General features: G+C 39.7%; 6 protein-coding genes across 9 annotated transcripts; all 6 read left to right on the forward strand.

Moving 5' to 3' along the window:
• The first annotated feature begins 2,208 nt into the window (after positions 1-2,208).
• On the forward strand, positions 2,209-37,359 carry LOC141791240 (guanine nucleotide-binding protein G(s) subunit alpha-like). The gene is made up of 12 exons (XM_074671523.1): positions 2,209-3,809; positions 6,011-6,083; positions 9,074-9,128; positions 9,259-9,378; positions 18,152-18,249; positions 30,051-30,105; positions 31,615-31,688; positions 31,844-31,902; positions 32,107-32,227; positions 33,532-33,662; positions 34,450-34,517; positions 34,776-37,359. The coding sequence occupies exons 1-12, from the start codon at positions 3,671-3,673 to the stop codon at positions 34,920-34,922; spliced, it is 1,140 nt and encodes a 379-aa protein (XP_074527624.1). The 5' UTR covers positions 2,209-3,670; the 3' UTR covers positions 34,923-37,359.
• A 1,202-nt stretch (positions 37,360-38,561) lies between these two features.
• On the forward strand, positions 38,562-53,177 carry ipo9 (importin 9). Its single transcript, XM_074678638.1, has 24 exons — positions 38,562-38,851; positions 41,953-42,014; positions 42,103-42,189; positions 42,307-42,508; positions 43,839-43,927; positions 44,140-44,226; positions 44,323-44,442; positions 44,539-44,639; positions 45,048-45,106; positions 45,238-45,389; positions 45,477-45,575; positions 45,841-45,947; positions 46,248-46,387; positions 46,643-46,805; positions 47,076-47,302; positions 47,410-47,558; positions 47,656-47,784; positions 47,875-48,150; positions 48,239-48,405; positions 49,615-49,748; positions 49,901-50,020; positions 50,263-50,376; positions 50,496-50,572; positions 52,351-53,177. The coding sequence occupies exons 1-24, from the start codon at positions 38,692-38,694 to the stop codon at positions 52,459-52,461; spliced, it is 3,132 nt and encodes a 1,043-aa protein (XP_074534739.1). The 5' UTR covers positions 38,562-38,691; the 3' UTR covers positions 52,462-53,177.
• A 1,218-nt stretch (positions 53,178-54,395) lies between these two features.
• Positions 54,396-62,708, forward strand: shisa4 (shisa family member 4). Its single transcript, XM_074679978.1, has 5 exons — positions 54,396-54,662; positions 56,372-56,549; positions 59,479-59,615; positions 59,705-59,896; positions 60,019-62,708. The coding sequence occupies exons 1-5, from the start codon at positions 54,575-54,577 to the stop codon at positions 60,057-60,059; spliced, it is 636 nt and encodes a 211-aa protein (XP_074536079.1). The 5' UTR covers positions 54,396-54,574; the 3' UTR covers positions 60,060-62,708.
• Positions 62,709-63,183: 475 nt separating this feature from the next.
• On the forward strand, positions 63,184-67,887 carry lmod1b (leiomodin 1b (smooth muscle)). The gene is made up of 4 exons (XM_074668739.1): positions 63,184-63,634; positions 63,714-64,006; positions 65,031-66,785; positions 66,864-67,887. The coding sequence occupies exons 2-4, from the start codon at positions 63,719-63,721 to the stop codon at positions 66,888-66,890; spliced, it is 2,070 nt and encodes a 689-aa protein (XP_074524840.1). The 5' UTR covers positions 63,184-63,634; positions 63,714-63,718; the 3' UTR covers positions 66,891-67,887.
• Positions 67,888-69,389: 1,502 nt separating this feature from the next.
• On the forward strand, positions 69,390-74,359 carry timm17a (translocase of inner mitochondrial membrane 17 homolog A (yeast)). Its single transcript, XM_074671679.1, has 6 exons — positions 69,390-69,466; positions 70,559-70,658; positions 71,433-71,496; positions 71,952-72,080; positions 73,052-73,162; positions 73,544-74,359. Exons 1-6 carry the CDS (start codon positions 69,441-69,443, stop codon positions 73,618-73,620), a joined length of 507 nt encoding a protein of 168 aa, XP_074527780.1. The 5' UTR covers positions 69,390-69,440; the 3' UTR covers positions 73,621-74,359.
• A 1,918-nt stretch (positions 74,360-76,277) lies between these two features.
• Positions 76,278-101,464, forward strand: LOC141788523 (ras-related protein Rap-1A-like). Of its 4 annotated transcripts, none has more exons than XM_074667354.1 (8): positions 76,278-76,415; positions 85,511-85,599; positions 86,234-86,302; positions 86,564-86,620; positions 88,683-88,823; positions 92,599-92,742; positions 93,030-93,155; positions 100,762-101,464. In XM_074667354.1, the coding sequence occupies exons 2-7, from the start codon at positions 85,543-85,545 to the stop codon at positions 93,117-93,119; spliced, it is 558 nt and encodes a 185-aa protein (XP_074523455.1). In that variant the 5' UTR covers positions 76,278-76,415; positions 85,511-85,542; the 3' UTR covers positions 93,120-93,155; positions 100,762-101,464. The 4 variants fall into 4 exon arrangements, with proteins under 4 accessions (XP_074523455.1, XP_074523463.1, XP_074523472.1 ...); XM_074667362.1 differs by having other exon boundaries at positions 76,308-76,415; positions 85,506-85,599; XM_074667371.1 differs by lacking the exon at positions 76,278-76,415 and adding an exon at positions 76,513-76,631 and having other exon boundaries at positions 85,506-85,599.
• Positions 101,465-144,179: the final 42,715 nt, after the last annotated feature.

A 144,179-nucleotide genomic window follows, 5' to 3' on the forward strand; every position in this document is an offset into this window, starting at 1 on the left:
AGCTGTTTAAAAATTCAGACAACCATTAGGTGAGTCAAGCTTGTGTAACATCAGGGTTGTATTGTAAACGTTTCTTAAACAGTATCCATTCACTTAAATAACACTGCAACTGCTGTACAATGAGGTTTTAAAAGAGTTTATGCTAAGTCTTCACTTAATCAAATCAAAAGGATGATAAATATAGTGCTATCATGCTAAAGGTGGGGAACCAAGGCGTCAAAGTTATCATCATCCAACCTGTCATATTGGTAGAGATCATGTCACAATTCATGTTAATTTAGCCCCACATCCCTCAGTCGAGACAATAATAATGAACTGATACATTAAACTTTTCTAAAACCCCACTGAAATGTGTAGTTACTTAAAGTGATGAAATGTATATGGGAGAATGTTGCAAAGAGTGCACAGAAAGATACTGGAGTTAAAACACAAAGTTTAGGTCTTGACTTGAACCTGTTCCAGTCCTGACCTGAGACTAAACAGTGACTTTGTCCTACCTGTGTCTTGCCCTCATGACCTGCATGGAACAACAACACTGCAGAGGTTCAGTGAACAAGGTATCCTTTACGTTTTAATGTCATTACTTAAGATTCTTCAAGTATCATTGCTTCTAAATTGATGTCCATCTTCGGGTTTTGCTTTTAGGGGGTGAGTGACTTCATATACGTTTTTATCTCTGTTATTGATTTATACATTTTTTGAGGATAGGGTGATAATCACTTTGCTTCAAAGAGGGCGCTTCTCCCCTTCTGTACCTCTGCTTCATGACGCTCCGGGCAATCATGTGATCTAAGCCTGCTTCAGCCCAGATCCGTCAAGCGACAGCAGGAGTTAAGACCGGAAGTAGTCTGGTCTTCACTTCAAAGTAAAATCACAACACAGATCCAGCATGCCAAGTGGGAAGGTGTGTGCTTTTTTTTGGTACTCACAGTATTTGTTTTCTTGGTGTATGAAAAACCCCACCATATATTAAAAGTCGATATTTTTGAGCATTATGTTTTGTTTTGTTTTCGTTTTTTTGGGGCTTTGTAACATGAATGTTACCTGGTGCATTAATTTGTACTAATTGCAATTGCATTTTTCTGCTAACTTCATTTTGTTAATTAAATGAAAATGTTCTTTCCATACCATGATTTTACAAAAGCAATACTGTAAAAAAGTAGAACAATACAATACAGGTCTTAAATGTGATTATTAATATGTTCAAATGTATTGGACAGAAATTTCTCTGATGCGTTTACTTGTACTCCCGGAAAAAGAACAGATTGGTCTCTTGTCAGATTTTTGATGGCCTTGGGTGGTTAGCAGGCAGCTTCCCCTGAGGACATGTCCAGTAAAGTCAGACAGCTACATCCACCTGTATTCACAGAAAATGAGCACAACAATTTAAAACACAGCTTAGGTGCCATGCATAACTGCAGTTCATTATGTTCCCCTATAACCTTGTAATTATTTTATGAGTACTCATATACATGAATAATAATAATAAAAAAATACCGTTGTAAAATGTTTACATGTTTACCGTACATCAGGGTTTAGGGCACCCTCCAAAAAATATCACAACCACAAATAAACCACAGATGATCTGATAGTCTTTCGGGCCAGAGTCAGTCATGGCCCCTTATAATTGTTGTAACGTTTCTCTATATATGCCTCCCCTATTACTTATTGATTCCATTTCATAAAACATAGACTATGTGCATGTAATGCACAGATAAGCACACAGGGCTGTTTTTGTGCATCTAAAAACTGAAATAGACAAAAAGGAAAAGAAACCAAATTAAATCAAGATGAATAGCCTACATTTACCACAGTAAATTGGTGACCACAAAAAATGATAAGCCATGCAAATACATTCATGAATACATAGCTATACACATTTATATAGATGAAAACCAATGTAGCCTTTGATAAAAAAAAAAAAAAATAATGATAATAGAGTTAAAAATAAAATAATAATGAAGTAAAAAAATAATCCATCAAGTCCAGGACTACATGTTTTAATAATAGAAGTCTCCCACGCAAACAAGTGTGTTAGTAGAAAAATCTGGAAAAATTATCTAGTTTATTCCGTATTGGAATACTTTTTAAACTGTACCTTGATACATATAACTGAAGGATGAAGCCCTCAGAATAAACGATAGCTTTGGGCTTTATTGTGAAAGCTAAAACCGGAAGTACAGAAATTCCGTCCTGTGGAGCTTGACCACGGTTCTTTCTCAGGGTTCCGTGAGAGCCGTTTGCCCCACCCCACCTCTTCAACGCTATCTATCTCAATGTACAATTCAGAGAGAAAAAAGGGGGCAAAAATAATTCAGAGTAACACCGCAAAGGAACGATTCTCATCCCCTCCACCGCTTCACCGGAGCAGACGCGGCCTGTTGGCGTTTAGAAACAAACGTCTCGCCGTTGGATCAGTGATTGAAAACACCGCGGTATGTTCATGTATCATGCACATGTAACCATAATCTACCATACGGATTGAAAGGGAATACAAAAAGCTGGGGGACTTGACAGCGGTCTGTAACGTTACCTGCACCAAACGAGGGCAAATAGCGGAGGAATTTCCACCCATATCACCTGGATATCGCGTTTTATTCAAGGACATCAGACTGCCAAACACCGCCTTCGCTCGCCCCGGAGAAGCTTCCCGATGTGAGGAGAAATACAAATTAACGTAACAGAGAGAAAAAGGACGGAGAAGGGGCCTTTGGGTCTGGTCAAACCCTCCGAAAAAAGCAAGCAGCAGCATCTGACGGGGAGAGGAAATAAAAATTGACATCGGCTAAAAGGAGGATATTACTGATAACGACAACCCCTCCTTCCTTAAAACGGTGTATAATGTGACGGATTTGTGATAGAGAAAGAAGCCCCGGTGTAGCCTGATGATTCACATGCCGTCATTTTAAGAGGAAATATTTATTTTTATTTTTTCCAAGCGCTTTGGTTCACTGTGGAGGATTTCTAACGACCCCTTCAAAATTAGCCCAAAATATCTGTTTAATAGTGGAGGGAAGAGACGGAAAATAGGGCTTTGGTTGTGAGTGGAAATGAATTGAAAGGCAGTGTGAGATATCTGCCGAAGATGGGCTCCGGAGGAGACACTTGCTAAGAAAATTAGGCATAAAAGCGTGGAAATAAATAGTATTAAGAAGAAAGTGTTTAGATTTAATCGCCTTTGAGGAAACAGGACCACCGACGTTGCATTCACGTACATTGCAAAGCTGGAAATCTCACATCCACTCCTCTCATATCAATGTTGATGACTTCATTGCGGATTTACAGTGAAAAACACAAGAATCAAGCATCTGAGAGGGCGGCATCGTTGCTCTGCTCCTTACTGAGGGATCCCTGGTTGATCAATTGCCAGTAAACAGCCACATCCATCTTACACATATACTGGTGGAGCCTGACATTTTTTGTGCGACAGTTTCATCTGCATCTGGTGATGTAGATGACGCCCATTTTGAGCCGGGTGTTCCAGTGCTGGGCCAGTCTAGGAATTTTGGATTGATTGATTTTTCTTCTGATCAACACCCTCCCTCCTTCCTCCCTCCCTCCTTACACCCAGCCACCAAACATCCACCCACCTACCTACTTAACTACCCTTGCCTGCTTGCCTGCCTGCCTGCCTCCCCCCTTGAACCTATCAGTGGGTTTTTGGGAAAAGATGGGCTGTCTTGGCAATAGTAAGACGGAAGACCAACGAAATGAGGAGAAGGCACAGAGGGAGGCCAACAAAAAGATAGAGAAGCAGCTCCAGAAAGACAAACAGATATACCGGGCCACTCACCGATTACTACTATTAGGTAGGTTTTCTTAAATCCATCCTTAACATGTGTGACTGTGACAAAAATTAAGACCCAACATACAATTCCTGTTGATTTACTGCACAGAATGCAACAAAACAGGTGTATTTTGAACTATTTCTGTTTATTAAGATTTGATTTTCACTGAAAAGCATGTTTTGCAGCATGAAACAAGCAAGGTGTGATGCCACCATGCTACCAGGTTTACTGTGAGCATGATCGCAGTATATGAGAGACACCGGACAGACAGAAGAACCCTGTTTGTGTGAAGGGAGCATGCTAAGACCAGGAGGCCACCAACTGGCATTTTGAGTTGTCTTCTTTGCATGTTTTTTTTTTTTACTCCACACTACACAGGGCCTCGTAAGACAAAACCTGGGATGTTTTTTTTGTATCTGTCAAGATCCTAGGTGTTAGCTACAGTTTTTTAAAATATGATAAAGTCCTTTCTGGCCTCATCACCCAGGCCTCCATGTCACGCGACAGTCTGATCGTCAAGGCCAGAGCTACTATCCTGCTAAGCCTCTTGGAGTACTGAGAGCAAATTAGGATTACTATTAGGATTACTAGCTAGCTTCCCTTGAATCACTGTCCCGTTCATTCTAATCTGAAATTGATCCCAGATTTGAACACTTACACTCAGGCGCTAATAGCAGGCCTATAGCCTAGCTCCTTGTTTCTAGGTGAGGAGATGCTATTGCCTGGTTTATTTCACCTCAAGCTAAAACAGATACAAGCACAGGTTTATTGCACCAGTTTTTGTGTATCAGAGTCCAATTTTCATAGGACTTAAATGTCTTCATCAAGAGCTTTTTATATGTGTCATTAATTCATTTTGCTGTGACAGGTTGAAGGCAATGTTCTGGGCTGATCACATCAGTTTGTTTTACCAATACTTCCTGTGCTCCTTCATAATGCTGGGAGCCTTCTGCACATCTGGCAGCAGCAGTAGATGTTTTACACAAGTTGGGGCACTTAAACCAGTTTAAAAAGACCATTATATATTTAAGCCCTCACTTAAATTAGAGATCAGAAATGGTGTTTTTTTTTTTAAATTACAAGCAACTTGGTCATGCTTTTTTGACGTTTTTTTTAAGTACTAAAAAAATTGATCTTTTCAGACATCAAATTGTTATTTTAATGAAATCCATTGTTGAAATGTCTTTCCTGTGGATCCTCTGAGGTTCAAAAAAGGTTGAAAATTATTTGAAAGATCAAAATGTGTTCAGTCCAGGTAGGTTGTAATAACCCCACATACATATGAAACTGTCCTCTGTCACTGCAAAGAATACAATTTTGAAGTAGAGTAAAATGGATCCAAAGTTAAAATAAGGATAGATAAATATTTAAAGAGGGGTTTGTTTGTTTTTATAATGATTATACTTTCCCATTTGTTCCCTTGAAGTAACTTAACATGACTGATAACTTGAAAAAAATCCTTGTTTTTCCTCGCACAATGCTTTGGAAAACCCTTATTTTATTTTATTTTAGGTACTGCCTCTTTAAGGCCCCCTGCACCACAAACCTCCGTCTCTCTTATTGGCCAGCCTTCTGGAAGCCTCTAGAGCTAGGTTCAGACCTTGATGTTTGAAGCCTGCCCCTCCAACATTTCATAAAGATTATTATTTGATGACCCCATCATTTCGGCAAGTCTTGTGAAGATCTTGTCCTTTAATAAGAATGGACCATTTAAGCAGTTAACAAACAGGTTTAGGGATTTCTACAACACATAAATATGTAGGGGTCTGAAAAGTTGCTAATATTAAGCATGGACATCCAGCATTATTACTTCAAATCCATGTTAAAATGAGAAAGCATGATACCCCCTCTTTAAAGTATTTGAGAGGATCACACTCCTGCTTTTTAACGCTGAGCACATCAAACCAGATGGTCACCTGGACCTTTTCATCAGCAGTTTTGTATCCTCACAATCTTGCTTGGTCCTGTGTTTTCATAAGTATGGCACCATTTTGGGATGACTAGGGTGTGGCAGAGAGACGAACATCAAAAGTTTGTTTGGAGTTATAAATTCTACTTCTACAAGCATCACCAAGCGCATGAACACCCTTACAATCCTGTTTGATGAGCTTTAACCCAATCAGTAACCAGTTTCAGGTGGATCCATCTGGATAGCTTGATGTTGTTGAGGCGGTTTTTCATCCTCATTGTCTGACTTCTGTTTGTTTTTCTCTCTGTTTCAGGGGCTGGTGAATCCGGGAAAAGCACGATAGTGAAACAGATGCGAATATTGCACGTAAATGGCTTCAACGCAGAGTAAGTGATTGTTTCTTCCATTTGCCATTTAATTATTGAACCACCTCATGTTTATGTCGGAAAAGTGGAGCAACATTTCAGATTTGGTGTTGCCGAAGGGGTTAGATGTGAAAATAATTGCTGACCAAACACCTTGATTATGTAATGATGATTTTGATGAGACTTCTGGTGCTGTCATGAGACACAAATGGGAGAAATGACCTGAGAAGCTCTAATGTCATGCCGGTAGAAGGTTGCTGGCCCATTTCACTTAGATACAACAGCAGATGAGGCAGTTTGGTTGCATCTTCAACATTTTGGAAGATACTAATGAATGAAAACATCATGACTTTTAAGGCAGTAACATAGGTTATAGAAAAATTAAATAAGCTTAATATTTTTGCATCAAGGTTAACTGTACTATCTGTAATATTTCCTACTTCTTTAGACCGTAAAAGTTAATGAAAGTTTATGTAACTTACTTTTCGTGTGAGTGTCATGTCACTTATACGTCTAACTTAAAGAGGGGGTGTTGTGCCTTTCTATATTTTCATATCCCTGAATTTGTCTGTAATAGCATAATATCTTTGTGAGATCTACATGAGACTTGCTGAATTAATGAGAGCTTCACATAAGGATGTCAAAACTGATTCATGATAGGTTGGAGGGGAGGACCTCAAACACCAAGGTCTGCCCGTTCTTCGGCCTTCAGCAGCCGACCAATCAGAGGGAAGGGGGGTTGTGGAGCAGGGAGCCTTAAAGAAACTGCTGCTAAAATAAAGTTTTTCAGTCAGGGGAAGAAATAAGGAAAATATTTTATATTCTTTTTTTCCTAGCTATAAATCTTTTAAAGCTACTTTGTGACATTATAAAGCTAAAAAAAGCACATTACCTCTTACCTCTACCTCTTCAAATGATCAATCATTTCTCAAGCAGAAATATTAAACTTTCTCTGGTTTTAGCTCCTCAAGTGTCAAGATTTTGTCTTTTAAGGTCGTGTTTTTTTGCATTGCATTTTATTGCAATGAATCGAAAGCTCTGATCCATCGATCCAGAAAAGAATTAACCAGGGTATTACATGTGGTTGTTAGCTTTAGCACTATAGCTGTAACACTATCATCAAATCAGTGACTGTTTTTCAGCCTTTCTTTACAAATGGAATCTAGTGTGAGTGTGTAATCACTCAGATTTAAGTTTTCTATGTAGTGAAATGTTCCATGCATGGTGTTCTAATAAATGTTTTGGAGTAAATACGTGTGACACCAGAAAAAAGCTTTTATCTGTCTCAGGTTGTTTGTGGAAATTTTGCCCTTAGTGTTTTTAAGCCACCCCGTCTTGTGAATGTCATAAAATTCAATCCCAAATTGATGCAATGGAAACTAAAGTCACATTTTTCTATTCTTAATCATGGCTTTCCTAGAAGAGGGATGTCGGGGTAGGAGTATCATCATGTGCTTATTTTTGGGTCAGGTCGAACAGATGCTCCTCACAGACACAGACGCTCTGCTGTCAGGACAAACAGACAGTCCACTGCAGAGTTGTGTTTGGATCTGAGAGCTCGTGTCTCTTTGGGGTTTGCCTCGTTGGGTCTGTCCATGGGGTGCAGGGCAGTGTCAGTCAGGGCAGGGTGCTGGGGGGGATTAAAAGTTGAAAACAGCTTTCTGTAGCTCTTCTTAAGTTAAGTGATCAGGTCGATGTGATTATTTCTGCCCCTGATCTTCAGAAAAATCTCACTTTTTTACATGGCAGCTAATGTTTGGGACGTTTTTGTAATTAAGTTATTTGTGCTGATTTGAGATATCAGAATATTTAAAAAATTAGGTATTTAAATTTATATAATTTTTTTATTTTGTTTGTATTTTTTATTTTGTCAGTAATTTTTTAAGTTTGTTAGTAATTTTTTGATTTTGCTATTTGTTTTTTATTCTGTTTTTTACCAGAACTTTCAGGGTGTTGCTAAAAATAAATCTGAAATGTTAGAGTTTTCGTCATTTTTATGTTATTGAAACATTGATGTTAGACACAATGTAACTTCTATTTGATATTTGTATTTAGAAATAGAAGTAACTCAAGTAGATTTAAGGTTTAGTAAAAGCTTCCTATTGGTGTGTGTGGGCAGACATAGTTCCTGAAACTTCTGCAGAAGTCAGTGCCTGAGCTGGGCCGCCGTAGCAGCGCTGCAAGGAGCTCCTCTGCTGCTGTAACGTTAACAGAATACAGTGCAAAGTGCACTCAAACACAAAGCTTGTGGCTTTTCTAACGTTTAGCATTGTTCCTATACACAAAGATATTTTTCCACTCTTCATTCAGAAGAAATCACACCACGCAGGTTTCTGATTGTGTAAGCAGCTCTCAGGTTGATTCATTTGGGGTATTTCAGTATCAAATCTGACATTTGTCAAACTTAGGAAAGAATTTCATTCCTGCTTTTACAGACCTGGTTTCTGAAAGACCTGCGTGACGTTAAGACTTCTACTACTGGTATCAGTGATGACTACAGACTGAACAAACTGAGGTTTTGGGGTCTAAAGGGACAAAAACTGAGCACTTCATCCTGTAGTTTCATGGAATTTGAATCTGCGTTTTTCTCATTTAAGGATTTGGTTGAAATCAAAGTTTGAAAATGTATAGCAGACACTGTTTTTTTGTTTTTAAATAAATGTATGTGTTACAATTCAGTCTTTAGGCTGTGCTGTTTTCACATAGTTAGTTTTCCCAGTACACAACACATTCAGACTGTCATACTGCTGTCTCAAAGCAAGAGCAAATCATTTCTTCAATTTACAATATTTTGAAATAATCAATCTTTTTTTTAGTTTATTCATCCAAAATCAAATCTGAGGTCAACATTTTGTCAATGTTCTAGGAATAAAGTTTTGCGTCATCATTGAAGAAACAGAATGGGATGTGTTTATTTTTAATCTGATTCAAAGCTAGTCATGCTCTGGTTTTGTGAATGTTTTCTCTTATGTGTGAAAAGACTAACATAGTCTGTCTTGTCTACCTCACAGGGAGAAAAAACAGAAAATACACGATATTAAAAACAACATTAAAGAAGCTATAGAGGTAAGAATTTCACCCCTTGTCCTGTATTTTGTTTTCCTTAAAAGGCTCACCGTGCAGTATCTCAAAGCAGCCCTTTTGTGATGATATTAAGAAAATAACTATCATTTCTTTCTCTGTTCTCTCTATCCAGACGATTGTCTCTGCCATGTCAACGCTCACACCGCCATGCCAGTTAGCCTGTCCTGCAAACCAGTGCCGAATTGACTATGTCATGAACCAAATGAACCAGAAGGACTTTGAGTTTCCTGCGGTAAGTTTTAACTCATCTCTTCTTTTGACATCAGAGTTGCGCTGTTTTTAAATCTGTGACCTGCGGTCTGACGCTAGCTGTGTACTGTTATTTTCATCAAAGAACCAATTGCATCCCTCAGCTTCATTCAGGTTTTTTAGAATGGAAGTATTTCTGCATGTTAGTATCATAAAGGATCAGATGTAACAGCTGAGTCCTGCAGATTCCCCGGTTAGGCGTGCTGGAGGTGAGTCAGATTCCTCATGCGGCAGCTCGCTGGGCTCGCTCGGTGATTGAGTAATTAGCAGGTGTGCTTCTGCTTGGGAGGCTGTGAATTGAATGAGCATCTCACCTGAGAGATCCACACCACCTATTAGCACTGATTGTCTGTAATAACCCTAAATGTGCCTGGAGGGACCTGTCCTCCACAAACACACAGACTCTGGGGGGTTCCTACCTGAGCTGCAGTCTGATCCCACTGGCCTGTCAGAGACTCAGTGCAGGGCCCACTACTCAAACAAATATTTATGTTTCCTCGGGTCTTTTTTTTTTTTTTTTTTTAAATTTAAAGCTACATATTAGTTCATCAGAACATGGCTACTTTTAATGTTAGACTGCTGCCCAGATTACATTCAGTATGCTCCTCATTCTTCCTGGATATTTAGTGGCTGTGATAAATTCTCTGTAGCATTTTAAACTTTATTTTCTGAGTCTTTAAGATTAAGGGAAAGTCACTTATTGTTTTTTATCTGCCCAGCTTATCCCCTTCACAGGTTAAAATTTATGAAGTTCGCTTTACAGCAATACAAATCAGGGTTTAAGTGTATATACGAGTAAATGTGGAGGGAACGTAGAGGCTTTACACATGAAAAACACTGCACTGGAGTTCCACTCAGATTGTATCTTGTGAAAAATGGTTAACGACAGAGTCATATCCAATTGAAGTAACAATATCATGTCATAGTTGTGATAAAACTTATTGTTGGGATAAAAACACTTTCAGTTGTTAAATGACAAAAACAACATTTTCCATGAGGCTAGCTCTAGAATGGCTGGCCAAGGTTTGAAGATTCAAGTTTCAAAGTGTTTATTGTCATGTGCATAGGAAAGAAGCATATTTCTTTATATAAAAAAATGCAATTGAAGGCAACGGAAAATGCAAATAGAATTTCAAACTCTGAAAAATAAGAATTTAATACAATGAACCAAACCTGCAGCATCTTTCATCCAGTCTTAACTATGTTTCTGTCCAGTCCACTCTTCTTTTGTCGCTGAATAAAGGCGTAAGAAATCAGAAAAAAGTATTTAAACAAAAAAGAAAATGTAACGTGTAACGTATGCTGGCAATTTTTCTTTCGACATTTTACCATTCTGGTTTTAATTTCTCTACCATCATCTTTTAGAATATATTTAGAATAACCGTGTTTTCTTATCCTTAATATGAGTGTAGAAAATCTAAAACTTTACTGGCCTATAGAGGTATAACATTATGACATAAAGAGTAACAATACGTAGATCGTACATGGTCTGAAATCAGCGGTATATCCCCATGTACTTTTCTATCACAAGAATTACTTTTACCACATGCTTTATTTCAGTCCCATAGCTCCATATAATCATACAAAAGTATTAAAAGAAGAGATTCATAAATATAGATATAGCACAGAGATAAAATAGCCCCACTCCAGAGTAATTAAAGCACACAAAAAAATATCCCAGTGTGTCTAATAAAATAAATTATCCTGTGTCATTTCATGTTGGTTAAGCCAGCTGCTTCCTGGTTTCATATAGAGAATTAATCAGTGGTCATATTACTAATTAAATATCCATAAAAAAATGACGCTCTAAAAGATAACATCATATATCAGATTGAAATATGTGTATAATAATAATAATAATAATAATAATAATAATAATAGTTGTAATCATAATAATAATAATGATAATAATAACAATAATAATCATAATAATAATAATAGTAGTAATTATTATTATTTTTTTTAAATTATTATTGTTATTATTATTATTATTATTATTATTATTATTATTATTATTAGTAGTAGTAGTACTATATTTCTATTCATTGGCAACAGCCTTTGAATAACTGATATCAATCAGCCAGTCATGAAGATAATATATTAATCAATTGAGTTATTTGGAACTTTTGCATAACTAATATGAGAAATATCCACAACATAGACTGTACCAAATGCGATCTAATGCAGCAGCTCTACCATTAGTTTTACTATATTTTCACTCCTGAAGTCATCCTGGGTTGTGGTGGAGAACTGAAGTGCACTTTATGAAGGCATTCCTTAAATTTTGTCCTCTCTTTTAACATATATGAGTTAAGGAAAATACAGAAACAGCTTTCAGTTTAGCACGCTCCAGTGCACCACCATGTGCTGTTCCTTCAGTAATGAACTCATGATGTAAAGCTAAACTACATGTAATACTGTCAACTTCTTGAATCTTGTATAAACACTACATACCTGCTTCATCAGCTTCTAAGATGTGAGCCTTTTTGATTTATTTCATATTCTAGTTTTTACTTTTTACTCAGTGACAGTCCAAAAGAAGTGCAGCTTTAAATGTTTTACTACCTTGAAAATGTATAAGTAGCCTAAATCTGTGAATGGAATAAACTTTATTTGTCGAGAAATTTGTCAAACTTAAAGATGATTGCAGAACTTTCAAGCTAAAAAGTCAAAAAAATACCTGTCAGATTAATCAACTCTGTAAGATGCCGTTTTAACTGCAGAGGTTTCATGTTGAGAAAGAAGAACATCGTGTCTTCCCTGTTTTTTCTGTCTCCCCCCCAGCAGGATAGCTCCAGTGTTTATACTGACTGTTTCCAGTGACGAGTGTGTGTATTTGTGTGTAAGCAAAAAGAAGTCTCCTGATAATGTCTGTGTTACTTCACAGCAAATGTATTATGCGGGCCGGTCTTGAGCTGACCCGTCCCCTGGGCTGTCGGTCAGTCTGTAGACTTCCACTGAAGACCTGTGGGGTCTTCACAGGGACAGAGCAGCTCGAACTAGTGTGACACTGTTTGGTCTTTTCTCTGTGGACTGTAGAGTCTAGATGTGGGTTCATTACCCTGAGAGTTTTTATTTTTAAAAATGATCAGAATTAAATGTGTGACTCTTATTTTGAACAAATTCTTAACATTGAATCGGGCTGCTTGTTTCTTTAGGAAATAGAGTGTAATAATTATCTGAAGCCTGGCCTCTCCTCCTCCTCCAGCTCCTCCTCCTCCTCAGCTCACCCTCCCTCTGCTGCCCTCGGGGCCTACTGGAAACCAGTCAGACTGGTTGTCTCTGCCTTTAGCTGAGGAAGAGAGAAAATAAGCACAAGAGGCGAATTAAACCTCCACAGCCTTCATTCATTCCTAATCAATAACCCATGTAGACATGGTTTGGATTCAAAATGCTCCTTTCAGATTTTATTCATGAAACTGAGCTTTTCTTTTCATGGTGTTTCACACCCTTTGAAGGCTTCTCCTTCCTCTGCCACCTGTCCTGAGTCTCTGTGCTCCTAGCATGCAACATTGCAGAGGAGTTATAGCAGTTAAGTTGGTTGAGGCAGTTTTATTGACTGTAAATATCTCAATCACAAATGTGCCCCACAGCACTTTAGTATTCTGACAACATCAAAAAGTCTTTGAAATGGTCCTTTAGAAAGCAGAAATTACTAAAAACACGCTAAAAAGGGCGAGGAAGAAATCTAAGAAATCCCAGTTTTATTTAGTTTGTTAAGTCTAAGTTTAGTTTGTTAACTTAGAATCTCTGAAACTACTTTTTGAAGTCTTCAGCAGTTAGTAAACTGTGGTGCATTTAAGGGACATGTTAATCATCCTCCTCCTTGTTCTGAAGTTTATAAATAGTGTTGGAGTGGTTATGAAACAAGAGAAAAATGGTCTCATATTTTTAATTTTAATATTTACAGCATGACACAAATTATATCATTTGTTTGACGCGTAGCTTGACAGGTTTCTTAGTTAATCTCCTCTTCCATCTGATTTCATCAGTGAAGTTCAGCTCAAAGTTAATCTCATAATTCTGCTGTATGTCTGTAGACCAATGTCTAACAGTAGTCTCAGTTGTTCCTATTCTTAAACTCTCAGTGAGCTGCACAACCACAGCAAGAGACATCATAAAGCAGCTTTCTCTTTTTCTCCTGTCAAACTCTCTGAATTATACAGCTGGCCACGAATAAACTTTATGATGGAAAACATTTCCTCTTTAATTGTAAAACTTTCAAAGAGGAACAGATGGTAAAGTTGAGCTTGTTGACTGTATGCTTCTCTGTTGGAAGGGGGAGTGGGACCATTTTATCTGTTGGTCCAATGATACGTTTCACGAGAGGAGGAAAAAAGATTAGAGGCTATTTTTAAGAAATGTAAAATTTAGACCCCTTCACTTATTGGCTAACAACATTATTACAATTTGTCCATGTAAAAGTTTCTCTATTTTTATATTTTGATTATATTCAACAGGAAATTATTTTTGAAGCTTCTCTCAAATCTCCAGCTCATTTCAACTCAGAAGGAGTCTTCTGCTTTGTTCTTAATAGTTAAAGCAAAGGAAAAGATTTAGAACTGAATCATAGTTGTTGTCATACTCTATTAGTCTTACTTAGGAAAATCTTTGAAGTCCATATTATTTGCTTGGAATTTGCTTGAAGAATCTGGTGCAACGACTCAAATTTGATTTATGATTAGTTTAATATCTACTGATCAAAAAGACCACTTCACTGATAATAGTGTTTTAAAAATGTCATTTATGTGACAAAAAATCTGTTCAGCTCTGAATTAAACGGGAAAAAGAATCAGCAATATTTTTTTCCACAGTAATTTATTGTTTGGCAGAAATTAAAATATTCATTGCACCCAGCTTCGGCTGCGTTGATTTTCTGTGTGAGAAGTGAAGGCATTCATTAGACTGTTGTCCAGCGAACAGAGCTTAAGGAAAGAAAACTGGCAGTTCTTTGATTAATTTCAGAAATTTGAGACTGTTAAAGGAATTTATTATTAAAGAATGAAATAATTATTTTGGAGTTTATTTTTGTGGCAAAGAAATGCTGTTTTGCATCTAACAAATGCCCATGGTGTGCAAAATTTAACCCCTAAGCCAAACTCTTGCCCCAGATATCATGCAATTAATATAAGTGCAAGTTTGGGTCATTTTTTTACAACATGCTTTTCCCAAGCAGCAATCTTTTGTCTTGTGAAATGATACAGATGCTGAAATGTGTCCACTTGAGGCTGCCTGTCAAAGCACTGGAAACAACATACACACCCATTCCAAGAAGCAAATTTTTTACAGCAAAAATAAATATGTTAACAGCTTGAGTAAAAAACCATTTTTGGTCCAAATGGCTAATTCCTATAAGTGCACACTGTAAGAGGGGAATTTTTTATATACTATTGTTTTTGAAAATTTTTCGGTTGCCAGTTTTGCTTAATTAGGGGCATGACTAACCTGACTGGCATGCGGTTACACTGTAGTTGTTAGCTGGGGAGCCAAATCGCTGCCTCACCTCTACCTCTGTGCCTGTTGTTATGTTGTCCGGCTAAGTCCAAATCTTGGTCATTTTATAGTTTGGGGTTTTTTTTAGAGGTGTCCCAGTCCGATATTGATATTGGATATTGGTCCGATATCAGCAAAAAAACAAGTATCGGTATCACATCGGAATGCATCTAAAATCTCCGATATAAGCAGTTTCTGTTACCCATTGGTTAATAATAAATGGGTCATTTTTTCTGCATTCCTACTGTTGCTGACTACTGTTCTTTGTTCGACTAATATCACTTAATCAAGCCTTTTCTAACATGACAGACATACTACAGAATAAGTAATAAAAGTACGTATGTTTAATGCCAATATCGTATGGGATTAATATTGGTATCGGCCAATACTCAATGCTGCAGTATCAGTATCGGAAGTGAAAATGTAAAATCGGGACATCCCTAGTTTTTTTAAGCTGCTGTTTGAAGTGGTTCAATTTTAAGCTAAAATGTGATGTAACTCATTCAACAGTGCAAAGAACAACAAAGAAAACACAAATGAAAATCTTGTTTCCAGACAGAAAAACTTGTCGATCAACCTGTATTTCTTTAACTTGTATATTCAGGTAGTTTTCCATCAGCAGCTTTAAAGACAATTAGAAGTCTTACTCTCCACTCCTTTGTATTTTATTCCCCATCACTCTTGAGGTTTCTCTGGTCTCCACAGACACTTATGAATAGTCTGTGTTGTCTACATTAATGAAATATGGCTCCAGTATGACAATTGTGTTCCATAGTCAGGACATCGAAAGTGCCACTGTGCTTACTGAATCCACAGCTTCTCAATGTCCGTTCCCACTTGTGAAAAACCTGCTCACCCTTAACTCTAGAAGTGAACTTATCTTTAATTTTTCAGTACCCTCTCCTGCTCATAATGGCTTATTTGTGTTTGAGCATTGTGTATGTGACCAACTGAAGATCGTACTGAGGAGATAGGCCCCTGTGTGGTGACAGCCAGGCCTTGTGTCAGTACAAAGCTGTCCATTTCTTCATGAACTCGGTGAACTGCTCTGTTTCCGGCCTTCCTCATCTGCTGCTCCTCTCTGAGCTGGCCTTAAACTACAAACTACAGGCTGGAGAGTCCTCCTGCCTCCCCACCACCTGTCCTTGAGCACTTTCACAATTAAAGGAGAAATCTGGTTTTGAACAGAGGAAACAGATTTATCCCTGTCTCTCATAGATCCATCCATTAATGTGTGAACATGATCCCTGGTTTAGTGCTTCACTCAGTGTAGATTGTGTGTAATCAGGAACAACTATAAATCCCTGTTCATCTTTTCTTATTTTCAGAGCTGAAACTTATACTCTTCTTACCGATATAATCAGCTGATTTTTTTGAAAAATCAGTTTTTTTCTTTAATTTTTTGCCTGAGTGACAATAAAGAGGGCAACTAGATGCAACAATTTTTGAAAGAGAAATTCTAACAAAATTACTTAATACTTCTGTGAAAATTAATCTGAAGTCTTAGTCTCTTAGAAATAAAATTATCCTGGGCTGAACAACATACAGTTCATATGACATCGCTTCAAATAACTAATGAATCATGACTTTCAAATATTTGAATAGTCATTCATTTACCAAAAATCATGTGACTTTTTTTCTCATCTTCAAAAAACTATAAGATATGAATATTTTATCTTTTCTATTATTATTGTTGTTGTTACAAGGACCTGTAATGTGGGAAAACTGAAAATTAAAAATAAAAAAAGAAGAACAAAGCACGGTCACTAGGCACCGGTAAAATAGGTGTGGTGTGTGAGATTTGGAACCAGAGAAAATTAAGGAGATTTTGTCTGTCATCAAAAACTTGAGACTATTTGATTGCAGGTTGAATAGTTTCCCAGTGACAGCTGAACAGTATTCTTGTTTGAAATATCCAGCCCTATTAAAAACATGGCATGGAGATTGAAAACTGAGAGCAAGGAATGGAATAAACTGCCAAATATAAGACAAAAAGTCCAAAAATTAGTCAGATATCAAGTTGTAATGTTAACACAGACAACGCAACAAATGAGAACTGCTCTCATGCTGCACACTGTAAGATTAGAAGAAAAAAGTCTCATTAAATGGTTTAATAATCATTAATGTAAAATGAACTTTAAAGTTTGTAGTGGTTTAACTTCACAAGCAAATAAAACTTACTGTTAATTCATTTTATGGAGATTAAGAGAAAAACAGTCTTTACAGATCACAAAACGGATTCCTTACATTTATAATGTGTCTGGGTTGTTGCATGTACAGAATATAACTCCATCCCCTTGTGTAGGGGCTTTGATCTACATGGAAGAGAAGGTTTTTTTAATTAATGAAGTGAAAGGTCGAGGAGTGTGGACTGGAACCACACAGTTTTGAACTTTTTGTCTCTATTTTGTAATTATTTTGGTTGTAACATTTTAAATAGAAGTCCTTCTGTACCTGTTTCGTTTAATTAAGTGGTGCTGTGGAGTCCTAATTTCAAATACAAGAAGGGAATGATAAGAGCGTCAAACTAAAGCTTCATTTCAGTGGCCCTATAAAAAAAAAAAAAAAAAAAAAAAGTTTTATTTTCATATTATCACTGAGTGAAATGGGAAGTGGAACTTGGGGAATGTACTTCTTGTATGAAAGGCTTTGTGTATGTTTGAAGGTCTGGATATGTGGTGTTTTTTTTGTTTTTTTGTTTTTGTTTCATTTTTCTTTTCTGATTTTGCCAGTTTGCCAACACCAGTTAAAATTGACTGCAACTTTAAGTGAGCAGACCTTGAACAAAAATGGAAAAAAACTCCTAGAAGGTGAACTAACAAATGAATAACTTATTGTTATTGTTGACATGTACAGCTCACAGACTACAACTTGTTATACTTTCTCACAGAACAGGAATTACTGTAGGATAAATTTCATCCCAGGTTTCACAAAGTCAGTATTTTTCAAACATGTCAAATTTCATAAAAGAATAAAGAATAAACCTAGGTTAACTCTGTTCGTACTCTATTTTTACATTTTTATCTTCTCTGAGAATCCCAGAAGGCTCTAAAAGATTTAAGTGACTTTGTTTTCAGGGTGTCGTTTTGGACTATGCCTGCTGCTTCTTGGAAAGATTCTTGTTTTACTCACACATCCACTTTTCCTCACACTCTGTTTGGGACATCATATCTTTATTTCAGAGAACCGTAAACAGGAGTCTGGCTTGCAGTTATTTCTAGTGGAGGTATGTTGTTAATCCAGATCTGTCTTTCTCTTTCCAGGAGTTTTACGACCATTCAAGGACCCTCTGGCAGGACGAAGGTGTGCGGGCCTGCTGGGAAAGGTCCAACGAATATCAACTCATCGACTGTGCACAGTAGTAAGAATGTCTTTTATCTGCTGTCCTTTTATTTATTTATTTTTTTGTTACATCTGAACATATATCTGCAATTAGATGGTCAAATCTGTAATGAAACATGATTTGACTTCCACACAGTGGGGTGTGAGTGTTTTTGGGGCTATCTACTGTGCTGTCAAGGTGATGGAGTTCATGAGTCTTAAGTGATTGTTGCACCATTGATAGATGGTGGATGGGATGTTGTTATGATTACAGTTGATCAGAATCTTCTTTACAATCATTAGTTTTTAGTATTTTTTTGTCAAAAGTGTGCCATTGCCCCCCCCCCAAAAAAAAACAAAAAAAAACAGCTTAACAGCTGCATAGATTGCAGATGCTTCTTCAAGATCCACTAAGGCTGAGAGTTATTGTAACTTAAGTATATTTCCATGTTTATATTTGGTACTTTTATCAAGTCTTTTGTAGGTACTATCACTTTGGTTTCCTGTGCTTTATGATTTTTAACTTAGACTTAGTTTTTAATATAAGAATACTCCTTACTGTGCTACATGAGTGAAATCAAAATACTTAACCATTGATTTTTACTTACAGAGCACAAAAATAACTTGCTGAGATATTTCAAACTACGACTGATATTCTGAGTGAAATCCAGGTCGTTCTTTATTGTTTAATGGTTAAATGAAAGATGAAAAAAAACGCAGCAGTTTTTGTCACATTTTGGATTTTCATTGAAGGCCCTGTGAGCACTTTATAAATGATTTTGAATTAGTCTTACTTTTATATATTTGTCCGTTCATATACAATTATTTTTTTTACGTGATGGAGTCTTGAACAAAAATATTCAAATAAAACCAAAAAATTTCACAGCCCCAACTATTCTTAAGTAGGGATGGATACTGAATTAGATACTTTTATAGATACTGACCGAATTCTATCAAAAGCACTGGGTATCGCTTCACGTAAAATTGAAAAGTACAATGTTTAGGTACCTAAATGCATCCTTGTGATTGTGAGGGACTGGACAGGTAGATGGTTTTCTATACTGGACATGAACACAGCATTGCAAGGTTATATATTGAAGAATAAATGTTAAATTGAAAAAAAAAACGATATTTTATTTAAAAAATGATATTTTTTACCCCATAAACACAAAAAGTACCGAAAATTGGTACTGTTGACTGCTGATACCGATTGCCAGTTACTGGGCATCAGTACTGTATCATTTCAAACGTGAAAGATACCCATCCCTCTTCTGAAGTGAACCTACCAATTCCTACAATGCCTCTTAAACTATGTATAGCTCCAAGGAATAAGTCCACAAATTTTATTGAAAGTATGTAGAATTTTATTGTTTTGTTACGTTTTTGAGTAATGTCCAATTTTCAGCTGATAGCTTTTGGCCTCAGACTGGGAAATGAAGGCTCAGGAACTGAAAAAGTAGAAGAGATCTTTTTAAGTAGTTGTAGTTGTAGTTGTTTTTAAGCACAGTGGTTAAAAAGTTATTCCTTTTTTGTTCACTCATGACTGCATGCACATGTGTTACTGTCTGGCCACAGGTGTTTTGTTACCTAGTGAGTCATTTTTTTATTTGTTCGTCTTCATTGTGGAAAGCAAAGTTCTTTTTCAGTGAAATCTGGGTAAGGTAGTTATAAAAGTCTTTCTTTGTCTGAGCTGTGAAAGTAGGAAGTTGCAAACTAGCAGAGAGACAGATTGTCAGAAAAACGAAAGGATTGAAGAGACAGACGGAAATAAAGAAAAAGAGGGCTTCCCTGCATTGCGGGACCTCTCCTCCCCGCTACTCCTCTCCTCCACCTCCTTTTTCTCTCCTCCTCCTCCTCCTCTTCCTCCTCCTCTCTCCCACACCCAGCAGCTCCAGTGTTATGGATCAGATGCTGGGCCGGGTGGCCAGACCGGAAGTGCTCCCCTCCCCCCTCTATGTGCTTATGTAAACGGAGAAGCAGAGAAAGAGAGAGGGGAGAGCTATTTTTAACCCAGGCGGGCTGCAGAAGGAGAAAGAATGAGCGAGTGTGTTAGCAGAGAGACAACTTCAGCATTATTGATGAAGGTTGTTAGCATTAAATGAAAATGTCAGGTCTGGTTCAGCGCGGGAAAAGTCAGGGCCACCCCACACATTCCCGCCTCTCTCTTTTCGTAAAACATCAATTATATCATCCTAATCGTGTCGTGATAAAAATAAAGAAAGAGAAGAACAAGTTGACGGGGCGGTGATGCTTTTCTGTCTCTGTCTGATGAAGAGGAAGTCATTGGAGCTTCCCTTGCTGTGTTTCTGCTCTGTCATGCTCCTCCGTGAAGTGTTTGTCATCGTTATTAGTTTATAAAACCTTCCTGGCTCCCTTTACAGTCACACACGTTTTGTTTTTTGGGCATGTTTAAGTCATTTATAACATGTCAGTAAATCCAGTTTAACAGACGTCATGATGTCAAAGTGGCTTTGTCAGTACAGTGTTACTGCGTCCTATCATGTCTGAGGTGGAGTGTTGGGTTTTGTCTCAGCAGTGTCTCTGCTCATGGATCCAAGCTGGAAATTATTCGTAAAACATTAAAGCTCCAGTGAGGAGTTTTTTTATTCTGGTTATGAAACAAACTGAAATGAATACTGATGCCTCTGTAAGACCTGTGGAAGCAAACAAAATCATCGCTGACACAATGTTAATGATGGCAGCTGTTTTAGATTTCATCTTTGTCTCTAGATGAGAATGTGTGTAAGCTCAAACCACTGTCAAAGAGAGGTATTTGGATTTCCTGTACTTTTGAAATGGATATGGATATGCAATGCTGGATGTCCATATGAAATGTGCAGATTTTCAGATTCACAAGTTGTAGAGTCTGTCCGTGAACTGCTCAAAATGGCCCATTTTTAAAGTAGCATGAGATCTAAATGAGATTTGCCGAAATAATGACATCAGAATCTTCTGACTGGTTCACGCCACATTGGAGGGGCGGCCTTCAAACCCAAAGATCTACCATAGCTCACGACAAGCCTCCCGAGAGCTGGACATTGAGTTTGAAGGGGGTTTTATGCAGCAGGGAGCTAAAACATTCTAGCGTAGTTTCAGTTGATGAAAAATCAATACATTTTCATTATCTCCACCAACCAAAAAAACTGTGTATAACATCTGCCAATTCAGAGATTGAAATGCTACATTCATGCACTGTAAATATCAATGCTAACCTGCTGCCATGAGAAGGCAAAAGAGAGACCCTTTTTAAGTAGGGATGCACGATATTGTCGGCACAATATCGGTATTGGCAGATAAAAGCTTAAAAACACGTTTATCGGTATCGGCAGATATGAACATTTCTGCCGATATGCACAGCCGATAAGGTGCTATTCAGTTAGGATTATTATTATTTTCCATCTGAAAAATAAGCTCCTTAAATAAAATGTAGCACTTCATTTATTTGCACAGCAGAGCTCTGTGTCTGTCACCAGGTTGTTACAGTAGCTCTAAAATAATCAAATGCAACTTGGTTATGTTTAAAAATGCATTGAACATTTAAAGTTCATGTGATCTAAAGAAATTATTTTTCTGTATTTCAATACTGAATGTCTTGAGTTTGAAAAAATAATACATTTCTTATTTATGGTAAAATCAAATGTTTTTTGTCTTGTTTTATGTGTGTTTCTTAAACAAATAAGATCATCACAATTAGAGTAACATATAAATTCCAGTACAGGATAGACTCAGCTTTCTTTACAGTGAAAAAAACAAACAAACTATATCGGCATATCGGATTTCGGCAAAAATCCAATATCATGCATCCCTATTTTTAAGTTATCATTTATTGCCAGAGCAGAATTTTTTTGATGCATTTGTTTGTTTCCCCTAATTTTTTTCAAACTTAAAGGGGCTGTGAGGAGTTTGAAAGTAATCTTGAAAAAGTCTCCCTTCTAGATATATGCCTGATTGCAATCCACACTTTAAAATGAGATTATCAGTACCAATATTGCTGGTTACAAGTTATTCTAAACTGCTACTTATGAACTTCTGGGTCGGGTCAACCAGGACCAGATTAATTTACAGCACTTCTAGGTCTCTATGACAACACCACACCAGCTGACAAAGTTTAGAACTGAAAAGAGATAAAACACAGAAATCTATGTTTTTTTCTTCTAAAAACAATTTCTGTGATTAATTTTGTAGTGATGGTGGACACAGGAGCCTAACTGTCAGACAGAAAAAGGACAGAAGAGCAGAAGAAAATGAAACAGCAGAGTGATACAGTACAAGCTAAAGGCTAATTAGCCTTTAGCTTGGGATGTATCACTATAACACAGTGGCTAAACTGTTTGTGATAATGTTCATTCCAGCCCACATTCAGCAGTTATTCTGCAGTGGTCTGTTCAAACTTGAGAGTCTATCAATAAAATGAAGAGTGAGGTTACGTTAGCTGTGCTTGGTAGATGACTGACAGGACATAGCTAACCAGGATTTACTAACGTTACACTTTACGGACATGTCTCAGAGCACCGGACTGTCAGCTGCGCTAAATATAGACTGTTACTAAACTCCTTACAAACTGATAGTGTTTACTTGTTGTCACGTTAGCCAACAGGGCTAACATATAGCCGGCTGTTACGTCTGCTTGATGTCACGTTTCAAACCCTAGCGCTACGTAACTGAACTGACAAATACCTTACCTCTGTACGTTGTATCCAGGAAAAAGTTGTCTTGAACAAAGAAAATTTGTTTTGATCCAATCTCCATTTAATTCCAAAACAAACACACATGACAGTGTGTGGAGACTCCGCCCACAAGGTGGCGAGGGAGTGCAATTAAATCAGATCCTTCTCATAGCATCTTTAATAGATGAAGGTTTTTTAGACATTTTGCTCACATAACCCACAACAACCAGTGATACTTTGTCCTTTTATTATCAGCTGGCAGTTAGCGAGCAGCTGCTATGTGGTCGTACAACAAGCTCCACTCAGGTTAAAAATAATGTAGAAATGCATTTATAAGATGAGAAAATGGTCACGTGTTGTAATCAAATCTTTGAAGACAAGTTAGCAACTTTTTGACTGTTTGAAAATCATGACTCATCCCCTAAAAGAGCATCTCTTTGGAAGTTGAGGTGAAGAAAGTTACAGAAAGTCTAAGTATGTCCAGTATTGTACATTTGTTTCATTAATTTTTTTTTTTTTTTTTTACAAATAAACCAAAATAAAAGTAAATGAGAAAGATATAAACACATTATAAATCATATGAAAACCACGCCCAAAAGACACAAAGGAACTGCCTAGAAGTAAATACAAAAGAACGATAATGTTTGATCTCAGTTATTATTTGCTGATAATGCGATAATGTGCCGTCATGTGCTGGAGTCCTGATTTACTTCTCCCTTAAGCCTCCGTCTCTCTCCGTCTGTGTGTGTCTCTCTCTGTCTCTCTCTGTCTTTTTCTGTAGTGGTGTTTCTGCAGGGACAGAAAATGGCTCAGATTGAGACTCTGACTCATCATAAAGAGAGAGGGAGAGGGTAAAAGACAAACTGATTTTTAGGAGGGAGGGTTGTTTCGTGTTAATACTTATTTTGAAGTGAGTCTGAATATGTTGAGATGCTGAATGTGCTCTCTCCATGCTGATAGCATGACTCAGGCTCATTTGAAAGTTGCAGACGGCTTACAGGCACTGCTGCTGTAATCTGACTGTATTGTGATTTTCTGAATGCTGTGTGTGTTCAGTGATTGTGTTGTTTTCAATGTTCAGCTGCTGTGCAGCAGGTCAGTGCTCCTATTAAGAGATTCAATTCTTTTTCCTTTCTTTGCTTTTCCTTGTTTCTTTGGTTTTGTGTCCTTCAAGCCCCATGTTTTTGTCTTGCTTTCTTTTGTTGTTATTTTCTCCTTCCTCTCAATTCATTCTTTTTTTTCTTTTAAAACATTATTCTAAATCAAATTTAAATCATTTTTTCTCTTCCTCTTCATGTTTGAATTGTTTCTTTTTTTTCCTTAAAAAAACCTTGATTTTCCACATAAATTTTTACCTTTTGTTTTTTTATTATTACATTTTTCTCTTCCATGTTGCAAAGTCTCTTGTTCTACTTTTTAAAACTTTTGTTTACACCTCAGTGGCTTTTTCTGTCCTCTTTTTCTTGATGCCTCTTTTTCATTCTTTAAGTTTAAAATTTGTTCTTCTATTTTTGTTTCTTAAATGTTTTTCTTTCTAGTTTGTCTCTTTTAGTCTTTTTCTCTTTATGCACAGATTTAATTTACAACTTCATTTTCTTTTGTCTTGAATTATTTATTTTTTTTCTTATGATTTTCTTATTCTTTTTTTTCTTTAACTTCTTTTTCCTGCTTGGTTTCTTTTTCACTTTTTCTCTGTTCTTCAATTCTCTCTTCTCAGTTTTCTCACTTTTTCTATCCTTCTTTCCCACTTCATTCCCTGCATTTCTCTCTATCTCTCTTTGTACCTCTTTGTTCTCTCTCCTGCTTTTTCTTTCTCTTCTGTCGTTCCTTGTTTTCTCTTTTGTCGCTCGATGAGCCTTCCTTTCTTTCTTTCTTTTTTTCTTTCTCTCCCGCCTTACCTCTCCCGCTCCTCCTTTCTCTTTTATTTTCTCTTCCCTCTCTCCCTGTCTGTCTGTCTCTCCCTCTTTCTGGCCTCACTCCAGTCGCACAAGATTTGGAGCCGATTGTCTATTTATAGCGCCTGTGGTTCTGTCACCATGACAACCAAGCTGGAGGCCAGGGCGCCGGGGAGCTATTTTTGGAGCGGCGCTGTAATGTCAGACACACACAGCCTCCTCTCTCTTTTCTTTCCTCCTCCTCCTCTCCCTTTCTCTCTATCTCTCTCTCATTGGACATTGTGTGTGTGTGTGTGTGTGTGTGTGTGTGTGTGTGTGTGTGTGTGTGTGTGTGTGTGTGTGTGTGTGTGTGTGTGAGAGAGACTGTGTGTGTTTTATGAAGGGTCGGTGGGTGCAGCATTAGATTTGATCTTCTTGCAGATTGAAACGTAAAAAGAAGCGTTGAAGCCTCTCCAGTCGTCCTGGACTCAATCTTTCCCCTTCAAAGCAGGAACCAGAGATTGTTTTCTGGCTCCATGTTTTCTTTGCTAGCATAGCTTCATTTTTCACTGATTTCAGGATAAAACTAAAAGAAATCTGTCTGCTTTTGTTTTCTGCATTTTTTCTTTATTTGCTCTTTTTTTTTTTGCAATTTAGTTCAGTATGCTCAGTATGGCAGATAAACACTTTCCGTAATCTTTATTCCCTTTATCTGCTGCAAAATACATCTGTAAACTTGAAAAAAAATCCAGTCAAATCATTTTATTACATCTGCTCTGATTTTGTCTCATTACTAAAAGCCTCAACAGTCATGAGAGCTTTATGAAATACCTGTGTTATGCCCCCAGGTTGTACCTCCATATTAAGAAGCAAAAAGTATTTTTAATTTAGCTGTGAGTCATTACAGATTTCTTTCGGAGAGCCTCTTTTAACCCTCCTACCTGTTGCCTGGTTTTATTTATGTAACACCAACAACTGCTCCGTTTCAATCTCAGCTTTCAGTCGATCTCTCTGCTCTCGCAAAATTAGTTTCCTCTGATAATAGAAAAAGATGTGGTGTTTTTTTCGGAAATTATTTTCACACTCTTTTGAAAGTTGATTAAGTAAACATGAAAATGAAAAGCTTGTTGATGATCTGAAGGACGTAAATGGACTTTGGGAGATGTGCAGAGAGGCGTTTTGGGGACGTAGCTCTCTGTGTGTTGGTGTGTCAGAATCAGGGCAAAAGTCCCAGATGTTGTTGTTGTTGGAGCATGTCCCATGTTAAAACTTCAACTCTGTGAAAACATTTTATTTTTTCAGTTGGGGTGAAAAATTAATTACTGGGTTAAAAAAACAAAGCAGAACAAAACAAAAGCTAGGATTTTCTTGAGTGTAGTGACACCAAGGTTTAAAAAAATCAGGTCATTTTAAAATGTGCTTTTAAGCACACATTTGTAGTTAATGCAAAAGAAGCTCATAATAATCTGTAATCCAACTGTATCTGCGCTGACCAGACCAGACTAGTCTGCAGCTCAGAGTGACCTAATCCCATGCAGGGTTGAAGATGTATGCAGTATTAGACCATAATCTGGGTAATCCTTTGTCTTTAATGCTGCCACTTTAACAGGATGAATGCATTATGGGAGTGTTACCAGATTGAACACTCCAGATGTTAACGCTGCTGCGTCTCATGTCGAAAACACAGAATGAAGGATGGTTGAATTTGGGGAGTTAAAAAAAAAGAAAATATTTAATTTTATTACATTAAAAAAATGCATTAGTTTATTGCATAAAATATTTTTGCACCACTTTATTCTTGGAAGAAGTGCTGGGTTTGACTGGTAAAGACAAAAATATGCATAAGTAGATCTAATAACCTTGTCTTTTTTTAGGGTTTGTAACATGAACATCCGAGGTGTTTTTTTTCCTTTTGTAGATGTATCTCGAAGTTTTTCAAATCTATTTTTTAAGCAAAAATATCCCTGAATTGTTGTATTTTCCACCCAGCCAAAAAGATAAAAAACAGACAAAAACCTGCCTAAGAAGTTAAAAATACTCTTTTCTTGTAAATACTCGGTTATTTTCACTCACCAGACAAGAGCTGTGTGTGTATTTCCAGAGTTGAAGTCAGCGTGTCTGCAGCCCCAGAATAATCCTGACAGGTTAAACATAACACCGCAGCCTTCTCTGTTACTGGGGCAGCCACTATTATTTAGTTCAACTTACTCTGCGAGGTTATTATTGGCACTTCTCCTATTAATAGGGAGAACTGCTAAAAATTGAGCTGTGTGTTTGTCCTGGGCGTGTCGTCGCCTCAGACCAGCGCTGAAGATAAACAAGAGTTTGGCCTCGGCAGATGTCGGCGGCAGCAGCCATGTTAACTCTGTCACTGTGGAGCTGCAGGTTTCGATTCTGTCACTTCAGGTTATTTGTGAGATCAGGGGCTCAGTGTGGGGATGATTGGAGGCTATCGCAGAGGGTTTGAGCTGTGGAAATCAGCTGCTTAATTACCTCAGTGTGTCATTTGTTAGATATGTGAGCGTCTCTTTGTTCCCCAAACTCTTCTATTCCTCTTTCGGTCTCTCTTGTCCTGAGCCTTTTCCCTGCTCATCTCCTGTCTGTGCTTCCAGTTGTGTAGCTCCCACAGTCCCAGCCCCCTGTTCCTCGTGTGTGTGTGTGTGTGTGTGTGTGTGTGTGAGTGTGAGTGTGTTACCTGCAGCCCTCCTGTCACATTTCACCCCTGCCTGCTACATTCCTGGTTATCTCACAGGGGGTCACATACCTTTGCCCTGAGAAGTAGCCACCAGCAGGCAGATTCTCTTTCTGCTTGTGAGTGTGGTAGGCAGATGATCTGTAATAACACACACACACACACACACACACACACACAGAAATCTAACAAAATGGGAAATCTGTACCTTGGATCCCAATAAACTAATGGTTAAAATGGTTTCATAACAGGGTGTCCGCAGGGCCTTAAAAAGTATTAAAAAGTCTTAATTGTGGTTTTATGAGGTATTAAGTTTCATAGGTATTCAAGCTTTGACCCAAAAAATATCCATAAATATTTATTTTCCTCCTTGCAACTGTCCCCTGATTGGGACGTTAAACATTCAGCCAATAAAGTTCTAACGTAGAATAGAATAGAAAAGAAGAGAGTTACTTTATTGATCCCAAACTGGAAAAATGTTGTGTTAAAAGCAGAAATCGATGGAGTCAGTAGAAAAATACAAAAACAAAAAAGAATAAAATAAAAAAGATACATAAAGACTCCAGTTACAATAAAATACAACAATAAGGATTGTGAGCAGTATAAACACCAGCTATAAATTAACGTCATTTCTAGTTTCATAAAGATAAATTAAATACAACATTAAAGAAAATCACACAATCTCCGGCATGTCCTAAATTTTAAAAATAATTAAACAGTTTCTCATTTTCTTCAGCAAGTTGGCCTTGAATAACTGCTGTTTCTTGTTGTGGGAGTGTGGATAAACCTGCCTTTAGTTTCATTTGTTCTTTCAAGCTTTATTCCTCCTTAGCTTACATCATTTCTGTAAAAATGTAAACTACAACTGTTAAAAAGTGGATGCCAACAACAACTTAAAGTTGCGATAAAGTCTTAAAACTTTTAAAGGTTTTTGAAAAAGTCTTAAAAAAGGTATTGAAATCAACCTCAGGATTTTAGCATATACCCTGTATAACCGAATTCTCAAAAGCTGTCCAGTGTTATCAAATTTATCAAATTTATTAGCTAATTCATTCACTCTTTTTTTTCTGTGCAAATTACTGCTTCTTAAACACGTCTTATTAACAAGCCAAAATCGTAATATTTTATAAATACATTTTATTGTCTGATATTTGCTTATCTAAAAAAAAAAATTTGCGCCTCCATGTTCCTGTCAACATTTTGCATTTTCTACTGCTTCTTATGAATGAGCTCAGTCCCAAAATGAGTAAATGTATTTAAAGATAAATAATACACCGTTGAATGTTGTTTTAACAGTTAAACCATTTAGTCTTTACAACTCTCCTCTTGTCGGCTGCTTATATCTGCCTGATGCTCCTGTAATGATAAGTTGATCTCTTTTTTTATTTTGATCATGCAGCTAATCTTCGAGGCTGTGGTTATCACGGTGTCAAAATGTGTTCTCTTTTTGTTATTCTGCCGTGTTGTTACCACAGAGCATGTAGGATTGATTTGTCTCGTAACAAGCTGTTTTTTATGGGTCTGATGAATCAATCAGAAAATAGTATGTACATAAATAAATGGGTATAAGAAGAGAAATCCACCCTGACCTTCACTTGACTGCCATGTGCTGTTGTTTCATTTCCTGTTTATCTGCAGACTGATTTAAGATTGAACTTTTGACCGCAGTGGAGTATAGAATACAGTCAGGCTGGTAGTTTACCCCTTAGTAACGTTATTATTTGACCTCTTTTTTGGTTTAATTTGTATTATACTAAACTTAAATCTGCTAACCTTGTCAGATTTTTTTCAGAAAGACTTTAACTTTCCTTTGTTGTCAGTGTTTAGTTGCTTTAGCCGAAGGCACAAACCTCTTTCCACAGTCAGAGCAAAGCAGCTCGTGTCTTTTTCTATGTCGAGTTTATCAGAGGTGTCTTAAACTCCTCTAACATCGGCCAGCTGTCTGAGTCTGTGCACTTCACACATAAAAATCAAGAGCAGCAGATTTTGACTTTAAATTTTCTTCATTCCAAATGTGTCTGAAGCCTTTGTAGCAGAGTGACGTGCGAGTCCTGATTTGTCCCCGTACACACCTCCAGCAGGTGACCCTCACACAGTCATCCTGCAAAAATCACAGCGGCTCACACACCTTAAAAAAGGAGCAACAATGTAGGCCACTTCTCTGGAACAATTAACATGCATTCAGGCCGGCGCCGTGTAAATCTGAACTCACTGTAGGCCTGCATACCCGCCCACGCACACACACACACACACACACACACACACTTCGTCTGTGCACAGTACTACTACAGCAGCTCCATTGACGAGGCTCCTCTGGTCTGACAGAGCAAACGGCTGCTGGTGACTCAGACCGGCTGCCTCTGATCTCTCTGTGAATTAAAACACACACCCCCTGGTGGTTGACCAAAGAGCTGCATCCTTCATCTTTACCCTGCTTCCACAGATGTACCAGGATGTACCTGGGGTGTTTGTGTATGTGGGTGTGTGCGCGTATAAAGAAGCTGGGACCCCAATTTTAATGTTTGATAAATATGTGGTTTTTTTTGTGGTGTTATTACATTTTAAATTATCTAAAGCTAACCTGCTGTGTTTTGTGTTATTTTTGCAGTTTCTTAGACCGGATCGATACCGTCCGACAGCACGACTACACACCTACTGATCAGGTGAGTGTGAAAAATGACTTTAACACAATGATCCATGTTGATCTTTATTACTTTTATGAATTATATACAGTGTTTTTATGGAACAACAAATATTTTATAGAATCTATTAATCCTTTATTTTATGAACCAAAGAAAATGCCAACAATGTGCCAGGAAAAACTGACCACAGTTTCAAATTATTCAACCGGAAGAATAAATGCAGCACAAGCTCTGTATTTTTTTCACAAACTTTTATCCATTTTGAAAATTTTGCCCTTTTTTGTTGCTTAATTTTATAGTTTTATAGTTAATTTTACAGCCCTATCGTACTGTGGGACAAGACTGGTAATGTTTTTGAGTACAAGACAAAAAAATTAGAACATAATGAAATATTGAAGCTGATAATAATTTTAACTATTCAGTGTTCAAATTTTTACCAGCAGTTTGGTAAAAAAAAAAAAAGCAATGCTTCAGAACTTACATAAATTACTACTAAATTGTAAACTTTTATACCCTGCAGACTAAATCACAATTTAGTGTCAAGTTTAGATCAATCCTTCCCCACCAATACCCGATCCAGCTTTGAAGGGCTGTATAAAATATATAATAGGATCAGGATTGGTGCATCCCTGGCAGAAACCAAATTCAGCATATCAAATGCTGATACTGAAATATGTTTCTGAAAAAATTAAGAGCTCACTTTGATTTTTTGGTTATTTCAGTTTTAATTTTAAATACTTGAAAAGTGGTTTTTATTTTAATTGTATACAGTGCCCCGGTTTTCAAAAAAACAGGTTGTACTATAAAAGATTAAAGACAATTAAGTGTTGTCTTTATATTGAAGCTTTATTTTTTTTTCTCAACATACAACCCCAAACTCATTTCCACTGATGAGATTGTTCTTGGTTGTTTGATTTTCTGTAAGGAAGCTGAATTCCCTTTGCTGCTTGAGTTTCAAGGTCGTGACAGAGGCATTCTGGATGGACTGGAGTTATTGTTTATGTTTTGAACAACTCTGCTTTGACCCATTTTAACACGACAAAGAAAAGTAGTTTATCTTTGTATCTAGAGGATGTGTTGCGCTGCAATGGAGTTGTAACGTTACAAGTAGCATTCATGCTGTTTTGAAGTTAGAAATATTAAAAGGCACGTTGAGGTCCATAATTTTCACACACACAGAATCTGACTCAAAGATAAACTAGCAGACTAAAATCAGGCTAACATGTATTTTGCATCCATAGTTGTCATGATTTAATTTAATCTCTTATTCACAAGAACCTTTTTTTATTTGTAAGTGCAGTAAATGTTCTTTGTATGTAATTTCTTTCTCTGTTATATCATTAACATATAAATTATTCCTCCCTGTTCTCTTAATGGTCTCGTCTATTGTCCCTTTTATCCTGTATACTTCCTGTGATCTTCCTTTTTTAAGTTTTCTGTCATCTTCTTTCATCTCCTCTCTTCCTTTAAGATGTCTGTAACTTTTGTTTTCTTGTTTCTTTTAACACTTTGGCTCATTGTCTTTTTCAGGATCTGTTGAGATGCAGAGTACTGACATCTGGGATTTTCGAGACAAGATTTCAAATAGACAAAGTCAATTTCCAGTAAGTAATCACTGAATATATTTTGATTTTGACAGTTTACTCGACACTCTGTTTTAAACATGACTCATTTATTTGTTTTTGTTCTTCATTTTAATGTATTCATGCCCTTGCTGACTGTTTTTTTGATTAAACTTGTGCCTATCTTTGTCTCATAGTATGTTTGATGTTGGTGGTCAGAGGGATGAACGTCGGAAATGGATCCAGTGTTTTAACGGTACGCAAGGAGCTGCTATATTTTACAAACTGGAGACTTTTTTTGCATTCAGGCATTTACTTTCTTGATTAGCTTGATGTATGAATGTAGTTTGTGTTTGTTTTTATGATAAAGGTGACTAAGAGTGTATGAGTATGAGGTAGCTTTTTCCATCGCTGGTGTGTAAATCCTCGCCTCTGATGTTTGTGTTTATGTTCGACACAGATGTGACAGCTATCATCTTTGTGGTGGCAAGTAGCAGCTACAACATGGTGATCAGAGAAGACAATCAAACCAACAGACTACAGGAAGCCCTCAACCTTTTCAAGAACATCTGGAACAACAGGTTAGCAATGTTTCTGGTTATCAAACAGGACACTAAGCAAGGAAATTAATGATAAACAGGGTGTCCGCCGGGTCTTAAAAAGTATTAAAAGTTGATAAATCACTTGTGGGAAAATTAAGGCCCTTAAAAAGTATTAAAAAGTCTTAATTGTAATGTTATGAGGTATTAAATTTTATTGGTATTCAAGCTTTGACTCCAAAAGTATCCAGGAATATTTATTTTCCTCCTTGCGACTGTAACAAACTAATCTGACACGCCAGACAGACAGTTCCATATATCCGTCACAGAAATAGTCCATCTGGTTTGAAAATGTATTCAGGGTCTGAACCTTCAAAAATAACCACACCTGGTGGTTGGACGATCATTTTGTTTGTCACACTCATCACAGACCAGCGTGAGGATCTGGAAAAAGCTCCAGCATCTCAAAATATTTCACTCTAGATCATAAGAGTTTCTTAACCCTTCTGAGAAAATTTCTCGAACTTTTGATGACCTGTGATTTTGGATTCTTATGATTTAGAGAAAGCTTCCCCCAGCTTCTCCTGATCTCAGTTGTTTTGGAAAAGATTTTCTTTGTTAAAATCACCTTTTTACTGGATACTACGCAATGAGATAAGCCTTATCTCATCGGGTAGTATCCAGTACCATGTAGAAAATACCTCATCTGATATGGTATTTATCAATACAGTTACGTAGCGCTGTTGTTTGAGACGTGACAACATGCAAAGTTGTAATTTTGTGAGGTGCGGGCTATATGTATCGCTTGCAGCCCAACATATCCGTAGGCTAATGTGACAACAAACTCAGTTCATACAGTAGTTTAGTAGCCATCCGTATGTATTTTATGCAGTTTGGCCTTAAACAACTGTTACTTGTTGTGGTAATGGGAATGTCAACTAACCTGCCTTTAGTTTTATATATTCTTTCAAGCTTTATTCCTTCTCAGCTTATCTAATTTATGTTAAAATGAAAACTACAGTCATCAAAGATCGCTTGCTAACAGCAGCTTTAAGTCACGATAAGGTCTTACGACTTTTTGAAGGGTTTTTAAAAAAGTCTTAAAAAGGTATTGAATTTAACCTCAGGATTTCAGCATATACCCTGATAAAGTATGAGCTCTTTCCAGATTTGATAATACTAAATAATAAGAAGAATTAATACAAATACTTATCTAGACAAACCTTTATGAAGTCGATGTAACTCAATTACTTTTTCCTGCTTGTAGTGAAAAGTTCAATGTGCAATGAACAGTTTATCCAAAGCTGTGAACCCAGAAATAATCTTGTTCTCCACTTTTCTCACAGGTGGCTACGAACCATTTCGGTAATCCTCTTCCTAAACAAACAGGACCTGCTCGCTGAGAAGGTTTTGGCAGGAAAATCAAAAATTGAGGACTACTTCCCGGAGTTTGCTCGCTACACTACACCAGATGATGGTAGAAACCTGACAATGATATCTGCTACTGTTAACAATTGAAATTCACTTTATTGCTTTATGACAAGGAAAACTGATTCTAACAAGATAAAGTTGTATAGTGATAGTTAAAGGCAAGGTCTGCAGAAATTTTACAAACTTATTAATAAACACAAATTAAAATGGCGCTTCTCCTCTTTGGCTCAGTGCCAGCAGCAGAGTACACCCACTGCCTCCGACCATAGCTACGTGAACATACTCACTTGCCCAGCAACCACCTGTAGCATCGCATTTTTATGAGGGAGAGACTCGAGAGCCGTGCACCAGACTTGGCGTGTTAGCATAAGCTAATCACAGGGTTATTTGACACATACCTGGTTAGCAGAAAGCCAACTAGCATCGCTCTTTGCCCTGAGCTATTTTCCAAATGCCTGAAAGCGAGTGAAAATCAAGCTCAAGCCATCAACATGCAAAGTCACTTGCACATTTGGCGTACTGTGATTGGCTGATCTAACAACGCTTACTATCTACCCAGAAATGTCCTGACACAACCAAAACATGAATATACAGGCTGAGGGGAGGGTGAGACAGGCACAGACACTAACACACATGTATGGAGGCCCAGAAGTGATGGTTGAGCAGGATAATTCCTGTAAAATTTGACATTTTATTTTTAGGCAAATCCTGCAGACTCTACCTTAAAGTATTGGTTGCTATCATTCTATTTTTATTGGACAAAAGTCAGGTCAGACTGACATGGTTATGTTGCGGATTGAGCAGTAATGACTCTTATATTTTTTCTCCAACAGCAATACCGGAGCCAGGCGAGGATCCCCGCGTCACAAGGGCAAAGTACTTTATCAGAGATGAGTTTCTGGTATGTTCACAACTCAGTTTTTACCTGTTTGAATGTCACCTGTATGTTAAAAAAAAAAACATTTTTTTTTGTTAACTTAGTCCAAGAAACAAAGACAGTATAATTTAGATTTTGATTTTTTCATCCTCATAGTTATCTACAAAAGAAAGCATAAATCCTAACCTTAACAAGGTAAATGTAATGATAGATTACTTGATAAGACTCGCACACTGATTGGGAACTTCTGAAGGTTAACTGGTCCACATCACCCTCTTTCAGAGGATCAGCACAGCCAGCGGGGACGGACGGCACTACTGTTACCCTCACTTCACCTGCGCAGTGGATACAGAAAACATCCGCCGCGTCTTCAATGACTGTCGGGACATCATACAGAGGATGCACCTACGGCAGTACGAGCTCTTGTGATGGGCTGCGTCGTCCAGCCTGCATATCTACTTACCATCCTACCTATCTACAACCCACCAACCAGTTAGCCAAACTACCCCTCCACTTCAACCCAACAAACAACTGAGCGAGAGACTGACAGTGCCTGCTGGCCCTTCTTACCCGATGAAACTCCTACATCTCCCAGTATCACGATGTGAAAGAGACAGAGCAGTGGGGGAACTTTCTTTTTTTTAAAGGAGACACTTAAGAATACGACATCATCATCTTTAGCCTGGACTAACTGCTGCACTCGGTTTAACTTTGACCCGGGAAAGACAGTCAGGAATAACATCCCTCAGTGCAGGATTTCCCACCTTTAAGCGATCTTTCTCTCTCAGATTTATGAACATACACATTCCCAGGTACACGCACACTACAAAATAAGACATTTAGAACCATTTCGAAGGTTTTATGTCTCATATCAAAGCTACACACACATGCACATGCACACACACACACACACACACACACACACACACACACACACACACACACACACACACACACACGCACACTTTTAAAACCCAAGTCCGGCTTTAAAGAGACGGCAGAGGGTGAATGAAACAATGCATTCTGAGAGAGAGGAGTTTATTCACCGCGTGCTGAAGGCGAAGCCGAAGAAGGAAAAGGAGGAGGAGGAGGAGGCAACGATGGACGCGTAGGGCAGCGAACTGAAACAAAGGAGGGCTGTGAGCCTTTTTGTGCCCAAACAGACAAACTGATTGACTAACAGCTGCTGGCGTGACTCAAACATTAGACCACGCGGCTCACATGACCTGCTCATTGAGAAGCAGGAACGGCAGACACCAACTTAAAAAAAAAGAAAAGGAAAAAAAAAAGGAGAAAAATATCATACAATGCATAAATTCATGCATACCAGTGAACTTCATGCAGTGCAAAAAATCCAAGCTATATATATATATATAGATATTTATATATGTGTGTATATAAATATGTATATATATAAATATAAATATTATATATTCCTGTAATAACACGATTCAACTTTTAAGTTTTTGTTGGTTTTTACCCCATGTTGTGTGTTGGTGTACACTGTGCGTGTGATCTGCCTTTGTGCACCATTTAAACCCTCCTATCTACTACACACAAAAACACACATATATATATAGATATACACACACACTCACATACACGCATACATTCTTGCCCCCCTGCCCCTGCTGCTATTTGAAAACTATTCAACATATGAAATTAACGGAGAGGTTTTATTTAATAAGGAAAAAAATATACAAAAGGAAAGCATGATGTCAAAGAAGTGACGTAGTCAAGACTGGACGCAAGTTTTTTTACCTGGGAATACACACACACACATACACACACAATCGCACATACTCAAGCCCTAATCTGTCCCCAACATCTTTCCCATCCATATCTTTCGTCTTACTCTCACCTCTCCCGGTCCCACGTTCCTCCCCTCCTCCCGGCTTTAAGTACGTCTGTCTTTATTTTACTGCTGGACTATTATTCTTGTACAGACTGTAAAATGTATTATTTTGTACAACTTTATTGAAGAAAAAAATAACTTGTAGAAGATCCCTGTGCCTTGATCACGACTGTACGTGTAAAAATGAGCTAATATGTAAGTTATGTTTCACTGCGCTGTACAGCTGGACGGGTCTGTCCCACCTTGTCCGTGCTAGCTCGCTCCCCCACAGCTGGAGGCCGAGGGGGAGGGCATCGGATCGGGGCGGAGGCCTTTTGTCTGTTGCTTAGTTTCCTTTTCCCCCACATTTGTTTGTTCATTGATTCATTTGTTTTGCTTTGACTCTCCTCTCGTTTATATAACAGGATTTTAAAAAATGAAGAAAAAAAAGATAATCAGACACACCACCTTAATGCTGTGTAGTAAAAGATACTGAACCCTAACACAATTTAATATATATAAAATATATTTCAGATTTTATATTTTATATATATGTACTGTACACTTATATCTATGTCCCTTTGTGAGCTGTCTCCCAGGTTTCCTTTGCTTTCTGTCAGAAACATCTGCGTACATTTCAGAAAGGTGGCGACTCTGGGAGTGATGGGATGGGTATTCTTTTCTTTATTTTTTATTTTTAGCTTTAACTCTTTTGAAGCAGAGGGGAATATCCAGTTGCAAAACATTGCTTGTTTCTACATAAACCAAATTCTTTTTGCTTAAAGAAGAAGAAGAAACAGTTGTGCAAGTGTTTGGTTCATTCTTAGGGTCCTCTCTCGTCCAAGGTTTGCACGACACACTCAGTTCATGAGGTACACCGATCATACAGTAGCTGCAGTCTTCTACTGTAGTGCTACATTAGATGTGCATCAAATGTAACATCAATAACACTGAAATAAAGAAACCCTTCATATTTACAAGGACAGCATAGAAAACAGTATTTAGGTCAAGTAAAAGAAACAAAGGAACATGAAGAAAAAAAAAGTGCAGCAAGATGAACCCACGCATTCATTTGATGGCGTTGTGAGGCTTTTAATTCACTTTCAGTTAAGATTTAAAAAGGATACTTTAAAGTAGAATTTATCAAGATTGTAAACCATATAACCTCATAGGATAATGAACTATATGTAGTAACTTTTGCACACACTAAAAATGTTTTATTTTATGTCTCAAAAAGTCTTACGTCCTTCAAAAACACGCTTTCAAAGTTTTAATGGGTGCCCAGTAAAGGGCTACACATATTTCTGACATCAGCCTGTCTGAAATCTTGATATCACAACCTGTCAACTCTTGGTTTTAACTTCTGGGGCTTGTGAACTAATTTGAGCAGAAATGTGAACCCTTTCTTTCTTTATCTTTCTATTTTCTTCATGTTGCTGCTTCTATATGGGACAACTTTAAAAGGAGACAACTTTGCCAAAGATACAAATACGGGCTACATCATGGTCATGCAGATGAATTGTGCCCTTGTCACAGTATTCCTTACTGTCTAAAAGATAAAACTGCATTTCAGGTCCTTGTACAGTAAATACATCAGTCAAGAATGGAGGTCACAGAGTACACACAAGGTTTTGTATACAGCACACTACATCAAAGACCTACAAATTAATTTCGAGGAGTATGCTTTTATAAAATGAAGGTTTATTTTTCATCATAACTATGACTCCTTTTAATAATAATTTATATGGCTTAATTTGCTTCTTCACTTCCTCATTTGAAATAACAGAAACATCAACCAGGCAGCAGATATAAGTTTGTTATATTTCAGCTCCAAAGGTAAAAACCCAGTCTATTGAATAGTTATATATTTAATCACTTCTTTTAGTATTAGTTACATAAGTGCAGTTTTTGATCCATAAAGTAAGATGAGAGGGCAATTGATTGATTAGCTGATTAGCATGTAGAACAAAATAAAAGCAGCCTTGAGTGCTCATTGGTCAGCACAGGTCATGTGACTAAGCCTCGCGGATTTTGGATGGACTACAGTTGGAGGAATCTTTTCGTTTTAGGTGGAAACGCGGCCACACAGTGGAGTCCGGTTAAGTTTCAGACAACATTTAAACGTCTCATTTCCCCCACTCCACAAGAGGGAGCCAGAGCCTAAAACAAAAACAGTACATGAAAAAAAACACGTGGGCAGGAACCGGACGACGAAAATGTGCTTCCTCTCAAAAAACCCCGCCTCCACGTTTCCATGCATTGGCGCGCTTCGCCTCTGTGCTCGCTGTGGCTCTGCTCCTCCCCGGTCGGTGGTCGGTGGTGCTGGACTGAATCATTATCGGGCTGCGGTTGCAAACAGCAGGCATGAGTGCGGCGGGTAGTGCTCGGTCCGGTTCGGCCGCCGGTCCGGTCCAGCAAGGATTAAAGGAGGCTCTGATCGAGACGCTGACGGCCATCCTTTCCCCGGTTCAAGAAGTGCGCACCGCTGCGGAGGAGCAGATCAAAGTGCTGGAAGTGACAGAGGGTAAGTGGTAGCCCGTTTCTTCACGCTAGTTTCAGGGAGGCCAGCTGCCCGGCCGGTGTCGTCTCTAAATAATTGCCTGGGCCTGTGTGTGGACGAGCTGCATGTGTGTCAGTCGTGTGTCGCTTTGACCAGGACTAATGTTGGCTGTAGAAGTAGCTAACCATGAAAAGGTTGTCAAATCAAGTGTCTTAGCTACCTGAAGCTAGCGTAAGGCCATGTTTTCAAAAGTTAGTGAAAACTTGAGTTTTTCAGTAAGCTTCGAAATGTGTACTCTCCTATCTTAGGTGTGTTTTCTTGACTTGTCAGTGTGTTGTGACAGAACAAACCAATGCTAACTATGTCTGGAGTCACCACCAACGTTAGCTAGCATGCACATGTGGAGTGTGTGGACCCCCGGGACAGAAGCACAGCAACAGGGTGGTCACCAGTTTACACTCTCCCCTTGTTCCGACGTCTAAACAGAGTTTATTTTATCCACTGGGCCACCGGTGACAGTCTTTCCCGCTAAGTCGTCTCCAGGGGGATTCTCCTCCCGCTGATCCCGCCTCACAGGCTGCCAACCATCGCCATCATCACAACCATGAGACAGGGAGAGACAAAGAGGACTCGAGTCCAAGTTTCTGTCACATTTCTGGAGGGAAATAGAGAAAACATGACTGTCTGAGACAATCTTGTCATCCTGCCAAACTCCTCCTAGAGTAACACTTGTGTTTTTAGTTGTAAGTATAGCTTAATTTAAAACTGTATAAGTGTCATAAAGATGTATACAAAATCCTAGAATATCAAAAGGACTGATATGCCTCATTTTTTCTTGAAACAGATGCATTTTCTTTCCTGTTTTAGATTGAATAAGCATAATAATCTCATGGATGGAATTTGCAAGCACTGGATGTAATAATTACTCCTAATTAAGATTGGATGTTTAACATTCCATCATAACTGATCAATAATACTACAGTACTTGAACTTTTAAACTTAAAAATCTACTTCTGTTTATGTAAATACCATCACTGAACGCTGCATTGTAAACAAGCGGTTTTACTGTTATCCATTTTCTTACCAGTACTCATTATCTGTAGTTTACAAGACCAGTAGCTGACACTTGAAACTGATATACAGTTTTTATAGTTAAAACTAAACACAATGTGTGATTTGGAATGTGATTCTTAAAACTACGCTACTTAATTACTGATAACTCAGAGTGTCCGCGGGGTCTTAAAAAGTATTAAAAGTTGATAAATCAATTTTTTGAAAATTAAGGGCCTTAAAAAGTATTAAAAAGTCTTAATTGTGGTTTTATGAGGTATTAAGTTTCAAAGGTATTCAAGCTTTGACCCCAAAAATATCCATGAATGTTTATTTTCCTCCTTGCAACTGTCCCCTGATTGGGACGTTAAACATTCAGCCAATAAAGTTCTAACGTAGAATAGAATAGAAAAGAATAGAGTTACTTTATTGATCCCAAACTGGAAAAATGTTGTGTTAAAAGCAGAAATCGATGGAGTCAGTAAAAAAATACAAAAAGAAAAAAGAATAAAATAAAAAAAATACAAAAAGACTCTAGTTACAATAAAATACAACAATAAGGATTGTGAGCAGTATAAACACCAGCTATAAATAATGTCATTTCTAGTTTCATAAAGAGAAATTAAATACAACATTAAAGCAAATCACACAATCTCCGGCACATGTCCTAAATTTTACAAATGATTAGATAATTTCTCATTTTCTTCAGCAAGTTGGCCTTGAATAACTGCTGTTTCTTGTTGTGGGAGTGTCGATAAACCTGCCTTTAGTTTCATTTGTTCTTTCAAGCTTTATTCCTCCTTAGCTTACATCATTTCTGTAAAAATGTAAACAACAACTGTTAAAAAGTGGATGCCAACAACAACTGAAAGTTGCGATAAAGTCATAGAACTTTTTTAAAGGTTTTTGAAAAAGTCTTAAAAAGGTATTGAAATCAACCTCAGGATTTTAGCATATACCCTGTAACTACATGGAGATGTATGCAACAGCAATAAAGTGAGATTTATCTGTCGAAACTATATACCTTTTGCAGTTCATGTATGTATTAACTGGCAAAACAAGCAGCAGTAGTTTTTAGCAAGACTTCAGTGAAAAAAGAGCTAGAGAAATAAGCACACCTTCAGCAGAGTAGTCCCTTTTTGTGAGATAAATCATTTTGATACCAATTAGCAAAATAAAATATTGAAAACTGGCTAGATTTTGCCCCTCATAGTTGGGAGAAAAATATGTTAACATTATAGCAACAGATGTTGGCCATTAAAGGAAACATATTATTTCCCATCTGAGCATTTGAACTGCTCCCAGTTGATATTGACAGTAATGCAAGCATGAGGGGAAAAAAGTTAATGCCCCAGAACGATCCAGTGACAGTCAAAGTGTGACGTGGATGAAGCCAAAAAATGATTAATCTGTAGCTGCTAGTTATTTTGCACTCATATATGTTAAGATCATTATGTAAAACATATGTCAAACTCAGGGTTTTGATATTTGGTGATCATTTTCAGCCCTCAAACTGTGAAGATGGATACAGGTCCAGTGGATTAGCTAACTATCCATCAGTCTTTCCATTGTCTGTTGCGCTATCATTTCACTGCTGAAAAGCTATTTGTGCAGGCGGCCCGACCACTGTACTGCAGCGGTGCAGAGAGGCCGACCCTTTCCGCTGGCCCCTCTTTCTCTATCAGGCAGCCACTTTGTAGGATTGTCAGCACTAACATTGTCTTCTGGCCCCTGATGTCACCATTAGTTTAGGGCTGATCCTGAACTGTGTGTTAATCTCTGCATGCCTGTCAGACCAGGTTCAAACCCTGCTGCTCTGTCTCTGGTTATCGAAATGTTCAGTGTAGATACTGTGGACAAAAAATCCTCAGCTAGATCAGTGGTATGTGGCATCAATCCTTTGTCGTGTAGAATCTGCATGAAAGTTGTAGACATTTAACGCACAAATAGCCTTTATAAATCAGTGTCTAAAAGTGGACGTCTATACAAACAGTGTGACAACATAAAAATGAAAACGTGCTTTCTTATCTTATCTCATGTGTTTTCTTATCTCTGCTTGTTTCTTGTGTTTGTAGAGTTTGGCGTTCACCTGGCAGAGCTCACAGTTGACCCTCAGGGAGCACTTGCAATCCGTCAGGTGAGCATGAAGAAAACCACAACAAGTACAGTGGACGCTTCCTCATCATACATGACACATTTGATCGTAATCCTGCCTTGTGTTGCAGTTAGCGTCCGTCATCTTGAAGCAGTATGTGGAGACTCACTGGTGTTCCCAGTCCGAGAAGTTCAGGCCTCCTGAAACCACAGATCAGGTATTTTACATTCATGTCTTGAGTCCTTCATGTATTAGCTAAAATGTTATCTTTCTGAAGAATTTGTGCACTGCTACATGCATATTTTGCTACCAAGGTCTTTATGTTCTCCTCCAGGCTAAAGCAGCCATCAGGGGGCTGCTGCCGAACGGTCTGCGGGAGGCGATCAGCAAAGTCCGCTCCAGCGTTGCCTACGCCGTGTCAGCCATTGCTCACTGGGACTGGCCTGAGGCTTGGCCACAGCTTTTCACGCTCCTGATGGATATGCTGGTCAGCGGAGATGTTAATGCTGTACATGGAGCCATGAGGGTCCTCACAGGTACTCCCAAACAATACGCTAAAGGACATCTTTAAAAAACTCAGGCCATTGAAAATTAACTTGGATTTCAGAAAAACATTTCAAAATACAAGATTTTTTCTTTCCAGGAACACTGTAACTTTTCAGTTTTTTCATTGGTTGAACACTGCTGGTGTAAGCTGGATCCATTGTAACACATAACATCATCAATTTAGTTCTACATTAGCAACTCCCTATACTGAAGAGGGAAAGAAACATACCGTAAATACCAAATAAACGCCGAGTTCCAAACAAACGGCAAGCAGCACGTTTAGAAAAATAGACGCTCGTTCCAAATTAACGCTGCGAGTATGGTAAGTTATTCGGCGCAGCCTACGAGCCGCGGTCCATTTCTTTTGTTCTTTTTTTCATTCTGCAGTCATAGTTACAGAACACACATGCAAAAGCTGAGCTCACAACTTACAGTTGACTCTTAAAAACTGATTTCTGTAAAAGAAACATAATCAGACTACACCTTATTAGTAGTGGTGCAACGGATCATCATTGATCGACGTAATCGGTTCGGCACACACATGACCCTACGGCAGTGTTTTTGTGCAGCAGAAGCCCAGAGCGCTCACACCAAACACCCCCTCCCTGCTCGTCTGATCGTCTGCCGGTTATGGCCCTGTCTGAGTCTGCACTCAGACGGGGCCATATTTTACTTGACCCAAAACACGAATAAACGGACTCCCACCGAAAAATCTGATATCGGTCTGCATTCATGCTTTATTTAGAGAATTTTCAGCGCGTTACTTTCACACAAAAACACTGCTAAATAAGGCTCTAGTTCTCATTGTGGCGTAAAACGGTACTATCTCCTCTGCAGAGCCACAGCTGGATACGAGGCACTCGCCGCTTAGTGTATCAGTCCGCGTGCGGCGTGCCAGATATAAACAAACGCAGGTAGTCTACCTGGATGAATTATGCAATAACAACGTAAAGATGAGGAGGCTTTGAAGAGTCAAAGAAGAAGCCGTTACCACTTCCGCATTAAACGCCTGTCCCAAATAGTCGCACAGTCCCAAATAAACGCCTGGTCTGCTCAGTGATTGAAACAAATAAACGCCCCGGCTACTATTTGGTATTTTACGGTATGCCTATCCTGAAAGCTACTATAGAGTAGAATTACTCAGGGCTAACATGGGAACCTATTGTATTTCTGCCTGATCACTTTTTGCACAACATGCAACATTTGACTTAGGAGGAAGTTAACACTTGAGGTAGAAATCTCTCCATCTGAGGAAAAAAGAAGCATGCGTATTTTGAATGTCTTTTCATTGACCTGATTCACTGTTATCTTTGTTTGCAGAGTTTACTCGAGAGGTGACAGACACGCAGATGCCGCTGGTGGCCCCTGTCATCCTGCCTGAAATGTACAAAATCTTCACAATGGCTGAGGTATTATTCAAAACTTAGCTTCTGATTGATGCAAAATAATGTAATGATCATGAAAAAATAAGGACAGCTGAAACATGAGCAAGAGGAAAACATTTTTTCTGTGTTGAGCATTATTATACTCAGTGCTCTATTGTGTGAAACTACTGATGTTATCTTTGATCTTGGTTCGTCTGGTATGAAAATTGAACTACTCTTATTCTCGCCCGTTGCAGGTTTACAGTATTCGTACCCGATCCAGAGCTGTAGAGATTTTCACCACCTGTGCCAACCTCATCTGTGCGATTGAAGAGCTAGAAAAGGTAAAAGACACTCAAAGATTTCTCTCATGTTTTCTGAAATAATGACACAACAAATCAAACTGATTCACTTTGTACATCTGTTTTGCATTTGTTAAGGGTGCAGCCAAAGCGTTGATCTTCCCTGTGGTGCAGCAGTTCACAGAAGCCTTTGTGCAGGCTCTTCAGATGCCTGATGGACCCTCGTCTGACAGCGGGCTCAAGATGGAGGTCCTCAAGGTGAGACAGAAAAAATCAGGTGCTTCATGTTTCAATTTGTGACTTGTACTTGTACAAACCTTAACATTGTATTTCTTCATCTCAATGTTCTCTCAGGCAGTCACAGCATTGGTGAAGAACTTCCCCAAACCCATGGTGTCCTCCATGCAGCAGATTTTACCCATTGTTTGGAATACATTGACTGAAAGTGCAGCTTTATATCCTTTTCAGATTCCGACGGTGTGCATCAGCTCTTTTGTCTTAGTGAAAACCTCAGCACTCTGTTTTGTTGATGCACAGAGTAACAGATTCTGTGGAGCTCATGTCTATAAACATTAAGACACATTTAATTGTGTTCAAACGTCTACATTTTTGCTTGACAGTAACTTCCTACCCCTAGACTGAATTGAGCTCTGCATTTAAAACATGAATCTTGGAAGATAAATGGGTGTAATAAATAATGTCTTTTCAGATCTTTGAAAATCCAAATGCTGTAACATTTAAGACACAAGGGTAGAAAATTTAACATGTCTTTGTGGTGATGCTTCCATGATTAGAAAAAGTAGTAATTCAAGATAACGAGCTGAACAAGCTCTAAGGTCAGTATTCCTTAATTGTTTGTTCACTTATGTAAGGACAGAGGTCAACTACACAGAAGAAGTGGACGATCCTGTAGACTCAGATGGTGAGCAGAATTCAGAAAGTCCTTACTACTTTTATCCATGTTTTTTAAATCTTTACAACCATGTGCATATTTGATCTGTTGAAGCATTCTTTTTCTACTTTCTGGTATTGAATTTTTTCGTTGTTTTTCAGGTGAGGTTTTGGGTTTCGAGAATCTCGTCTTCAGCATCTTTGAATTTGTCCACACACTGCTAGAAAACAACAAGTTTAAGAGCACAGTGAAGAAGGCTCTGCCTGAACTTATCTATTACATCATCCTGTACATGCAGATCACTGAGGACCAGGTGAGGATTGCAAACGACTGAACTGCAATACGTTTTAAATACAGCACAATTTATGTTGGTTTGAACCCTAATTGTTTGACTCTTCAGATCAAGGTATGGACGGCTAACCCTCAGCAGTTTGTGGAAGACGAGGATGACGACACCTTCTCGTACTCTGTCAGGATCTCAGCACAGGACCTGCTGCTGGTGAGAGGGAATCATAGTTAAACCATGTATATATCACTGAAAAAAACAACAACATAACTTGTTGCAGTGGTTCTTAAAGAAATTTAAGAGCAGATTTTGTGATTCGAGCAAAAATGCTGAATCCAGTTCACAATCAGGGTCAAAAATGTCCACTATTTCTTGCTAACAGTAGCTTCACTGCAGGTTACTGCTCTTCACCAGCTCTTTTTGCAGCCTCTTGTTCCCCCTCAGAGTGTGCATAATAACCTCTGACCTCTGCTTGCAGGCTGTGGCTGCAGAGTTTCAGAATGAAAGTGCAGCAGCTCTAGCAGCAGCAGCGACGCGACACCTCCAGGAGGCGGAGCAGGCCAAAAACAGCGGCAATGAGCACTGGTGAGCTGAGACAATCAAGGGGACAATTATGCATTGGCATAGTTCGGGGGAACTGGGTCTTGTGTGCACACCCTGACAACACTGTGTTTCTATCCAACCATGTCCCAGCGTCTGCTTCTATCACTTTATTAAACCTGAGACACATTCCCCTTTTAATCCAGGATAATTGATTACTGAACAAAGGTCCTTTTAGCATGTCCATGACAAAGCAAGACAGATTATTTCCTCAACTCCTGCACCGCTGGAGTTTTGATACATGCTGTAGTTTCTTGTCAGAAAAGTACGTTTTCTTTTTGACAGGTGGAAGATCCACGAGGCCTGCATGTTAGCGCTGGGCTCTGTCAAAACCATCATCACAGAGAACGTGAAGAACGGACGGATCCAGTTTGACATGCACGGTTTTCTGGCTAGTGTGATTCTTGCTGATCTTAATCTAGCAGGTAAGCCCTTAAATGATCCTCCAAGTTTATCAACACAAGTAAAACCCAGAAAACTGAGTCGAATAAAATAACTCCAAGGAATTAAGGATATAAATAAATAATGAAATCTGCTCAAAATTTTATGATGCAGTTGAAACGACTGATTAGACTTGTTCTGCAATTTCACCCACCCCCCTGTCGTCTCTTTCTCCTTTACTTGTTTATACATGTATTGTTCTCCACATCTCTCTTTTGTTTTTGTTTTCTCCTGACCAGCGGCGTCTCCGTTCCTGCTCGGTCGAGCTCTGTGGGCGGCCAGCCGCTTCACTGCAGCCATGTCTCCTGAGCTCATCCAGCAGTTCCTCCAGGCCACCGTCAGCGGCCTCCATGACAGCCAGCCGCCGTCCGTCCGCATCTCTGCAGTTCGGGCCATCTGGGGGTAAGAGAGATGTGTTTTGGATTTTTAAACAGAGCTGCTGACTAGACACAGGGTCGTTATGTAAGTTTGTGTTTAATCACTGCAAGCACAAAGGACCTGGATCTGCTCAGTGTTCATGCTGGAAATATTAAAGAAAACTACAAGCTCACATTTATTTGTTGAAACCTGTAATGAACATTTAAGGGTTTAAAATGATCAGATTTTGGTATAAAAATGTCCCAGTGCTATTCTCTTGGTTTATTCCCTCCTATTTTCTTTTTCTTACTCCAGATATTGCGATCAGCTGAAGCTGTCAGAAAGCACCCACGTCCTCCAGCCTTTCCTCCCAAGCATCTTAGAGGGACTGGTCCAACTCGCCGCCCAGTTCAGCTCTGAGGTGCTCACCCTCGTTATGGAGACGCTGTGCATCGTCTGCACCGTTGATCCTGCCTTCACCACTAGCGCTGAGAACAAGATCTGCCCCCTCACCATCGCTATTTTCCTCAAATACAACAACGGTGCGGAAGTTTGTCAGAAATACAGCACTTCCTTCAGCTAAAATCCCAGAGGGTTACCACTCGTCTGTGTCAGGTAAAATCTGATTGGTCATCTGTCTCCTCCTCAGACCCTGTGGTGGCGTCCCTGGCTCAGGACATTTTTAAAGAACTGGCACAGATCGAAGGCTGCCAGGCTCCCATGCAGATGCGTCTCATCCCCACGCTGGTCAGCATCATGCAGGCTCCCCCCGACAAGATCCCCTCTGGACTCTGTGCTGTAAGTAAAAGGGGAGATACTAAAGGATATCCTCTATCAGCACTTAAATGAAATTTATGTTTGACTTCTTTTGTATCATTTCTTCCTTTTCACTCAGACGTCCATAGACATCCTGACCACAGTGGTCCGTAACACTAAACCTCCTCTGTCAGAGATGCTGGTGTGTCAGGCGTTTCCTGTAGTGGCCCAGTGCACCTTAAGAACGGACGACAATACAATAATGCAGGTGAGTTTTGCCAAAACCCTTTGATTATTTATTAACTTTGTCTGCATTTTACTACCATTATCCTCGGTTCATTTTTCCCCATTTTTCCAGAATGGCGGTGAGTGTCTGCGAGCCTACGTCTCTGTCGCCCTCGAGCAGATCGCCCAGTGGAGGGACGAGCAGGGAAACAGCGGCCTGTGGTATGTCATGCAGGTGGTCAACCAGCTCCTGGACCCTCGGACCTCAGAGTTCACAGCCGCCTTCGTGGGCAGGTTGGTGTCCACTCTGATCTCTCGAGCAGGAACCCAGCTGGGGGAACAGCTCGATCAAATCCTCCGAGCCATTCTGAGCAAGATGCAGCAAGCTGAGACGCTGAGTGTGATGCAGGTAGGACGGGCACAGAGTTACAGAATTAATGACTGTGCAGTAAGCTTCAGCTCTACATAATTTCTCCTTCATCTCCTCCTTATTGTAGTCGCTCATCATGGTGTTCGCTCACCTGGTTCACTCCCAGCTGGAGCCTCTGTTGGAGTTCTTGTGCAGTCTGCCTGGCCCCACAGGGAAACCTGCTCTGGAGTTCGTCATGACAGAGTGGATGAGTCGGCAGCACCTTTTTTATGGACAGTACGAGGGTAAAGTCAGGTCAGACAACTTTTTTTTTTTTTTTTTTACTATACAGTTTGAAAACTTTGTGTTTTTAGACCAGTTGAGTTGACCCTACAGTAGAGCTGCACGATTTGGGGAAAAGGTGCGATTTGCGATTAGGTGGAAAATATTGCGATTGCGATTGTGCTTGCGATTTAATAAAAAAGGTTGTGTCATGATGAGCCTACAGATTTGCTTGGTTATCATGGAGAAAAATCTGAATTGCATGTGCTGACATTGCGATTGCGATATCTTCTTTTGCGATTACGTAATTGCATGTGCTGACATTGCGATTGCGATTGCGATTGCGATAATCGTGCAGCCCTACCCTACAGGTAAGAGCTGTTGAAATTTTAGAAGCAAAGTCAGCACCACTCACTAATGTATCACTGTTCATACATTATTCTTCCTGTAGATGGCAACATCCACATGTCTTTGCTGCTGGTTCATGCTTATCTCTGCTCTTTATGTAAAGTCCTCTCCCTTATTTAAAATCTTTCCCAAGTTCCCAGAATTGAACATTTGTCTTGTTTCTCCTTCATTCAACCTGTGTGTTAACTTTTTAGTTTTGTTGGTTTAAGGCCTGGGCCAAAATTTTGCTGGATGATATTAAGTCCCACAATTATTGATGATGAATGATATTATTAATAATATTATTTTGAGACCAAATTAACTACTAACAAAAATATATTTATCATATTAATTTAACACACCCTTTCAATTGCAAGAAACTTTTATTTCTCATGAGTCTTTTTTTACTAATGTAAATGGAATATCAACACTTTCAAATATCCGGAAAAAGAACAAATAATACAAATAAAATGAGCTCTCAGTCAAAAATTGTACTTGAATAAAAATCTGAGTTAAAATGCAGAATTTCTTTTGTGATGTAGCAAACTACACTTTCTGTGTCCATTTAAATTCTCACTCATCCAGCTCAGTTATTGTAAATTCTTCAAACCGTTGAGTTCGTTTCATTTATTGAACGATTAATTGATTTATTGACTATCGTCCCAGGCCTAGTTGGTTTTGTCTCTGTGACTCTGACAGTGGATAAAAAAAGTACCCTGTGTCAGGGAAGCCCTTCTTTGTGAATGCTTCCATTGGGACACTTAAAGAGTCTTGTGGTCATGTTAGGAGCTGAAATGACTCAGTTTCTCTGACCCACACATCTCAAAGTATTTAACTTGTTCTTCCCGACTACAGCACTGTGGCTCTTTGTAAGCTGCTGCAACACGGGCTCAATGCTGACGACAAACGTCTCCAGGACATAGCTGTGAAGGGAGAGGAGATCTACAGCCCGGAAGACGGCATCCGTACCCGCTCCAAATCGGCAAAGAGTAAGACCCAGAGAGATGATCTTTAAATGTTTAAAATAGAGCTCCAAGAGGAACATATTTTAACTGCAGCAAACACATGACATCCAAACTGAGACAAAGGAGGACATTGTTTTTGCTACTAACATTAAGCTGAGTGTCTTTCGCCCCCACAGACCCAGAGCGATGGACCAACATTCCTTTATTAGTGAAGATCTTTAAATTGATCATCAATGAGCTGTCAACAGTCGTAGAGGCAAATGCCAGCAGAGCAAACCCAGCAGACTGGAGCCAAGGTGACCCTTCAGACCAACTTTAGAACTAAGACAAATGTAGCTAATACTGTCATATGATCAGTAACCTGCATTAGAAAATAGTTTGAGTGAGCATTTCTAAATTCTTTCAGATTTTATGGTAGAAATCTTTGACTGCCTGAAAGATTTTTGCACATTTGGACCATTTTTATGTTCAGCTTCTGAGTCTCTAGTCTCAAGAACAGGACAGCAGACATCTCAGTGACCAGCTGTGTTTGTCTCAGATTCGAGTGGTATGTGGGAGGACAATGCAGAGGAAGAAGGGGAGGATGAAGACGAGGAGGATGAAGGGCTGGCAGGGCAGCTGCTTTCTGATCTCATCGCCTCCAACAAATATGGTACCAGTTTCTCCCCAGTATTTCTCATTTTTTTACTGATTATCCTCAACTTTTTTGCGTATCTACAGCTGTCATGGTAGAGCATGTTTTCATGGTCTTGTGGTGTGTTTTTGTTGTAGATGATGATTATTATGAAGATGACGAGGAGGATGATCCAGATGCCTTGAAAGACCCCATTTATCAAATTGACCTGCAGGTATTCTTAGCTGTTTTTGAAACATCTCATTTTAAATTTTCCCATTAGGCTGATCAGTAACCTAGACCTCTGCTTCATCAATTGCTTGGCCCCATTTCCAGCGGCGATCTGCTTGGGGTGTTAAATGTCCCTCCAACTCTTTTAGTTCACAAGTGTGAGTTGTAGTCAGTGAATGCATGCCTAAGTATATTGGCCAGGGTATGACTAATTTGGCTGCATGTGATTTAAAATAGATGTAAATATCTTTGTTTACAGATAAATTCTGCTCTACTTAACAAGATGTCATTCAAAGATGTGTTACTGTAGAAACTTGAAGCCTGAAATCGCTGTAAATACTTTCAAATTAGAGCCATATGCTCCAGAAAAGGCTACAGCCAGCGTCACCAGTATGTGAGTGTTTTCTGTCAAATCAGATCAGGAGATGCTCTCATTATAACGAGGCTTTCGGCTGAAATAGTGCCAGCCTCGTTGGATTAGTCTTTAAGGAAAAAGCATGCACGCGATTTTTCACTTACCACCACTGATGATTGACCTCATGGTGCAGTTTTTTTTTTCTCCAGGACCTTTAGACTTAAACCCCTTCCAGACTGTGTTTTTTGGCTTAAGATGCTTGTAATGAAAAAGGAAATTGAAGTAAAACACAACAGAATGACCACCAACAACTCTATGGATTATAAAAAGCCTTCATTACTGTGGTGACATAATTAAACTGTGATATGTTACATGTGTCATTATCATATATTAGTAATGAAAAACAGGGAGTGCTTTAAAATATTTTACTACTTCAAATTCTGTTCAGTTCCCTTTTAAATGGAGCCACATTTTAAAGGAACATGCATTTGTTGGATGAGCAGCAGAACTGATTCTGTAGGTTGTGCCCATTAAAAAATGCCAAATCTTCTTTGCCAATGCTAAGAGCTAAATGTCCCAACAAATATAACCTACCAAACACATATTTCCTTCAATTTTTTCTGTTAATAATGTATATTAGTCATGAAGCTGGGCTTGTTGGGGGATAAAGTAGAAAGTGAAACTCATCTGGATTTTTTTTGTTCTGTGTGTAAATAAATTAATTAAACAGCTGCATCAAATTCAATTTCAAAACATTCTTACAGCTTACTATCAACAAATGCTTTAAATATTCAAGCTCCTAATTTTTACGACAGTGTTGTAGGGCCACAAAAGAAATTTGATAAATACTTTTTGGGAAAAAAAACCTACAAATTTTCAAGTTCTTAACGTCACAAATTTCCAACTTCATAAAGTCGTTATGTCTTTATAAATTAGTAAATTTACGACTTTGTAAAGACGTAAATTTGCGACTTCATGCTGTTTTTTTCTGGACAGCCCCATGATAGGAAAATGTCTTTTCACAGTCTGAATGCTTATAATAATGCGATGACTGTGGGCTCAAACCAGTAATATCTCCTTATTCCTCCTAACTCGAAAGTACAATCTGATAAGGCTGTCGATTCAGTCCATCTTGCCGTGAAGTACTTATTTTCATAACAACGTTCAATTTTGAAGCCACATATAAACCTGTGAGAAATAAAATTTACCAGTCTATAAACTCATAAATTTGTGACTTTATTAACTAGTACATTTTCAAGTTCAAAAGTCGTAAATTTGTAACTTTACAAACTTGAAAGTATTGAGTTTAATGCAGTCAGTTTTTTTTTATTCTCTTATTTATCACTCCTAATTTGTATTCTAGTTTCAGAACAATCTGTCTCTTCAAATGAACTCCAGCTTTTCATTTATCATATGTGTTTCTCCAGGCTTACCTGACAGACTTCCTGACACAGTTCGCCCAGCAGCCGTGTTACAGCATGTTCTCAGGCCACCTCAACAACGCAGAGAGACAAACGCTGCAGTCCATAGGCCTCTAGCCCCACCCTCTGCTGCTCAAACAGCTCCTCCTTCATCAACAGCGCTCTGAAACTCTCCTGTCAGTCCATCACTTGTGCTCTCATGATGAATTCACACGTAAACAAAGAAAGAGGAGGAAAGAACCTGCATTGGTGATGATGATGGGCGTGGCAGAAGAAAACAATGGGATTGAAAGAGTTGGACAAAGCACTTAACAAATAACTCCTGTTTCTGTGATGGGATGAAGAACTTTGCAAATTTAAGTGATGAAGAGGTGAGAGACTGAAGAAGGTCAGAGGACTCATCATTTTAGACCGGATGAGAGGGTTGAGTTCAAATGTTGCCGCTCCACAGGACAGGTGAACCACATATATAAATATATATATTAAAGGACTATTTTGCCACGTCCTCTTTGTAACTTAGCCCGTTATTTTTGTGTTTCTGTATAAATAATGCAACATGGAAATCACTTCCAAGAGACTTTACATGCAACAAAGGAAGGTCACGAAAAACGAATAGAACATTGTGATCTTTGAACATAGATGGAAATGTATGGCGGCCTTTTATTCCAGGAAACATCATGTTCCTAACAGGAAATGAAAAGCTCTTTGACTGTCATGTGTCGGGGTACGGTGGGTATTTGGGAATTCACACTGTTACCATGGTGAAACACAGCCTTGTCATTTCCTTTTACCTGATGAATTTGGGATGGAAAAATTTCTAAATAAAAAGTCCATGAAGGATATTGTTTCCAGATTGATCCAGATTCTTCTTACGTGCTTGAGCTGGGAAAAATGTATACACGGAGGGGCCTTTCTCCTTATAGACTTTACCTTAACCTTCAAGTCAATCTAAGGACCTGTCTTACCACACCAACACCTTCTTCCAAGTCAGAATTTTGTGATCAAAGTACAGTTTTGACCTTTTTTTTTCTCCGGAATACAGCTAGGTTTGAGATACAATTATTTTCTCTAAGAGCTCTAACTTTGAACTGAAGTTAAAAAAACGATTTGAAAAAAAAATCACTGGCTTAAACTCCAATTTAATGGTGGTTACTGATACAGTTCATTTCTTTCCCACTGCAACAGTAAGTGCTGTTCGCACCGTCAGGTTGATGGTAGGATCCACGCTGTGACAGGTCTCTTTCTCTCAATTTGGGCGGGGCATAATGGGGAGGGAGGGGGCCACGCTGACCTCTCGAGATGTGTTCGTAGAGGCTCGTAAATTCGGTAAAGCTAGACTGATCCAGTTCAGAAGTTGTATGTTATTCAATTTGATTGGCCTATGCTGGTAGTTCAAACGTTTAAAATCAAAAGCTCTTTATTGATCTTTAATAATCTTATATGTAAAATAAGTTCATGTGGGGAAATTGCATATCCAGAGAGCTCTATAGTATTTAAATTGATATGAGCAGCTTTGAGTTGGAGGTTGAGAGTAATTGATTTTTTTTTCTTTCTTTCTTTCTTTTTTTTTTTTTTTTTTTTTTTTGGGGGGGGGTTATTATTAAAAAAACATTTTAAAAAACCCAAAAACATTTGCGAACAGAGCTATTGTTAAAATATATTTTGACTGGGAATTTACATATCTAATTTTGACTGTACAAAAAAAAGAAAGCAATTTTACAAGTCACCTTTAATACTGAATCAACTTTGTGGCAAACTAGGTTGGAACCCTACTTTAAATGCTTCATATGTTTTGAACGAAAGTATATAGAAGAAGTGATATTTTAAAATGTGGCTTAACTGAGATAAAAACACTGATGAAACACATTTCAATTAATTCAGATCTAAAAATTAATAAAATGGCACAATTTCATATTCGCTGACTGCCAAGACTGCCTCAATATCACTATCGATCTACTTCAGGCCTATGGCTTAACGAAACTGATGCAGAAATTCCCGCGGTTTCAGGTGGTACCTGAAGGCATCATCTTCCTCGTCGACCGGGATCAGCAGCGTCACAGCCGCGATGTGTCATTTCCAGGGATAAATTACCGAGCGTCAGAGCCGTGCCGTCTCCTGCGTTGTACCCAAGCTCGGATAATGGCTGATAGCGACCGTTAGCCTGCCTTCTCGTGTTTTTCTGATGAAAACACATCTTCTGTAAATCATCCTCGTTTGGTTTGTTTTGGGGATGGGGCTGATTGTTTTTCCAGCGGGCAACATGTCCCTCCTCGCGCTGACTTTGGCGCTACTCACCATCGTCCTCTGCACTTCTCAGGGTAAGATTACAGCTCGCGAGCCAGGCCGCGCGACGGACGCTTGCTAACGGTTTTAACGTCTTTCTGCCTACATGACCGTTAGAATATCGTACAGCAGTCACCGCACCGTCCCGCAACATGAGAGCACGCAGTCTACATGAGCACATGACTTAGCCCCTAACCTCTGTTTATTTAAGGCCTGGATAAGCGTCATTAAACCCTTTACTGACAAATACGGCATTAAGTTGTTCGCATGTAAAAAATAAAACACATGTATTGTTTACCTGTGTTTGAATTATTGAAATCCAATATAGTTTGTGCTAGCTATTTATATAGAATATGAGAAAATTACAGGTTTCTGGTTTTCAAGTCTTACTTGCGGACAAAAAATGTCTGTATTTTGCCTCAAACGCTGAAGTGTTTTACGTAGTTTAAGCTTCGCATGTAAAAACTTTATGTGTAATATTTAGCAATTTATTGGTATTTAAATTGATTTACATATGGCTAACAAGCTCATAGACCTCTTAGATTAACAGTAACCTAAATAAGGGCTCCCAAAATTTAATAAATAGAGAATCAGGACTGACTCAAAGTGATGAACTAATAATTTCAAAAAGCACACCATATTTAGTTTAGATCATTATAGTTTTAGTTGTTAAACTTTAAAGTTTCTTTTCCCACATCACTTTGTAGTTGCTTTCCCATCATTAGCGCATACTGGAACCCTCCAGTAGTTTTGATGTGTCTAGTTTTACTCCTCTGCTAATCTGTCTTTTTTCTATTCTTGTTTGTATCCCTTCTTTTATGATCAATGAGGTACCCACTGAGTAGTATTGGAGGGCTGACAGACTGTCAGTAAGGCACAAAAATAACATAAACAGTATAATACAGTTTGTAATTCTGAGGTTTGTACATCCAAAATTAAGTCGAAGCCAAGTCTTTACAGATCTTGGCTTGATGCCATGCTCTTAATAGATTTTAATTTACTTAAAACTCTTTTGTTTTGCAGTGACAGGCAGCTCTCAGAGGATAAGTGTGTTGTGTAACTCACCAACGTATGCAATGAGATGGTATTGTTAAAGTAGCTGCACACTGATGGCTTTTGTGATCAGGTTTTCATTCACTTTGCATTAATATCTGTGTTGTGGAAAACATAATCCGACATGTACATGCATGCATAAGTAAAATGTTCTGAGCTGCAACACTTTGAATAGTTACTTTGATTGTTTGGTCATTAATGGCATCCTTAGAATAGATAAATAGCCTCCTTTTGTTTTGGACATATAATCCCTTAAATCTCCTGGGTACCTCACCTGAGTCCTGATCTGTTTACCAACTCTGCCACTCTGAATAATGCATCATGACTGTTTTTGGTCTGGAATAAGAACAATGTGAAGAAGAATGAATGCATGTTCAAAATATATGGTTTTCTTCCTGAAGGCTAAACAAAGCAGTATCTGAAAAAGAAGAGAACAGAAGAGTTGAGAATTTTCTCAGCTTGAAAAATGTGTGATGAAACAGAGACAACAGTTTGTGTGCAAAAATATCCTCAGGAGGAAAGTGAAATTTTCAGACAGTAAACTCAATAAATAAAAAGTAAAAAAATAAGAAAGTCTGACCTTCTTCTTCTCTCTCTTTCTCTCTCTGCTGCTTCCTCCTCATTGCCCTGTTTGATCATCTTCCCTGCAGTATCATCCAGCCTAACTCCCTCTAATGCTTTTGTTTTGCAGTCAGTGGGAATGAGGACTGTCTGTGGTATGTGGATAAAAACGGCACCTGGCACAACGGCTTCGACTGCCCTCTCATCACATTCTGCTGTGGAAACTGCCACCGGCGCTACTGCTGCCTGGACGCCTTCAAGATGATCACCGAGAGGGAGCAGAAACGCTGCATGCTGTTCCAGTTCAGGTGGGGACAGCAGGAATTTTAATTTAATGACTTAATTATCCATCTACTCCACACCAAGAGTCAGTGCTTCAGTTCACAATTTGAGGGTATCTCTGCAAGATTGAATGTCCTTTATTTACATATACTAAAACATCCTGCCAGAGGAGACTTGTTGCCACAGTGTGATGAAAACAAATCAGTCACCTGCAAAAAGAGCCCTTAAATATCTGTGAATATCTGTAATGGTGACACGTTCACACAAAGTACAAAGAAAAAACAGCGTTTTAACCACAGCATCAACAGGCAGTTATATGTGTTGCACTCTCAGGAATTGATTTGATATCATTTGTGCGTACAGGTTGTCCTTGGCATCACTTTTGCCACCTTGCATTCTGCCAGAAATTTGATCTGAAAACGTGATTCTTTTACTCCTGTTTCCAGGCTTCTCTTTGCTACAGTTGACTAAATGACTCTGCTTTGGTCCCCACAGTGTGATGTGTTCTAATTAGTTGTTGTGTTACATCAGCTATCTGTTCTCTGTGGTGTTTAAAACCAGAGTCCCCTGTGAGAGATCCAGAAAATGCACGACTAAGCAAGCTCATACCGGGGAGACTGCTGGATGGCAGTTTTCCTGGAAAGCATCCATCACTATCCAGCATCAAGCAGACAACCTGCAGCTTATTAAGCCCAAAGGGAGATCAGATCAGTGGGTGGTGGGGGCTGAGACTAAACAGAGGCCTTTGTTTCTGCTACAAGGTGGAGGAATCTGTTAGAAAACCAGAAAGATGCAGGGCAGTGGATGATTAACTCTGTTGTTATTTCAGTGTCAATGTGTTGTGGACAGTTTCTCTGGATAAAGCTTCACAGTAATCTCTGCTGAAAACCCCCATTGAGTCCTAACTAGAAAGGTCGGGGTGAGAAAATGATACAGCAGTATTGTATTGATACACAGGTACAAGCCGGCCCTGAGTACTAGTTGATAGGTGGTTTTGTTTAATTAGATGATGGTCCTCTGGCCTTCTCCAGGATCATTACATGCTGAGATACAGGCACAGATCTTATGTAGTTTAAACTCCTGTCACACATGTGTAGGTCAAGAGTGTCTGCTTAGACATTTAACCCCAAAACAGCAAGTGTTGTTTGAGCGGTTAGTGCAGGCATGGGCAAACTACGGCCTGAGGGCCACATGCGGCCCGTTAAACGTTTTAATCCGGCCCGTCAGACTTGAAAAAATTAAATGAATAAACCTTGTTAATTTTTTATTTTCCCTGCAATTCTGATGTTTTCCCACTAGATGGCACACTGTAGATACATTGGCTTTGTTGAGGTGAAGCGTAGGCCTATTACTCCACGTTTGCACTGTACCCTCTGACCCATCAGCTCTTCTGTAAAGATGAAAGGACCGAAAAAGGAAAGTGGACAATACAAAACTCATTGAAACACATGGAAGTGCGCATATGCGCATGGATAAGATGGAATGGATCGTCAGCAATCTGTTACTTATATATAAAAAAAAGCTCAGAAACATGTCTGTATAAACCTCCAATGTGAGTTATTTGTCTAATTTTTTAATAGAGATGTTCACATTTAATATCAAAATATCACACAAACAATTTTGACACAATCTTTTATTATTTTTTGTTTTTTTCATTTTTAAAACCAGGACAGAAAAACGTGTTTTTCTGTAATTCCATTTTTCCGTTTTGGTTTTAAAACAGAAAAACAAAAAACAAGTCCATTTTTTCATTTTTTTTTTTTTTTATTTTGTTTTGAAAAAAAATAACGAAAGAACAAACCATACACGGATTAAAAATCTCATTATAATTCCATCCTCTCATATTCTAATTTTAACTTCAAAACAAAATCAAAACAGCGAAAAATAGACCGTTATTTGTTTTCTGATTGTTGATTTGAAAACGAAAAATTGAATAACAAGTCGTTATCCGTTTTTCGATTTTGGATTCTAAAACGGATATGGAATGAGCGAATGATACCCTGATAGTTACCAAAGTACTCCATCCATCTGCTCCTGGTCCGGCCCCTTTGTCAAATGTTAGATCCTATTGTGGCCCATGAATCAAAAAGTTTGCCCATCCCTGGGTTAGTGTGTGAATGTGATTATTTAACATAGAAGAGTATTTTATAAAATGAGTATACTACAAGAGTACTTTATAAATGTGGAGTGGATGGATGAATGTGATATGTAATGTAGAAGCACTTAAGGTGTTTTTAGACCAGAAAGTACAGGAACTTTTAGTAAAACATTCCCAGGAACAAGTAACATGGTCCCCGTAGCCTATTGGTTGTCTTTGCTTCCACTGCAGGTTGGAAACCCAGGTAGTTTTTGTAAATCAGGAAAGTCATGTATGGAGGAAAAAAAGGTAATTGCAACACAACAACAGACCAGTAGAGGGTAGTAAAACAACGATGACAGCACGAGTGGCAAAGCCTAGATATGGCTTCGACCAGAATGTCTAGGAGTTACCAAACTCAAGTAAATCACAGCTGTGTGTGTCAGGGGTAAATTTATTACCCAAGAACTGAATTTAGACCCTAATTCTACTGGTCGAAAAGCACATAGTTCCTGAGGAAAGTTCCTGTGGTTAGAAAAGCACCTTTAGATTGATCCAAGAACCAGAATAGCCCACACACACCAGTCTCAGACTATAAAAACAGTCCATTTACAGCAAAATGGTCGATTTACATAGTGTGTTGAGAAGACTGAAAATGGTCTTTTATCAGATGAAAACAGAAGTTTGCATACTTTTTGTTGTTTACAACACAGTCAGTTGTTTGAAAAAGTAATGAGTTACAAAACTGTTTTTAATTTGTGACTTGTCGAGCCTCCAGTGATGATCACCCCTGCTAGTTGAAAAAGAAGAGGGATTAGTATCAAAGTATTTTTTAAAATAGAGAGATTTTGTGACTCATATCTCCTTTCTCTTGTCAGTCCCACCACTTTAGCTGGCATCGCCTCCTCCATCCTTCTGTTTGTGGCCATCATAGCCACCATGGTCTGCTGCTTCATGTGCTCCTGCTGTTACCTGTACCAGAGACGGCAGCAAAGAGGCCGGACACCTTATGATGGTGTGATCCTTTTTCTTTGTATCCTGTTTTCATATCAAAACAGTTGTTTTTGTTTTCTTTGATAACAGTCTGTACATCTTGACCTCCAGCCCAGCAGATCCCTATGGCCAGCTATCCAGTGGAGCCCATGTATGACGCTTATGGAAAACCACTTGGGCCCTCTGAGTATCCACATCCAGGTTATCCAATGGCCCCACATTACCCTGGTATGCCCCCACAGTACCCAATGATGCAGCCTGGACCCTATCCACCACAAATGCTGGATCCTGCTTACAGCCAGGGTAAGAGTAGTATAAGATGATGTGTAGCCATTTGTTCCATATTTAGAGAATTTATTATTATTAAAACCCTTAAAATCTGAGGATTTGAATTCATTTAATGTTTTTATTTTCTTCTTTTTCAGCCCCTCCACCTTACTCTCCACCTCAGTATCCCGGTCACTGATGGGCTGCTCTACAGGCACACACACACACGCTCACACGCTCATACACAAACACAAACACATACACACATTAGAGAAAAACATTAGCAGAGGGAAAGGACTGTTTGAAACAAAGAACACAGCAACACTCCCTCAAACACACACACTCAGATAAAACCACTGTCTGATTGGCAGTGGGTCACCTGTGAAAGAGATCAGGAGGTACTTTGTTTTTGTTTTTGTTTACAATGTTGTACTACTTCTCCTGAGTCAATTTGTGAAATTCTGTACTGCAACTTGACGCTTGATTACTCCCACTTTGTTTTCACCGAGAGCATCACACTGCCCCCACAGTCAGGAGGTACCCAGTTGACATTTCAGTTCTGACAGGTGTGATCCAACAGAGAGAACAGGTCTGGAGGGATTTACAAAGTGTAAATGCACTCTCTTTATATATTAAAGGGTCAAATACTCAAACACCTGCCCACAAGGCTGGCTACATTCCAGATTGTCTTGGTTATTGATCTTCTCTCTCCAAATTTATTTATATTGTCCTAATCTCTCATTTTTGAGGCATACATACAAAACAAATTACATGTTGAATTAAAAAGGTGACATACAGTTCAAAGACAGCAAGAAACTCTCTTAATTCTACTCAGATGGCCCTAAAGATTTCACAGTTCTCCTTTTTAGTATAAAAAGCCTTTAGTCTCCCATTGGGTTAAACTTTGACTTATTTTTGTGTATCTGACTCCAATACTTTATGGTTGTATATTAGCTGCACCATTGTAATGTAACATCTCAATGTCAGCATGCTCCTCCTTGTCAAAGTAAGGTGTCCTCTCATGCTTCTTTTCAGGTTTTAAATGAGCTAGAAATGAGTCTTTATGTTAATTCCAAACTGCCAGGTAGGATGTTTTATGGTGACATTTATTTTCAGTGTTTAACTGTTGTAACATATCAGGTTATGAGAGCTGCAGGTCAAGCGGCTTGATTATTACAAATGTCCCGCCTTATAATAATTATCCATGAGGGGAAAAAGAGATTAACTATTTAAATACATATTTTGTAAATCTGTTTTTTCAACTAAATATTTTATGATATTGTAACAAGTTATGTTAAATGTATTGTTATTGTAACATAAGATTTGAGGTTTTAGAATATTGACATTGTTTCATTAATGTATTTATTAATATCAAAACTGGGTACCTTTAATTATGAATTTGTTTTGTGCTTCTGGACAAGCTACAAAGCCAAAAATCTCTACTTTGGGAGAATCAATATGTCATGTGGAGAACATGAAGCTGAGCTAGGTGTTAGCTGGAGGAAGCAGCCTGTTAGCTTATTTTAGCAACAAGCTAAGTTGAAAGAAAGTACAGGAACTCCTTGGGTCATGCGTGTCTAACTTCTGAGCCATTAAATGTGTAAAGTTTTCACGCTGTATTTTGCTTGGTTGCTTTACCACTGTGGGAAAAGACATTTTGTCAGGTAATTAGAAGCTAACTGAAGTCTCGTTGACATCAGTGTGTTTGCTAACAGGGGAGTTCCTCTCGTTAACGGCTAGTGGTCGCGTTTTTTTTTTGTTTTTTTTTTCATTTTTGTAAATCAATAAAAGTATTTGGGCTACTGAAATAATCTTTTTTGGGTTGTGGTCATGTTAAACAAGAAAACAAAAACAAAAAAAACTGTTTTCAGTTGTTGCTAAAGTAAGCTCATCGGCTGCGGTTGGAACATATTATTATCCACATAAACCAGCACAGAAGTGTCACTGATCTTATCTAGTTGGGACATTCAACTAGAAACGTACATTACCTGTTCTCTGAAAAAAAACGATTAGTGATCCAAAAAGTCTCAAACTAAATGGCTGATTTCTGAAATAAGCACATCATTTGATAGTTCTGATGATTTTGATGATTTCTTTTTTTTTCTCTTACAAAACATTTATAAAAAAATGACAAATTTTTGAAATAGGTCTGTCCCTAGAATAACTTGAGCAAAATTCTGCATTTTTTCATGAAGCATACATTTATATATTTATTTGAAGTTGTAATTGCTCATGTAGGTTGACCAAAACTAGAAGTTATGTTCGAATGTAACAGTCATTTTAGGTTACCACTGTCCCATGACATCATTTGGGTGGATATAGCTGACAGTAAGTTTTCCTAAACTTAGTATTTAAAAAAAGGATTTAAAAAAAAATCCTCAGAATTTTCCAGTGAAAATGTACGTTTCTTGTAGACTGGCCCATTTATCTCAAACGTTGAGATGAATGAAACATAAAGGAAAATACTATCATACTGATAAAGAAAACAAGGTCTAACCTTTCTTTGAGGCTAACTGCTGTGTTTAATTCACTGAACCATGCAAGGAAAAAGTCAAATTCTGATTCTGGTGCTAGACTAGTTAACAGATTACATTATTTCTGATGGCAGAGTCCCTGTGTACAGCTTTTTTGGAGCCATTGTAAAGCACAACACTGGACCTTTCTTCTGTAGTTCAACATTTGCTATGATGTTCCTGTTTATTTGTGCTTCTAAACCAACTCCATGAGTGTGTTATAAGAAACTGACTTCAGTTGGCAAAATAATTTGGTTGCTGTTTTGTCTTGTCATATGGATTGTATGACATTGTAATATAAAGTGGGTGAAAAGTTTTTTATTTCTATTGACATAAAAATTAACTTTGGAATGTAAATTGAAACTGTCTGCTTTATTTTTTGTTTCTAAGAAATGAACTTCACAATCATTTTAAAATAATCAGTTTGTTATAGCATAATGTTGGCCACTAGATGTCCACGTTAACCTCCAAACAATGTTTTAAATGTTGGGCTGTTTGCCAGAGCTGATTCACACATCGTCATTAGATCTTAAATCTAATCCAAAAGAAACATGTATTCCTTTTTTTTTTAAATTATAATTGTGGGTGAATTGGTTTCGAAGAATTTTTTGTGTCTCATTTATGAGGTATTATAGTCAAATATTCTCTAAACTTTGTCATGATGGCTATATACCTATTGGATACTGAAAAACTACATGAGCAAACTATGAAATGTTAAGATTAAAGTTACTTTACAAAAATAAACATCAGAAAAAGATGATCTTAATTATGAACTTTAGGCTGTTTTAAGCATGTTTTTAAATCTAGCTTTTTCAAATAATTTTCAAAATGCATTTTTAAGTGCAACTATCAGGAAACACATTTAAATTATATAAATATATATTAGTGTCTGGTTTGAATATGAACTTTATTTGTGTAATTGGAAGCCTGTTTCACTCTGCTCCAGCATCTCTGTAAACTTCAGCCCTTCCCATTGCCTTTAAAGGAGTGTGTACCCTGAACTAAATATGGACATGCACTTTCAGAGGATTTCCAAGAATGTCCCAGCCTCACAGTCCACTTTGATGATGCTAGCCTCTTGCAGTCCATCACTGGTACCCCCTCTTTACAGGGCTGCTCCTCCAGCCTCTTTGCATCAGGATTGATGCCTCTGGTGGCTTTTTGGTGAGCGAGGCATGACAGGACAGCAGGACTTCAGCTTTGGCCTATGGGAATATTCAACTTCTAACCATAAGAAAGAACAATAAGATTCAAGATAAAGGTGAGTACGCTTTAAACATGACCAGCACCTCAACTGAAGCTGCATAACTGCCGCCAGCTCACTCCTGATTCTTTTGAAGCAACCATGTCCAGGAGAAAGGTGAGAGGCCTGACCCGCACGGGGCGTCAAGTCAGTGAGGACCCGGACCTGGATAACCTGCTGTCCACCCTCTCCCCTGAGGAGATGGAGGAGCTGGAGAAGGACATGATGAAAGTGCCAGACCTCAATCCAGAGGATGGGAAGATCATCGACCAAGGGGACAACCAGCCTTCTCAGCGTTCTGTCACCAACAACGCCAGGGATGCTAAACTGGACGGCAAAGGGGAGAGTGATCCCAAAAAGAGGCTGAGTCAGAGGGAACAGTCACTTGAGGTTTGTGAGAGATTACTTTTTTCTGTTTGTGGAATTTGACTGAAAAGACACACCAATGGAGACTGAAGTACACTTTTCAACTCCAATATTGTCTTTTAATGCTTGTTTTTAAGGAGTTTTGGTGATTATTACACCCAGGATTATGATTTTGTGATGTAAAATGTATTGAGCACAGAATTATGTAACATTTAAACTGGACATCCTACATGTTGGGTCCACCAGCTCATGAAAAGTTGGCTTTTGTGCTTGGAAGTTTATGGTCCTCCCTCTAAGCTTTCATTACATCCCCATCTACTCTCACTATTCTTCAAGTTAGCAGAAAAACAAGCCATCTAAGTTTTATTCTTGAGACATTTTGGAACAGATCAGTCAGAAAGATAGATTTCTTTAAGTCTGTGTTTAAAGGAGAGGCACTTGAGCCCATGAAGCGGTGGCTCTGCGGAGCTTCTTAATCCCGGCCTGATGGAATTCCTTGGTTGATTGCTCCTACGCTCACTGCCTTTTAAGGATACATCTGCCAGGGCTGCGGCCTCGCTCGGCAAAACAGATGGAGACTCACAAATCAAACACTTTGCAAAAGCTGCTCTGTGCAAATGTATCTCTGCTGTGTCAAAAAAAGAGAAAAGGTTCCCTGTGCTTAGCTGAGTGTAAACACACACATGCCTCACAGTGACAGCGTGTGTATATGTGTGTGTGTGTGTGTATGTGTGTGTGTGTGTGTGTGTGTGTGTGTGTGTGTGTGTGTGTTTGTGTGTGCATTTATAGTGAGAAGATGGGCGAGGAACCGTGTGAAAGGAAAAGAACACAAATGTTGTTTGCTGTTCTGAAACTGTAATACATATTTACAAAAGCATTCATGTTAAGCAACAGCTGTTCTGTATCAGCTGAAACCCACTTATTTAGGCCAACACAGGATAACTTTAAATGTTTTTAAGTAGTTACACTCAACAATACTTTACCATATTTTTTTTTATTGTCTTCATGTAATTTCCTGCATCATACTCCTCGTATTCTTCTCCTCAAGGGTGAGCCAAAGAAGGAAAGCCGGAAGCAGGAATATCTGAGGAAGATGGGTCTAAGCCAGGAGGGCAACGATGATGTGACTGTGGGGTTACGAAAACAAGCTAGTGTCTCAAGTGAAAGAGATACAAAGGTTGAAGAAAGAAACAGCAGAGGGCTTGAAAGTTCAAAAGATGAACCAAACCGACTTTCAGGGAGATACAGGACGCAGGACAGCAAAGAAGAAGAGACCAAAGAGAAACTAGAGGACAACAAGCTAAGAGAGAGGAAAGAAAACAGAGAGAGTGCAAGTAGCAAAACAAGGGATATGATCTCCAAGTTACAGGAGAAGAAGGAGGAAAGTAAAGAGAAGGAAAGGAGGGAAGACTTCAGAAGAAAAGACGACAGCAAAACGAAAGATATTATCTCAAGACTGCGAGAAAAGCAAGAAAAGGAAGGAAGAGGGAAGGACAAGGAGAGAAAACCGGAGACTGTCAGGACACAAGGGTTGGTTTCTAAGATGGTGGAGAAGCAGAGCAAAGTGCAAGAAGCCCCTGCTCCAGAGAGCAAATCAGAGGAGAGGAAGGAGAAAAAAGCTGAGGAGAAAAAAAATGAGGAGAAAAAAGCTGAGGAGAAAACTAAGACCGATGACAAACTCAAGGGACAGCCATCAGAAAGAGATGAAGTGCACGTGAAGAATTACAAAGCAGAGAAAAGGACAGATCGAGAGGAGCTGGTTAACCACAGCGACCATGTGAAAGAGAAAGAGGAGAAACAAGAAGAGAAGAAGGATCACAAAGAGAAGGTTGCAAAAGGTGCAGAAACTGAGAAACTTGGCAACTGCTTGGCCAAAAACAGCCCAAACAGCAAGGCAAAAGAGGAAGAAGAGGAGGATGAAGACTCCAGCATGTTCGATGAGCTGATGGAGCAGGTTAGAAGCAACGACCCCTCCCTCACTGAGCTCAATGTCAACAACTCTGAGGTCATCAAGACGAAGACCCTCATCGAATTTGCGGAGGCTTTGCACAAAAACACCAACGTCAAGAAGTTCGCTTTGGCTAACTGCCGCGCAGATGACCATGTGGCATATGCCATTGCAGGAACTCTACGTGCCAACAAGACTATCACCAGCATCAACGTTGACTCCAACCACCTCACCGGTAAGGGCATCCTGGCTCTAATCCAGGCACTGCAGCACAACTCAACACTGACTGAGCTTCGCTTTCAAAACCAAAGGCACATCTGTGGCGGGAAGACCGAGATGGAGATGACAAAGATCCTGAAGGAGAACACCACCCTGCTCAAACTGGGCTACCACTTTGAGTTAGCAGGACCTAGGATGACCATGACAAACATCCTGAGCCGGAACATGGACCGGCAGAGGCAGAAGCGCCTGCAGGAGCAGAAGCAGGCCCAGGCCAATGGGGAGAAAAAGGAGACACTAGACGTGCCAAAGACAGGCGGTGGTAGCGGTGGAGGATCTCTAAGAAACTCTCCAAAAGCTTCTCCAAAACCTTCCCCAATCCCTTCTCCAATGCCATCTCCAAAGCTGACTCCCAAACGAGGAGCTGGAGGTGCAGGACCACCACCACCACCTCCACCTCCTCCTGGGGTTGGACCGCCACCTCCTCCTCCCATGCTAGAAGTAGACTCCCTGAGGAACTCTCTGACTCCAGTGTCAAAGAGGAAGCTGGATGGGAAAAGTCCAGGAGGTAGTACGAACTCAAGGGACCAATTGCTCGCCTCCATCAGGGGAAGTGACAAGAAACAACTCAAGAAGGTTTGTAAGGTTTGTGTGCACATTTTAAACTCTGCTTATGCGTTCTAACTCACTGACTCATTATTTTTTCACCCACAGGTGCCGGTGCCAAAGTGGTTGCAGTAATATTTCCCATTGGAATGTAAGGTGACGAAGATAATGAGAGGGAGAACAGACATCTCACCAGAGGTTTTTGAGGACAAAAACTCTACATTCCCCCAAATTCAGAAGAACTGAGCTGTGGGTGAAAGTGAAACATGAGATGCCCATCGAGTGGATGTGGATAAATAGCCCTCACTATGAGCTCTCCCTGAAACACTGGACCAAAAAGACTATGTGGAGAAGGAGTGACGCAGGGCCCTCTCTATTAGCTGTCTGCTGTGGTTGTTTGTCTTCAGACCATATTGACGCTTTTTGCACTAGATAAGCCGATCATATAACATGTTGTTGTGTATGCATCTGAATGTGAGCGAGGCGGGAATGTGCGATGAGCTCAATAAGAGGTTCATATAGCTCTATGAAAGTCTAATATAAAACATTGTCAGTCAGAGGAACTTAATTTGACCATTTATTTATTGCTGGTGAGGAAGTCCGCTCTAAACTTCTCAAACTGGGAATTTTGAAATGGCGGAAATATCAGGGAATTAACAAACATGGTGGCCTGACTTCAGAAAATCTGGGTTAAAAAAAAGTAAAGGTCTTGAATGTGTGTCTCACTGCCAAATCTCAAACATCTCAGGCAGGGCTTAAAGATTGGACTGCTGCCCAGTGGAGTCCTGGTGCATGACGACAGAGTATTAGCATGGAAATAATGACATCATGTGCTTTTAAACCAGGAAGTACAAACAGCCGCCCTTCAAAATGAAGTTTAATTTTGTACAGAATCATTCTGGCCTGCTTGTTTGAATACCTTACATAACATGTAATGCAACACATCCACATATCTTAACTTTAAGGAGATGTGAAAAAAACATTACCTGCTTAGATGAACCCTCCTCTTTAATGGAATGTAATTTCTAAAGAGTTTAATGAGTGGCACTCACATGTGTATTAATGAAAGATTCTCTGTCATATCTGATTACACATGCCTTTCTTACAGAGCCTGTATGTCTTCAATAAAGATTCTGGTATGTTTGCAACAATAAGTCACAAGTGTAATGTTATGACTGGTTGATCTCATCATTGAGCAGAATATGTGAAAAAGTATTTTGAAATATGATAAATGAATGTATTTATGTTTCCATATTGGTTGAGCTGTCATTTATTCAAGTTGGTGTATGTTCTATGTAAAAAGGTATGCTGTTAGAAATAATTTCCACTGTGTACACTTCAGATCTAACTGTTGCCAGGGAGTTACACACAATATCCACAAAGCCTTATATAGATGTGCATCCATAGTCTGCATCATAAATAATGTCTCTAAAGCTCTATTTTAATACTGATACCAGTTTGAGTTAAGGCATACTAACAATCAAGAACGTTTAGGTATCTACTTCTATCACATTTCATCCTTCACTCTTCAGCAGAGAAAGAAGTACAGTTTACATCTCCATGTCCCTGCCTCAGCCTCTGTATCCATGAAATGCCTATATTTGGGCATTTCTCAATGAAAGCTTGCTCTGCAATTCATTCCTTTCTCGTTCCTAATAACGGGCTGCAGGCCAGCAGTCTGCTTCTCGGCTGGAGCTGCAGTACTGATTTCAGATTGAGGAAAAAGAAGGGGAAAGGAATGAAAATGTCAAGATTACAGGTTGTTCAGTGCCAAAAAAAAGGGTTATGAGGGGAATCTTGAGACCATTTACATGGGGAAAGTAATTCACCACTTTTACATTTCTACACATCTTTAGTGGTAATAACATCAGCAGCACAGGGGACCAAAGTCTAGTCTCACCACCATGCCTTGTCCTGGAACATTTAGGTTTGCTGAAAGGTAACGACAGGGTATCAGCTAATTTAGATACAGTAACATAGCTAAAACTCTCAAGATGTCAAGTTATTAGGGCATCTTTTTTGCTTTTGACATTGTTTTAAGATCTCCATGATGGTATGGCTGCAGCATACATACCTTTAACAATTCAATAAATGATAGAAATTTGGAATATACATGTGGCTTCAGTATACTGATAAAGAAAATTTTGGGTATTGTGTTTACATATGGTTAAATCCTTGGAGTCTATAAAAACAGCCAGCTTGTTTGTTGTTTTGGCTTTCCTTGATTATAAGTTTAAATGGCAACGTAACGTGTTTGACTCTTCAATAACCTTTTTCCCTCTCTCTTTTGGACTCTTTATAAGATAAGATTTAACGGTAGTTGAAACCCAACCCCCGGGCGAAGAAGTTAAAGGGCATTACAATCAACTGTCAACAGAAAAACCGTTAAATTGTCAAGTAAAGAACGACGCGTAAGTACGGAGTCCCTGGAGTCCCAACCCTATTTTCTAAAGACCAATAAAAATACGTGACAAAAGAACACAAAAAAATAAAAAATCTTTTTGTATCAGTACTAAACGAAAGACGGCCATTTCTGTATATTTCACTTTATAATTAACTGTTTGTTTCCTAAACTCAAGCCCCCACCCCCCTTAAAAAAAACCCCGAAATGCTCCTTTAAGATGTCACGTTGCGTCGTCAGGTTGTCGATAACCGTTACGTCAGAGGGAACAGCAAAGGAACAAAATGGAGGAGTATGCCAGAGAACCATGGTGAGTCTTTTAACAGATAGATTATATTTAGAGCCCGAGTTGAGCTTATTCATTTCTGTCACTTGCTTATATTATCCTTGGTGACAACTGCGTTTAAGTGTTTAAGTGGTACGGCATGCGGCAAAACCTTTAACATCCAAAACCCGGCTGGTTTACACCGCGTTAGCACAAATGCTAACATTTCATGGAAAAGTGATGGCATTTTGCACTAGCATCAAACCATCTCTGCTAAATCACGTTGCTAGTGACCTTGTCAGTTTTCGTAACCACATGTCTGGACATCTACTTTACTTTCTATAGTCATCGTTACTTGACGTGTTGGTAGATAATCTCTAGTGAAATTAAATGGCTCCCCTCACAGTTTTATTCGTTTAATGTAAAATAGACCTGTGTGTACTGTTTTCTTTAGGCGGTTTGTATGCTAGCCAAGTTAGCAGCCTATGTGCTAGTGTTATCTGTTGGGGGCAGCTTGAGGATTACACAATATCTGATATACTTACCTCACATGTGTTAATTTTATTTTTAAAAAAGTGGGGCAACTCAAAATAGCATTTAAGACTACTGATGTGAGATGTTTTAAGAGTTTATGTTAATAACATACCTGTAGTGTAGTGTGGTTTCTTGTAATCTGGCGGCTCTGAATCATGTTTGCTAAGCTAACGAGGTGGCACACAGAGTAAAAATAAAGCAAAAATGTTGTAAACCGCATGAAACTCTTTTATATTATGACAGCTTTTCCTTAATACTTAAAATCAATCACGGTTATAAAAAATTTCATGTATTTTTGATGTTATGTTACCTCAATGCACATGCAAAGAGTTGGCGACTTGACAAGCATATGCAAGGTCATACTGAGTCTTGTTGATTTTAAAAACAAAAGCCATAGCTTGTGCCTGTGTTGACATGTCCTTCAAAATAGCTGACAGATCATATATTGGTGTGCTTTACGGCATGACAACATTTCCCTTAAGCTCTACTTTTCACTTCCCTCTCTGTACTAATGTTACATCGCCTCACACGTGTGTATGCAGCCTCAAATATGTATTGTATGTGAAAAAGACCTTGACAATAATTCAACTGATATGCTTTCAGCCCCTGGAGGATTGTGGACGATTGTGGGGGCGCCTTCACGATGGGGGCAATTGGTGGAGGGATTTTCCAGGCAGTGAAAGGATTCAGAAATGCACCCTCGGTAAGTTCAGTCATGTAGCATAACAGTACTTAGCCATAGCCATACTCTGGATGTACTGCTTTTGGCACCTTCTCTGAACATGCATTACACTGGTTTGTTATTGTCAAACGATCAGTGGCAAGTCAACTGTATGTGCAAATGTCTTTGTTATACACACTTGCACCGCTTAGCATTTTCACTGTGTGTTAGCATGTACAGGTATGTATGTTTTTAAAATAGTGCTTAATAATCACATCTATCTATCTATCTATCTATCTATCTATCTATCTATCTATCTATCTATCTATCATTTATTTCTGTTTAAAATGGTCATAGTGAAGGCTTCCCTACTTTTTTCCTCTCAAAACTATCTTTTGGGCTTTTGGCCTGTATTGGATTGGGCAGCTTATGAGAGACAAGGCTTGATATGAAAAAGATTGTTATGAAGAAATAAAATCCATATAATCTCACTGTTTTTAAAGTCTCCCTATTTAACAATTACAACACATGCACATGGAAAACTTTGTTTCTGCATTTAGTGTTTGTCTTAAAAAAAACTGCATTAAAGATATACAGTAGTAATAACTAAAAGTACTTTTGTTTCATTTCTTGTATAGCACATAAAGAAAGCTGTGGTATTTTCTTTTTCTTATCAAATAAGTGACGCATGGATTTGCTTTTTGTTTTGGTCTGAAATACCAACCTTTCATTTGTTCACTTTGATTTCTTAATGATATGGTCACGCTCATTTAAATAGGAGATCTGTTAATTTGTGCTTCTTTCACTGTTTTATAGGGAATGAGCCACAGAATGAGAGGTAGCATGACTGCCATCAAGACCAGAGCCCCACAGCTTGGAGGTAAGCTGTGGTAAATTTTTATAACGTTTTCTCTTAGGCTGCATTGCTAGTGAGGGATTGAGGGGGAATAAGCACAGCAGGCTGTAAACTTGTAATATTATCTGAAAATAAAAGGATTGACAGATAAAAACATCAAGGAATGATGGAAACATAGGTCAAGGTAGTATGACCCCAGTTCCAGAGACTCTGCGATGCTGGCTCAACTTTGTACCGGGACATTCAGCACTTGTCCAGATTTTGTATCAGGATGAAATAAGTTAGATCTGGATCTTGATTTGAAACCCCCTCTGGAGATTCTTATAGAGATTTAGTGGAAAAAAACAAAAACAAATGCAGCCACAGCTTGGGCCTGCAGTACTTTGAGTCAAGTTTGATACACTGTGAGTGAAAAATAAAATTCAAACAATGTGAACTGTTTCTTGTTGAACTTATGTGGATCTTCTGGGGATTTACAGGGAGCTTTGCAGTCTGGGGAGGCCTGTTCTCCATGATTGACTGTGGTTTAGTACAAGTGCGAGGGAAGGAGGACCCTTGGAACTCGATTACCAGCGGAGCTATGACAGGAGCTATCCTCGCTGCAAGAAGTGAGTCAACCTTAAAGAAGCTAGCAGCAAACAAACACATGCCTCATACAAAAGGGAAATTGTGATTCTGGTGCTGTTATTGACTGACTCGTGTTTAAATCTCAATCTTCATTGTCAAAATTACGGCGTGAGCTTGATGAATCATTTAAAGACAATGTACAAAATGTGTCTCAAGGCAAACCTTTTCCAGTAGCATAAAGCTTCAAGGATACATGCTGAATGGGTGTCAGTATACTACATCATTATCTGTTTGTGTGCATTTAAGGACATAAACTAAATGTCAACATTCATGGACTGAAACTAAATTATAGTTAGATTCTCTGTACTGAACATCCCACTCAGGCTTTGTTTATTCTTTTTCTGTTAAAACTTCTTCTGCCTCCTTTAAAAATAATGTGTTACAGATGCAGTTTTGATGTTAAAAGAGACAACCAGATTTCTCAAAATGTCTTTTTTTTGTCTGCTGCTTGCAACATGAAGAAAAAACCCACAAAAGTGATAAAATATTTTATTATAGACTTGGCAGTGCAGATCGGATGTAAACAAAACTATGGTCCAATATTTTTCACTCTCTACACAAAGCCACAGTGTGTATGCAATTATAATTGAATTTAAGAAGCAATCTGTTTTAAACAGAAACCAGTGTTTTGAAAAGACTCTTGCCTTCAGGCTGTTTTTTCCCAACAAACTAGTTTAGGTGGCCACAAATTCAGCTAGCTTGCAGGCTAGAAACCAAAATAAAGAGGAGAGGACTTTTTTCATCCTTAGTGACGTAGTTCACTCAAATTCTGTCTAGATTGACTCCTATTACCTTGTTCAAGGCTCATTTTAACTTAAACCTGAATTAATTAACTTTTTAAAATGAAATTAACAGATAGAGTTTTGTATTTTTGACAAAAATGTGATTAAAAAAAGCAGATAGATGATCTTCCCAGTGAATATTAGTCTGATGTCCTCCTGTTCTTCTGCAGATGGACCAGTAGCCATGGTTGGCTCTGCAGCCATGGGAGGTATTCTTCTGGCATTGATAGAGGGCGCTGGTATCTTGCTCACTAGGTTTGCCTCTTCACAGTTCCCAACTGGTGAGTAGTAAAATTTATCTTTGGATTTTTTGGTCATTAAGAGACAGTTGGCAGAAACTAACACCTAATTTACCTCACCCTTCATTCTTGTGTATTTATTAATATTTTATTTGTTCTTTCGACTTTTTCTCACTAGTTTTTGTTGAACCAGCTCTTCAGTACTCTATTGCTTTCTCAATATAATATATAATGTATAACCCCGTTTTCTTTTTCATTATAGCTGTTTAAGCTGTTTTAAGCATTCTTTGCCTCTATTTAAGATCTGCCATGAAAATAAAGTTATTGTTTCTGTAAATAATGATGGAGTGTTGAAGGATATTTCAGACTGTTGATTTTGTATTTCAGCATCATCTCACTGAATTTTGCCTTTCTCCTCTCCAGGGCCTCAGTTTGCAGAGGAACCAGCTCCTGCATCCATGCCCTCCCCCTCATTTGGAGACTACAGACAATATCAGTGAGAGAGAGGACTACACTCTTCTCATCCACTAGGCCTTTTTTTAATTCCTTGCTGAAGTTCTAAAGAAGAAATGGAGATGTTAAATGCCACACGTCAAACAATAGCAAACTTCATGGACTGAGTTGGAAGCAAAGGACAAATCACATCTTCATTTTCCTTCTTTCAGGAGCCATGTACAGATCTGCCTTTTTGCCATTGTCCGCCTTGTCATATGCATCTGTTTCACTTATCACTAGTTGAATACAGACATGTGGTGAGATTTGTCTGATGTGTAAAGTTTGTGGGAGCAAGGTGTATTTATATATAAATTTTCTGCTCCTCAATGTAGCCTGGATAAGAGTGAGTTGAAGACGGATTGTTGAGTTTAACAAAAACATGTCACATATGGGACAACATGACTTATATATAACTATGACATATGTGTACATACAGTAAAGCTTTTTTCTTGTGTCCACTTAGTCTTTTTTGCCCTGTATAAGTCACCTGCTTGGGCTGGCCGTTGACAGTTAGCTGGCCTGTTTCTATTATTGATTTTGTGGAGAGTGATGAAGGCAAAGATCCACCAGAAACAATGCTATTCTTAGGATATTAGTCTGTTTTAAAGTGATTTATTTATTTGAGGTTATAAATAGTTTGTTCTATTTTATGTGACAGTGCTTTTACATTCAACACAAATGAGTGGAATTGACTGTTAATGACAAAGGATGGCATAGGCAGGACAAATAAATGGAGAAACTCAAGCAAGGGATTGATGCATACTGTATTAAATCTGTTTGACAGATTGTACAATGAGAAAAATAAAGAAATAAATTGTAAAGCATGTTTGAGGAAGTCTTGTAAGTACATGTGGTTCAGAGGAGCATATCAAATATTTAGAGTTCTTTCCTTACCTTACCTTACCTATTGTTCATGACGGCTGGTAGGATTGCTCTTTGCCCACTAGAGGGTACTCCTCTCCAACTTATCCACACCAGCACAGCTCTTTCATGTCTGGCCAGAATTAGTCAAACTGACACTGTAAGGATGTGTTTACATAAGTCACACAAGGGAACACTTTTCTCTCACATTCTTGTGTGTTTGTGTCACCCGCCTGTTATCTGCTTGAAACCTGCTGTGTGTAGTTACAGGTGAAGGACACTTCTGGAAAACACAGAAGGGAGGAGGCCTTTGTGTAACCTCCAGCGTTATCAGATTGATATGTGTGGTCAGGATTGTACATTTCATGAAAAAGGTGGTGCTTTTCATTTAAATACCAAGATACCGAGACCCTGCTTCAGGAAAGAAGTTAAAAAGAAATCCATTTTTAATTTGTAAAGGTTTGATATAGTGTCAGAATTTTGTCAAATCACATTAGATAAATTGGCAATTTTCAGCCGTACTAAGCATTCATTGGTTTTTCCTCTAACATTAAAAAGTTGCAGATGGACTAAAAATGGGTGAAATGTCTTCGCCTGAGAGGCTGAAATCATTGTTTCTATTTCTTGGAACAATCAACAGATGATCAAACTTGTTGTAAGTTACTTTCTATGGTTGGGTGTCTACATTGATCAACTAATGTTTACAGCTCGAAGTGCCAATGTAGTTTAAACTGAAATGCACTTTCACCAATAGGAGAATATTTTTTTTCTGAATATTGCTTACAGAGAATGGAAGCTTGACAAAAATTTCTACATTGACCTAAGCTGGAACTTTACTCAGAGGATTTAACACATTTTCCTTAAGGCTGTAATCCAAACAGCAATCACAAGGGGAAGGGTTCAACAGCAGCTGTGTCAATGCACTACAAGGGAAATGCAAGAATGCCATCATAATGAGATGGAAATAAAACTGATTGGATGTAAATTCTAATTTAAAAAATACTTCAAAGGACAAAAAGTTAGAAAAAGGATCAATTCACACAAAATAACATAAGAGGGCAAATCTATTAGGGATAGGCGCACAGAATAAATTAAAGATGTATATGAGACTATGACACATCTACCATGTTGTCATTGTCACCATATCATAAATATTAGTGAAAACATTTTGATTTGGCCATACACATTTTTATTAGGGGACTAACCTTTTCAACTTGTCCTGGAACTAAATTAACAGCATGGAAACTCATGAAAGCATAAATGTTGTATGCCACTCTTATTCCATCTTAGATTTTTAAAGGGCTCTACAGATGCAAAACCCAAGTGGACTGACAAAAATAACAACTCAGATCACCTACCAAAGATCTAGATCTTAACATGTAACAATGTAAAAAGTGCAGACAACTTTGAGCATGTGCAGTATTTGTGAGGGTTCAATATTGACCGGACTTGGGCTTCTTCTCAAAAGACTTGTCACCTGCTCAGACAAGTCTAAAACATTTAATTTAGAGACATAAAAAATGATAGACAAATGAACTGTGGGATGTGAGTTCCAAGCATGGACTTGATAACCTTAGATATGTTTTCCAATGACGTGTTGATGACCAGTATTGATAATACTTTTTATCTCATTATCTGTCACATTTTAGCCTCCTCCTTGGTGACAAAATGTTTAAAAATAATTCCAGGGACCATGTGTAACTGATGTGACAAATATTGAAACAATGATTATAAACAGGGGTGTGTGATATTGTGTAAGTTTTCTGGACACTCATCCTTTCTGTGAAGTCCGTTATGATGGAAATGATGCGGGTCGACTGGCCAATGTGTCATGCCCTTTTAAGAAAAATGAGAAATAGTCGGAGTGACGTCAGCTGCGCACACAGGCCGGAGGCAAACTGACACTTGCGGAGCGGCGAGAGACAGCGAGCGAGAAACGGTGAGTGGAAATGCCAAACTTTACTACATGCTAAACGCGGTCAAATGAGTCTTTTACATTGGAGCAATTTACGTCCACACATGCGGGATAGTCAGCAGACACAGCGGAGTGCATAGCGGATATCATAGCGGCTAGACAAATAAGAAGAATTGTCCGCAAGTACAAAACGGAGTGTGTGAGCACTCCCATTTTAGTCAAGGCCAGGCGGAAGGGCAGGTAACGCTAGCAATCTGCTGTGTCTTTCTCCGTTCAAATTCACCATGAGTGCATTCTGATATGTGTCCTGTCGGGTGTGGATGGTGTTCGAGATGTGTATTGTGTGTGATTGCATTGTGTTTCTGATAATATAGCTGTGTTTTGATTGTACGCCGAGGAAAGGAATGTGTCGGCTAGCTAGCTGGCGTGCTATCGAGCCGCAGCTAGCGGTTGTGAAGCGTCGGTGGCCTGATGTTGTATTCCAATTGAAAGCGAACCGACGCGGTGTTAAAGTCGCCCCCATCAGTTGTGTATTGCGAGCGACCGACTCGCTGCTTCAAGCATGCGGCATGCGTACAAGGCTTGCGGCGCTACTTTATCACAGTTGTTTCTTTAACCTCCATCATTATCATACATGTAAAGAAAATTGTGGGTGAGTAACAAGTAAAAAGATCATGGGGAGGCTTTCTGGATTGAAGAGACTCTTCTATTTATGACAACAAGTAACCAACGAGGCTTGGCTGACGCGAGTCTAGGCGAACTTGTCGCGTGCAGTATGTGTGTACCGTGACGCAGGCACTTAAAGCTAGCTAGTTAGCGGCTAACGAGCTTGATAACGGGACTTAGCGTTGTTGCTAGTGTGAAGCTAGATTGTATACGGACAGACGCGAGTTTCAGTTGGCTGGATTAAAGATTATGGTATTCCAGGGGATTTATCTGTAAGCGGGTTTATGATTTGAACGGAATTTGATTAATGTTGCGAGAGCTAACGGTTTACCAATCATACATGGACGGAAGAGCGTTAGTTACAGCTCTGTGGTGCAGTCACAGCCACAGATTGTAGGGACTTAGCATGACCTGGAGTGATAAGCATATGCTGCCGCCGTAAGCAAATTAGGTAGATCCACAGTGAGATAACTCAGGAGCTGGAATGACTTTCTCTCGCCTCGGTCCAAGCCTTTGTGCCAGCTGGTTGTAAAGTAATTTGTGCTGCAGGGGAGAGTGTTGTGAAACAGGAAAGGTGTGTGCTCATCCTTAAATTATCAACACACGACCTGTCGAATTTAATAGTAGTAATATATATACGTTGTGATATTAGTTTAAAAATAAAATCAATATGTCTTGGATTGTTGTTCACAGGCTACAACAACCACTTTTCCCCCTACGATCATCCTCTTTAAGCAACCTGGCCGTTTGTTCTCTTAAAAAGGAACAGAGACTGGAAGGGACTATTTTTGTAAGGTAGCTACTCCTTTTCCATCCTATCAGCATGAAGCCGCCTTGCACTTTGGAAAGAGGATGTGGTTACAGCAGGTCAAGGCCCCGGCACAGATGCACTGATGGTGTTTGTCAGTTACAGATCTTTGTCATAATTAAGTCACTGCAAAGTTCAGTGCAGTGGGCTGCAGTTTTCTTCTGACTCACAGGGGCATTCAGGGTTGAAGTTGAGCGATGTAAAACTATGCAACCTGATAAGAAGTCCTAATCTCTGAATCATTTTGACTCCCATAGTTTAAATTTTGGTGGAGAAGATCATGCACGACTTTGTCTTCAGAGAGATCACAGAAAAAAAAATCTTTCAACTGTTGACATCCTTATTACTCACAAGTCTCAATGTGACTGGCTGACTTGATTCAGTTTCACTCATCACACGTGAAGATCACCTCTTAAAAAACCCACATAGAAAACGCTGCTACTGTTGAAGTGTTGGTGGTTAACAGTTTATTTTACAGGCTCGTAAATTCTTGATTTCCTCAGAAGTTTTCCTTTAAAGTACCTTGTAATTTGGTACTAATTACAGGTCGATGTAGAGACAGGATGGAATTGGTATACTTCCAATTAGTTTTGATGAACTAAACTGCTTGCCAATCTCAGTTAGGGCACAGTATGTCAGCTGAGCAGGCCTACATTTTTAATGTGGCTATGGGCAATAATTCAATTAAACATATAAGGAACAGTTTCAGTCATAACTCTAAAAGTTGTGTGAATTTGAGAAGTCAATCTTTCATGAATGGGAAATCTTCGAGTATATTATGTATACAATGAAAGAAACATGTTAAATAGGATAATGCCTGTTTTCACCATATGAGACTGAGAAACTGGTACCATTAATTGAAGTTGCACACATTGCAAGTTGCTGACAAGGTTGTGGGCAAAACATGTGTGAAATACTTTCAAAATACTGCACTGCTACACTTCTCTACCTTGATGCTTTTTATCTCTGCTTAGCAAAAATAACAACCACCTGTATATGGAACGTAGGGCATGCAAATGGTTGTTGTAAGCTCAGAAGAGCATGAAACTGAGTCGTATGGATCAGCCCGTTGTTACAGGTATTTGTTCTTTTTGCATCTGTATCGGACTGATACCCAACACCATGATCAGATCAGTGCATCCTTTTCAGAAAATAAAGAAGAGGTATCAAAATATGACCTCATTTTTGGAGGCAGTAAATCCATCAGTGAGTTTGAAGAAGGGAATAGAATACGAATATGTATACATGCTTGACATGACTTCATTTCAGTGGCTGTTCCTTAATTCAACTCACCTTGTGAAACTTGTCTCGTCTTTTCAGCTTTCACTCCAGACAGTCTGCTTTTCACAGAAAATGAGAAGACATCAGTAAGAAACAAATTGGCTTTAAAAAAGTGTCACCACATTTCCCCCTTAGGCAGTTTTCTTGACAGGTTTTCTACTCTGTGTAGTTTCTTGGTTTTCCCCCTAAAGTTAGTGGTTTTCTGCCTTTGATCATTGTGAAGAAGTGATGTGAGCTTGTGGTTGTAGTGAAAGAGGTAATGAGTAAGAAGAAGCCTATCCACATTTGAGAAACTCTCCATCAGAACAACTATTACCTAACCCATGCTGTTCTTTTCTCCCAACTTGACCTCAAATGTATGACTCTTGTTATCACTGGAGCTCCAGTAAATGTCATGTCAGTCAACAAACATACACATGAGAAGAAAATGGCCTAAGAGTGTTAACGTGCTACCAGCTTTGCCAGCGGATGTGTGCAATTTTCAACAACCGCACGAGTTGGAAGATACATAGGGCACCTATCAATCAAACCGCCCTGCTGAGTCAGGCGCTTTGACAGCATCACTGCTGTCAGATAAGCTTCACTTAGACAAGGAAGTAGTCCATCCTGTGCGCTGTAGTTCAGCTGCTCTCTAATTTCAGTGTCCTCTAGAGTGGGACTTTTACTGTCCAGACACTTTGCTGAAAATCCCTGCAAGAAAACCGCCACCTCGTCCAACTTCCAGCCCTAGATGGATACATACCTTTGGCTGTAGAGGGTGAGTGATGCAGTGATGTCATAGTGGAACGTGTTTTCTGTGGCATGTGGCTTTCCCTCGCTCCTTATTTGCTGGGGTTACTACGAGAGCAGAGTTACAGCAGCTGAGTGTTTGTTTTGTTGGGAATGACAGTGTGTTGTCGGTGGAAGTGGAAACAGAGAGGTTTGGTTTTAAACAGAGATATCCTTAAATGGCCTTGCATGTGTGTGTTTGTGTGTAGGTGTGTAGGCAGACAGGACCAGTGTGGTGTGTATTTTTTCTTCAAGTTTTATAGATTTAATGTCAGAACCAGTAGCATGCTTTTCAGGTCATGTTCCTGATTTCAAAAAGGTTACACTCTATGACAAGGTTGTCTGTTCAAAGCAGACAGATGTTGTTTGACAATTTCAATTTGAACATGAAGTTTGAGCTTCATCTGTGAGCTCACATAATTTGAGAAGGATTGTGTTTGTGATCTGGGAGGCATCGGGCACAACCCTGTCTTCATTGAGCATTAAATACACCAGGTATGTCCCAATCTCAAGTATCAGATAAGAGCTCATTTGGACATTTTTTAATTGATCAATGAGCAGCATTTTATTCATGTTAGGTGTCACTGAACATGGTTTGCTTTAGGGCTGCAGCTATCGAATATTTTAGTATTTGAGTATTCTACTGAAAATCCCATCGATTAATCGAGTAATAGGATAAAATACATTTTTGTTTAGTTAAGGAGCAGTTATTTTTTAAATGAAAATTTTTCTCTTTAAGAAATAGAATTATCTAATACAGCATGTCAATAAGAGCACTTTGGTAGTTCAAAAATTTGTAAACACACTTTGACACATTTTAGTGCCTTGTACATCTCATCAAATGTTGCGGACTCAAATGGCACCCATTTCGTAGAATGACCCATTAGTCTCCAAACTCCAGAAAAGAAGCTAGATTTGTCGCTAGTTTGTATAAGAGGTAGCTTGAGGGGTCTGAAATCTCTCTTAATATGGCCTCAGCTCTATTTGAAATACCACTGTTTGATCTTTTTTAAAATTAAATGATTCCTCGAGGTGGAGAAAATTACTCGAGTTTTTTTTGTAATCGAGTACCTCGAACCATTTGAGGAATCGTTTCAGCTCTAGTTTGCTTTTATGTAAGGGATTATCAGTTCAATACAGACTCAAAAAGTTAAAGTGAATATTGTGTCAAAGGGACGATCCATAGAACAGATATATTTGACTTTATTCTGTGTTTACAACAACTGTGTGTGTATAGCGTCATCGATGCAGGTAGGTCTGTGCACTTTTGCTCTGCAGAGCTAAAATATCCTGAAGGAGATAACTACACGTCTTGTCACACTTGTTTCACTGAAACTGATGGAAACTTGCAATTTATGCAGTGCAAGTTTAATTCCTCACTTATCCAAAGCTGGGCTTTGTAGCGCTGGTCTGTATCTGTTGACATACGATGAACTTTACGGTAAATTTCTGGAATAGTCTGCCAGTTTTCATGGATCACACATGGGATGAGACATAATTAGAAGATACAGATAATCTACGAACATTGTAGACAGTAAACCGTCATTGTCGAGTCCTGATATTCATCATTTATGAAGTTTGTGCTCGCTGTGTAAACGTTAATTTGCCTGATGAGTATTTCCCTCATCTTAGTGAGCATCCTGACAGGGAAGCCCATCAGTTCCTGTGATGAATGAATTTGCGTCTTGGGTGGCTGTTGCCTGTCTTTCAGCTTGATGCTGCCTGGTAGAGCATTTATGGACTTTTGGAAACACAAGTGCTGTTAGAGAAAGTCCAATACGAAGGCTATAGGAAGACGACTGCTGTAATTCAGGTGCTTTGGGCCAAACATTTGAACTCAAACATAACTACTTTTTGATTAGAAGAGAACTGAAATCAGAAGGCTGAAACATCATGCCTCCTCAGCAGAAATGCTAACACCACAAACTAATTCCTTATTAATGCAGGCAGAATTTTTTATCTTCCTATGCAGTGTGTTAATAGAAAAGAATCTACCTTTTCTTTGGAATTGAAAATGGTAAGATACACCAAGCACTTTTCAAGATGTCTCACACATGGGATGGAGACAGGGCGTCTTGATACAACCATAGGATATTTAAGGATGAAAAACAGAAGGAAAATCCATGACAACCCCTGAAGCCATTACATGATAATAATCCAACAGCCACTGTCACAAAGCAATTCTGACATTATCTGTCTCAGCAGGGGTCAACCCACCATGTTCATACAAGAGCCATGACATGTGGACAGCTGACAAGCGAGGCCTAGCCTAAATCTAAGTATGACATTGTCTCCCTGACATCTTATATGTGACACTGTGCCTGCTCTCGACTCTTTACTCAAATCTTTACATGAGCTGCAGCAGGGACTGTTTGCTAACTCTCGTGTGGCTCCGTTCTTTTATTTTCCCTCCCATTGGACTCCTCCCTAATCTCACTTGGAGAACTTGTGTGTAGAGGATTAGTGAGTATGAATTATTCACACTCCAGGCTTCATGTCCCACATGGTCACTGCTTATTTTTGAAGTTGGAGGTCCTTAGTCCAGGCTGCCCCACTGAGTATTTTGACAGCAGTGGTGTAAAAAGAAGTGTAGGAGGGGAGTGTTTGCTTCCTTGGAAGGCAGCAAATAGACTTTTAAGAGTTTGCTAAAAGGATTGATTAGCAAGCAGAGCTATCATGTCTTCCTGAAGACTTTATTTTAACATAAGCCAATTTTTCACTCAGCCTTAATGTCAAATGGTGCTCCTTTCAATCCACCACTCAAAAGTCAAACCCTTGAGTTTCCAAATCATAGTCAGTTGAAGAAATCTGGGTCTGTATGCACATCGAGCAATCAGCAATGAAAATGTACCGTTTGTACTTATGGTGGCAAGAAAAATTGGTACTATTCATGAGCCAGGTTAATACCCCAAAAGAGCATTAAGACTATGTCCAAACGTAGCCAGGTATTTGGGAAACTGCATTTTCTTTTTTGCATTTAGACCTGTTGTCCACACAAAACTGAAAACCGTTTGGTAAATTTAATGCCGATAGACCCCACCGTTACCTACGCCAATGGCAGGATTACTGCACCTGTTAGGCTGTTTTAAAGATGGTAGACGGCATACTCGTGTATTACCATTCAAGACTAAGAGATCAGACATCCAGAGATCAAATGAATACTTTTAAAAAAGTATGAGGATGTGGCGATAAACAGCAAATTTAGATTTAGGAGACAACATTTCATTTTTATGGCTCTTCATACAGAGTGTAAATACACAGTTCAGATTTGTGGGATAGTGGTTTTCCAGGATCCTGGACTTATGACGTTCTACATCAGCCTCGCTTTCATGGCACAATTAGTTAATTTGCGAATTTTTGGCAGTTGTGCATGTGGCTAATGCTACAGCCAAATGGGTCCTTCCATAATGGTATGACTAATGGTCCCATTTGTGTAATGACTGGACATGGTGTTAGACTCTTTTTTGTCTGGTAGATTGTTTCTTGGTAGTAAAAATGCTTGTTAGCAGTTAACGGGTGTACTGTTGGAAATTCTGTTTATTTCCCTTTTAAATGGTGCCACATCCAAGGTTATAATAGTTAACTAAAACGGAACTAAAAACGCAAACTAAAATTTTAAATACATTGCAGTTAACGCAAACTAATAAAATCTAGAAAAGAAAGCAAAAACGATAAGTAAACTAAAACTGTATCTTGTGTTCACAAAACTAACTGAAACTAACTAAAATTAAAGACAAAATGTCCTTAGTTATAGTTTTTGACAATATTAATCGCCTTTAGGATTTAAATTAATCCGACACATTTTCCCAACCAATTTTACGACAGTTTTCGGCTGTTGTCAGTGCCGTACGGCACCATCACAGCGGCGTACTGGGACGTGCTTGTTTACTGCACTGACTGGCTGTGCGCTGTGCTGCGACCAAACGTAGGGGAGCAATGAATTAGAGCATCTGTAATAGTTTAATTTCATGTGAGTCAGACTTTATTGTTAGTGAGTCCAAGTTTGTAATTATTAAAGCTCATATTATATTGTTTTATATAATTCATGTTTTTATTATTTTTATTTAATTCATATTAACATTATTTTATATAATTTATGTTTATATTTTTATATTCAGTTTATATTATTTTCTTGTGTTTAAGGCAGCAGCCAACAGTTCAGTACGAGCATTGACTGATCAGTGAGCACTGTGTTGAACTGGAAAATAAACTGTATTACAAAATATTTACTTTGACCTTTTTGAATCCTGCACCTGGTTATTAACGTATGAAAAACTGAAACTAAACTAAAACTAAGCCTTGTTGCAAAAATCAAAACTAAATAAAAACTAGAATACCTGCTCTAAAACTAATTAAAACTAAACTGTAATGGAAAAAAAATGTCAAAACTAACTAAAACTAAACTATAATGATCAATCCAAAACTATTTTAACCTTGGTTAGCACGGGCCCTGCTACTGTGGCCAGAAAGTACTGGGAGCTTAGAACAAAAGTCAAAAGCAAGAGCAGAATGAGCTGTTTGGAACTTCCGCATTGGTTATCACTCGGGTGGGCAAAGATTTAGTAAAAGTTGTATAAGTATGGATAAGAAGTATAGATAATTTAACGCTAGAAAAGCTGGTATTTGAGAACTATTAAAACAACCAGATGTCATCGTCTTAGCCCAGTTGTTTTTGTCTTGTCAGCAAATCTATGCACCTCTTGGCCAAAGGCCTGTGGTACTTCTGCATGCTTCAAACATAATCAGGTTTTTCATTAACTTGGAAAAATCCTTAAAAAGCCTTTTTAGAATTGCTTGGTACTCGTTTCGCTCTGAACTCTTGATCATTTTCACAGGAAAGCTAACGGTGAGACACTCCTCTTTGAAAACTTGGTTTGGTTTGAAGCAGAGAAGCAGAAATCCCTTCCCTCAGCCAGCCACAGCTCAACCTCAGTGAAGCCGTCTCTTCATCCCTGTAACCCAACTTGTAGTGACCCACTTGGCTAACCCAACCGACTTAACGCCACCGTGCGTGCCAGCACTCCGAAGCCTCTGCGTCCCTTAAAGGGATATTCTAGCGATTTCACAATATCCTCCCCATCGTTGTTTCCACTTCCCTCAGCTGTTTTCTGTTATTAGTTGGTAAAAAAGACTGACTCCATCTCTCTGTTTTACAACAGCTGTAATGAGTGAGTGTCTCAAACATCTGACAGCAGGGTGTGTTTTGGTGTGTGAAGGCCAGATGATTGTGTCATAAGGACGAATATCTGCCAGCTCCACGTATCCTCTCCCCTTTAGTCCCCCTTACACACACTCACACACCACAGCTGGTTTGTGTTAAAGAGGGGTCACATACTCTTCACCTCCTCCACCCTGAAGCAGCTCCACTTATGGGTGTTCCCTCCATTGTTGTGCTTCTTCTTGTCCATAACCTCCAGGAATGACTAGAATCCTTCCTTTCTGGAGTGGAAAATCTCAGAGAGCGGAGTGGGAAAATACCTTTTGTTTGGCTTGGGACTAAAAAGTTAGATCTCGTTTGTTTTTCTGACTTGATTCTTGAACTGTTCTCATTTTGTGTCTTATTTTGCTCCCCCTTCCCCTCATTTGTTCAGTGCAGATTGTTGGGCTGTCCGGTGAAGCAAACCCGCCATGCGTGAATACAAGCTAGTGGTGTTAGGCTCTGGAGGTGTGGGCAAGTCAGCTCTGGTGAGTATCCCCTCCTGAACTCCTTCCTGCCCACCCCGACTCTAACTCTTTAACACCTCTGCTGTGTGTTTCCTCACGGCTTTGTTGGATATGTAAACGGCAGGAAGCTCTCTTTGCTCCAGAGTTTTTGTAGTGAACTGTGTCTTTATGTCATGGGGAGACAGAAGATGAAACTTAAACGTTAAGAAGTAGACGGCTGTTGTTTTGATATTTGTGTTTTCAAGGGGTCATAATGTGTATGGCTTGTCAGCGTCTGCTAAGCTAATTTCTGCCAGGTGTCGAAGTCAGGTTAATCCCTCCAACTGGCACGCTGATATGTTTACACCTTTCACATAATCAGCTGAACTCATCTAACCTTAATGTAAACCAACCATTTAGCATCGTCTATTAGCACAGTCCAAACTTAGACCCTCATTTATTTTCTTTTTAATGTGACCTTAAACAACAATAATAGCTCCTTCTTCTTCCTGACTGGCAACATCATACACATCTTTCATATCCTACAGACCTGTTATTGTAACACATCAAGGAAACATGGCACTTTGGCCGTATCTGCCGCTCAGGATGTTTTTGTTCTTGTGGCACAGAGGTCACATTGAGCTGATGTGCGCTTGCTCTGTGTCTTCTCTTGCAGACAGTTCAGTTCGTACAGGGAATCTTTGTGGAAAAATATGACCCTACAATAGAAGACTCGTACAGAAAGGTGAGTGTCCCTGGAGGGGGGAGAGGGAGAGACAGAGTGGGGGAGAGGAATGAGCTGATTGTTAGCAGCTGCTCTGCAGGTTTATGTCATGATATTGTGCTCTTGTTTTTCTGACTCTCATTCTTTTTTTTATCCTCTTTTTCCCCCCTCTACATTTATTCTCGTCTTCCTTCTCCCTTTGGGTTCTTTGTTTCTTTTGTTTTTATTGTCTGCAGTACCAGAAACATTATGTGCCCCTGACTTGAAAATTTTCTCTTACAGCAAGTGGAGGTAGATGGGCAGCAATGTATGCTTGAAATTCTCGACACAGCAGGCACAGTAAGTGACCTCCACACCTCTGAAATCTCTGTTGATGCCCTGTTTGGCTGTTTATTAGGACCCCTGCGTTGCTGTATTGATCGCTGACATTTGGATTGTAATGCTGGTTGGGCAGTCCAACACTTTCTTCCAGACTGAAAAGATTCAACAAATATTTTTGCCATGAGTTTGACATTTGTACCTTTGAATGAATGTCTTGACAACTGTCGGACCGATCGTTAGAATATGTGGTGCAAAATTCCTGCTCTTATCAATTTATAATGCATGTCCCTTTAATTATATTCCTGTGTCATCACTGTTTAAACCAAAACCTCTTCAATATGTTGTTAAACTGATATCATTAGTTTCAACAGCATACATGTGTTGTGTGATATGCAGCAGTGTAGTGATATCCCTTACAGAACATTGATTAAAAATTGGTGTCATCATGTAGATTATAAACAAAAAGGGGCTTTCACACCTCTCTCTCTGTCTGCAGCACATGTTGCAGAATATCAAGTAGTCTGACTTGTGGGCTTCAAAATGTTTTGAACAACTTTTTAAAGTTCTAAATGTGTTATATTTCTAATCAGGTAGCCTTCTTTGCAAAGCCATATGGTTCACAGAATTAGTGCACAGTCAAAACTGAATAGGTCTCTAAGTGACAAATTACAATGTTGACTGCTGGGATCTGTAAATCTCTGGGTCGCTGTTGGAGCCTTTTGGTTAGAGCATGCGTTTCAAGTCAAGAAGCTATAGAGTGGTTGGACTTGTGATTAGAGCCGACCGATATGGTATTTTGGGGGCTGATGCCGATACTGGGGGTTAAAAAAAAGCCGATATCCAATATATCGGCCGATATCCAATATATCGGCTGATATATATATATAATAAATTCATTGATATTCACAGGATATATACTGTATATAATCACAAATCATTATAATACCCATATGATTCAAGACAGAGACAGAACACTATTAAATTAAAACAAGGAACTTAAATTATAAAACTGTCAACATAAGAACTGTAGGGTTAACCAGTGATAAATACGAACAAGCTGTAAACACAATAAATAAAGAAGTCACACTGTAAACACCGTATTATAGTCTTACATTAGATAATGGTAGACATGTAAATTAACAGTAACATTTATCTCTGTTTATCTCACAAAAAAGCAACTAACATGATGTTAAAACGCCACTCTATAGTATTACATTTTATAATGGTGGACGGTGGGGGCGGGCCCTCGGGTAGTGTGCAGCCCAATACACAGACACACAGGAGAAGGACCGACAGAATCTCTGTGGAGCAAAAATTTTTATAATCGCCTACATTTTGGCCGATGTCGATTAATCGGTGATAGGCATGATCGGCCCGATTAATTGGCCCAACCGATTAATCGGTCAGGCTCTACTTGTGACATTAATGGCTCTCCTAAATTAATAAAAACAAAATATCCTAAATATGATAAAGCACCTTTTTACATTTTTCTTCCAATAATTCAACCCTTGTCAACTGTAAAATTCTTGCTTCAGACAGAATCAAGTTGGAATTTAAAAGATTTGCTGAATAATCATCTTTGATGTCATTTGTGTCAACTTGAGTAGGAAAAAAACACACCTTTAAGATATACATACTGAACATCAGCATGTTAATGCTCCAAACCCTGCACAGTCTCACAGCATAGATGGCTGCAGACCCTCAGTCTTCTTGGTGCATAAATTTGAAACAAGAATACCCCAATGTGTATGAACAAGATAATCTAAATCTGTTTCATAAGGTTGCATCCCTCTTAGACAGCAGAGAATTCTGGTGTTGCACCATTCAAAGCTGTTTCTGGCTTTTTGAAACAGCTTCGACCAGTGACTTTTTTGCCACTAGCTCTTGTCAAACCAGCAGAGGCTGAATATCTTCTGTACTTGTTCGTGATGCACATAACGATACCTACTGGTCTTCTCTTTCTAAAGAGTAATTTTTACTGGCCTGGGTGCAACATGTTTTAACTTGAGTTATATTACAGTATTACTTTAAGTGCAGAGAGCATTTTCAGAGCCTTTTCTTTTCCCTTCCTGCTGTGTAGGAGCAGTTCACAGCAATGAGGGACTTGTACATGAAGAATGGCCAAGGCTTCGCCCTGGTATACTCCATCACAGCACAGTCCACCTTTAACGACCTGCAGGACCTGAGAGAACAGATTCTACGAGTAAAGGACACAGAAGATGTGAGTAAACCGTGGTCACACCGAAGTTTAATGTTGCTTTTTGTTTCACAGGGTTGAATGGGTTGTGGAGACACGCAGTTGAAAGTAGTACAGAAAGGTTATCACTGCCTCGTGTTCTCAGCCGCCTACATTGTTCAGAACCAGATTGCACTGTTGCTATGGCTACCATTCAACACTATTCACTGGATCTTATACCACAAATTAGTATTACCTCCACATAATGCAGATGGTGTCACACTGTTATTCTTGTTTTGTCTTTGGATCAAAAACAATAAGAAAGCACTTAGTGAGACTTGTTTACCCTTCGTAGCCTAGCATTGGCTGTGATTAGCGTCAAGCGCGTCCCTGTGGTTTGATTAATTCATCTGTGTTTATCACGGACACAGAGCCACAGCCCAGACTTAGACTTTGTTAAAAGTAAGAGAAAATTCTTTTTGTGATGCATTTTCATCCTTTTTTTTCTTGCTTTCTGCTCATGCCGAGTGGTTTTCCCCTCATGCGCTGGACTTCGGCTTGGATCAGTGACAGCACAAATAGAAATCGGATGTGTCATCTCATTAGTGTGCTGTTTGTCAAAAGCACATTTCCATATTTCTGTATCTCTGGTCAGACTGTGAGGCTGCTGAGTGAGTAAGCCCTCCATCCCCTCTCTGGTTGGAGCAGATAGTATGTCAGCAGGATCTAAGATGCCCTTTTTTGGTGATCTCTGGAGGGAACGAATGTTACCATAACCCTCTCTCTCTCCTTCGTACTCACTCTCCCTCTCTGTTCCCTGTCAACCATCTCCTCTGCAGCCTGGCGTGAAAGTGTTTTCTACCCATCTTTCTCCTACTCCATCTCTTCTGCCTCTATCTGTGCCAGTATTCTCCTGTGCTCTTTTGTTTTGACTGGCCTTTTCATCGCCTGTTGCCTCCTCTCTTCCACGGCTGGTCCTGCGGTCTGACTGTGGTCTGGCGCTCAGTGCGGGTGATTGGACTGTCAGGGATGATGTGTAAAGAAAGCCTCGGCTCATCAAAAGCACACAGGGTTGTGAGGCTGTGGTGCTTCATTAGAGTCTCTGCGGTGAGGGAGCTGAGGTTAGCTTCAGGCTAACAGATGGATCACAGGATCAGTGGCTCCTTTAAAAAACAGTTAACGTTCTTTTCTTCTTAAAGCACGCTCCCTTTTTCAATTCCTCCTATCTGGCTGTTACCTCTGCTCTGTCAGCAATCAGTCTTTCGTGATTCAAGCTGTGACATCTGTTTATCTTCCTTAGCCCCATGCAGGAATGCTCAACAAAAGGAAATGCTTAGAAATGTCCTTTTTTTCCAAGCATGAGGACTTATTTCTTATTCCGAGAAAGCTTTCTAAGTGATCACAAACATTGTAGTTGCAGCTACAGCTGTTCTCATTCTCAGCTCTTCCACGCACCATTTGCTGCAAAGCTGGCAAAATGTACAGACCTACTTACAACTGCCAAGCTCATTAAGGCTATGTATTGAGCACAGTAGGGCCAAAATTCCACAGTCTTTTAAAAAGTGGTTGTGAGTGAAGAATAAAGTAAGTGAGCAGTCAATGGTGTATTAAAAGCTCACTTCCCGTACTTCCTTCCACATTTCTTATGTAAGAGAGGTCGTATGACTTTTCTAGGCCATCTACGTCTCTGATTGTGTGACTTGGATGCTACTAACGACTGACTCCATGTTTGTGACTCACCGCTCCATTTGCAGCGACTGGCTCCATTCATTCCCTCTATACTCCCCCTGTTCTGTGCTCCCAACAATCCAGTCTCCAGCATGCCTCTGTGGGCGGGACAGGACCTGTCTGTAGCATGTTAACAACGTCTGAACAGATTCTCTGTGGGCTGCGTGGATTCTATAAGTAGGCTAATGCTGCCTTGTGTTGCTGCTGACACTGGACATTTTTCTCTGCCTTGCATACCTCTCATCCTACCATCCTTCCTTCCCTCTCCCTCCATCCCTTTTATCCCAGCTTGGCTCAGAGTTTGTGTTGGGAGGGCATACCACTGGTTCTCCCAGGACCCCATGGGAGAAATGTCGTTCAGCAGCCCAGAGCGAGGGCTTGTTTGGATATCAAACATCAAGCAGCAACCTCCATGGGGTTAATCTAAACATCGCAGCTTCCTGTCGTCTGCCCCTCAGCCCAGCGAGAGAAAAAAAGAGCCAGGGATTTACACTCCAGGCCTTCAAACGTTGACATTTTTCTGGGGCACTTTTTGACAGCCTTACTGCAACCTCTGAACAGAAGTCTCTCGGGTGGGAGAGGGTAGTTTTAAGCAAGTTTGTGCATGTCAGTGTTGGTGCATATTGCTTACAAATATCCAGTTTTGCCAGATCCACAAGACACGTCTGGAGGCTGTTTTCTGGACAAGAAGAAGGCAGGGAAAGCAGGATTTCCCATGCATTGATTTGTTACTTGCAGGCCCACCACAAATATATATCTTCTTTCAGATATATTATCAGGGACTGTTGTGCTGCATGCAGAATTGACCACTACTTGATTACTAAGCTGTACCAAAAACACAAGTATCCTGTAAGCCTTTCCAAAGCTCAGAAAACCACATCATTCTTTTTTTGTCGTCAATACTTTTTAAATGTGGGTGGTATAGTAAAACTAAGCTGAGACCTGAAAGTATACTGCACGCTGAGTGCAGGCGAGCTCCCACACACACACACACACACACACAAACAAACAGTCTCGCACTATCATGTAATTCCAGAGAGCAGCCGGAGCGTGGAATCCAGCTGAAATGTTCGAAAACATTCAGGAAGGAAAGCGATGTTATCCCGGTTTGGGCGGGGCTGCCATGACTTCCTCCGGGTCCAGCGTGCTCCCTAGATAGCCGGTCAGGAAACAGCAGGCAGGATGAGACGCATCCCGACACCCTGGCTGCCCCATCTTTGCCCACTGTGACAGTTAGAGCTGAAGTTTGTGGCCAGAAAATTCTTTCTTCCTCTGAGGGTTTTTGTTTTTTTGACCTTGGCTGTTGAAATAGCTAACTCAGGGCACGAAAAGCAGAAGTGTTGGCTATTCGGGAGATTCCAAACCCATCTGCACTTCTTGTCAGTGGTTGTTCTCTCTGCGGGTTTCCTTTAAGTCCTGGTTAAAAAGGATTTCCTTTTCCAAAAACTAAACCAAAAATTGCATTCATTGCAATTTTCTATTGATTTTTAAACCTCCTCTGTGACTGTTGTGTAACCAAAATGACTTTTCCTTCTTCCCCTGGGGGATGGATTGATTTCATTGATTGTCTTTGTAACAATCTAATCCAGCCTTCAAATGAGCACTAATAGACTATTAGCTGTTAGTAATTATTGGTCCACTCACACTGAGTATCCACTTGAGTTAAACCTTCACTGAAAATATGCCATACTGATACTTTCTCTACCGTCTTCTTCAAATGACCCTGTGTCTTTCCTTTGTCTTTATTTTTTGTCTTCCTCTCTCATTCTTTCTTCTTTCTTTCTTTCTTTCTTTCTTTCTTTCTTTCTTTCTTTCTTTCTTTCTTTCTTTCTTTCTTTCTTTCTTTCTTTCTTTCTTTCTTTCCACATAAGCTAAATGTCACTTGGGTTGAATTGGAATTTTTTTCTGTACTATGATGTATTCGCCCTCATGTGTTGATTGATGTATTTTTTTCATGAATTTGTGAAACTATTTTTTTCCAACTTTAATTTCAATTTGCACAGCAGCAGCAACCTCTAAGATACATATACCAGCTGCTGGATGCTACGGGGGTACTGTTTCTTATACTAACTCTATTTCTCTTCTCCCTCAGGTGCCAATGATCCTGGTGGGGAACAAGTGCGACTTGGAGGATGAGCGTGTGGTGGGGAAGGAGCAGGGCCAGAACCTGGCCAGACAGTGGAACCACTGTGCCTTTTTAGAGTCCTCTGCAAAGTCAAAGATCAACGTCCTCGATGTGAGTATGCTTAGAAACAAAGCTCTGGTTTCAGCTGCCCACGTTAGAAGTAGCTACTCCTGAACGACTGACACAGTATTGAATTTAAATGCTGATACAGTAACCTCACTAGAGTTTTGTTTTGGGTAAACAGTAGATTTGTTGTTTACTTAAGTTGCTGGTAGTTTAAAGTGCTTCACTGTTGTCAAAACTATGAATCAATGTGTCAAAAGCTGCATGAAAAAGAATCAATAGTTCTACCAGTGGCAAAGATAAATCTTTATTTTTCTCTGTTCTGTCTCTCTTAGATCTTCTATGACCTGGTCAGACAGATAAATAGGAAAACGCCAGTGGAAAAGAAGAAGGCAAAAAAGAAATCCAACTGTGTCCTGCTTTAAAGACCCCCTCCAGCCCCTGCAGCAGCTCTGAGCCAGGTGTGTGTTTGTGTGTGTGTGAGTCTAAAATTTCATAACACATAGTGTTAGTCATAAAGGCCCAGTGGCTGACATATGTCTCTTGTCACTATGCATACGCTAGCCTTAAGGTTGATTAGTGTTATGCAATAGCTTTGATCTTTTTATGTCACCTCAGATAAAGCTGCTTACATCAGTCATAGTTTGTTACAAGTTTCTTTGCCAGCAGCAAAGTCATTAGATTTATGTACAAAGCTTTATACAACACCTTGTCAACAGTAGTTTTGGTCTTGTCTTGAGCTCTGCAAAAAAGAGCTTGAGTAATGAAAGATAAAGCTTAAAACCTGGAAGGTAAAATCTGGAGACAGATTCCCCTTCCAGGCAGGCAGGGGTACTACAAATATGACGGGAAAAAAAAGTTGTAAGGAATAACTTTCAGTAGAACTAGGTCTGATTCTCCTCAGTAAATTAAGCTCTTGTTAACACAGGATCCCACCTGGATGAATCAAACTGCGCCCAGTTTCTGATTTTTTGGAACTAGTTGGCATTCAGGGCAGAGTAATGTCTGCAACGTAGGTTATAAATATCGTCTTATTCCGATAAGGAAGTGCTCCATGTGACAACCAGTCAGTCAAACTGCTTTTTCGTCACATTCTTGTGTGGGACTCCATGTGTTGTCGCTCAAGAAAAAACAGCGCTTGTCATCCTGAATGTCATTTTTAAAATGCTGTTCCAAAACCAGTAAACATTTCTGGATGGGTAAGCATCCCCTTAGTCAGCCTGCGACAGTGTTAAGGGCTTTAATTAGCATTTTTTTTTATTTCTGTGCTGTTTAATAAATCAGTGAGTCACTGTGTGATGACTGGATATAGATGCAGACCTTAGCAGACTGCAGCAGCTGGTCACGTCTGAGGAAATCCTGACCGGTTCTCAGGTTGTTTCCCAGGAAATTAGAATCACTTCTTCTTTTTTTTATTTCAGTTCATAGCATATTTTTAACAGTTGTGCTGGATACTGATGATGAGGAAGCAAGAAAACACACGTAAACCAAGTTTCTAGTTCCTGTTAGTTCCCCTTAAAACAAGAGTAAGGTTTTATTTTCAGTCAGAATACTTACCATAAATGATGTAATAGTCAATTAGCATTCATACTGGAAGATGAACAGTATGTTGATGCTACTTTGAACATTTTGGTGGAGCCGTTGTTGTCCTAACTATCATTGCATTGGCTGAAAAGAAAAAAAATCCAAGAGCAAATAGTCACTGAAGAGGCTTAAGAGTTTCTCGAGCTTAAAAGACACAAGAAGAAAGACTGTGAAATAGGAGAAATGCACTCCAAACAATAAATGAAAATGGGCTAAAAGCTATAAAATGCAACAGATAAGGTCGGGCATTGATCCTGCATGTACTCACATCTACAAGTCAATGCAGTATCGCCTCCATTTGTGATTTTGCTCTCATGAAAGGTGAGCCTCACGTAGGTAGGCTTGTTGTTAATGATGTTTCAAAACTAAGGGCACAGAATAGCAACAAGGTGCACAAAACCTTTTGAAACATCCGCATCAGAGGACTTATATTGAACATGAGTGCATTTTAGGAGAGAAAACTGATCACTCTGTCTGTCCTGCACTGAGAGTTGCGAGGTGAGGGCTGATCACACTCTGGTCTACAAACATAGATTCTATATAGTGCTGAAAAATGCATAAAGGCATAAAATGCAGAAGACCTCTGTGATGGAAACTTTACTTTTACCATGTGATTATGTCTTATTTATAACTACCACCACCAGTGCCTGCAATGAGGTCTCTGCAGGGAGACAGAAATCTCACAGTACACATAGTATACCACCCTCTCCTAATTTTAGCATCTCGTCACATTGACATAGAACCCACCATAGGTTAGAGGTCATCATGAGCTCCTGAGATTTAACCCCAGTTAACCCTTCCCTCACCAACTGAGAAAGTCAACGTCAGAATGTTTCCAGCCCGATGTGGAAAGTTTCCATCTGAAAGATGAGTTCAGGTTCAGTCAGTTGAGTAAATCTTGTGAGATCTCATGATGTGTTTTCAGCCTCACATGGGAGCACTAAGTCTGGCCTCAGTATTTCCAAACAGTAAAGCTTTTTTTCTAAGAAAAGTGACGTTTTTTTGGCTGAATTAAACAGATTCGTCTTTCCCAGGTTTTTGTTTGAATTTTAGTTGGAAACTCTACACAGCAGGGAGAAAATGGACACAAAGTGTTGCCTGAAAACTGCTGCACTAAGAGGTTTTTGCTTATAGTGAAGCATGTTGTTGTTCTTGTTTTTTTTTTTTCATTTTATTTTATGCAGACTCACACACAGTCGCACACACAAATAATTTAGGAAGTATGATTATACTCTGTAGTTACATGAGAATGTGAAGGAGAATTTCCTCAAAACCCACAAGGGGGTTTTTAATGCTGACTTGTAGTTGTTCTTTCCAGGCAGAATATTAAAAATAAATATCCACAGCAGTGAATGCGTATTGTTCAGCCATGGTGTGCCAGTTGTACCTTATTAAAGCTCGGCCCAAGTAAAAATAATGTCAAATATGATATTGATAAGGTAGAAAAAAAGTTAGTGAAAAACATTATTGGCTATTTGAATATTCTAGACTCATGACTCATCCCTAGTGGTAACCAAGGTCTCCTGTATTTATGGCTCATTCAGGAGTCTCTGTGCACACTGTGACTGTCTGAAGGTTAAGAAAACTGTGTGTGGCCTCCACTGAGACAAGTGAGCAACAGGATTTTCAAAATAAGTGGTGACACTTTGTCCTTAAACTGGAGGATTTTTGTCCAAGCTGTCATCTCTGAAGGTGTAGACTTTGATGACATGTCCTTAAGCGACAAGCTAACTCTGTAGCATATTCAGCGGGTCTGTCCTTTAACTGACCTACAGAGCAGGGGCAACAATTTCTTTGAAAGAATCATCACATTTCTTCACTGTATCAGCTTTACACCTCACCATGCATTTGTTTTCTAAAGTTTGGATTTCTTCCTTTATTGATTCTGAATCATTTTGTGCAGTGAAATAAACTGATGCTCAGTTGTTGTTTGCATTCATATTTTTATCAGGGCAGTCAGTGTCATATGAGGGGGGTGGTAGCTTCTGTCTTCGATGGATTCATCTCTCATCATGAGAAATAAAAGTTTAGAAGGACTAATGAGACCGTGTTGCATGCAAAAACCAAAAGCAAAAAGTAGACTATGCTGCTTATTTGTGCTTCATCTTTGCTGAAGTAATGTTCCTTCCCTAAAGCAGAGGTGACACATAAAATGTGTGGGTCTGGTTTGAGTTAAGGGCCTCTTTGTTGTTAAAAACTTGAAATGGGTGTGACTGAACAACCCTACACTTCACAGGAGACTTTCCAGTGTCTGTTCCTCTGAAGTCTTAAAAATCACAGTTTACACACTTTGAGAAATGTTGTCGGAACAAAATCTTTAGTTTTTAGAAAACTAGCAAAGCTTAGAAAGCAGCACAGATCTTATTCCACCTCCTTCAGTCCCTTTTATCTGGCATTGTCGGGGAAATAAAATGGTGATATTACCGATAACACTGGATTAGCGTCACAGACAGAACCATTGTGCCGGCCCAGACACCAGGGCCGCTGAACCACCCACTGCGTTCCTCGTCTGAATCCATCTGTGTTGGTCAGTTACTGTTTTGGTGTGTGTGAGAGTGGGGCCTCTGTCAGGCCCTGGGGCGTTGTCTACTCCCTCAAGCACCCCCACATTCACACGCTGGCCAGCCCAATGAACCAACACTAATGGGATTACAGCGCCACTGTTCCACAGCTCCCAACACACTGGATCATACACTACAGAGAGAGGGGAGGGAGGTTACGGTGCCAGCCTCGGACAGCACAGCAAGTGGGAGAGTTAATGGGACAGTCTACCTTACACAACATGGCCCTTTTCTGGTTTGCTGACCTACTGAGTCATTGGTTTTCACTCTCACTGTGTTCACTGAGTCAGGCAGCAGCTTCACCCTGGAACCTGTTAGGAGGTTTTGCTACTTTTAATTTGAAAACCTTTATTATTTAGTGTTGTGATTTATGCCCCCTGGATATAGGATTAGTTTTGGCTCCTACCCACAGCCTATTTCCACATCAGTGTTTAACTGTGTGAGACATTTTCAGTGAGCTTCAGATCTTCTTTCAAACTTTAAATCAATAAGTCCCACGCTGCCTGACAAATTTAACAGTGAAAAGCGAGATCTGTCCTCTCTGATGAAAAGGAAAAATTAATTAATTTTGCTGTAATAGTGGACTCTGAAGCTTGTCAAAAAAAGGACAGAAGAGCAGAAGACAGCTAAACAGGGAAGTAATAGAGCACAAGCTAAAACACAGGTTAAGATTTTACAGCTCACATGCAGCATCTGTGCTGCAGTGGTCTGTTCAAACCAGAGACTGTATAAAACATGGACGTAGTCTCCGCAGTGTCACCCATCTGTTCCTGATACCGTGACATGAAGCCAATCTGCTGATGCAGCCACATTGGATGTGATGCTGGCTTTGAGCTTCCTCTTTAATAGTTACAGGGCGCCCGTCATCGTATGAGCTGAGCTTTATCTCTGATTGGACGATCAAACAATCCTAATAACTTCTAAACTGCAGAGTTAGAAAAAAAACCATTCACCCACCGTACAGTGTGTACCAATAGCGAGATCCCAAGCCGTTTTTTGAACCAGGCTCTAAATATGCTTTTTGATGCCGCAATAGTATTTTTTTTTTGGCTCGGTGTGTACATGACTTCCAGTCTTTCTGCAGTCAGCGTCAAGCGGATTCTCGGTGAACAGCAACTTTTAGTGCTTCCGCATAGGCTTCATTTTTCTAAACCGGATGTTTCCCCTTGGTTCAAACTTAAAGTCTATCAATAAAACGAAGAGTCTGACTCGCTCTGCTTGGTGAGGTTGGAGTTGGTAGATGAGCACTGGTTGGACAAAACCAGGATTCACTAACGTTAACCTATTGGACATGTCTGAGAGCACCGGGCTGTGAGTAACATTAAACAGAAAGTCTGCTCACCATCTGGACACCAAACTACAAACTAAGTTTACAAAGTTTGATTGGTGTCATGTTTCAACAATAGAGCTATGTCACTAAGGGAGAAGTATTCACTCCAAGCGGCAAACTTCAGTCTGGGAATATGAGACAAAGCGGAAGTGCTAAAATCTGCTGTTTCTCGAGTGTTCGCTTGAGGCTGGCTCCGGAAGTAGCGGCAGTCACTTACACACCAAGCCAAAAAAAGCCATCTTCAAAGCAGAAATTAACCTAGTTAAAGCCTGGTTCAAAAAACGTCTTCTGTCTAACTCGGCCGTTCGGAGGATATTAAGATCGCGAGCTCCCCCAATTAGAGGCCCAGCTGAGGGTCACATGATCGACAGGCGCCCTATGGCTGCAGGCGAAGCCCTTGCCACTACCAATATGGCCGCTATAGCCGATGTGCTTCATTTTCCGTTTCAGAAACAGACGTGTGATGTCGGCGAGACTACGTCAATGTTTTATACAGTTTATGATTCACTCTCTTGAACTGTCTTGTATGAGTATACTACAGGCAATATGAGAATATAAAAAGAAACCTCAGGGCTGAGACACAGCTGGTGGATCTTTCAGGTTAGAGGATAGTGGAGGCTGAGGTCCACAAAGGAAGCAGACTGATATCCTCCTCTTTACACCTGTGGTCTGAGTTAGAATCCCGCAGGAGTTCATCAGACTGACTCACATAGCTCAGAGGGAGGATCAGTGGACTGTGTGAACCCTGGCAGCTGCTCAGATGCTCCGAGCAGAACAGTAGAAAAGAATCCACACAGAGCTGTCTTGAACTTTCTTTAGCCTGAAACACCTTGAAATCACCAGAGAGAGGAGTTGTAAGCCGAGTTGACTTCTTCATCATCGTTGGCTCCTTCTCTCCCTGCAGGCCTCACCAGCTGTGCTTTGACTTGACTGTAAAAGACTGGTGTTATGAAGAAATAGAGACCTAGCTTTAAAATGAAAACCCTGTTTGTTGAGTATTGGAAACATATTTGACATTTTGCCTTTTTTTTTAATAATCTGATTTACTTTGTTAAATAACTTATCATACAATCTATTGTCCGTGTCAGTATCAAGGGCTGTTGGGCAAAGTAAGACAGGATGGAGAGAAAGAGCTGTCACATACGGATGAAAGAAATTAAATGTAATGTACAAAGACTTTTTGGAACATTTTACTTTAGGTCCCCCAAGGTTTTTTTTTTGTTTGTTTAATTGTTTTGACATGGTTTACAGCAGTACTTACCTTAGCTTCCATATGGAAACTTTTTAATGGATATATCAATGAACAGTTACTGCACTGTAACAAAGCAGACTCAACTATTCTTCTGTCACTTATGTCACATCTTTATTTCTCATGGATCTCATTAACACAAGTTCCGTCATTTCATTTTAAGTAGAGATTGAGACCATTCAGGGGAGGGTCGCCAAAGTCCCCTCAGTGTCAAAACCTATTTACAACAGCATATTTCATCCCTTACTGTAAAAGTTTAAATAAAAGTAACATTGAATTTATATTATTATATTATTTTTACATTATATAGCATATTATATTTATACCCTACAAAGAAATAATTTTTGATCCGTTTTTCACATTGATTGTTGAGACAAGACCCTGAGGACTAAACCTGGATAACAACAGCAGAGGGGCGCTATTATCTGGCACCATTTCGTTTTTGAGGTCCGTTTTGAGAAGTTTTGGGACTCCTACTCTTCCTGTTTGTTCTTATATTTTGTTGATATTTCCACATTGTCTTGGTACAGGTTGACACCAAAATGACCAACAAAAGTGGTTATTCCGATTTTAATTTGAAGTTTCATTTTATAGTTTAAAGTTAATGAGTTAGGATTTATTTTTAATTTGAACAAACATACCTGTGTATGAATCTGTGTTGAACATGGGCCATGCGCATTTCTGTACTTTTTAGTGTGACAGCTAGAATAGTGCATGTTGTTATGCATTCATGTAGCATTGGTAGCTCTAAACGTTAGTTAAAGAGGTTCCGGTCTTTGTATTCTTCTCATCATTTTGTACTGTATGCCTCTGTATGTATTCAGTTGTATGTGTGCCAGAGAGAACAGTCGGCAGTAGATACCAGGAAACATGCTCTATTAGTTTAGTTACTTTCAGTTCCTTATTTCAGCAGTTTTTGTCCAGATTTTAGTGGTTTGCATGTGTTGAGGTTGAACATGTAAATGAGGGACCACTGATGGGATCTCTGGTGAAGTGTCCAGAATCTGCTTTATTGTTCATTAACTCTCTGCCTACACTTTCTTACACCATAAACATGCACATCATATACTCTAAGACACCTCCACACTTTTGTGGTGTCTTTTTTGAGGATCATATATACAAAAGTTTAGTTTCAGAGTGTCACTGGAGTGAATACTCACATTTATTTCCTCTTTTTTTTTGTTGTAAACTGGCCTAAATCGGTCTTTTTTACTTTTTTTTTTTCCTCCCCATGCAATGCCACCCTTCTGCCACTAGAGAGCACTGTAGACATATTAATGCTGTATGAAAATAGTGGTTAAAAACATGAAAGAGGGACTCATAACAGCTGTGTTGTTTTGCAGAAATGCTGTAATGAAGAACTGTTGCCCTGATTGGAACGTGCCAGCATTCCAACAGCCCCCCCACCCCCACCCTCAAACCTCCATCAGCCATAAACGGTGAATCAGCTGACTGAACTGCTCCTATCAAAGAAGAGGACCACCTACATGAAAGAGAGAGATGGAGAGAGTATAGAGAGAGAAAGAAAGACAGTAAGCGAGAGAGACGACTCTCGCCTCCGAGGACCTTCCTCTGTGTCTCAGTTTTCAGTGTGAACCCTGAATGGACAGTCTCCATTTCTGCAAACAAACACAAACTTATGATGATGATGATGATGATGATAAAAGCCTCTGAAAAGCTAGAAAAAATGTGTCAACGAGCCGCCTACATGGCCAGAGAGCAGCCCCCTCCTGTATTTTCAGTTTTTGACAGTTAAAGAAAAAGAAAATTAACAGCGTTTAAAGAAGGAAAGTTAGAACTTCAGTATTTTTCATCTTTTTTTTTTCAATATCAATATCGTATTTGAACGACATGGAAGTTGACCTCTTTAGTTGTATGATTATAAATATTCTTCAAAAACGAGCATGAAAAAATGCATCAGTTATTAAGTGTAGATGTTTTCAAGTGAAATCAAGTGGAAAAGTGAGAAATTTTTTATAGCCATACACCTCTTCTCCATGCCTGTCATGTCAGTGATGATAGATCAAGGTCTATGATATGTATTATTATTATTTTATTATATATATTTTTTCTTTGTTCGCCCTGTTGTTCATGGACTTCTCTTCTGCGAATATCTCTCTCTGATGTGACTTAATTTTATACTCAGTCACTGGGATTTCATAGCTCCCATAATATATTCTAATGCCATTTTTGCATAATAATGCTTCAGAAAAAAATGGGTCTTTTATAGAAGAAATATGGGAAAAAATAAGGATTGATTTCTATGTCTCTTGAAGCTGAAATATATTATACTAAACCAACTCTAATAATGCTTCTTGTGTTTTTCTGTCAATGATGTTCCAGCTTTTATGGATTATTAAAGTACATTTTAGTACATTTTCATTATATTGGTCAATGTATTTTTGTGATTAAACTTTTATTCAAAGCTGATTTGACTTATTTGAGAAGAGTGAAACAAAAAGCTTTTTTGACTCTATGGAAAGACAACAGGAAATGCACTTTGTTAGCTGTAGTTAATGAAGTATTGATTCTATACAGTGAAACCAATCTGTTCATTGATCAACACAAGGCATATAGAGGACAGCTTATAACGGTGAAGCTTATCCACTGTTAGTGTTTGGCATTTCTGTAAATGACCACTAGGTGTCAGTATATGAGCAGAGATTGTTCAAACATCCAGTCAGAAGTGGCAGAGGGAACTGATTCAAAGCCTCAGCACCAAATTATATAATGAAGTTTAGTAAACAAATTAATAACAGTTGAATTACTGCATATTTAAATCATCTTTCTGCACAGATTTCCTCCAGGTCTTTGCATTGGGGAGGAGCTTGCAGAGTATTTCTGGTGTCTTGTACGTTTCTCCCCCACAGCCTGGATTTAATTAAGTCTCCTTACCTGAAAGATGGGATTTTCTGTAATCAGCTCCTTTTGCTTCCCTGTGTAAAGGAAGCGAGGAATAATAATAGTTAAAGTAGAGGGGCTGAAGGCATTATGTGACACATCAAACGTGTTTCTGAGGTGAAAAAGCATGGTTATGTAACCTGAGAAATATACAGATATTTTCTTCATAAGCAGGAAAAGTAATCAACAGCCAGGTGCTACTGTACCAGTCTCATTTTGTTGGGTTGTTTATCCATGACAAAAAGTCATGGATATCACTGTACAACTGACAAAACTGGTCGGGTTTGGTGGCTGCTTTCTATGTACGTCTATAAGAATGTGTTTGGCTCTCTACATTTCAGACAGGTTTCTGATGATGCTGCTACAGTAAGGGATCAGGAGCAGGGGGTCATGGGAAATAGAATCTCAACAGGGTGAGCAATGTGGCTTTTCCACGTTATTACCTAGTTATCAACTATATCTTTAAACAAGCTGACGCAAAATATTAATTCAAATGTTTTAATTGTACAGGTTAAAAAAAAGGGAGAAAAAAGAAAATTCAGTGTTTGGGGCTCTCATGGTAAATGTTTTCTATCAGCTGACTCGTGGGAAGAATCAACCTCTGCCTGAACAAAATTTAACTTATTGCATATAAAAAACAGTTTCTTTAAAACAGAGTGGACCTTGCTGAATATAACAATATTTTTTCCAGCTGCGTCAACCAGAAGAGGTGAAATGTGCAGAACTACTTTTTTAAAGATATATACGACATGTGAGATCGGGTAGTTACTGGTGTTGCTTTTGTTGTTGAGAATTCATCGCTTTTTGTCTTGGGGTTTGGACCAATCAGAATCAAGTAGTCGCAAACAGACATGTAGTAATTACTTATTTAGCTCTTTCATGCTGCGTTATTATTATTGACTGGTAAATAATGGTGGAGGGTTAAACAGATTTTCAAAAACCTCCTTTAAACCTCAGAAATATCCTAATAATTATAAAAGTGAAAACATCATAATTTCACTTTTTGGCACATTTTCAAATTAAATGAATGAAGAAAAAGTTCAACTTTACCTCACTGATGTAAGAAATCTAGTTTTAAAAAAGTCTCCTGGTTTTAGTAGGTAGTTAAAAATTCAGAACCTTCCCATATTTTAATATCTTTTGTCTTACATTGTGAAGGAAAGCTTCCTCACTTTAAATTTTATGGCCATCTTCATTTGGTTATCATGTCTTCTTCTTCTGTGAGAGTGTTTTCTCAGGAGTAAAAATTACTCAGAAGGCCATGACTGCAAGCTCTACCTCAAGATCCTGAGACATGAAAAGAAAATATGCTGTATCATCTAAGCTCCTTACGTCTCCAAGGCGGACGTGTCGAGCAGAAGAGGATGCTTAAACGTCTGCTGCTGAGAGCGCTGCAGAGGGGATTAGAGCGTGTGACTCACTTCTTCTCCTTGTTTTTGACTCTTATCACCTACACTGCAGCCTTGATCGGGCCCTTAATCCCTTTAGAGGTTGAGAAGCGGAGTAATACCAAAACACTTCTGCATCTATCATCCCTCTCTGAGAAATAATGCCTGCTGTCGTCCTGCAGACTCCCCCGGTCTGAGGTTTTTGCAGCTTCTCCAGGTCCCCTCAGAGGAAGAGAGAGTGGGAGGATGGTTTGGCACCAGGTGGGCTATAGACAGATCAAAGCACTCTCTATCTAGGTCTTTAAAAATGTGATTCACACAAGCATAAACATGGAACTACAAGCTTAATATTTTGCCTTTTAACAGTAACAGTATGTGTCATGAGGGAGTGGATGGCCTTGTCACACCTCTATGGTTGGATTGCAGACATTTTTTTTCTACTCGAGACAGTTCCTTTAAACCAACTGTAAATCTGAAATTGATGATAATATAGAATAGTTTAGCTGTCAAATGACCCAAATGCGCCCCATGTACAAAGACTACAGTCCTCGTTGCTGGTTCGACCCCTAGTGCTGACCATTTGTTGCATGTCGTACCCTCACTTCCCATGTTTCTTGTCACTCTTCAAGAACTTATTCAGACAAAGTTTGTTAAATCCATCTGTTAGTATTGTGGAGGCAAGGTTAAGGACTAGCAGTCTAGCAGGGGGAGCCTTAAATCTTTTGGCCTCGTGGTCAGTGAACACTTCTAATGTCCATTTTAATGGAATATAAAGCCTGGCTTATACTTGTGAGTTGACTCCTTCCTGTAGTGGCCACAGTCATGAGCCCTACATACTTAAGTGTCTGCGTTGTTCTGCAATACTCCTCCGAAACACATGAGGGCAGAGTTGTAAGTATGATCACCCAATTAGCTGTTTCAGGTCCTGCAACATTTTCTGCTTGCTTATCACGTTATTGAGCGCATCATAATTTATTGAAGTTGCTAAATGTTCCTGTTTCTTTCACAGCAACTGTCGCACTGAACCACAGAGAGAGGAGGCGTTGGAGGAGGTGAAATCATAGACTGTATAAAATATGGACGTAGCCTCGCCGATGTCACCTATCTGTTTCTGAAACGGAAAATAAAGCACATAGGCTATAGCGGCCAAATTGGTGGTGGCAAGGGCTCCGCCTACAGCCAAAGGGTGCCTGTCAGTCACGTGACCCTCAGCTGTGCCTCTTATATGGGGAGCTCGCGATCTTAATATCCTCCAAACAGCCGAGTTAGAAACAAATTCACCCCCGTACAGTGGGTGCCGGTAGTAAAATTAGTGACTCAGACAGGAGACGTTTTTTGAACCAGGCTGTAAATAGGTTAATTTCTGCTTTGAAAATGGCTTTTTTTGGCTTAGTGTGTATATGACTTCCGGTACTTCTGGAGCCAGCCTCAAGCGAACACTCGAGAAACAGCAGATTTTAGCACTTCCGCATTATCTCATATTCCCAGACCAGAGGTTGCCGCTTGGGTGAAATATACAGCTAATGTGCGGAGGCCAAACATGTCCACTTTACAAATTTACAGTTGGTAAGATGTGCACCTCAGGCTATTGGCCAGGGCTTATTATCACAGCCTAGACCTATGGCCTAGGGTATTCAACGCGGATGCATTACCCAGGTATGAGGGTAGCAAAGGTAGCTTAGTTTCAGAATACATCATAAAAGGAAAGCCATTAGTGGTTAATAAACAAGAATGAAAAAAAAATTATTCACCGAGGTTACTTAAGAAGATACTTAATAAACAGTTGACACCAACTAACCTAAATTCAAAACATATACTCTGTAATAGTTTTTTTTTCCTTATGTGTGACATGCAGGAGCTTCAACTTCATAAAGACATGTTTACTTGGATTGACAAAAGACCTCTGAGATTATGACTTTCTTTAAAAAATGCAATTTTCTAAGATACATCACAGTTTGAGATCAATCTCTTGATAACAGTGTTACTGTATGACATTATTTCAAATATTGCCAACAAAAAGGGGGGAGGATGAATTCTTAAAGCCTCGCCAAACAACAGCACGCTTTCATCTGCTCCAGGTCCCTGAACCCATTATAAAAGATTATATATTTCTCCAGTAATGTCATCACGCCATCTCTCTCTCACACACATACACCACACACACATACACACCACTTTCTCCCCTTCCCCTCGCCAGATCAATTAACAGATTAGTGGTTGTGTGTGGTGGATTGAAGGCCCGGGCTCAGGATATCGTCTGCGTCTAATGCATTTTCTGGAAGGGGGTGAACATGAGCTTCACTGTCGGGGGTTATTGACAGTTTGGAGTGCAAGGTTACGTTCGGCCTCCAAGGATCCATCATTTGCCATTTCCTGTCTGTAATTTATTTATTTTCATGACGTGCTGTATTGATTCTCAAGAAATATTCTGTGAATTCTAACACTAGGTTACCCCTTTGTTGGCAGAATGATCTTCATACAGAATTTATGTTTCACAGTAATGCACATGAAAGAGATTTATCTTACTGCCTCCTTGTCAACCATTTTCATCATTTCTTTGGTTATTGTCTTATTTTGTTACCTGTTTATCTCATAGATGTAAACACAGAATATCTTGTTTCTCCTTATTCTGAGAAGCTTTTCACATCTCCCCCCCTCCACACTCTGGTGAATGTATAATTTATCTATTAACATGGGTAGTCAGCTCCTCTGCCTGTGATTGCGATCGCACGGTTTTGTAATTAAAATGAAGGGCTTCACTTCTCATTAGCCATGGCACCTAATTGAAAATGGATGATTTTTTCCCCTCTGGTACTCCATTCTGTTTGAATGAGGAGTAAAAGGCAATTTGTCCAGAGAGAGATTCCTCCAGTATTTACACAGGCAGCCGTGCCGATCAGCCTGTGTCTTTGTTTACTCTCACATATAGGAGCACAGGTTTGTAGCTTTGCTGTTTACACAGCAGTCAAACAGCCTGCTTACCTACAGGCCAGAGCAGAGTATATTTGAGTCGTTGTAGATCAAAGTTCAAGCTTTAATTCATAATTCAAGATCTCGATTTACCTGGAGTGCTTAATAGCTTTCAACACCTGTGGTTGTATCAATTTGCATATTGGTCTCAAACCAACAGAGATCTTTGGTGCTGCTCTCTTTTGTAACCACTTACATAAGTTTTACTGGTTTAAGCATTACGGTCTTATAAACAGACCCCAGTATTTTGTATTTCAAACATATATCCCTAAATCATATATATAAACTTAACCAATTTCAGAAAATAAGCTGTGATCTGCTGGTTTACACACTTATGCAGTTAATAGGAAACAACTCGCGGCCAGCATATTTCTATGTGTGCTGCATGGATTTCAGTTCAGGTAGTATCTCCAGGAGTATCTTAAAGTCACGAGTAAAAAAACATTGCCCTATAAGTTGCAAAATTTTGATAGTGTTGGTAATGTTTCTTGCCAGTCTCAGTTTCACTGTAAGTTACACAGAGAGTTTGATTACAGGTAACAGGTCCTGAATTTTCTGTCACAACAATAATCAGAAAATAGAGATTAAAGTTGATAAAATCAAATCTTCTTATATTGATTTTGTCTCAAATTGAATGTGTTGAGCATTGTATTCATGTGTGTTATCTGCCATTTATCTCCTGTTTTATTTTTTTTTAATTTTTTTTTTTTTTTTTTATTATGGTAGATTTACCTTGTGCATCATGTCTTGTTGTGCTTCCTCCCTGTCTGCACTCTGTATTAATCATAAGTTATCCTGGAGTCTTCCTTGTGTTTAGTGATAATACATGCCTTGTGCTGTACTCAGTTGTTGTTGTTTGCTGCTGTTCTTGCTCTTGTAAAAAGCAGTGTGGAAATCTGCTAAAACATGCAGTTCCTTGACTGTCCACTTGAGGCTGACTCTGGAAGTAACAGAAACCACATACACACAGAGCCAAAATTGCCAATTTCATAGCCTGGTACAAAAGATGATTTCCATCTGAATAGCTAACTTCTCTATTGGTACACCCGGGGGTGAAGTTTTTGCTAACTCAGCAGTTTAGAAAATAGAGTACCCGATCAGAGGTACAGCCCAGCTAATTGACAGGCGGGTTTAGAGGCTCACTTCCTGCCCCTCAACCTTGATTACCGTCATTAGTTTCACCTGTGTCCACACCTGTTGCTTGTTATTTAGTTTACATTTAGTCTCTGTGTTTCCTCAGAGAAACAGTAGTGTAGTTTTGTCATGACGATTTTGCCTATTGTGCTCTCTGATGTTTTCTTGTAATATTATAACATTTTTTATTATGTACCCTTTTTTTTCTACCGGGGACTACTCTTGGCCCCTTTCTATTTTTTTGTTTATCATCAATAGCAAAACCATAGTCATGACTTTAATTTCAGTTTGTTTACACACACAGTTCCAGTTTTTGTGGCTCTTGCTCAGACAGTTCTCCACCTGAAGTATCTTTTTTATAAATATAACATATACTTGCTTTTTATTGCCAGTGTGTGAACGGTTTGAATGTTGTTGATTTTCTCTCCAAGTATGACATTTTCCCCAACATGGATGCCCAGTACAGTGATAGCATTCATGTCTAAATAAAGATCACAGGGTGATTTTATGGGGGAAATCCAAAAGACGCCTGACAGCATCAACAATCCCAAAAAATGGAGAGAGCTGACATGAACAACAATTCAGCAAAATACAAAAACAATTTTATCTAATGAGAAACAACAGCGTGACTGACATCTGGAGGACTAATAGGGTCAACACCCTGAGGGCACTGTATTTATGTAGCAACAAAAATAGTCTTTGTCAAACTCCAGTTACAGTGCTGTTGCTTATTTATTCTGAATAGTCAAGCCAAGATCTGTGTTTGTCAAATCACAGGTTTCACCAATGTCTAAGATGTTTGTTCAGGACACAGGACATAATCATGTACACTTTTTACCTCAACAAATGAATCCTTCTGAAAGCTCTCTCAGAGTAGCTTTAATAACTTTTCTTTTCTTCTTTATTCTCCACTTTTCTTTCTTTCTTTTTTTTGTTAAAAACTGTCCTGGGGTTCCATTTATAAAAACAGCATGAAATAATCCTTTCCTGGAGTGCACATCTACCAAAAATGCCCAAACAGCATGCCCAAGAAATGATTTAGATTTATAAAGCCATGCACTCTTTTTATTGTTTCTGTCTTACATGCGTCATCTTTCTGTAAAGGGGTCTTTGTCCAGTACAGCTTCCTGATTCATGGCCCGTACAGCTGCGACGACAAGAGAACACAGAAAAATCGATGGTAATGTATTTAAGAGCCAAATTGGCAGCCGTTCTTCAGGGACCCGCCTGGCACAAGCTCCAGTCAATTAGTCTCTGAAATGTGTCTCAGCATCACTGTCTCTCTGTCTGTCTGTCTGGAGGTTGAACTGCCGCATCACAGCCTCTGACAGAAGGTGAAAACTGTCTCCCATCATCTCACCTTTATGACGGGGTTTCATCTTGTCAACAGTTGAGCTGTAGCAATTGTTTTGAGGGAAAGACGTTTTATGCTCTAGGGTGTATGTCTGTTGAGATCATATCCACTGAACCTTTTGACAACTAAGAAAAGAAAGCTAACTATATCAACTGTAAATTAGATACTCTGGTGATATATTGAAGTGCTCTGGGTTGAGTTTCTTTTTAGAGACCATCAGTTTTCTGACTCAGTGAACAAACATGATGAGTTTGACTTGTGATGTTTCCTGTGTGTCATTAGACAGGCATCTCAAGTTAATCCTACACTTGGACCTGCCTAGTCAAACTGTTCTGAACCCCAATTTAAGAAATGTTGGGTATTACCCACAAAAACAAGCACAGATGAACCAAAATAAAAAAAATTACCACACAAGCCTGAGACAAAAACAAACCACAAATGTCTGTGGTTGTGACTGCACGCTGAACTCATGACAAGACTCAAACAGCCCACAGCTATGCTGCAATATCTGAAAGCTGTTGTTTCATCCAACAGTCTCTGTGGATGAATGCATGCTCACTGTCACAGTGCTAGCAGGCTGCTGTTTGGTAGATTGACTGTTTACCATTGCAAGTTGATTTTAGTGTGGTGAGAAGGTAAGATTTGCTCAGTAACATTAATTACAAAGCTTTTATCCTGCATGAGTAGCCATGCCCACTAAAGCCTTTTTTAAAGGTCCCATATTATGCAAAAATCACTTTATTAAGTCATTTAGTGAAATCTGTGGGTCTTTGGCTTTCCTCCCAGCCCACAAAATGTGACATTTAATGACAAAACCTGTACTTAGTAGTTCTTGCAAATGTAGACTCCTGACCTCAAACGAGCTGTTTGGATTTTGGGGATTTGCCGATGTCAGCGATTCCCTTTTGTGACCAATCAGGAGCAAGTCTGACCTGATTGGTCCACAGGAACAGATACCCCCACACCCCGCCCACGAAGGGCCATCACTGCTCTGTTTTTGGCTGTAAACAGCCACATAGTTCCATGCACAAGCTTCCCATCTCGGAAGAAGACGAGACTGAGTGTCTAGAGTTCATTTTTCAAGGAAATGTGCCAGCTACACTCAGTAAAACTGTGCATGTGTAAGCTAGTCACTTCATGGCCGACTGCTTTTCCAACTTTGGACAGTACAACAGAGGGCTAGAGAATAGACTGGTCCTGAATCCAGGAGCATTACCAACCTTGGACCCTGGAAATGTGAGTATTTTAAATGCTGTGTGCTGTGGAGCAGATGTAAGAGCTTTTCCTCAGTGTCCCCCCTGTCTCTGTGTTAGCTTCAGGATGCTAACTTTAGCTGTGGTTAGCCTGTTGTTTTAGCCTGTAATGTTATGCTAAATGAGCTTTGCTGTTTTCTAAACATTGTGCACTCATGTAGTCGTGGATGTGGCGCCGCACTAAGTGACGCAGAAGAATGGGGCGGTATCAGCGGTGGCTCATTTACATATGAAGGTCACGCCCACTAAATCAGAGCGTTCTGAACAGAGGGGCTATGAGAGCCTGGAAATAATGCTGCTGTGCTTGATTTATTGGCTTTTTGGACCAAAACATGTTACAGCCATTTCATGAAGACCTCAATGATCCATACTAAACGGCAGAAAAGGAGCATGATATAGGACCTTTAAAACTGAATTTGACATTCACTTTGCATAAAGTCTTCACCATGGTAACAAGATGTTATAGATCAAATACACATCATTAACTGTTTCATGTGATTCTTATCGACATGATGTTGCTTATAGTCATATGATTCATATGATAATTCATTATAATGCTACAGAGTTTTTCACAATGTTCCTGCATGTTGTGAAATATTTTGTGATTCACATCACATCCATCTCATGCAAACAACATGTGGTCGACCTTCCCTCCTTTATCATGCATGGTTTAGTTATTGATCAATCGCTCATTGAATTCGTGCAACCCAATCTTCTGCTTTTGTCTTCCTCTGTGATATTTTTAATTCCTCATCTTCCCAGTCGTCCATCATGTCCCAGCTTCTTTTGTTAGGTCAAACGTGAGGATTTCCCCTGCTCTATCTGTATGCAAATGTTTGAATCATAATTTAATTTTGTTCAAGACAAATTAGACCGGTGTCTTTCAGTTCAGTCTGTTAGCCTGTCTCCTCTGACATCTCCTCTGAAAATGTCAATAGCTCATTAGCAGAGGCTCTCCTCTCTTGTTGTCTCTGCTGAGGGCTTTTTTTTCATCATTACCTCATTCTCCCTCCTGGTTAGCAGCTCCCACATGCCTGTCACACACCACAGTGAGTGTGTGGTGTGTGTGTGTGTCATTAGAGAGGCGCTGATGGCTGCAGCTGCATTAGTGATGTTTCAATATCGCTTCTCTCCCATGCCTCTCTGCCGCTCTCCTCGGTAATGTAACCTCGCCCTCACAGTGATACAGCTGCAGGTCATCGGCCTGCACAGTTATTCATGGACAAAGAGAAGGACAGGTCGGTGATGAGGAGCGCTCACTGTACTCCATCTGACAACACATTTATTCAAGGATTACATCTGCACTCTTCTTCTTTCTTACTTTACATGTTGTGAAAGTGTTATTTTTTTAAGTCAGCAGCTCTGAACGGTTTTATGGCCTTTTTTATTTGTCTGTCATGTAAATTCCTGTCTTTTATGTAACCTCCTCAAAATAACTAGGGTGGGGGTTGGGCAGTCATGGTGAAGTCATTTTAATCAGGGACCTCATGCAACATCTGCACAATAAGTGTTTTAAGCTATTATAAAAACTAATTACGTGATTAAAAAAAAGACTTAAGTTGTGTGTCTTCTTGGTTTTAATACAAATTCTTACCCTGCTGGCTAACAGGTACTACAGTTCAAAAACTCAGTGCATTTTATAATATTTCACTGGTAAAAATGCATCAGTTATTGGGATTAGAAAAGGGATTGTGTTAAGAGAGCCTCTGTATATGGGATTGCATGAGAATATTAAAATCAAAATACAGTGTCTAAGGGCCTGTGTCCACTGGCAGCATTTATTCTGTTGCACTGTCATGTGTCGTCTTTTGTCTTCTGTGTATCCTCGTTTGTTGTCTTTATCCTTCCTCATTATTAGTGGCCAATGTCTTGTAACGAAATATTTCTTGTGTGTGCTACCCAAGCAGCAACCTCTGGCCAAAAAATATGAGACAATGCAGAAGTGCGAAAACCTGCTGTTTCTTGAGCGTCTGCTGGAGGCTGGCTTTGGAAGAACTGGAAGTCACATACACACCAAGCCAAAAAAGCTGTTTTCAAAGCAGAAATTAATGCCCTATCCCTGTACTCAAAGCACAGACCGTATAAAACATAGATGTAGTCTCACCGACGTCACCCGTCTGTTTCTGAAATGGAAAATGAAGCACATCAGCTATAGCGGCCATAGTGGTAGTGGCAAGGGCTTCGCCTACAGCCACAGGGCGCCTGTTGGTCATGTGACCCTCAGCTGTGCCTCTTGTTGGGCTAGCTTGGGATCTTAATATCCTCCGAACAGCCGAGTTAGAACAAAATTCCCCCCCTGTACAGTGGGTGCTGGTAGTAAAATTAGCTACTCAGACAGGAGACGTTTTTTGAACCAGGCTGTAAACAGGTTAATATCTGCTTTGAAAATCTCTCTTTTTTTTTTTTATGGCTTAGTGTGTATGTGACTTCCGGTACTTCCCGAGCCAGCCTCAAGCGAACACTCCAGAAACAGCAGATTCTAGCACTTCCACATTGTCTCATAGTCCCAGACCGGAGGTTGCTGCTTGACTCAAAGTCCCTGTCACTACCAATATGGCTGTGATAGCCGATTTGCCTCAAAAGTCTGTTTCAGAAACAGATAGGTGATGTCGGGGAGACTACGTCCATCAATCATACAGTCCATGGTGCTGCCTTAATGAGTTTATTGTGTTTCCTGTTTTATTTTGTGAATCTTGCTCCCTATGTCAAGTTTAATTCTCCAGTTGAGTTTGTTGCCCCTCAACCATGTGACATGTACCCCGCTATTTCAATACAAAATTAGCTCTCTAAGAGTAAAGCGTTTGTTTTGTTGCTGCACTTTCCAACTGTTTCAAATTTTGTCACACCACCATACTGGTCAGCTTCTCTTCTCCATCACAATTAGTATCATTAAAGTTCAGGACCTCAATTTATCTGTGTCAACAATGATGGCAGAAGGAAAACTAAGTGCTATTTTCTTAATGGTAATTTTTCCAGGTCTAGAATTCCTGCTTATTTCACAACTGATTTACTAGATTTTTGGGGGTGAAATTTCACCAAACTAGAGTTAATAAAGCATGCTGAGCCTTTTAATCATATAAAAGTTACTACAAGCAAAAGTGCAAGTGCTGCTGGACAGCTTTTGTTAGAAAGCAGGAGTGCTGGTGTGAAGCAATCTGAAACTGAGGTGGTGGGTGCTGTCGGTATAAAGAGAAAACAAAACGTTTGTGGACACAGGCCCTTATTTGGTAAAAATTTTACGCATTGATTAAGACAGATGTATTTTGTAAAGAAAGGATCTTCTCAGGGTCAAACCACACAACAATGAAGTGTGTGAAGTATGGATAAAGCATACTGTGTTTTGAACAGCAAATCAATAACGTCTTCTTTCACAGTCAGCACATTAATGTGTATGAAAGCACAATACATAATTAGTTTTTCTCTTTAGTGTTATGTACACTCTATAAGCTCCGGTATTTTTTCTTGCATGTGTGAGCAGCCAGGTAAGCATTAAGCAGATCTTCAGAGAGAGAAGCAGTCTTCATGAAACAGCTCCTGACATCCAGCCCTGTGCAGAGTCTACATGTCTGTTCAGATCTTACCTGCTTGCTCATATTAGTCAGTCATACATGAAAATCTCGGTCATTAAACCTTCATGCAATATGGACAAATCAGGATGGAAAGTGAAGGAACACGCTCGTATGACTAAAGCGTAACATAGTGTGCTGCAGGGGAGGCATTTGTTGAACCTCTGCGCCATTATTCACCTTGACATGGAGTCAGGGCTGCTGTGCCCTCTACCTCTGATTTAACCTCAACAAAGAGTCAGAGGGAAGCTCTTATTATTACTCTCCCTCATAACATGGAGATTCAGGAGCATTTTCATAATGGATAGAGCCACATTAAGATGGAATTGAGCTCAAGTCAAGTGATGAAATCCTCTCTCTCTCCTCTTGGTGGCTGATGGAGAAGAGGTTCCCCCTCCTGAGCGTGATGGTGATGGCTAGTTTCTGCATGCAGTCACGTTTGTGGGCCGACAATGGAAAAACAAGGGTGGGGGTTGGGGTGGATTTGTTTCCGCGATGGGGAGAAAATAAAGCTTGGAGCATGAAATCAGAGCCACTGGAGATGGCTGCTCTCTGGTTCTGCTGACTTTGGAGGTTTGTGGCTGTAATGAATCTCTTGCCGGGGATTGTGGTGGCTTCCCCGGGCTGATCGGTATTCAGCCAGAGCTCAACACAAGGTAGACTCTGTGACTCTACGGGTGGATGGTTGGCTCTTTTTTTTTTTTTTTCTTGATTTCTCCTGCTCTGCTTCTTGATGAAATTCATTGCTTGTGTAATAGGGGTTTTATTGTGCACAGGCTGGGTTTTGTAATCCGCTCTTAGTGCACACTGGAGATAAATCAGCCTCCAGAAAATCATTGTGAGGTATAATTGCACACATATCCAATCCTCACCTGGGGTTTGCCATTTAGCCACACTGTGCCCTTTGGTGAAATGAGAACAAGAGCTGCAGCAAATGTGAACCACAATGAAAAATTATCTCTCGACGCCAGAGGAAATACTTTTGGAGGGTATTTGACCTTCAAAATATAAAATATGTATTTCTAATACAGATATTTTTTGTTAAATTTTACATTTATCAGAACATTTACAACATTTATACATGTGTTTCATAAAAGTATGACATAAACAACTCAATCCAAAATTGAATAAGTAGAAAAAATGGCGGTATATTGATAACACAAGAATAATAATGTAATTTGTACATTATTCAAATGAAGAAAAAGAAGAGTGAAAAAAAAAACAAAATAAAAAGTCACATTACACGCATATTTCTTGCATTAGTAACAGTTCAACCAAATTACTAACTATATATGTAATTTTTTTCTTAAGCAAGACTTGTTGATAGTTCTTTTAACCAAAGGCCATAAGAGAGACAACATACATCTTCCCAACAGTGTGCAATCAAAAGCCTTGCCTTTAATAAACATGAGTCCACCATTAACCTCTCTCTTTTAGAGAGAATGCAGTCATCAGGAAACAAACCAAATACAGCTTAGGATTTAACGTTACTGACGTTACCAACCCTATTTCATATTAACAAGGTTTTTTGATGGGAGTTGAACAGATGACTGATTGCAAGCCAAGTCTCTACAGACTAATGTACAAAAATAGAAAGCTAATATAGTCCTGACTGCCATAATTTATGCAATCCAGATTTTAATGTAGCTCTGATTAAAATGATACAGGTTACAGTGCCTAAAATTAATCTTCAAAGTTAAATAAGTATTGAAATTTCATAAATTAAGAAGTTCATAGAAGTTCATTGTGATTTAAATATGTATAAATATGGCTAGATAAAGTGTTCCTAATATTTACAGTTTAAAAAACATCACTATTTACAGCTAAAAAGATAAATATTCATAAAGGTCCTTTTTTACGTGTAAAAAGCCTCTGTGATTCAGAAGTAAAAAACATGTTCTTGTGTGAAACCTAACCTGTTGCCATGTTTTCTGTCAATCAGTTTAATTCCCATATCTTGTTTAGTTAATGTCATACTCAGGAGCCAATCAGAATGGATTCCCTGTGTAAGGGGCGGGACTGGGGCATGTACAGTGTTGTGTGTGATGATGTGTTGACTGACTTAGCAGAGAGAGACTATCAGGAGAGCCGAGGAGGAAGCCTATTCGCGTTGGGAGCATTATAAGTTTATTCTGCGGAGGTCGACTGCTCGTTGGTCTTTTGTAAACTTTGTGTGAATGACTTAAAGGTAAATATGATGTTTGTGTGTGCTATATCTAACAGTTGTAGTGTAAAACGGACTTTGAAAAGTGATTAGCGTCATGCTAGTTCGCGGAAGCTTACAGAGCTAATGCTAGTTCAACCCGATATAGTGTGTGGCATTGTGGCTCAGCTAAGTTATATTTTAAGGGGACGGACGTTGGAGAAAGGAGAGAGGAGGCGAGTTTTCCACGGACGGCCCTGCTGTTTTTTTTCCTTCCTTGAAGACATCTCCATTTGAGTGCCATTCCCGCCTGTGTGTGTGTTCAGACCGCCTGCGAAAAGCCACGCCATTGCCATTTCCAGTCCCCGCCATCGTATGCCCCTTTCCTCTACTAACATACCAGGGAGCCGTGAGTACTGAACCAATGCACATGCTTTTATTTTATGCTCCACTGGGAGTGAAGCGGCCATTTAAAGTTTTTAGGCCTCAACACCCTAGCATCGTCCTGGACAGGCCTGCAATGAGTGATCGATCATTTAGTAAGTGTGACATTAATGTGTATGTGGGCCCACATTTATTTTATAGTGTTGAACTAAAAGTGTAAAGACTGACAGAAGTGTGTTTTTTCAAAACCCAAGGTATTAAGAGACGATTGTGGACAATTTAAATCAAATTCAACATTTTTTTCCTGCTACATTTGTTTTGTTTTGTGTTGTGAAAAGACTGAAAGTGAATATTTCGTTTCATTTATATAAAAGTTCCAATTTGCTTATCAAAATAAACCCTAATAAGGTTTATTGAATTTAAAGTATTGTTGTGGTTGGTCATCTTTGTCAGTGAATATTATCTGAGTTATCTTAAATTAGTTGTATTGATATTTACAACGAGCCCAGGCCCAGTCTCATCGTATTAACCACTTTAGATTCCTACCTAACAACATGGGACCTGGGTTACATTAACATTTGGGAAATTTGCAGGCTCCAGCACTGCCAGGGTAAAATATATGAGCCTCACCTCAGGGGGCACCTTTTTAGCCATTTCCAGTATGTCCCCTGTTGATGAGTCAGGCCACATTTACACGACAACACACCCTGAAAACGCAAAAAGAAAAATACAGAGAAAAAAATTGATGTTAAATTCTGAGCAACTGAAAATACCATGGTATCCATGCCAGGCCTGTAGTTATCAATATATCTGTAGAGTCTTTTGGTAGCCCTCTGCTGAAGTAGAAGTGGGCTGATTACCTGGCGTATGTGTCAAATTTGTTTTCCCTGTGCAGTCACAGATTCAGCAGCTCAAGCACAGTACGGGGGTCTGAAATAGTTTGTTTTGTTGTTCTTAGTGCATGAAAATTTAAGGGTGCAGTCACACTGGCCTTCCAAACCATGCTGTGCTCAAGCGCAACTGCTCCCCCTGCAGCGCTGTTGCCCTGCTGTAGAGTACGGCCAGCGGTCACACTACTCCAATATGAACCAGAATTTAGCAGGTAACGCACACGCGTATGGGCTGCCCACGCCATTGTGAAGCATCTGTTTTCATGAAGCGGGATCAAATCAGAGTCAGCACAATGAGACACAGAGAGCACTGCTACAACTTTAAGGACTTTTTGACTTAAGGTAAGTTGTTTTTGCCCGACACAGCCCTCTAACACCCCCGCTTCGTTTAGAACAGGGATCTCAAACTCGTGCCATGGAGGGCCAAGAGGCTGCAGGTTTTCTTTCCAACCAGAAACTCCACCAGCTGATTTCACTAATTACCTCACCTTCAAGCAGAGAGCAGGGACTAATCAGTGAAATCAGCTGGTGGAGTTTCTGGTTGGAAAGAAAACCTGCAGCCTCTTGGCCCTCCATGACACGAGTTTGAGACCCCTGGTTTAGAATGATTGTCGAGAGATGCGCTCACAGCGACTACATGTCATGGATCAGACGCGTTATCCTTGTGCTTGTGCTTTGTGCATGAAGTTAACCATGCTGAAGCCCAACTCTCCGAAGCGTGCCAAAGCAGAGAAGTGAATTGTGCTCAAGCACGGCACGGTTGTGGTCACTCTGGCCATTCGAAACGTGCTTCTGGGCTGGAGCATGCTTAGACACGGTACAGTTAGCCAGTGTGACCGCATCCTAAGTTGCCACAATGAAAGTATAATGCCCAAAGTGGAGCAGTACGTCAGTTTTCCCACCGAAAACTCAGGCTCACTGGTAGCCATGTCATTTCAGAAAAGTTCCACTCTGGAGGCTGTGTTCAAAGTTTCCGTTTTAGATCAGCTATGACACTGTTTTTGAATAAACGAGAGGCCAAATTGAGTTTAAGCATGCCTTATCTATGTCAGAGCTCATCTTGGCTTTATTTCACATAGGAAGGAGATGGAGATGATTTGAGACAATATAATAACAGTCAATGGGCAGAAACTGAGAAACTGAAATTAAAGGCTTCTTTTGTCACACTAAAGTCACTGGATTTACTGAATTTAGAGATGGTGAAACTCTCCTCCCCATTCTTGACAATTTTGGTAAAATTATGATATTTATTGCAATACTCCATGAGAATACTATTTTTTTCTGCCCATGCTGTTCCAATATCACTGACAATGAGGAAACAGAGTTGGTACAAGAGAAAATTCTAGTCCTGGCACCCTATGACAAAAGTTTCATCACAAATTAAACCAAGAATAGAACAATAAATCCCAGAGACGTCATTGTTTTTCTGTTTCCCAGAAAGCAGACGGAGGAAATCCGTTTACATGAAATCCGTCACTGAACTCTCATGTCTGTGGTGTTTATCTGAGGGTGGGAGGAGGAAGAGGAAGGTTTCAGCCAACTGGCTCCTCTTCACAGAGCTCGGCCTTCATCACCACTCCTCCTCACACACACACACACACACACACACACACACACACACACACACACACACACACACACACACACACACACACACACACACACAATAACATCATCTCCTCATGAGGCTCTCTACAACACAACCCCAGACGACTGAAGTGAACCCTGAGCTGCTTATTGGAGCATGATTACAAAGCAGAGGACTCACAGGGAAATATCACCCAGATGAGCATCCATTTCCCCAACAATAACTAATTGAACACAGCGTGCCGCCTCTCAAAGGGTGTGTTAGCTCCTATTGAAATGTTGCAGGTTGATGTTTCCCTCCAAATAGACTCTTCACTTCTGAGTATCACAGCTGCAGTTTGAGTTAAGAGGTCTGAGCGACCTTGATTTCCCGCAGAGTAACAAAGACTGAACGAAAAAGCTGCTGGATAGTCACTTTGGAGCCGATACGTGGGAGTGATTTTCAAAGAGGATCCTGCAGAGTCAGAACAGAGGGACACACAATATTGTGAGCAATTTTTATGTGTGAGTCAAAGGCATTTAGTTGATCTTTCTTTGGTTTTGTTTGGAGAAAACAGAAAGTCTCATTTTCATAGATGTAATACACATCCCAACAGAATTAAACAAATCATAAAAAAATTACTATTACTGATCTAGAGGAGATTGAACACCATGATACAAATAATACCACATGTTTTGTTTTTATAGGTATGTCTTGGGTGTGCTAATAGAAATAGCATATTCAAAAGGAAGTGTTGATTCATCTTTGTCCAAACACTTCCTTGGTTGAATGCATCTTCATATTTCAGCATGAGTCGTCCTCCTCTTTCTCTTTGTTTCTAATATGACACATTACTTGTGTCTCAATAAACATAAAAGTGCCTTAACTTGGACTGATAACTAAATGAGGAATTTTTAAAATATGACTCCATAATATTGCACCCACACAATAAAAAAACACATTTTACAAATCATGCACCCTGAGTAACTGAGCCAGAAACAAAGTGCTTTAACCACATCACTGGGCAATTAAGGAGCATATCTGTGTTCACTAAAGAGGGCTAAATTAGACAATGACAAATTAAATGAAGTCATTAAATTGTGAAGAATGCTAATATCCAGAAAAAAAAAATAGCAGTTGGATGGTTCAGGCTAATTTCCTAAAGGATTTACCACGATGAGATTGAATCAGCCAGCCTAGAAACAAGATAAACCTGTGAGCTTGAGTTTCTTTGCTCTCTGTCCTCTCTCTTGTCCATGAAGATGTCTATCTGACCCGTTACAGAGCAGGTAGATCACAACTCTTACATCAGGCTTGACCATAGGCCATTGCGGTTTGCCATCTTGCGACATGGTAAACAAACTAAATGTCTCTTCAGTATCAAAGCTCAAACCTCCATTTGCGGATAGTTTTGTAGCTTTCTGTGGACAAAGTAGTATCTCTAATCTCTTTATTTCTATCCTGTTCTTTCATAACGAACAACACCCCGTGCAGCTCTTGCCAGTCAAACACATCACTTACCATGAACCCTTGCCATGAAATGTAAAAACAAAGGTGGTTTCAACAGCATGTCTGACGTCACCGGTGGTTTGAGACAATATAAAAACAAATGAACAGAAATAGCCTGTCATGTTGCTCTTGTTCGTTATGATGGGGCATCTTTAAGTATCAGTCTGTTTCAAGCTTCAAACAAACAGAGGGTGGTTTGTGGTATCTTAAAAATGGAATGTGTAGCATACATCTGTGTGTTTTTCTGGAGTACAGCCATGAATATGAGGTTAAAACTAAGCTTTGTAGCAAAGAAAAAGACTCTTTTGATTTTGTGTGCTGCTTTGTTTCTATTGCTATGCTATTGTATGTGTCACTGTCAGGCGCAGAGAAAGGATTCATTCGGTAGAGACAGTTATGCCTCAAATACACCAGATACGTCTACGTCTGTTGCGTGACTGTGATCGTCAACTCACACCAACTGGGTGTTGATTCCAGCAAGCCACGACTGACAGACAGCTGGAGTTGGGAGACCGAGGAATTCCCTTGCTTCCCACTCCGTTGTTGAGCTTCTCTTGTTTTATATTGGGCTGTAAACCTCAAAGCTGTCAACTCCTCGTCTGGCTCTGCTTTTTAGGTGCATTTGTTGTTGCAGTCAAGAAAAATATGGTTTCGTTTTGGCACAGTTCTTTTTATTTTGAAAGTCACTGGTTGTTTTTAGGTAGTTACTGTGTACAACTTCCTGTCCCGCTGGATCTTCAAAAGTTAGATGGCCATGATTTGGCTGCAACCCGCCAGACCAGCCACGCAACTGAATGGATCCAGTGTAAGTTGACACATTATCCCATTGTCCCAGTTTCCACCAAGCAATCTGGTTGCATTTCCACAGCCAACCGTACCCCTTGCTGGTAGGCGGTGTGTAGGCCAGATGCTGATGGCAGTATCAGTAACATAATAGCGTGACGCCATAGCAGCGCAACATGGTGTACCTTACTAATAAATCCAACAAAGAAGAAAAACACAACACAGTAAACAAAGAGCAAGTATGGGAGACATCCAGCGATTCATCTTCTTTGTGATTGGCATGTGGCTCTTTGTTACAAAGGACAATCAAGTTTTGTTTCAGAGAAGACTGTGTGCTGCGAGGAGAAATACCGCTGCTGTCACACAGTAAATGACAATTCTTTTGACCAGTCAATGGTCTGTAGTGTTGTAAGTCCACCTGGATTGGATCGGTTTGGTCTGGCGCCCCTACACAAGGGCCCCAGAAAATGGGACTGCTCGTCTTGGTTATTTGGGGATCTGTCCCACGATTAGTCAGTGTATATGCCATAAAGTGCATGCCCTGTGAAGACAAACCGAACTAAACCCTTTGGTGGAAACAGGGCTATTGACTTGAATGGAAACCTATCTGATCTGGTGCCATGATGGAACAGGAAGGTCTTTGTTCCAAGAAAGTTTGGTAAACAGGAGCTCAATAAGCGAAGGCAAGGGTACAAAGTCAGAGAGGCAAAAATCAGGAATCAAGAGCAGGCAGACAAAGTCAGGACACAAGGAGCTAAGGTTAAACAAAGCACCTTAGAGCAGTGGTTCCCAAGGTGGGGGTCATGAAATTTTAATGGGGGTTTTGTGATGCCTTCCAGAATCCATTAGTCAATCAAAAGCTATCAACGATCCCCTATTTCATCCAACAGTGTAAAAATATGAACTAAAATATGAGTTGAATTTAATATAAAAACATGCAAACAGAAAATGTTTCCACATTTCTTTGTAGCCAGGTGACCCTGAGGTGTCTAAACCATGATACTGATGACATCGTTGGCAGCAGGTTTAATTAGGAAACATATAAGCTTAGTTTTCTACAGTTCAGTTAAATTAAGGACGCGGTCACACTGGCCCTCCAAAACGTGCCGTGCCTAAGCACGATTTCCCCCCTGCAGCGCTGTTCCCCAGCTGGAGAGTACGGCCGGCGGTCACACTACCCCAATATGAACCAGACTTTAGCGGGTATCACAGACGCGCACAGCCCGCCTACGTCATCGTGAAGCATTTGTTTACATGATGCGTGATCTCATCAGAGTCAGCACAATGAGACACAGAGAGCTCTGCTACAACTTTAGAGACTTTTGGACTTATATTAAGTCGTTTTCGCCCGACACAGCCCTCTAACACCCCCGCTTTGTTTAAATTGATTGTCAAGAGATGCGCTCGCGGTGATTATACGTAATGGGTCGCACACGCTGTCCGCGTGCTTGTGCTCGTGCATGAAGTAAACCGTGCCGAAGCCCACCACTTCGAAGCGTGCCAAAGCACGGAAGGGAATCGTGCTTGAGCACAGCACAGTTGCGGTCACACTGGCCATTCCAAAAGTGCTTTACGGCTGAAGTGTGCTTAGGCACGGCACGATTGGCCAATGTGGCCGCGTCCTAAGTATCTCTGTCCATTGAACTGTTAGTGTCCTCACTCAGCAGGGGGTCGCTGGTCTTAGCTTTGTTTGTGGTCGTGGGTTAAAAAGTTTGTAAACCCTTGGTTTAAAGCTTTGTTTTAAGCATCTTATAATATAAGACAGACTCACTGCTGCAATGAGAAAATAAATGTGCAGGACTCTTACACAGAGTGGGTGGACATCTCAACACCTGGCAAAGTAATCTCTGGTCTGAGTCACTGCACTTGATCAACAACCTCAAATCAAGCTCATAAGGAGGTCTTCTTGTTTACAAGGCCTCATGTGTCTGCAGGTTTAATAAAAAGAGATTTTTTTATCAGGAAAGACAAAATAAATAGAACAGCTCCAACAACAAGACCACCAATCACTGAAACAGAAATCTCCACAGACAGGAATCCACTCCTCCAACAAACAGACACTCATGACCACTCTGTCATATTGCACTGATGTTGCATTGGATTGCGTAACACCAGCACTTGTGTTGTTTGTTGTTGTGTTTCGCTGTCTGTCTGCAGCACCCCCGAACTTACAGAGGCTGCTCTTTGATATCAGAGCCCAGCGTGTTGTCTGAATGTTCGCGTTAAAGTGAAGAAAATCTGTTTCCACTGAAGCTAACCTGCCAACATCAGTCCCCCTCTGTGGGTGTGTAATAACTCTAGAGATCCCTGCTGTTTCCCGTGTGTGGAAGAGTGTGTGTGTGTCTGCAAAATTGTATAAATGTTTGGGGAGTGCATTCATGCATAACAATGTCTGTGAGGTTTAAAGTGGATTGAATACACATTCTGATAGATAGATGGTAGATGGAAAAGGATGTGTGGTCTCAGGTGAGTTTGCTGCTCCTCCTGTGTGCTTTAAAGGTCCAAACAGCCTAATTTGAGCCTTCAGGGCCTCCTGTCAGTCTGTCCTCTCCCATCACATCCTCATCGCTCTAATGATGAGCTGAAGATACTCTGATGGATTCACTCACTCTGACAGGCAGCTGTGGACACACACACACACACACACACACCTGCATTCATATTTATGTGTGTGTGTGTACGATGGTAGAGGTAGGATATTTTTGGAGATCCACTTTTAGTCTTAGTTGGAAACATCGGAACACTGTCAGGGTGAGCTCTATGTGCCAACTGAAATAATTCAGTCTGATCATTTTCCTGTTACTTTTGGGATAATAAATCCTTTCAAAGTTGGGATGAACTGATATACAAACCTGGCAGGTACTGACTGGCAACAAGCCAGATTTAGGGCATGATTTGCTGTCCTCACTGGCCGGAATTCAGACTCATTTTTATCGCATATTTGTTTGGTTCATCTCTGCTCTGACTGATACATTGTAATTTGAATCAATGCGTAAACTCACACCAACTCATCTACTCCATTGTGTTCCTGCTGAGTCTCAGCTCCGGCAGGTCTGAGCCCCTTGGATCAGATAGTCAAAATGAAATAAATCCTGTCAACACCAGATTTTGTTCAGCTTGACTGTAACAAAAAACCTACAATATGAGCAGAGCCAGACCAGGAGTCACCAGGTTTAAGGTTTTTACTGTCCAACAGCCTAGCACAGTAATGCCCGAAATTCACCAAATATGTCTGCAGTGTGAGCCTGGGGTCACCCTGAATCCTTTGCGGGTCTGGTGCAGCTTCGGCATGTAATCCGTATCATTAAAATCAGTGTTGTAGGCTCACATTAGCCCCGCTGGGTGTGAGTCCAGTTACGGGAGCTGTATAGCACAACGGAAGGAATCCGCAAGAAGTTTATCTTTCCTGGATCCCGGAGAGGGTCTGCGTTAAGCTGAATGAAATATGACGGGCTATACAGGAAGTGAATTGCCGGGGTGGCATAAAGATCCGCTGTTTTTTTTTTTTTTAAATCAGTGTACAAACAAATGTAACTTGACTCTTCTTTGACAGCACAGTAGTGCTAGCAGTAAATGTAAACATGACATCACAACCGTTGACACGAGGTCGCAAAAGTGAACAGCACAGCATCTCCTCACTCATTTTGACAACAAGGGACGACGAGAGACTCATCCTTGAAGTGGAAAGTCATCCCATTTTGTATGACACATCCCATCCTTATTATAAGGTTAAAACAAGAAAAGAAAAAAGTAACGTTATTAAAAATAATAAACATTAGAGGAATAAAGGTCTCGCACAAGTCCAGACAGGAACGTGAACCCACATGAGCTTCTACTCTCGTGAGTGCCCTTTCTGCACCCGGCACCGGAGCCAGCCGCAGCCTCTATCTGGAGCTGATGTGAGTGGCAGCTTGCGGAAAATCTGCAGGGTATCTGGACTGCAACCGTTCCGGAGCCAATGTGAGCGCGGCGTAAGCCTCACCAATCTGTAATTGTAATGGCAGACCAAGAAGTGTTATCAGTAAGATGTCAAAGCTCATGAGCAGAGCAGCAAATGTCAACAAAACTGTCTCTAGAGCCAGGTGGTATACTGAAAAAGAAAACTAGCTTGTGGCATGACGTTGATCACCCCTGTGTGAGTTTATCTTCTTATGTCTCATTTGATCACACAAGCTTCTGTGAGATCTGAGGCCTATGGAAAAGGTGCTCCAAATGTTGAACGTGATGGTCTCATAGAATCCTGTGTGCTTCGAGGATTGTCATGTTGGAAATTAGTCTCTCCTAAGATTTTGAAAACATTTAAGATCTTAAATTATTCTTGTGTGTGTTTGGCCTTCAAGTGGATCATTAGTTATAGTCTGAATTTCTTTCAATAAAATGAAGGAAAAACTCATTTCACTGTGTAGGTCATGGGGAGTCTTGAGTTAAAGAGTGAAACTGTTTCAAAAATAAGTCAAAAACTCTGCAAAGTGCCTTTGAGCTGAAAGCTGGACTTACAATTAAAACTTTTCTCTTCAACAGAACTTGTTAGTTAGATTCAGTGAATACAGTAGACATGCTGATGGTGATTTTAAGAGGAATTTGACATTTGCTGGGTCAGATATTTCTGTCAAAAGCAAAAATCCTGTCTGGGCAAAAAGCAGCTCTGGCCTCGCTTTGGGAAATTTTTCATTATCCTCAATTGACCACAATGGCCATGACAGAAGAGACAAGTTTTCTTCCTCTTTCTGGGGGTGCACCGTCCCACACATGCATAGGAATGCTCCTAACTGTGCACATGTGCGTCTGCTGAAGATGCACGGATGTTTAAAACTGTGTCATCTGCTGAAATCATCAGAGCACAGAGAAACGCTGCAGGGACCATCACCAACCACAAATTCACTGCTTGAAAAGAGAGCAACACACCATCCAGATCCTCGTTAAAAACAACAGTCTGCGCCTGCATAACCATCCCTGTTTGGTATTTCCCCGTTAAATAAGAATAAAAGAGCTTGAAGGAGGTTTGGATGAGGAACAAAGACGAGCCGTCGCCGTTTTCTCGAAGCCTCTGGTGTTTTGAGTTTATGGCCTGAGTTCCTGTGTTGTAAATAAACACCAAACAGCCACCGCTCTGCTCTTTCTTTCACCAGAGGGAATGTCTCGGCGTGCGTGTTTAATGAATGTGAATCAGCACTTGTTCATCAGCATGCATGAGGAGTTTGGAACTGTTGTATTTTTGTGGCTCCAATTAATGTTTTAGTTGACGTATGCTTTTATTAGCATGTCTGTGTTCATGCAAGCAATTTAGGTTTGCTTTTCATGTGAATGTGTGTTTGAGCATGTGTGTGTGTGTGCAATTTTCTTGTAACATAATGCAATTATTTTCAAAGACTGGCCCAAAATACTGCAGTCACTTCTCATATTAAACAAAGAAATGTTCATTGTAGCTATTGTAGGTTGTCATTATTGTCATTGTAGCTGTGAGGAAGAAGACAGGCTCCATTTAATTGAGACAGAGAGGCTGAAGGAGCTCAGCGGGGGAGGGGAGCTGCCACAGGGTCCTTACACACTGTCACATGTCCTCTCTACACCATCGTCTCCCCCTCCTCCAGCATCGCTGGTGACATGATGAGCACAGAGAGCAGCCTGTCTGCCACCTCATCCCAAATATGATGCATGAATGGTATCAGACAGCTTTATCAATGATGGATTGACTCTGTGAAAACACACGCAAGCTGTGAGGATGAAAAACAAACTAGAGCAGCACCGATTGTAAATCAGTGTTTGTGTTTTTAACATTCAGGTGTATTAATTAGTGGATGTTAAATTATAAAAGAGCTGTAGGCATTTGTTTGTTTATTACTGTAAAACCCTTTAAACGTTTCTAAACTGGACCGTTCGCTGTGGGGTTTAAACAACAGATCTCATATGTCGCACTATCAGCTGTTTATATCCCTCCTCTGCAAACCTGACAACTGTGTGTTACATTTTTAGCACTGCTGCAGATATAGCACCTGAGACTGTATTTTATGTTCAGTTTTCACTTTCCTCAAATATACTTACTTCATTATGCATCAGGGCACAGTCACACTTGCTAAAATGATTTATACGTACCTGTGCATTCAAAAGTATTTAAGAGGAGTATTTATTTTATTTTGTGATAAAAAATTAACACATCCCGTGAAAAATTTTGCATTTGATTGAGTATATTTCACATTTTGTCACAAGAATTGCATTGCTTCTGCCAAAACCTAATACCAAAGCGTCTCACAATACAAGTGGCCAGCCAGAACATTTTCAGGCTGCCATTAATGCACATTTACATTTTGTCATAACCTTAACCTCGGGAGGTAGAGGTGGCTCAGGCTCTGAGAGGAATTGATGTTTTTGGCCCATGTCGTGAACACAGCAATCGAATGTTCAAAAAATGTCCTCTTAAAGATGTTCATTTCATCATGTTCAAATTGTCAAACCAGAAATCTAAAACTTCAGTATAGCATAGCTCAGGTCTTTCAGAGGTATTTATCAATGCACCTTATATCACACGGTGTTGTAGTCAAGTCACCATAGCTGGAGCCTGAGTCAAGTCTCGAGTCCTCAGTGTTCAAGGCTGAGGGGCCGTCTACAAGACAACGGTTTTAGAGTGAAACGCAAAAGTAGTCTTGCGTTTTGGCCTTGCGTTCACATTGAAACTATGTTTTAGCTGACCTAAAACTCAAACTTTTGAAAATGGTTTCCAGAGTGGAATTTCTCAGAAACACTGTTGCTGTGTAGAAGCAGCTTCTTTCTGTTAAAGAAGCTGCTGACTGTCTTTTAACAAAATCTGCATCTGTTGCTCCAATTCTGCACTTAGTATTCGCCGATACACAAGATGATCGGCTCAACTCTACTTTGATGGAGATCTACCAAAAGCCGCTTCTGGACAAGATAGTTATAGCGCCACCAAAAGGCCTGGCATGCTTACTAGAGTGTTTTCAGTCCCCCGGTAATTCCGTGTGAACACATTTTTTTTAACACAGTGTTTTAACTGCGTTTTAGTGTTTTCAGATGAAAAGTTGTGTAAACGAGGCCCAAGTCAAGTCCCCCCCCCCCCCCCCCCCCCCCAAAAAAAAAAAAAGAAAAAGAAAAAAAGAATAAAATAAAATTAAAAAACAAACAAACAAACAAACAAACAAAAAAGAACAATTGAGCCCAAGTCACCAGAGAAAAAATCGGAGCCAAGTTCGAGTCCCCCGTAGTTCAAATGCAGGTCAACTCCCCAATACTTCAGCCCAAGTCCTAGAAAATCCCCCAGAGCTTGAATGTAAAGTTAGACGTAGATCTCATCTTCTCTTTAATGTTTTTTTTTCTTTATACATTGTGAACATGTTGCTCTACATTTGCCAGCGTTAGCCATGAAATCTTAAAAAGGAAAATGCCCAACCTGTGGCACCTTCACATGCAGGTAAACACACACAGGTGCTGTAGCCTGAAAACTGACATGCTATCAGGACCTTATAACAGAAGAATTAATAAATCAAATTAACAAAGAATTTGTTGATAAATAAGCCAGATTACTCCTCTGAGTCCTCATCCAGCCAGAGTTTAAGTCCAAGTCTTGTGAGCAGGAGTCCAAGTCTGAGTGAAGTACTACAGCAGTGATATCACAGTAGATAGTTGTTGGAGTAGTAGAATTACAGTACAGTCACTATCGAAGCTCAAGTGATAGGTGCACCATATATACCAGTGTTGATTCTTGGGACGGTGACTTGAAGTGATGAGACCCCTGAGAGCTGGACATCGGCAGCACTGTAACGCTCTGTCTGCTGGAAACAAGCTGATCTGTGTTTTCACAAGGCCCAGAGGAGCAACTGGTTAACAGAACCACCAGGACGGTCTGTAGCACTACGAGTCCCTTGAGGACATGCTGACTCCACTCACACACATGCAGACACAGGCATGCAGTGGACACACACACACACTAAAACACACAAACACACAAATGGATGTGCACTTGCACACTCATAAGGTCACGCAGCCAGGGGGGAATGCAGGCGAGCATGGAGGTAAAGCTTTCTCTCCCATGCTTTCTCTGTCTCTCTCTTATACAAGCGAATGCAAACACACGCAGCCGCTTGGAGCATCTGAGGCCAGGTGAGGCTTAAATATTTCTCCTTAAGCTCACAAAGGGACACAGATAAAACCCTGCTAGAAGAGAGGTGCAGAGAAAATGACATCTGCGAGGGATTTTAACTTGAAAATCAACATGTTTGACTTCTCTCCAGCTCCCTGCAGCTCCTGAGACACAAAATTGCCTGTGAGGTGTTTTCATCCCATAATACAAGAGCTTCACGTTAGCCTGATGCTGCTATTTTTAGCAGCTTAAGAGTCTCAGTGCAGCACATGAGCCTCTGCTTAAAAACCAGTGGTTACTTTGACATAAAAGCCATCTGAAATAAGAGGTTTGCCTTTGGAAAAGAAGTCTACAGCATTATTAGCAGCTCTCTGAAACTGTTAGCCAAATGCTAAAACCTGCATGCTAACATTTTGAGAACATATTGTGAAATTTATGAAAATACATATGAATACTTACATCAAAAGCTGAATGTTTTCTGAACCTAAGACAGTTTGAATTTGTCATCATGAGTTCATTAAGCTTACTTGTGACATTAAACAAAGAGTGTGCCATCATGGGGCTTTTTGCTGGTGGCAGCGACACACACAGCATTTTACATTTAATATATTTAATAAGATTCAGCCACAAGCAAGAACAGAAAATTCCTGACTCCTTCTTTTGTGCAAATAGGGCAACATGAGCCCACAGGTTAGACTGATTTATTTGCCAACTGGCAAAAAAAAAAAAAGCTGAACAACTGTATGAATGAGTAATGATCCCTCAATGGGAATACTGCTGCAGTGCCTTTAAGCAAGTCACACATCAATGAAGCATGATGATGTTACAGGGCAGATCCCACTGGCAGATTTCTTAATTTGTCCTGAGGTTTCATTTGATTTCTGTGTCACTGAATTTTTAATATCACTGGCACGATGAAGCTAATTCATCTCCTGAAAGCTGTTATAGTTGTTTATGGATTCACTGTTTGGTTTGAAAACCACAAAGGTCCAAATATTGATCCCAACACTCCTTGGTACTGTTTTCATATTGACTGATCATTTCACACCATTAATTATAGGCTTTTCACTGGACGCTGGGAGTCAAACATAAAATATAATGAATCGATGGACTCTACTTGAGCTTGAACTCCATGATTTGTTGACTCATGGCTTTAGGGAGTGTAAAGTCAGCAGGTCTGTTAATCTGGAGTGCCATTCTGAGATATCTCAGTATACAGCTCATAAGTAAGCAAAATATTTTTTCCCTCCCAGATTTTAGGTTCTAAGATGATTACTTAGTGAATCTACAAGCTTTCTGCTGGCGCCACATTATGATATGTGAATCAATTTAGAGTAACATCTTCCTTCAAGGTCAACTATAACACCTTTGGTTATCCTTTGAGGGTCATTCTGCCTGTTTATGGAACAATGTTGAATCATTGTGGTTAGTCAAAAGGCTTGTATCTCCTCAAGGCTTTAAGCTTCTCTACTCGACAGTTCATGAGTGCCCTCATGAATCGTAATCTATGTCATACACACCAAAACCTGCAACGAAGTCTTCATCGGCTGCATTTGTTTCCAGTCAGTAAATATTTTGTGTATTGTATCATATGTGTAGACTTCCACCAGACCTGTGCCTGGTCCATCTCCCTTCTTTTGCTATGCTTTTTCAGAGTATATAAGTGCTGGACTGCTTGAGCTATGAGGCCAAGGAGTTTTCATGCTAGATGCTTCACAATATTTTTGATTTGAGGCAGCCAGGGTGCCATCTATGGGCTATAATGATATAACGATTCACTTCCCTTGTACACCATTGTTTTTCGGTGGCAGAAAGATGTAACCTCCATTTTATTACTGCAGCACGCTCTAAGGCCCATTGATGCTCAACGTTACATACAGGGGGCAGTGTTACTGTTACTACCCAAAATATAGTGTTAGTGAGACCTGGAGAAGAAAATAAAGATGGCAGAACTTTCGTAATGTATTTAACAGCTTCACAAACCACCGCCTCCTATAACACTGCCTCTGCTTTTGTCTTTTATGTTAAGGTACATTAGCAAAACTCCTACGCCATCGCCATGTTTGTTTTTGAATTTAAGGTAGTCATAAACTTTTGACTCTGGGCTGCCCCCCCTAGTGGATGTGTTAGTTTACAGCAGCGCCAACAAAACAGACGCACTGAAGTATGAGAGGGTTACATCGTTTGAGAAAAACATTTACATTTTCATACGAAAAGGAAGTGTTAATGGGTGTTGAGCTTTACTTCTACAGAAATATTACAAAAAGAGAATTTTTAGCTAGCTCACAACCTCAATGGGTTGTGAAAGAAAACATTGACTTGAATCTGGTGGAATTAAACCATAAGACAGCTTTTAGAAACTGCTTGCCTTCTGCTTACACTGCCATTTATAATCTTCTTGTGCGGAAGATGTTAGCTTTCAGCTCAATAAACTTTGTTGTTTTTTGGAACTGCTAGCATGGCTGCAGCTCTTGATTTGTTGACCACACCAAGACAATTCAAAGGAAATAACTAAAATGTTTGTTTGTCTTTATCTTGAAAACAAGTTGTCTTGAGAGATGGTTTTTGTTAATTCTTGTCCAAAAAAAACGAAGAAGAAGAAGCTACATTGGGGCCACAACATTAGTGTGATAGAAGATATGAAGCATTTACAGACTTCAAGTTGCTAGAGCTGATTTTTATATTCTACTGTGGTGACAGAGTTTAACGTCTGAGGACCCCAGTCTAAGATTCTCCCATCTGAGGACCCAGCCTCCCTCATCTCAGCTGTGATGACACAGAAAGGAAGCTGTGACACAGATAAAAACACACATAGACTGTAGCCTAATGGGTTAGTGTTCCAGTAGTGTGACTATCTTTCTGCACCAGGAGATGATGTGATGTAAGGCTACACAACAGCGGCTTTCAGCCAGCAGTGTAATCGTGCCCTAGTCTGCCTTCCTATCTCTCCAGCACTGACAGAGTCTCCTTGCATATTCATGTGCCGAGGGAAAAGGATTTCGTTGCTCTGAGGAACTAGTAAAAGTCATCCATTAAATGTTTAATGGCGGCTGCTGTGCTGAACTTTTAGGATGAAGGATGAAGAGATGAAAGGATGGATGAGGAGAAGGATTTAAGAAGCTGAAAAGAAGACTTGATGGAAAATTTGCCAAAATTTTCCTTTCCAGAACCTACGTGGATGAAGAAAATGAGGCTGGTTGGGAAGTTATCTCTGGTGTATCAAAACCCAAAAGCTGAATCTCTGAATTCCTTCTCTGCGCAATGCTGCAGTTCCTCAAGTGTCCACTTGAGGCAAGCTGTAGAAGCACTGAAAGCCACATACACACACGTTTGAAACAGATGATACCCACCTGGTTCAAAAAATGTTTTGGTCTGAGAAGTTCATTTTTTAAATCATCACTCTTCAAATGGGGAAAAAAATCTTTAAACCTTCTTTTTCATCAACTTCCCCTCTTCGTGTGTCATTGTGTTGTCCAAAAGTAAGGTAGAGTCAGCTTTTTTAATATGGCGACCTGCTGCAATTGACTTCAAAACCACTGGGTGACCTCACAGTGACTATGTCCCTGTTTTATACAGTCTGTGGTTGTTACAGCTTAAATCCCAGAGACACAGATTCCAAAATATAAAACCATCGACACAAAAATGAAGAAAAACGATGGTTCCCAAACCTCTAAATATATCAGATGGCAGAACAATCATATCGTCTTTCAAACCATGATCTATTTTGTTTTCCATCCTGCTGAAGTTTGTCAAATCAGATAAACCTCACTTCAGTTTTATTGAGGGAAAGTAACATTTATTTCACCCAGAAAAAAAAATGTGACACAACTGTACAAATTTGCTATCGTTATGTTGCATATATCTAAATTTTTCCATCAGGTTGTTCTTTCCTCTCTGGACCCTGAAGTCTCTCACAGCCTCTCCTGGTTGTGAAGCGGCTCCTCTCAGCAGGGAGAGTCCCTGTGAGTGTGCAGTGATATTTTGGGGGTCTTTGTGCAGCTGTACCCATCTCTCAGGTTATTCTCAGCCTCACCACACTGGGTTTACCCGGCATCATATCAAAATGCCCTCTAATCGCCAAGCCACAACAGCTGCATTGAATGTGGGCGGGGCCGTGGTGTGCTGAAGCGCTCCATGGGGGTTAAAGTAGAAACCCACATCTCTCATTTAGGTCAAAATAAGAGGCACATAATCACAGGGCTGAGAGAGGTTGAGGTAAACTCTGGGTCATTCATTACCCTGCTCTATACACAAACTCACACGCACTGTACTGTTGATGCATGTTTGGACAAATATCCTGCATTTTGCACACGTGTGGGGAGTAGATTTTGTGGAACAGCATGCAGGCACATTTGCAGGTTCAAATCTTAAATGTTTTACTTGGACTGAAGTGGTACTAACTTTTCATGCACACATTAAATGACACACACAGTCACAAGCTCTGGCCTCCTCCTTCTCATCAGGCTTCCCCCATGCTGCTGTTCCTCCTCAGGGGCACTCATAAGTGTCTCATCTCATCCCGTCACTCCTTTCCTGCTGCTCCTCTTCCTCCTCATTTTAAAACCTAAATAAAGGGCAGGGACACTTCCCTCCCTTTACTCCTGCTCTTCACCTTTACTTCCGCTTGCAGTCATTGTTCAAATCTACAACAGGCTGGAGAAGATGGTTTAAAAAAATAAAATAAAAAAGCACAAAAACATTTTTGAATCTGCCACTAGTAGTGTCCAAAGTTCACAACATTATTGCGAATGATTTCTCACCTTCTGGACTGATGCAATATAGAGGTTTTGTAAGCAATACTTCAATCATACCCAAACCGTCTGCCTACAGTGATCATGAGACTGTCTGTTTCTTCTGAGTGAAGTGAAAAATAATAAGAAAACCAAAGGTTTTATACTTCATGTCAACAACTATCTATTGAGTTGAAGTCCAGTGATTTTTTTGACAGACCTTCTACCACTGTTCTTGAATTGACTTAGCAGATATGCTGTCTCAGTTACACTGATTCCTAAAACAATCATCCATTTGATTTATCAGCTAGCTGTTTCGGATAAATAATTCTGAGTTGTTAAAACAAAATAATATTACTGATAATTCTCAATAACAACAGGCGACGGATATTGTTGATAACCATGAAAATGAGTCTGGTCGCCACTTCATCTTGATACTGTGGCAAAACGCCAGTTCACGTTGGGATTTTAAATTGGGCAACATCCTCACAAAAATGTTAGATTTTCAAGGCTGGTCTTTAGAGTTGGAAAAAGTAAATTAGTAGGCACAAAATTAACTGAGGAGGAAACAAAACAACGCCACATCAGGCCATAATACTGCTCAGACTCAGGATTTCAATTTGCACAACATGGAAGTTAAAATTTTGCTTTCAACCTATGAACCTCTACATCACTTTTCACTTTACTCAAGATACCACTCAGTCACTAAACAAAGGCACAAAACCCAAAATTGAACTTGAAATTGTACGAGTGCCCCCTTTCATGACTTAGTCCCTACTGCCTCACTTGCCAACTGTCACTGGTTTTTGAAATTGAAGTTATCTGGGATCACAGTGTAGTGTTAGTCTGCACAAAAATATTTAATCAGAGATGACTTAAGAGTCTAAAATAGTTATAAAAATAATGAAATTAAATGTCTCAGGCTAGAATGCACCTTCATTTAATCCTGTTTAGGGGTAGTATTTTCTTTAGGAGCTGTAGAGACAGCCCTCAGGTTTATTCTTTACTTACACTAATGGTAGAGTTTCAGAAAAAGTCACATCACTCGTATATATTGAAGATAACATGTGGGGTATGTCCTCTAAAGGGCCTGGCTGAGAAACCGGGGGATAAGGCATTTGGCAAACTTGTGGGAAAACTGACACGCAAAAACTGCAGTTCTTCAAGTGACCACTTGAGGCTGTCTCAAAAAGCCCAGGGTGCCCCATTCACACTCGTGTTACAATGTCCACTTTTAAAGCAAATTTAAATATTTCCACTGTCTAGTACAAAAACTGTTATGGTCTGAGAGGCTCCTTTCTTTATTTCTACACCATAAATGATGGTTCAATTCATTTTTTTTTTAACTTGATACTTATAGCTGCAGGCTTAGATGCCGAACCTGTCTCAGCTCTACTGCTATGCCCCTTTCTAGGTTGAGCCATATGTTGGGTTAAGTCAGCACTTCCAATATGGCATCCTACACATTTGAGCTCTCCAGATTCACTTGGTGACATCCCTGAGACAACCATACCCAATCTCTACACAGTCTTTGGTACTTAGTTTTGTTTGCTGACTGAGGTAGAGTGGAGTCGTATGGATCGGGCACTGACATGACAGCTGAAAACAGCAGGTAGTGACGTAGCCAATTTCTGACTACATCCTGCTCCTACACCTAAAACTTTAAGTCATGTTAAGTTTCAGAACACTTTCCCCTGCTGACATCTTGGATAACAGTTTCAGTAAAGTGCAAACTGCTGCTTTTTTAAGTCTTGTACAGGAAGGTGATTTAGTTGTGTTGACTGCAGTTAAGTTTTAGGGAGACCATGTTGTTGTCATGGGTTTCTTGAGCTTGTGGTGTGTTGTAATCTTACTACACAACCAGGGGTATGGCTCTTCAATGAAGTAAAACAAATGGATTATTTCCCATCACCAGCGCTATTATACACTTGTTCCTAAGTTGCTCTCCTGACAGACAACATTAGCAACTTTCTATTTAAGTGCTACTAATGGGCCTCCATCACCATCTTCAGACAAAGGCTTCTCAGCATAGAGCATGAGAGAGTACTTCTCTGGGATATAAAAGACATTTTTATCACACTCCGCAGTTCTCACTAAGCTGCTCTAATTTCATACATCGTCTTTTAACTTCAATTGAACAGAGCCAGAACTCGACACGGTAATCGTCGCTCTTCCACCGTGCAGCGGAGGCTTCGTACTCCTCATCTCTTCGAGTGTGGAGGAAAAGATGTGCTGTGAGTTACCATCAGGCTCTGCGTGACATTTCATCTGTGACTATCAGCCATCATCTGACCGCAGCATACACGTTGTGTGTGTGTTGTTTTGACTCGAGATGACAGAGTTACAGGGCACAGCGGTCTGTCACAAAAAAGAAGAATAGGGGAGAGGGGGGAGGTAAAGAGGAGAGGAGGAACACTTACTAGAGAAGGAAACGATGGGGTGGATGAGGATGATTTGAAAGATAGAGGATGACAGAAGGATGTACTGAGGTGGGTCAGATGCAGGGTTTACAGCAGGGAGAGGCGAATAAATCTTTCACCTATTTTCTCTTTTTTAAGATTTGACAACTAGTAAATTATTAAAACAAGACTTGTAGAACAAAATTCAGGCTTCTTCTATGAATAATTAACCTGACCTTAAGCTCTGAACTCAAACTATCTGCCCTCTGAACAAAAGGGCAGAAAGCATGTAGATTCAAAAGGTTATTTGGGTCATCAAATAAACTGCTGAGTCATAATTATATTGAAAAAAGGGAAAAAACATTCAGCTACATCTGGGTAGCTGAATCAGCTACATCTTAATCTCTTGTTCAGTGTTAATAACTTTGATTTATGGAGCATCCTTCATCAAAAAATCTGTTTCTCCAACCAAAAAAAAATTTATTTTTTTTTGATACCTAATATTGTCAACCTCAAGCCTCCTCTCACTTCATTTCTTCCTCTCTTTCTCTCCTCCTCTCCCTCTCTGAGGGGGCGCAGTGAAGCAGAAATATTCTTCCAGTGCATGCACGATGAGGAGGACTTTGGGTTTGTGGGCCATGCATCTTTGGGAGTAGGATGTGGTTGTGGTACGACACAGAAACAAGGCCAGGATGAGTAAGTCCTTCCCTTGAGGTCATAAAGGAAGAAGAAGTAGAGGAAGAAGAAGAAGAAGAAGAAGAAGAAGAAGAAGAAGAAGAAGGAAGATTGAGCCCTTTATTTTTATTACGAGAAAAATAAAGATAATAAGTAGAAATTGCTTGTCCAGACAGTGGAAATTTATCACTTTAAAGAAATTTGTTATCACTGCCTGATTGTCCTTTGTGTTCAGACTTTGACTCCTTTTGATCCATTTTTTGTTTAAGAATCCTTTATGTGTGTGTTTCCATGTCAAGTCCTTTGTGTTTCCTGTTTTATTTTATAATTCTTGCTCCCTGTTTGACTGGTTTAGTTTTACTTCCTGTACTTGTGTTTCCCTCCTGTTTGAATGCATTCATTAGTTTTCACTTATGTCTTGTCTCATACCTGTGTTGATTTAACCTGTGTCTATTAAGTCTCTGTGTTGCTTAAATTTAACGATCATGAAAAGCTGGTATCTTTCTGGGATAAAGACTCCATTTCCCATGAGCCCAGTACCCACTGTCGTAACGCTGTAACCACTACCAAGGCGTATGTTTGCTTTGAAGCAAATGAATGAAGAGCAGATCTTCTTTTTAATTCTACTTTTGTTTTTTTAAAGACAACTTTTTAAAGGGTGGAAGGCGACGAGGTGAGGTTTTATAGCTATGTTGCACTATTATTTGAAATTTGACAACAAGCAAACTTTTTAAACTTTGTACCATTGTTTAGTAACTTTATCTATTTATACCTAGTTCTACTCACAGTCCAATGCTCCAAGATGTAAGAGCTGGTTACAGTTATGTCCTGCCAGTGCTCATTTACCAAGCAGAGCTAACCTGATGTCACTCTTCATTTTATTGATGGACTCCTAAGTTTGACCACCATTAAAGAAAGAACATTCTCTCAAACAGCTTTACCTGTGTTTTAGCCCGTGCTCTATCACTCTTCTACTTAGCTTTCTTCTGCTTTTCTGTCCCTTTTCTTTTGCCAGCTCAGTTCCAGTGTCCACCATTACTACTACTACTAATGCTGCTGCTACTACTACTACTACTACTACTACAAAAATAAAATAAATATCCATGAAATCTTTTTCAGCAGAGAGAAAAGACAGATTCCTCACCACTATAAACTTGGTCAGCTGCCATTCGGTGTTATAGGGGCTTCTACATACTGTAAATCAATCCGATCCTGGGTTACGATCAGGTATACAAATAGGAGTCAGGCTTTTTCAAGTTCACTTAAAAGTCCTCACAGGGACCTAAAATACAACCATAGGTTGGTCTGCACCTGGATCCTCTCCGAGTATTATGCCAGTTGCATAATACTCCAAAATCTGTACAGAAACTCAATTTTGATTTTCATTGTTATGGTTTTCATTTGTGCATCTTTCACTGTTAAATCACTCCATGCATGAAATATTTAAAAACCACAGATTTTGAAATACATAAAGAAATTTACTGTAACACTTTTAGGCTTTTAAGTGGGTAAAACTGATCATCATGTGCACAAACTTACTTCATACCGTTCCTGCAAAAGTCAGTGCCCCAGTTTGACCACCACAGCCTAAAAAGTCTGGCCCAACCTCTGAGATGGGGAGTCGACTTCTTTTGAAGAACCTGTTGATTGAATTTCATCATGACCTCAAAGCACCAATGGGGAACAGCACAATATGAAAACCTCATGAAAGATTTTAACTTCTGCTTCAAAGTGCAATGGACAGGAAAAGACTTGATAGCTAAGCCTGCCCTGAGATAATGTGTTGTTCAAAACTTGAAAGAAGTGATACAAAGATTAAAAGTGACATGGTCAAAAAAGAAGTTCTTTTTAAGATTACTTTACATGGATCACTTTTACATCTGGTATAAAATAATATTTACATAAAACTTATTAAGTAACAATAATTAAATGAATTTCAAATCTACCTTCTTTGCCTTCTGTCGTTCCCCCTGTAACACACAGCACACATTTCTGTGAGTTCTTTTCTTAAATAAGGCACGAGTTTCACTTCAAGCTGCTAAGAGTCTGTAATGGAAAAACTTTTCTCTAAAACATACCATTAAAACACATTTTATACACATCAACACAATAACTGTGATTCACACAAGGAGAGAGGATTTCTTTTTCCGCTGCTCCTCATTGATATCCCCTGAAAAATACATCAACTTGAGGACTATTCACCCACAATACACTGTATGTCCCTGTCTTTGAAAAATCTCCTCTGGTGGTGAGACAGACGTGGAGGAAAATGTGGGGAGACAGCACGGACGCTCTGGTTAGTTTGGTTTGGCAACGACGTTTCAAATGTCAGATAGCAGAGAGCAACTTAAGGCCAAATAGCTGAAAAGACCAGACTTCATGTTGTGGACCAAAAACCTACTTTTCAAAAAAAAAAAAAAAAGGGCTGACACACATAATGTGTGCAAACGCTGACTTTGGTTGAGTAATGGAGTGTTAAATAAACATCCCTGGGTGTGAGTCAGAACTGGAGATTTGTGTTTAATCTGGATTAATGATGACGAAGAGCCTCTATTGGCCTGCAGTTTATGATTTAATGAAAGAAAGAGAGAGGCAGACCCCCTGCGGCAATGTGTGTGTGGAGGAATGATCGAAATAGAGGAAGAAATTAATAGAGCACAGGGTGGAGGGAGTGGGTATGTGTTTATGTGTGTGTGTGGTGTTTAGCCAGCCACTTCATGAGAGCGACACCCTGCAGAGATAAGAGCAGCTCAGTACAAGGCTCAATTATTTACTGTTTGAAGGCTTTAGGAGCGTTGAAGAGGATTGGAGAGGCTTCATGAAAATTGATGCTTTTGTTGTAGAGGGGGAGGTGAGGTTTACACCACAGCCACTGAGCCATTAGCTGGGGTCACCTCTGATCCGAGTGTGTGCTGGTCATGTCAGTGTCAGCGGCCACGACCTGCAGGAGGAAACCAGCTCCTGTTTGATGATGATGAACAATCTGGCAGCGTTGAAGAGAGGGGAGAAAGTGGCTGCACGCTGTGGCTCTGCAGGCGCTCTGATCTGAAGCTGCAGATGAGATGATCTCTGAAATTATCGCTGGATGGGAACAGCTCTTAATGATATGTTGTGATGCCGTCAGTGTGGGAAGCAGCAGGCTTCACGCTGCCTGTGGTGACAGAAATAGAATAAACAGACACAAATCAGTCAATGTCTTCCCCCATATTGTTTCTAAACCTAATGTGGAAGTCAAATAGTTTTTTTCTTATTTATAAAGCTTCAAATAATGGTTACTATATTATTGTCTGTCACATTTACGTTTACAATGACTGATTCAAATCAAAGCATTTTATAATAAAAAACTCTTCAAAACATGGGATGACTCATCCAATCTAAGGTGCCGCCTTGGAAGAAGTCCATGTGAATGCAAGCTGAGTGTTATATACGTACAAGTGTATAAATGTGCTCATTAGATAGGAATTTAATGATGATCTCAAGGGTTGTTTTCCAAACCACCTACTACCCTAGTAGTGTGTACTATTTTGGCCGAATTTCAGTATGTAGTATGCAAAAAGTTGCAAATCTGCAGTATGCCCATTATCCCCTGGATGTCCTACCGATCCAGGAAAATTTGCAAGTATGCAACGGACCAGTCTACCTAGCAATCTGTTTCCCACATCGCAGGACACTTACTCCTACAAATTCATTAAAGCCCATATAAACCACAAACTGTAAAAATAAAAATCCCTTCCAGGTTTTTTTTAGTGGACAATATAACTTTAGATGTATTAAAAATGAAATATTATGACTCTGCTTTAATATTAATTCATTTTCTTAACTGCTTATTGTATTCAGGGTCATGGGTGGCTGGAGCCTATCCCAGCTGTCATTGGGCGAGAGGCGGGGTACACCCTGGACTGGTCACCACTCAACCGCAGGGCCGACAGAGACAGACAGACAACCATTTACGCACACACTCACACCTATGGGCAATTTAGAGTGCTAAATTAACCTGATGAGCATGTTTTTGGACTGTGGGAAGAAGCTGGAGAACCTGGAGAGAACCCACACATGCACGGGGAGAACATGCAAACTCCACACAGAAAGGCCCACCGGCCAAGCTGGGAATTGTACCGGTGACCTTCTTGCTGTGAGGCTGCAGTGCTACCGTGCAGCCCTCTGCTATAATATGATTGACAAAATAACAAAAATGCCAAGATCTACCCAAAGTTTGTGTTTTACATTTACAATAAAGACAAGATAAAATCCACATTACCTGTAGCTCCATTTTCTGTAACTGAAAACCAGAGTAGTATACTATAAAACAGACCAAACAATACAGTCATACTACATACTACATGCAAAAGCAGCAAGCTGTATCCTGTTCCCACTACAAATTACATTCACATGTAGTATGTTGTAGGAGGTTTGGAAAACAGCCAAGCTCTGTGAGAAGGATGCATCCCTCCAAAAGTTGTCAGTCAACAGGCTAGTATTTGAGGTCAAAAACCGGCCAACTAGCAGTAGCCCTCAGCACTGCTGCAGTACACTCACAACAATACTGAGGATAGAACTGTTACAACGCTCTGCACTTACTAGATCGGTGCATGGAATCTTATAGGGTAGTGTTATCCCATACCAAACACTATGGTTTTGCATCTTTTGGAATTTACAATCTTATTTCACAACCATTTACAGGTTTCCTTTTGTTATTCATAAATTGCAACCATCAGCCATTGTTTGATCCATTTCCGCCCTTTCTTCTACGTAGCCAATATGGCGACCATTGAGGATAAGAAGTGTAGAGCTTTCCACACTCATCTTTTTGACTGTTTTAGTGCGCCAGGTGAGAAATTGAATTGCACTACGTTTTCCCATACTGTCATTGTGAAAACCCTTCTGCACTCAAAACACTGAGTATAATGCAGAGGTACTGGATTTGGGACACAGCCCTTTGGTCCCTTCAAGGGTTGATTTAACAAATCCATATTTATTGTGACAAAGCATGATCAGAACCAGCAGTGACTGAATACCCCCATGCTAACAGGCAAGCTGCGGTGCTACACAAAAAAGAGGCTGTCCTGTCTGCGAGATCCACGCCCCCAACCTATGTGATTGGTTCCTGCAGCATCTCTTCTTCTTCTGTGTAATCCTGCTGATTTGACATCGAGTACATTACATGCGCCACTATCGGTCTCCGAGGGAAATGAGGCGCCTTGCAGGTAGTTTACATTTACCTATCAGACAATGATATATAAAATCAGAACAAGAAGGAACGCACTAAAATCGCGCAGATTTCGAATATTTTCCTGTTGTAATGGCTATCTTTTGTCAGCATTGCAAGCTGCCAGGAGGCAAAGACTCGAAAAGTCCGCTTTTGGAGGTTCGAAATTATGTTAAAGTAAAATATTCTGCACTTAAATTAGGTTCGGTTACAGCATCATCTGTATGCTCTTTTGCATTTAGTGGAAATGCGCGCCTACCTTCCAAAGCTAATGCGGTTTTCCTTCAAAACGTTTCGGTTACATATAGTTCTGACTGATGGAGTGTTGGAAGTCCAACTTCAAGAAAGCCATGTAGTATCTTATTAACTGAAGATCTATGCATAATTATCTAGTTATGCAATTTGGGTAAGTAGTTATGGTGGTGATAAACCTGATGACGAAGTGTACATATTTATAATAAAACTAGGCTTGTTTGTAGAACACTTTTAATGAGATGAAATGCAGCTCAAAGTGTTTCAGAGTTAAACAGACAAAAGAAATAATTAAGTAAAAGCATCAAACTAAAAAAGCGTCAAAGATCAATAGCATTTAAAATTTTACTTAAAGTACTATAGAATTACTACATGTTAAAATTCAATTCAAGAACTAAACACTTCCAACACAGCGTGGAGGGAGCGGCGATGTAATTGCATTGAAAATTTAAAAACCATTTGAGCATTCGAGGTAGAAGTGTGTGGAAGTGAGAGACTTTACAGGAACCAATCACATGGGTTGGGGGCGTGGATTTCCCAATTTCATCCTAGGGAAAAAAAATCTTGCGTCCTGTCTTCACCTTATTTGGTGTTACTTTTTGAATGGCATTTGTCTCACTGCCCTCTACTGGTATGGCAGGGTGTCGCAATTACTCTTTTTCTTTTCTCCATGTGCTACAGGCCTATTTAACCATAATCTCAGGGAATGTTCTACTCGCAAGTGTCTGGACTGCCTGGCCAATAAACAAACAAAAAACCCTGAATGATGATTAACCACTGAATGTTTACAATTCTAGAATTTTTCAGCCGATTGACAGAGACTGGACCACACACTGAGCCACAGACTGCTGCATCTTGAGAATCTTGAGAAGTATTAGCTCATCTGTAAAACTATCAACCCACCCCTTTATGAACATATCTGCAGTTAATCAAGTTGATACTTGATTTAATGAAAATAAAATAAAGATAATGATACAGATGACAGAAGAAGTAAGAAAAGACCTTTTTTGGGACTGTTATCAGTAGCTGTCTCTGTATCTTCATTTATGACTTACAGGATCATTAGGTGAGTTATATCTCTGATTATACACCACAGAAATAAACTCCACCAACTGTTTCCGCTCTTGAGTAAATCCTGACTGCAGACTCAGCGCCGGGATCAAACCATCACTGTGTCTGATTCCACCCCCCATGAAGATCACACAGCAGGAGTCAGAGAGCAGACGGCACCCTGAAACGCCAGAAACAACAGCACCCACAGCTCTTCTGCTCGTCTGTTGGAGGAGCGGCAGCAACGTCAGACTACATTTGAACAAATACAAGTCAAATTCCTCAGATTCACAAAACACCGGCAGGCAGAGAGAAGATCAAAGCATGGAAACATTCTTGTGTGTTAGGTTCACCTGTTGGAGCACCCAAAGACATCAATCACAGCTTCAGAGGAGGGTGGTCCGCAGGGAGCGTCATGTTGCAAGCTGAACAATAAAAAGTTGTCAGGTTGAAATATTCAATGCTAAGGGGATTCATCTTCAAACTTCAGCTCTGCTTTTGGAAACTTCTCCTGT

Source organism: Halichoeres trimaculatus, unplaced genomic scaffold (assembly GCF_033239565.1).
Source record: "Halichoeres trimaculatus isolate MK-OKI-2021-1 unplaced genomic scaffold, fHalTri1.1 fHalTri1_scaffold_1, whole genome shotgun sequence".
In the NCBI taxonomy this organism is placed as follows: Eukaryota; Metazoa; Chordata; class Actinopteri; order Labriformes; family Labridae; genus Halichoeres; species Halichoeres trimaculatus.

Excerpts from the sequence above, each read along its gene's own strand:
- LOC141791240 (XM_074671523.1), top strand. The coding sequence starts at position 3,671 with ATGGGCTGTCTTGGCAATAGTAAGACGGAAGACCAACGAAATGAGGAG. Across the intron at positions 3,810-6,010 it reads TCACCGATTACTACTATTAG|GGGCTGGTGAATCCGGGAAA; the intron begins GTAGGTTTTCTT and ends TCTCTGTTTCAG. Across the intron at positions 33,663-34,449 it reads CTACACTACACCAGATGATG|CAATACCGGAGCCAGGCGAG; the intron begins GTAGAAACCTGA and ends TTTCTCCAACAG.
- ipo9 (XM_074678638.1), top strand. The coding sequence starts at position 38,692 with ATGAGTGCGGCGGGTAGTGCTCGGTCCGGTTCGGCCGCCGGTCCGGTC. Across the intron at positions 42,015-42,102 it reads GAGCACTTGCAATCCGTCAG|TTAGCGTCCGTCATCTTGAA; the intron begins GTGAGCATGAAG and ends CTTGTGTTGCAG. Across the intron at positions 47,785-47,874 it reads ACGACAATACAATAATGCAG|AATGGCGGTGAGTGTCTGCG; the intron begins GTGAGTTTTGCC and ends CCATTTTTCCAG.
- shisa4 (XM_074679978.1), top strand. The coding sequence starts at position 54,575 with ATGGGGCTGATTGTTTTTCCAGCGGGCAACATGTCCCTCCTCGCGCTG. Across the intron at positions 54,663-56,371 it reads CGTCCTCTGCACTTCTCAGG|TCAGTGGGAATGAGGACTGT; the intron begins GTAAGATTACAG and ends TTTGTTTTGCAG. Across the intron at positions 59,897-60,018 it reads GGATCCTGCTTACAGCCAGG|CCCCTCCACCTTACTCTCCA; the intron begins GTAAGAGTAGTA and ends CTTCTTTTTCAG.
- lmod1b (XM_074668739.1), top strand. The coding sequence starts at position 63,719 with ATGTCCAGGAGAAAGGTGAGAGGCCTGACCCGCACGGGGCGTCAAGTC. Across the intron at positions 64,007-65,030 it reads AGAGGGAACAGTCACTTGAG|GGTGAGCCAAAGAAGGAAAG; the intron begins GTTTGTGAGAGA and ends CTTCTCCTCAAG. Across the intron at positions 66,786-66,863 it reads ACAAGAAACAACTCAAGAAG|GTGCCGGTGCCAAAGTGGTT; the intron begins GTTTGTAAGGTT and ends TTTCACCCACAG.
- timm17a (XM_074671679.1), top strand. The coding sequence starts at position 69,441 with ATGGAGGAGTATGCCAGAGAACCATG. Across the intron at positions 70,659-71,432 it reads GATTCAGAAATGCACCCTCG|GGAATGAGCCACAGAATGAG; the intron begins GTAAGTTCAGTC and ends ACTGTTTTATAG. Across the intron at positions 73,163-73,543 it reads CTCTTCACAGTTCCCAACTG|GGCCTCAGTTTGCAGAGGAA; the intron begins GTGAGTAGTAAA and ends TCTCCTCTCCAG.
- LOC141788523 (XM_074667354.1), top strand. The coding sequence starts at position 85,543 with ATGCGTGAATACAAGCTAGTGGTGTTAGGCTCTGGAGGTGTGGGCAAG. Across the intron at positions 85,600-86,233 it reads GTGTGGGCAAGTCAGCTCTG|ACAGTTCAGTTCGTACAGGG; the intron begins GTGAGTATCCCC and ends CTTCTCTTGCAG. Across the intron at positions 86,303-86,563 it reads TAGAAGACTCGTACAGAAAG|CAAGTGGAGGTAGATGGGCA; the intron begins GTGAGTGTCCCT and ends TTTCTCTTACAG.